This window comes from Heterodontus francisci, chromosome 41 (assembly GCF_036365525.1).
Source record: "Heterodontus francisci isolate sHetFra1 chromosome 41, sHetFra1.hap1, whole genome shotgun sequence".
NCBI lineage: Eukaryota > Metazoa > Chordata > Chondrichthyes > Heterodontiformes > Heterodontidae > Heterodontus > Heterodontus francisci.
In genome coordinates this window covers 11,644,560-11,788,738 of record NC_090411.1, presented here as the reverse complement: position 1 = coordinate 11,788,738, position 144,179 = coordinate 11,644,560, and the positions used below count along the sequence as shown (strand labels likewise).

Below are 144,179 nucleotides of genomic sequence, written 5' to 3'. Positions count from 1 at the left end.
GCAGAAACAAGAATGTCCACCAGAAACAAGAATGTCCACCAGAAACAAGGATATCCAGCAGAAACATGAATGCCCAGCAGAAACAAGAATGTCCACCGGAAACAAGGATATCCAGCAGAAACAAGAATGTCCAGCAGAAACAAGAATGTCTAGCTGACACATGAATGTCCAGCAGAAACATGAATGTCCAGCAGAAACAAGGATGTCCAGCAGAAACAAGAATGTCCAGCTGACACATGAATGCCCAGCAGAAACAAGGATGTCCAGCAGAAACAAGAATGTCCAGCTGAAACAAGGATGTCCAGCAGAAACAAGAATTTCCAGCAGAAATAAGGATATCCAGCAGAAACAAGAATGTCCAGCACAAACAAGAATGTCCAGCTGACACAGGAATGTCCTGCAGAAACAAGAATGTCCAGCAGAAACAAGGATGTCCAGCAGAAACAAGAATGTCCAGCAGAAATAAGGATATCCAGCAGAAACAAGAATGTCCAGCAGAAACAAGAATGTCCACCGGAAACAAGGATATCCAGCAGAACCAAGGATATCCAGCAGAAACAAGAATGTCCACCAGAAACAAGGATATCCAGCAGAAACAAGAATGTCCAGCAGAAACAAGAATGTCCAGCAGAAACAAGAATATCCAGCAGAAACAAGAATGTCCAGCAGAAACAAGAATGTCCACTGGAAACAAGGATATCCAGCAGAAACATGAATGTCCAGCAGAAACAAGAATGTCCAGCTGACACACGAATGTCCAGCAGAAACAAGAATGTCCAGAAGAAACAAGGATATCCAGCAGAAACAAGAATGTCCAGCTGACACAAGAATGTCCAGCAGAAACAAGGATATCCAGCAGAAACAAGGATATCCTGCAGAAAGAAGAATGTCCAGCAGAAACAAGAATGTCCACCAGAAACAAGGATATCCAGCAGAAACATGAAGGCCCAGCAGAAACAAGAATGTCCACCGGAAACAAGGATATCCAGCAGAAACAAGAATGTCCAGCAGAAACAAGAATGTCCAGCTGACACATGAATGTCCAGCAGAAACAAGAATGTCCAGCAGAAACAAGGATGTCCAGCAGAAACAAGAATGTCCAGCTGACACATGAATGCCCAGCAGAAACAAGGATGTCCAGCAGAAACAAGAATGTCCAGCAGAAACAAGGATGTCCAGCAGAAACAAGAATTTCCAGCAGAAATAAGGATATCCAGCAGAAACAAGAATGTCCAGCAGAAACAAGAATGTCCAGCTGACACAGGAATCTCCTGCAGAAACAAGAATGTCCAGCAGAAACAAGGATGTCCAGCAGAAACAAGAATGTCCAGCAGAAATAAGGATATCCAGCAGAAACAAGAATGTCCAGCAGAAACAAGAATGTCCAGCTGACATAAGAATGTCCAGCAGAAACAAGAATGTCCAGCAGAAACAAGAATGTGCAGCAGAAACAAGAATGTCCAGCAGAAACAAGAATGTCCGCCGGAAACAAGGATATCCAGCAGAAACAAGAATGTCCAGCAGAAACAAGAATGTCCAGCTGACACAAGAATGTCCAGCAGAAACATGAATGTCCAGCTGACATAAGAATGTCCAGCAGAAACAAGGATATCCAGCAGAAACAAGAATGTCCAGCAGAAACAAGGATGTCCAGCAGAAACAAGAATTTCCAGCAGAAATAAGGATATCCAGCAGAAACAAGAATATCCAGCTGACATAAGAATGTCCAGCAGAAACAAGGATATCCAGCAGAAACAAGAATGTCCACCAGAAACAAGGATATCCAGCAGAAACAAGAATGTCCAGCAGACACAAGAATATCCAGCAGAACAAGAATGTCCACCAGAAACAAGGATATCCAGCAGAAACAGGAATGTCCAGCAGAAACAGGAATGTCCAGCTGACACAGGAATGTCCAGCAGAAACATGAATGCCCAGCAGAAACAAGAATGTCCAGCAGAAACAAGAATGTCCAGCAGAGACAAGGATATGCAGCAGAAACAAGAATGTCCAGCCGAAACAAGAATGTCCAGCTGACATATGAATGTCCAGCAGATACATGAATGTCCAGCAGAAACAAGGATGTCCAGCTGACATAAGAATGTCCAGCAGAAACAAGGCTATCCAGCAGAAACAAGAATGTCCAGCAGAAACAAGAATGTCCACCAGAAACAAGGATATCCAGCAGAACCAAGGATATCCAGCAGAAACAAAAATGTCCAGCAGAAACAAGAATCTCCAGCAGAAACAAGAATGTCCAGCTGACACAAGAATGCCCAGCAGAAACAAGGATATCCAGCAGAAACAAGAATGTCCAGCAGAAACAAGAATGTCCACCGGAAACAAGGATATCCAGCAGAAACAAGAATGTCCAGCAGAAACAAGAATGTCTAGCTGACAAAAGTATGTCCAGCAGAAACAAGGATGTCCAGCAGAAACAGTAATGTCCAGCTGACAGATGAATGCCCAGCAGAAACAAGGGTATCCAGCAGAAATAAGGATATCCAGCAGAAACAAGAATATCCAGCTGACATAAGAATGTCCAGCAGAAACAAGGATATCCAGCAGAAACAAGAATGTCCAGCAGAGACCAGAATGTCCACCAGAAACAAGGATATCCAGCAGAAACAAGAATGTCCAGCAGACACAAGAATATCCAGCTGACATATGAATGCCCAGCAGAAAGAAGGATATCCAGCAGAAACAAGAATTTCCAGCAGAAACATGGATATCCAGCAGAAACAAGAATTTCCAGCAGAAACAGGGGTGTGCAACTGACACAGGAATGTCCAGCAGAAACATGAATGCCCAGCAGAAACAAGAATGTCCAGCAGAAACAGGAATGTTCAGCTGACACAGGAATGTCCAGCAGAAACATGAATGCCCAGCAGAAACAAGAATGTCCAGCAGAAACAAGAATGTCCAGCAGAGACAAGGATATCCAGCAGAAACAAGAATGTCCAGCCGAAACAAGAATGTCCAGCTGACATAAGAATGTCCAGCAGATACAAGGATGTCCAGCTGACATAAGAATGTCCAGCAGAAACAAGGATATCCAGCAGAAACAAGAATGTCCAGCAGAAACAGGAATGTCCACCAGAAACAAGGATATCCAGCAGAACCAAGGATATCCAGCAGAAACAAGAATGTCCACCAGAAACAAGGATATCCAGCAGAAACAAGAATATCCAGCAGAAACAAGAATGTCCAGCAGAAACAAGAATCTCCAGCAGAAACAAGAATGTCCAGCTGACACAAGAATGTCCAGCAGAAACAAGGATATCCAGCAGAAACAAGAATGTCCAGCAGAAACAAGAATGTCCACCGGAAACAAGGATATCCAGCAGAAACAAGAATGTCCAGCAGAAACAAGAATGTCCAGCTGACAAAAGAATGTCCAGCAGAAACATGAATGTCCAGCAGAAACAAAGGTGTCCAGCAGAAACAAGAATGTCCAGCTGACAGATGAATGCCCAGCAGAAAAAAAGATGTCCAGCAGTAACAAGGGTATCCAGCAGAAACAAGAATTTCCAGCAGAAATAAGGATATCCAGCAGAAACAAGAATATCCAGCTGACATAAGAATGTCCAGCAGAAACAAGGATATTAGAACATAGAACATAGAACATACAGCACAGAACAGGCCCTTCGGCCCACAATGTTGTGCCGATCCTTTGTCCTCTGTCAAGGACAATTTAATCTATACCCCATCATTCTCCTTTATCCATATACCTATCCAAAAGCCTTTTGAAAGTCCCTAAAGTTTCTGACTCAACAACTTCCCCGGGCAAGGCATTCCATGCCTCGACCACTCTCTGGGTAAAGAACCTTCCCCTGACATCCCCCTTATATCTCCCACCCTTCACCTTAAATTTATGACCCCTTGTAACGCTTTGCTCCACCCGGGGAAAAAGTTTCTGACTGTCTACCCTATCTATTCCCCTGATCATCTTATAAACCTCTATCATGTCACCCCTCATCCTTCTCCTTTCTAATGAGAAGAGGCCTAGAATGTTCAGCCTTTCCTCGTAAGACTTATTCTCCATTCCAGGCAACATCCTGGTAAATCTCCTCTGCACCCTCTCCAAGGCTTCCACATCCTTCCTAAAATGAGGCGACCAGAACTGCACACAGTACTCCAAATGAGGCCTTACCAAGGTCCTGTACAGCTGCATCATCACCTCACGGCTCTTAAATTCAATCCCTCTGCTAATGAACGCTAACACCCCATATGCCTTCTTCACAGCCCTATCCACTTGAGTTGCAACTTTCAACGATCTATGCACATAGACCCCAAGGTCTCTCTGCTCCTCCACATGCCCAAGAACCCTACCGTTAACCCAGTATTTTGCATTCATGTTTGTCCTTCCAAAATGGACGACCTCACACTTTTCAGGGTTAAACTCCATCTGCCACTTTTCAGCCCAGCACTGCAACCTATCCAAGTCCCTTTGCAGACGACAATAGCCCTCCTCGGTATCCACAACTCCACCAACCTTTGTATCATCTGCAAATTTACTGACCCACCCTTCGACTTCCTCATCCAAGTCGTTAATAAAAATCACAAACAGGAGAGGACCCAGAACTGATCCCTGCGGCATATATCCGGCAGAAACAAGAATGTCCAGCAGAGACCAGAATGTCCACCAGAAACAAGGATATCCAGCAGAAACAAGAATGTCCAGCAGACACAAGAATATCCAGCTGACATAAGAATGTCCAGCAGAAACAAGGATATCCAGCAGAAACAAGAATGTCAGCAGAAACAAGAATGTCGAGCAGAAACAAGTATATCCAGCAGAAACAAGAATGCTGAGCAGAAACAAGGATGTCCAGTAGAAACAAGAATGTCCAGCCGAAACAAGGATGACCAGCAGAAACAAGAATGTCCAGCAGAAACAAGAATGTCCAGCTGACACAAGAATGTCCAGAAACAAGAATGTCCAGCTGACATAAGAATGTCCAGCAGAAACAAGGATCTTCAGCAGAAACAAGAATGTCCAGCAGAAAGAAGAATGTCCAGCTGACATAAGAATGTCCAGCAGAAACAAGGATATCCAGCAGAAACAAGAATTTCCAGCAGAAACAAGGATGTCCAGCAGAAACAAGAATGTCCAGCTGACACATGAATGCCCAGCAGAAACAAGGATGTCCAGCAGAAACAAGGATGTGCAGCTGACACAAGAATGTCCAGCAGAAACAAGGATATCCAGCAGAAACAAGAATGTCCACCAGAAACAAGGATATCCAGCAGAAACAAGAATGTCCAGCAGAAACAGGAATGTCCAGCTGACACAGGAATGTCCAGCAGAAACATGAATGCCCAGCAGAAACAAGAATGTCCAGCAGAAACAAGAATGTCCAGCAGAGACAAGGATATCCAGCAGAAACAAGAATGTCCAGCCGAAACAAGAATGTCCAGTTGACATAAGAATGTCCAGCAGTTACATGAATGTCCAGCAGAAACAAGGATGTCCAGCAGAAACAAGGATATCCAGCAGAAACAAGAATGTCCAGCAGAAACAAGAATGTCCAGCAGAAACAACGATATCCAGCAGAACCAAGGATATCCAGCAGAAACAAGAATGTCCACCGGAAACAAGGATATCCAGCAGAAACAAGAATGTCTAGCAGAAACAAGAATGTCCAGCAGAAGCAAGAATGTCCAGCTGACAAAAGAATGTCCAGCAGAAACATGAATGTCCAGCAGAAACAAGGATGTCCAGCAGAAACAAGAATGTCCAGCTGACAGATGAATGCCCAGCAGAAACAGGGATGTCCAGCAGAAACAAGGGTATCCAGCAGTAACAAGAATTTCCAGCAGAAATAAGGATATCCAGCAGAAACAAGAATATCCAGCTGACATAAGAATGTCCAGCAGAAACAAGGATATCCACCAGAAACAAGAATGCCCAGCAGAGACCAGAATGTCCACCAGAAACAAGGATATCCAGCAGAAACAAGAATGTCCAGCAGACACAAGAATATCCAGCTGACATAAGAATGTCCAGCAGAAACATGGATATCCAGCAGAAACAAGAATGTCGAGCAGAAACAAGGATATCCAGCAGAAACAAGGATATCCAGCAGAAACAAGAATGCTGAGCAGATACAAGGATGTCCAGGAGAAACAAGAATGTCCAGCTGACACAAGAATGTCCAGCCGAAACAGGGATGACCAGCAGAAACAAGAATGTCCAGCTGACACAAGAATGTCCAGAAACAAGAATGTCCAGCTGACATATGAATGTCCAGCAGAAACAAGGATATCCAGCAGAAACAAGAATTTCCAGCAGAAACAAGGATGTCCACCGGAAACAAGAATGTCCAGCTGACACATGAATGCCCAGCAGAAACAAGGATGTCCAGCAGAAACAAGAATGTCCAGCAGAAACAAGGATGTCCAGCTGACATAAGAATGCCCAGCAGAAACAAGGATATCCAGCAGAAACAAGAATTTCCAGCAGAAACAAGGATATCCAGCAGAAACAAGAATTTCCAGCAGAAACAAGGATATCCAGCAGAAACAAGAATTTCCAGCAGAAACAAGGATGTGCAGCTGACACATGAATGTTCAGCAGAAACAAGGATATCCAGCAGAAACAAGAATGTCCAGCAGAGACAAGAATATCCAGCTGACATAAGAATGCCCAGCAGAAACAAGGATATCCAGCAGAAACAAGAATTTCCAGCAGAAACAAGGATATCCAGCAGAAACAAGAATTTCCAGCAGAAACAAGGATGTGCAGCTGACACAAGAATGTCCAGCAGAAACAAGAATGTCCAGCAGAAACAGGAATGTCCAGCTGACACAGGAATGTCCATCTGACACAAGAATGTCCGGCAGAAACAAGAATGTCCAGCAGAAACAAGGATATCCAGCAGAAACAAGGATGTCCAGCAGAAACAAGAATGTCCAGCTGACAGATGAATGCCCAGCAGAAACAGGGATGTCCAGCAGAAACAAGGGTATCCAGCAGTAACAAGAATTTCCAGCAGAAATAAGGATATCCAGCAGAAACAAGAATATCCAGCTGACATAAGAATGTCCAGCAGAAACAAGGATATCCACCAGAAACAAGAATGCCCAGCAGAGACCAGAATGTCCACCAGAAACAAGGATATCCAGCAGAAACAAGAATGTCCAGCAGACACAAGAATATCCAGCTGACATAAGAATGTCCAGCAGAAACATGGATATCCAGCAGAAACAAGAATGTCGAGCAGAAACAAGGATATCCAGCAGAAACAAGGATATCCAGCAGAAACAAGAATGCTGAGCAGATACAAGGATGTCCAGGAGAAACAAGAATGTCCAGCTGACACAAGAATGTCCAGCCGAAACAGGGATGACCAGCAGAAACAAGAATGTCCAGCTGACACAAGAATGTCCAGAAACAAGAATGTCCAGCTGACATATGAATGTCCAGCAGAAACAAGGATATCCAGCAGAAACAAGAATTTCCAGCAGAAACAAGGATGTCCACCGGAAACAAGAATGTCCAGCTGACACATGAATGCCCAGCAGAAACAAGGATGTCCAGCAGAAACAAGAATGTCCAGCAGAAACAAGGATGTCCAGCTGACATAAGAATGCCCAGCAGAAACAAGGATATCCAGCAGAAACAAGAATTTCCAGCAGAAACAAGGATATCCAGCAGAAACAAGAATTTCCAGCAGAAACAAGGATATCCAGCAGAAACAAGAATTTCCAGCAGAAACAAGGATGTGCAGCTGACACATGAATGTTCAGCAGAAACAAGGATATCCAGCAGAAACAAGAATGTCCAGCAGAGACAAGAATATCCAGCTGACATAAGAATGCCCAGCAGAAACAAGGATATCCAGCAGAAACAAGAATTTCCAGCAGAAACAAGGATATCCAGCAGAAACAAGAATTTCCAGCAGAAACAAGGATGTGCAGCTGACACAAGAATGTCCAGCAGAAACAAGAATGTCCAGCAGAAACAGGAATGTCCAGCTGACACAGGAATGTCCATCTGACACAAGAATGTCCGGCAGAAACAAGAATGTCCAGCAGAAACAAGGATATCCACCAGAAACAAGAATGCCCAGCAGAGACCAGAATGTCCACCAGAAACAAGGATATCCAGCAGAAACAAGAATGTCCAGCAGACACAAGAATATCCAGCTGACATAAGAATGTCCAGCAGAAACAAGGATATCCAGCAGAAACAAGAATGTCGAGCAGAAACAAGGATATCCAGTAGAAACAAGGATATCCAGCAGAAACAAGAATGCTGAGCAGAAACAAGGATGTCCAGGAGAAACAAGAATGTCCAGCTGACACAAGAATGTCCAGCCGAAACAGGGATGACCAGCAGAAACAAGAATGTCCAGCTGACACAAGAATGTCCAGAAACAAGAATGTCCAGCTGACATATGAATGTCCAGCAGAAACAAGGATATCCAGCAGAAACAAGAATTTCCAGCAGAAACAAGGATGTCCACCGGAAACAAGAATGTCCAGCTGACACATGAATGCCCAGCAGAAACAAGGATGTCCAGCAGAAACAAGAATGTCCAGCAGAAACAAGGATGTCCAGCTGACATAAGAATGCCCAGCAGAAACAAGGATATCCAGCAGAAACAAGAATTTCCAGCAGAAACAAGGATATCCAGCAGAAACAAGAATTTCCAGCAGAAACAAGGATGTGCAGCTGACACATGAATGTTCAGCAGAAACAAGGATATCCAGCAGAAACAAGAATGTCCAGCTGACACAAGAATGTCTAGCCGAAACAGGGATGACCAGCAGAAACAAGAATGTCCAGCTGACACAAGAATGTCCAGAAACAAGAATGTCCAGCTGACATATGAATGTCCAGCAGAAACAAGGATATCCAGCAGAAACAAGAATTTCCAGCAGAAACAAGGATGTCCACCGGAAACAAGAATGTCCAGCTGACACATGAATGCCCAGCAGAAACAAGGATGTCCAGCAGAAACAAGAATGTCCAGCAGAAACAAGGATGTCCAGCTGACATAAGAATGCCCAGCAGAAACAAGGATATCCAGCAGAAACAAGAATTTCCAGCAGAAACAAGGATATCCAGCAGAAACAAGAATTTCCAGCAGAAACAAGGATATCCAGCAGAAACAAGAATTTCCAGCAGAAACAAGGATGTGCAGCTGACACATGAATGTTCAGCAGAAACAAGGATATGCAGCAGAAACAAGAATGTCCAGCAGAGACAAGAATATCCAGCTGACATAAGAATGCCCAGCAGAAACAAGGATATCCAGCAGAAACAAGAATTTCCAGCAGAAACAAGGATATCCAGCAGAAACAAGAATTTCCAGCAGAAACAAGGATGTGCAGCTGACACAAGAATGTCCAGCAGAAACAGGAATGTCCAGCTGACACAGGAATGTCCATCTGACACAAGAATGTCCGGCAGAAACAAGAATGTCCAGCAGAAACAAGAATGTCCAGCAGAAACAAGGATATCCAGCAGAAATAAGGATATCCAGCAGAAACAAGAATGTCCAGCAGGAACAAGAATGTCCGGCAGAAACAAGGATATCCAGCAGAAACAAGGATATCCAGCAGAAACAAGAATGTACAGCAGAAACAAGAATGTCCAGCAGAAACAAGGATATCCAGCAGAAATAAGGATATCCAGCAGAAACAAGAATGTCCAGCAGGAACAAGAATGTCCAGCAGGAACAAGAATATCCAGCAGAAACAAGAATGTCCATCTGACACAAGAATGTCCAGCCGAAACAAGGATATCCAGCAGAAACAAGAATGTCCAGCAGAAACAAGGATATCCAGCAGAAACAAGAATGTCCAGCAGAAACAAGAATGTCCAGCAGAAACAAGGATATCCAGCAGAAATAAGGATATCCAGCAGAAACAAGAATGTCCAGCAGGAACAAGAATGTCCAGCAGGAACAAGAATATCCAGCAGAAACAAGAATGTCCAATTGACACAAGAATGTCCAGCTGACACAAGGATATCCAGCAGAAACAAGAATGTCCAGCAGGAACAAGAATGTCCAGCAGGAACAAGAATATCCAGCAGAAACAAGAATGTCCATCTGACACAAGAATGTCCAGCTGACATAAGAATGTCCAGCAGAAACAAGAATGTCCAGCAGAAACAAGGATATCCAGCAGAAATAAGGATATCCAGCAGAAACAAGAATGTCCAGCAGGAACAAGAATGTCCGGCAGAAACAAGGATATCCAGCAGAAACAAGGATATCCAGCAGAAACAAGGATATCCAGCAGAAACAAGAATGTCCAGCAGAAACAAGAATGTCCAGCAGAAACAAGAATGTCCAGCAGAAACAAGGATATCCAGCAGAAATAAGGATGTCCAGCAGGAACAAGAATGTCCAGCAGGAACAAGAATATCCAGCAGAAACAAGAATGTCCATCTGACACAAGAATGTCCAGCCGAAACAAGGATATCCAGCAGAAACAAGAATGTCCAGCAGAAACAAGGATATCCAGCAGAAACAAGAATGTTCAGCAGAAACAAGAATGTCCAGCTGACATAAGAATATCCAGCAAAACAAGGATGACCTTCTAAAATAAAGATGCCTAACTCAAGCATTCCTGTGAAATGATTTGAATGGTTCTGAATGGAGATCTTAAAAATCCTCTTAACCTTTTCTGCTTTAAAGAGAACAACCCCAGTTTTTCCAGTCCTTCCACGTTGAAACTCATTATCCTGAGTATCATCCTGGTAAACCTCCTCGATTACTTCTCCAAGGCTTTTACATTCTTCTTAAAGTGTCGTGCTCAAAAGTGTACACATTGCTCTAATCTGTGATACTTCATTAAAATGCATCGCCATCTGTCTGCCCATTTCAATAGTTCTGTCTAAGTCCTCCTGAAGTCTGCTGCTGTCAGCTGGACATCTTTGCTACTGTCCTGCTCACCATTAAATGCATTGTTAAGTTTTCTATTATCTGCAAAGTATGAAATTGTACTTCTTATACCCAAGTCCAGGTCATTCAATATAATCAGAAGAGCAACGGTCTTAATACTGACCGCTGGGGGACCCCACTGCATACTTCTCTCCAGTCAGAAGAACATCCGTTCCCACTATTTTCAGCCTCCTATCCCCCAGTCAATTACACACCAAAGTTACCATCACCTCTCTAATACATTATGCTTCTATTTTCTGAATAGGTCAGTTATCTGGTAAAGTCCATACATACATTTATTGCACCTACATTCATCAACCCTCTCTGTTATTTCATCAACAGAGATGAAAAATACAATATTTTTTCAAAGGTGAGAGACTGGGAAATGTTGGTATTCAGAGGGACCTAGGTGGACTTGTACACAAATCACAGAAAGTTAACAGGCGGGCACAGCAAGCAATTAGGAGAGCAATTGTATTTTATAAAAGGATTGGAGTTTAAGAATAAAGAGGACTTACTGCAATCATGTAGGGCCTTGGTGAGACCACACCTGGAGTGTTGTGTTTTGGTCTCCTTACCTAAGGAAAGATATACTTGCCTTAGGGGGAAGGCAATGAAGATTCACGAGACTGATTCCTGGGAGGAGGGTGAGGAGAGATTGAGTAGAACAGGCCTATATTCTTTGGAGTTTAGAAAAAGGAGAATTGATCTCATTGAAACATAAATAATTTTTAAGGGGCTTGCCAAGGTAGAAGCTGGGAGGTTGTCTTCCTGACTGAAGAGTCTAGAATTAGAAGTTGCAGTTTTAGAATAAGGGACCAGTCATTCAGGACTGAGATTTTTTAGAATTAGAATTAGAATTAGAACATTACAGCGCAGTACAGGCCCTTCAGCCCTTGATGTTGCGCCGACCTGTGAAACCATCTGACCTACACTATTCCATTTTCATCCATATGTCTATCCAATGACCACTTAAATGCCCTTAAGATGAGGAGAAATTTCTTCACTCAAAGGGTTGTGTGGATGCTCAGCCGTTGAGTATATTCAAGACTGAGATAAATAGATTTTTGGATTCTAAGGGATTCAACGGATATGAGAATAGTGAGGGAAGATGGAGTTGAAGGAGAAGATCAGGCATGATCTTATTGAATGGTGGAGCAGGTTCAATGGGCCTCAATCAGTTAGTCAGACTCGATTTGTTTTAACAACTCTGTGCTGGCTGTCTCTTGATAACCCATGCTTCTCCAAGTCAGAATTAATTGTGTCCTTGACAATAGTGTCTCATAGTTTTACCACCACTGACATTAGACCGACTGGTCTGCAGTTACCAGATTTATCCCACTTCCCTTTTTTGAACGGGGGTTTGACGTTTCCAATCCTCCGTCCATTGGCATCACTCCCATATCCAAGATTAAAAGATTTTGAACAGAGCTTCTGCTATTTCCACCCCAGCCTCTCTCAGCAACCTAGGACACCTCCCATCTAGATCGGGTGACTTGTTAACTTTGAATGATGCCAACCTATTTAGCACCTGTTTTCTACCTTGTTGGATCCTATGCAATATCTCTATCTCCCCCCCTCCTAGTGTGCAATATTAACTTCATCTTCTTTTATGAACCAGGTGCAATACTCATTCAGTCATGCCATAGTGTCATAGAGTCATTATGGCACAGAAGGAGGCCATTCAGCCCATTGAGTCCATGCCCGCTCTATGCAGAGCAATCCAGTCCGTTCCATTCCCTCTCTCTATCCCCGTAGCCCTGCAGGTTTATTTACCTCAAGTGCCTGTCTAATTTCCCTTTGAAATCATTAATTCATGCCCTCTGCCTCTACATTAATTAATTTTGGTGAGGAGACATCTTATAAGGGTTATATGTGAGGACACATCTTTGATAGATTGCTGACTAACACAAGGTTGTAATACGCGCTTAGCACAGGTTATAATTTGTACTATACTGGTCAATGCGCCGTTAATATTAAATGAGGATAGTCGACTTTGGGTCAAAGTAACAGGAGTTTATTTACAAGGTCTTATCTCGAACATTAACACTGAGTAACACAAGATTCAGACTCGTGACATCACATCTTGTGATGATGCTTAAGGTCTATATAATCTACCCAGCAACAGGTTATGTACTTTATACTACATCTCCCCCCGAGTCTCTGACTTCATTCATCAGGTCTGTAATGCTGTGGGGCTCTCACGACTCTGCCATAGTGTGTTCATCTTTCACTTGTTTGGGGAATGGGTCCTTCGGTTCTTCTTCTTCACTTTCCTCTGGGTAAGTTGATCTATTGGATGCCTTAGGTTCTCTGCTTTTGCTGTCCTCTGGGCGATCTGTTATTGGTTGTATCACTGGTTCATCAGCTCTTTCTGATTCGTTTGATTTTTTTCTGTGATGTCAGTCCCAAGGATCTTCTATTTCTTGTTATCCATCCTTGGTCTGTCTAGACTATGGAGGATCAAGGATATGAAGATCTCTCCCTCACTTCCCTATATCAATCCTGATCTTTAATTCAAACCAAATCTCCAGGTCGTAGGTCTGTTTGATTTTTTTGCTCTGTAGCTTCTATCATGATTCTCTGTTTGGATTGGCCTCTCTTTCTCTTCTCTCACCCTTACCCTTTCCAGTCTTCTGCACAGATTCATGGCTGAAGGGTTCTTAGGTATGCGGGTAGTTGTGTCCTTAACCTCTTACCCATTAGCAACTCATATGGGGCCAACCCGTTCTGGAATAATAGTCAATGACAATAAGGAAAATCTTCCCTTTATGTTCAAACAGATCCATTCCCAGGCGCTCTCATGGCCTGGACGGAAACAAAGACGACATCAGTGGTTCTCTAGAGTCTTGTCTGGTAGCAGCTCATGTGATACACCTGGAAATCATGTCTTTAATCTCCTTGGAAACAGCCAGTCACCATACCGAGTTTCTCACTCTTGCTCTACACTTGGTGATTCCTTAATGTAGTTTCTCTTGGATGTCCAACCTTAAAACCCTTGGAATAACTAATCTTTCATCGTAGACTCGTAAGTCACCCACAATAGTAAGATGGCTTCTTTGCTGATGATATTTTCTTAAATTGTGTTATAAGGCATATATTCTGGCCAACCTTCTTGGCAAAACTGCCTTACTTTTTCGCAGACTTCGTCCTCTTTCTGTAGGTTATAGACCCATTTGGTTTCTTTACTGGAAACATCCCAAAGCACCACCTAGTGGGTTTTGTCACTGCAGAAATAACTCCTTGGTTTAGCATGGCATCGATTTCCTTCTTTACCTCTTCCAAGAGTGGGTGTGGGACCTTTCTCAGCGCGAATAAACATACTGGCTCTGCCTCTTTGTTGAGAGTAATGTGATACTCTGTTTTTAATTTTTCTAAACCTTCAAATAATTTGGGGAATTCAGCTCTAAGATCGCTGAGCTGTTTCTCTTGTTCCTTGATCTCTTCCACCCTGCATAAGAGCTGTAAGGCTAAACAAGCTTGCTTACTGAATAATGGCTTGGGTCTTTATAACACATAGGGTTTCCAGAATTGTGTTATTCCTGTGTGTTAAGGTTGTGTGTATTTCTCCTACAACCTTTAATTGAATTCCTCCTGGCCCGCATCATTTCTTGTTTGTTTTCCTCAGCCTTTTCTTCCTCAGCCATGGTGTTTTGTCGAATTGGACAGAAAAGAAGCTCGCCCACCAGACAGCCAGAGCTGAAGTTCAAAGAAGAAGCTGCGATTTGAAGAACAAGTGGTGGACAGAGAAGCCTGAGGAAATTCAATTCCTCACTAACATGCATGACACGCATGCCTTTTCAAGGCAACCAAAGAGATCAATGGACCCTCAACACATGGACCAACACCAGTAAGCCCAAAGAGGGCAAGACGTTCCTCAAAGACACAGACACAATCAACACCCTCTGGAAAGAACACTTTGTATCAGAATTGCACAGTCGACATGCACCTGCTAGAAAACCTCCCACAACATACAATCAGAATTGAGCTAGACGATGATCCCGACACTTGATGCAGTGATAATTGTCAACCAGATGAAAAACAATAAAGCTTCTGGGCCTGATAATATCCCAGTGGAAATACTGTAACATGGAGGGGACATGCTGATTTCTCAGATACATGCCCTATTTGTGAAGCTCTGGCAGAATGAAAAAATTCCAAGTACCTTAGAGATGCAATGATGATCACATGATGATGCCACAAGTTGAACTGTAGCAATTACAGGAGCATTGCAGTGCCCTCAACTATTGGTAAAGTCCTAGCTAGGTTACTTCTTAGTCACCTCTCACCAATTGCAGAGGAGCTCCATCCAGATCCCTGGTGTGGCTTCTGATCCAGAGGAACAACCAACATGATCTTCACAGCACGCCAGCTACAAGAAAAATGCAGACAGCAGAACATCCCTTTGTACATGGCTTTCTTCGATCTCACAAAAGCCTATGACTTGGTGAATTGAATTGCCCTTTGGAAGGAGCTACGATGATATGGATGCTCAGCCAAGTTCACAACATCATCTGTCTCCTATATGATAATATGCAAATAACAGTAGTATGTTATGGCTCCACCATAGACCCCTTCCCTGTCAAAACGGCTGTCAAACAGGGGATGTCATTGTGCCAACACTATTCTCAATCTTTCTTGCTGCAACTTACCACTGACAGGCTCCCCCCAGGTGTGGTAAAAACTTATTGCACTGATGGTAAACTCTTCAACGTCAACCAGCTGAAAGCCAAAACCAAGACAACAACCACTTCTATAATAGAACTACAATATGCTGACGACGCACAAGTTAGTGCCCACTCTGAAGAAGAAACACAACAGATAGTTGACATTCACCAAAGCCTCGATAACATGGGACTTCCCTGAACACCAGGAAGACCAAAGTTTTCTACCAACCCACACCAAATGTATCAAGTCAAATGCCCTAAATTGAGATTCATGGTGAAGTGTTGGAAAATATCCCTCACTTCCCATATCTTGGAAGCCATCTAGCCCAAAAAGCTGACAATGCTGAAGAGGTACACCACTGAATCCAATGGGCTAGGTCAGCCTATGGTAAATTATGTACTCGGGTTTTCAAGAATTGTGATATCAGACCCAATACTAAACTCAAGCTGTATCGGGCAGTTTCCCCATGTTTCTCTACGATGCTGAAGCTTGGACAACTAATAGACACCATATCAAGGCCCTATGTGCATATCATCATGTTGTCTGAGAAGGATCTTGCGAATCAAGTGGAAGGACCAAAGAACAATTTGAACATCCTCCAAGACACAAATATGCCAAGTATAGAGGCCATGATAATCTCACATCAACTGAGGTGGTCGTCAGATCGCTCGACTCAAGGCTGCCCAAATAGATGCTCTCCTCAGAGCTCTGCCATGGTTTCTGTTCACAAGGGGGCCAAAGGAAATGTTTCAAAGACCATCTCAAAGCCTCCATGAAGGCCTGCTCTGTTAACATCAACACATGGGAAGCAGAAACCTAGTTGTGTTCAAAATAGCAATCTATCATCAAAAATGGTGCCAAGACCTTTCAATCAAAAAGAGCAGCCAATGAGAGAGAATGGTGAGAGATGGAAAGAGAGGTCAGCTGCTTAAGCCAACAATCTGTCCCCATCACTAGCGGCCGACAACCGATGCCCTCACTGTGGGAGAGCCTACAAGGCTACGATAGGGCTCATAAGCCATCTGCGAACCCACAGCCAACACTGACATCTCACTTCCATCCTGCCATCTGCAAGGAAGAATCATCCTAGACAACAAGGGATTACCGGTGAGAGGTTGCAGGTTTGGAAGGTGCTGTCGAAGATCCTTGGCCAGTTGCTGCAGTGCATCTTGTAGATGCTACACTCTGCTGCCACTGTGCACTGGTGGTGGAGGGAGTGAATGTTTAAGGTGGTGGATGGGGTGCCAATCAAGTAGGTTTCTTTGTCCTGGATAGTATCATGCCTCTTGAGTGTTGTTGGAGATGCACCCATCACACTCCTGACTTGTGTCTTGTAGATGGTGGACTGACTTTGGGGAGTCAGAAATTGAGTTACTCACAGAGTCAAAATAAAAATAATAGGGTAATAATAGTTGGGGATTTCAACTTACCTAATATCAACTGGGATAGTCTTAGTGTAAAAGGCTTAAAGGGGGCGGAATTCTTAAAATGCATACAGGAGAGCTTTTTGAGCCGGTATGTAGAAAGCCCTACAAGAGAAGGGGCAGTACTGGACCTAATCCTAGGGAATGAAGACAAGTGGTAGAAGTGTCAGTGGGGGAGCATTTCGAGGATAGTGACCATAACTCTATAAGATTTAAGGTAGTTTTGGAAAAGGACAAAGACGGGCCGGAAATAAAGGTACTGAATTGGGGGAAGGCTGATTTCAATATGATAAAACAGGATCTGGCCAAAGTGGACTGGGTGCAGCTACTTTGTCAGAAAGTCTACATCAGACCAGTGGGAGTCATTCAAAGAGGAAATAGTGAGGGTTCAGAGTCAACATGTACCCGTTAAGGTGAAGGGTAGGACTAACAAGTCCAGGGAACCCTGGATGTCAAGGGATATAGAGGATTGGATCAGGAAAAAAGAGGCTGAGAGCAGATTGGGAGCACTGAAAACAGCGGAGGCACTAGAAGAGTATAGAAAGTGTAGGGGGGTACGAAAAAAAGTAATTAGGAGAGCGAAGAGGGGGCATGAAAAAACACTAGCAGGCAAGATAAAAGAAAATCCCAAGGTGTTTTATAAGTATATTAAGGGCAAGAGGATAATCAGGGAAAGAGTGGGGCCCATTAGGGACCAAAGTGGCAATCTGTGTGTGGAGCCGGAGGACATAGGTGAGGTTTTAAATGATTACTTTGCATCTGTGTTCACTATGGAGAAGGACGATGTAGGTGTAGAGATCAGGGAGGGGGATTGTGATATACTTGAACATATTAGCATTGAAAAGGAGGAAGTATTAGATGTTTTAGCGGGCTTAAAAGTGGATAAATCCCCAGGCCCAGATGAGATGTATCCCAGGCTGTTATGTGAGGCAAGGGAGAAGATAGCAGGGTCTCTGACACAAATTTTCAAATCCTCTCTGGCCACAGGAGAGATATCAGAGGACTGGAGGACTGCGAATGTGGTGCCATTATTCAAGAAAGGTGGCAGGGATAAACCAAGTAATTACAGGCCGGTGAGTCTAACATCCGTGGTTGGGAAAATATTGGAAAGATTCTGAGGGACAGGATTAATCTCCAGTCGGAGAGGCAGGGATTAATCAGGAATAGTCAGCGTAGCTTTGTCGGGGAGATCGTGTCTAAATAACTTGATTGAATTTTGCAAGGAGGTGACTAGATGTGTAGATGAAGGTAAAGAAGTTGATGTAGTCCACATGGACTTCAGTAGGGCTTTTGATAAGGTACCGCATGGAAGATTGGTTAAGAAGGTAAGAGGATTCAATATTGGCTTAATGGCAGGAGGCAGCGGGTGATGGTCGAGGGTTTTTACGAATGGAAGCCTGTGACCAGTGGTGTACCACAGGGATCAGTGATGGGACCATTGCTGTTTGTAGTGTACATTAATGATTTTGTAAACCGTGGCGGGGAGTCAACTCCCCCTTGGCCCCTTTATTCCCTTCACCCACTTGATCCTGGCCATCACGTGGGACTAAGTCCTCTTAATTCAGGTTCAGGCTGGGTGTTTGGGATATCGGGGTTACAGGAGAGTAACCTCCACCTAATCCACCGGCTACAGTTAATGGCTTAGTACAAAGAGGAGGAAACTCAGTCCTTTCTTTAACTATCAATTTACTTTATTCACGTTGTTGTACAATGTAAGAATAAGGCTTATACACTTGGTTAGACAAATGCATGCAACTCAAACTGGGTTATACAGTTAATAACAAAGCTAACTAGAATTGATAAGCACACCCACTAGGTTCCTCTGACCTTTCCCTGACCTAGTCACAGAAAACAAAGGATAATACCCGAAAAGGGGAGAGCTGACGCTGGTCAGGCGTTTCGTTCTCTCTCTCTTTTACGTCATCGCTGCGTTGCTCACGCAGGGTCTTCCACTTCCGCGATGGTTGGTCTCCGGAGTTTCTCGCTGACTGTATGCCTGAGATTCTCCATACTTATTCTCTTTCTTATCTCTTCGAGCTGTGCTGTTTCTTTCCGGTTGGTTTAGGCCTGCTCACCTCGTTCATATCTTCTCCTTATTGGCCCAGGCCCAAAGACCCCGGTATCACACCGTGTCCAACTAAGGCTCTATTCCTGTGATCTCTCCCTTGTCTTGTCACATAAATTAATTAGTTCAAACTGGTTTTTACCAACACAGGCCAGTGTCTGAGCTCAGGTTACTTTAGTTCACAAACAATCCAGCAGTTTGTAACAGATTCTGTACTTCTTGCAGCCCCTGGCCAACATCTCCCCCCTCTTGATCCAAAGATACTTATCTTAGGATCATCAAGTTTCCCTTCTCTGTGAACCATTCCTGAGAACGTCATTGTCCCCCAATGGGTGTGCAATACTGATCCATACAAAAAGATACATTTATAAAACTTAGTATATACAGTTTTTTTACAGTTTTTTTAATATTGATAACCATTCCTTCTGTTTCATTATAGCCCCATCATCCAATCTTTGCAAAATTTCATTTTTCCACCTTCTAAGCTGATATACATTGAGTACAACAATTATTAGTGCACATAGAATCACTATGACAGCAATATGTGATACAATTCTGACCTATGGATGTATTTGAACATTAAATCCCCAATTCCAAAACTTACTCCAAAACCCTGGGTCGCGTAACAGTTCATTTACCTTGTCAGCATGAGTTCTAATTGTTTTAGTGTGTTTATTCCACTGATGAATTATCTCTTTTGCCTCTTCTGCTATTTGTGCCCAATCTGCTGTTAGGTGTGGGATGGGTGGTAATTCGGTGGCAATATATTCCCGTACCTCTTGCTCTGTATCAGTACGTTGGATCGTGAGGTTCTCCTTTATCACTATCCTCGTTATTGGCTTAGGCAGGACTTGTCCACCAACGACCAAGTCCGAGGTTACATTGTGAATGGCTACATTGTGTCCCTCCAGAGGGCACTGTTTCCATCCCTTGTTGTAGTTCATAGCAGCTGTGGCTATGTAATACATTTGTCCCACAAGGGCATATTGTAAAAAGGTCTGGTTATTAACAGGCAAAATGGACAATGAACAATTTTCATAGGTGCTGAGCCCGCAATTTGTAAGTTTCTGTCTCGTTGTCTCTTCCGGACAGGCCCAGTGATTCCCCCCTTGATGACATTTTGACAAATCTACCCCTTTCTCAACACAATCCATTACAATAGCATGAGATGGTGGGTTACTTAAAGATATCCGAACAGTCTCCTGGTACTTGCCCACGTTATGGACTCTCTTTAAAGGGTAGGGCAAATTGCTTCCGTGTCGGGGAATATGAAACACTGCCCCAACATAATATCTTCCTCTATCCTCGTCACAGGTACCTAACACTCTGTTAGTTAAGGTCAAACTTCTGTTCCTCCTGGTATACCCAATGTATTTCCCGCCCACGCCAACCCATCCACTCCCGCATAATACAAATTTAAATCTTCTCGCTTTCCTTTGTTGGTTCGAAGTCTCTGCAGAGCAAAGTTGTTTCTGGCCACGGGATAGTCTTCCTGCGTCGACTCTGCTTCAGGCGTGTTCATTCGTCGTGACAGCTCCGATGCGGGTTCACCTATAGTCCCAAATATGGTCAATCCAATGAAATGTATCACCCTCTTCATTGTGGGCTGGATCTGTAATATACAAGTGTAATTTCTGCTCTTATTTACAGTTTCTTTCTTATCCTATTTTAAGTCCAGTCTCTCCATACACTGAGCCAGACTGTCTATATCTTGTTCCCAATTTGTTTCTGATTCTAACCGTCCATTTCTTCTAGCCCACTTACTTCTCCTGTTTTCTTTATTTTTCTTTCGTTTTTTCCCTCGATTTCTCTCTGTATGTTGATGTACAACATCAGGTTGTCTTTCAAACACCTCCACTTGGATCCGCAGTTGATCCTGCTCTTGATCTCCCTGACCTTCGGTCGAAACATCGGTAGCATCAAGCATCACATGCCAACTGTGATTATCTTGTTTTTCTCCTACTAACTTTAACTGATTAATGTGATACCAGCCACTCTTATCTGGTGCCGTCAATACTTTGTATACAGATGAACTAGCTTTATCTACTATCTCATAGGGACCGGTGAACTTTGGACTCAAGAATGAGATGGGCTGGTATATTCTGATCATTACCCTTTGTCCGGGGTCCAACTCTATCAGGCTGGCTTTCGCATCAAAATAAGCCTTGCTTTGCTGTCTCTTCTTTCCCTGTTGGTGAGCTGCCACGTAATTTGCTTCTCTCACTGTTTCTACTAGTTGTTGCAACCATTTTTCTGATATAATACTGTCCACCTCAGGTTCGGACAAGTCCAAACCTCCCAACCCCTCCAGTCCTCTAATGTCCCTTCCCGTAATGAGTTTATAGGGAGTATAACCTGTTGATGAAGCTACGGTATTCCTGATTACCATCAACACATAGGGCAGAACGACCTGCCAGGTCGTCTTGTGCTGCTGTACCATTTTAGCTATTATGTTTTTCAATGTCCGATTGATCCTTTCCACAATTCCACTCGACTGTGGCCTATAGGGTATGTGGAATTTCTGTTTGACCCCAAAGAGGGTCATTACATTTTGCATTACTTGGGCTGTAAAATGTGTTCCCTGATCTGATTCTATGCTTCGGGGTAAACCCCACCGAGTGAATACCCTTTCTGACAGAATTTACGCGGTAATTTTGGCTGTATTTGTTCTGGTTGGGAAAGCTTCCACCCATTTGGTAAACATATCTACTATTACTAGAATGTACTTAAACCCTCCTGGAGTGGGGGGTAGGGGTCCTACATAGTCTATCTGAGATAGTAGATAAAGCTAGTTCATCTGTATACAAAGTATTGACGGCACCAGATAAGAGTGGCTGGTATCACATTAATCAGTTAAAGTTAGTAGGAGAAAAACAAGATAATCACAGTTGGCATGTGATGCTTGATGCTACCGATGTTTTGACCGAAGGTCAGGGAGATCAAGAGCAGGATCAACTGCGGATCCAAGCAGAGGTGTTTGAAAGACAACCTGATGTTGTACATCAACATACAGAGAGAAATCGAGGGAAAAAACGAAAGAAAAATAAAGAAACCAGGGAAAGTAAGTGGGCTAGAAGAAATGGATGGTTAGAATCAGAAACAAATTGGGAACAAGATATAGACAGTCTGGCTCAGTGTATGGAGAGACTGGACTTAAATTAGTCCAAGGCCCTTCTACTGGTCTAGTATGTCGGAGGGCCCCTTTTTTGACATTCCTTTTGGGGTTGTGTTGTGCACAGATCAAACAATTCTTGATGTAGTGCTCCACGTCACCTTTCATCCCAGGCCACCAGTACACCTCCTTTATCCTTTCCAGGGTACTCTCTGTCCCTTTATGTCCCCATAAGTCATGGTACCAGTGGATTATTTGGTTTCATCCCCCCTCTGGCACTACGAATTTTTCTTCACATAAAACCACTCCGTCCTGAATATATATCCCCTTGTACTCTTTGTATGTGTCTGACTCTACTCCTTCTTTAATTTTTTTCAATTCTCCATCTTTCTTCTGCTCCTCTGTTAAAATCCATTATCAGAACCTGTTTCCCTTTCTGTTCTCCAATGTCCTCAATCGGTGGCTGCCATTCCTGCCCACTAACAGCACCTTGTTTGGCTAGCTCATCCGCTTTCCTGTTCCCTTCCAGAGTAAGTTTTGGATGAGCTTTTACCTTCGTGATCCCATATCCTTTCCCCTGTGCTCCTTCAAAGATATATCTTAATAATGGGGCCGATGGAAGGGGCTTCCCATCCGCTGAGACAAAACCTCTCGCCTCCCATAAGGGCAAATGTTCCGTGAGGCTATTACAGACATACATGCTCTCAGAATATATATCCGATCCGAGTGGGATGTATTCTAGGTAGCCAACCACATATGCAACGGCTGCTAATTCTGCCGCCTGCGCGCTCATGGTTTTAGGCAATTTTAAGGCTGTGCTAAATTTTTCCTGACCGTGTTCGTCTTCTACATATATCCCACACCCAGTCTTCCTCTCGCCATCCTGTACTGATGAGGAACCATCCACAAAAATTTTTAAGTGGGGTTCTTCTTTTCCCTTTGCATCTTTGCTTTTGGGCCCCTTTGCTTTCTCCAATCCACTCCTACCCCCTCCTTTTTGTTTTGATACAAATGGTCCCTTGGGATCATTTGCTATCATGACTTGACACTCATGTTTCTCTCCTTGATACACTAGGTTGTCTGCCAACATGGTGGTAGTTTTTACCCCTTTTACGCTTATGTTTCTTCCTTGCAACAATAGTGTCCACCTAACAATTTGGTTCTGACTTACTGACGGATCTTTGATCCTACCGTCTAATAGTAACTGTACGGGGGTATGTTCTGTCAATATTGTAAGTGGGTTCAGTCCCACTATGTAAGTAAAATACTGTACTGCTGACAAATGTTTCTCACATGTCGTATACCCCTGCTCTACCGGTGAAAGCATATGCGAGGCATATGCTACTGGTCTCAATTTCCCATGGTGTCTCCTGTAACAGAACTGCCAAGGGGGTGGTGTCTGTGGTAACTACCTCCAATAAAAACGGCTCAGTTGGATTTAGGGTTTTCAGAGCAGGCGCAGCAGCTAGTGCCTGCTTTAAATCTGAAATGGCCTGTGTGTGTTCAGTTTTCCACTCCCACGTCACATTCTTTATCAATAGTTCCATTAATGGAGCCGCTTTTGTAGCGAATCCGTCAATGTGGTCCCTGCAATATCCTACCAAACCCAGGAAAGATCTCAACCCTTTTACATCCCTCGGGACAGGGAGTCTGCCAATCGCTACTACCCTCCGTTGGTCAATTTCTCTCTTTCCTGGTGTCAAGATCATTCCCAAGTAAGTAACCTTCTGTTTCATAACCTGCGCTTTTTTAGGGTTTACTTTTAGTCCCAATTCGTGTAACAATTGTAGTAATTCACTTAGTAACTGATAATGTTCCTTTTCCGTTTCAGTTTGTAGCAGTAAGTTGTCTCCATACTGCACCAGGCATTCAGGCTTTGAGAACCCTTTTAACCCTTCCGTTAGACATTGGTGAAATATAGACGGGGAATTATGAAATCCCTGTGGCAGGGCGGTCCATGTATATTGTCGTCCTTGAAAGGTAAACACAAATTTATATTGACATTCCTTCTCCAGTGGAATAGACCAAAAACCGTTACTTATGTCTAAAACCGTGAACCACTGGGCGTCCTCATTTTGTTTAACTACCGCCTCTGGGCTAGTTGCTACGTGGGGGCCATTAACAGGGTTACCTTATTTAATTCTCGGTAGTCTATCGTTAGTCTCCAGCTACTGTCCAGTTTCCTCACCGGCCAAATAGGTGAGTTGTTAGTGGAGGTTACCGGTCTTAGTATCCCTTGTAGCAACTAACTCTGTATCACCTTTCCCACCTCCTCTTCTGCCTGTTTCGGAAAACCATACTGCTTCTGTGGTTTGGGGTCTGGACCCTGTATACACACACTCCCGGTCATTTTCCCACAATCATGTTTATGTCGAGCAAATACTACTGAATTCCGTGTGATAATTTGTTGTACTTCACTATCGCTACTCATTTCTTCTGGTCTTGTCCACATTTCCCCAAACATGCATATCCTATCCTGGTATTCCCCGACCGGGACGGATATATGATCTATACTACCCATGCCCAAGGACATTTGCCAAATCGTACAATTAACAGGGTCAAAACAGAGTCCCGCTTTAGCCATATAATCACACCCTAATATATGTTCTTGTTCTCTGGGTAACTTAATGAGAACCACTGAGTGCTCTATTGCTACGTCCCCCACACTGACTTCCAACGGTACGCTCACATATCCCACTTGTGAATGTCCTGTGAATCCGCTTAAAACAAGTTTACTTTGAATTTCCCTATCTACTTTACTAACATTGGTGGTGTTTACGGTGGTTCGGGATCCTCCAGTGTTCCAAAGGAACGTGACAGGGCGGCCTCCAACCCTACCATTCACCAGGGGTCTCCCTGTGTTATCCCACCGCGTGTCACACACCCATAACGGAGAGGCCTGCAACCGTCATTGTGGTTCAGGGTACAACCCCGAAGACGGTGCTATCTCTAGTATATCTTCTTCTTCTTCTTTGGCCTCCTTATCTCGAGAGACAATGGATAAGCACCTGGAGGTGGTCAGTGGTTTGTGAAGCAGCGCCTGGAGTGGCTCTCAAGGCCAATTCTAGAGTGACAGGCTCTTCCACAGGTGCCGCAGAGAAATTTGTTTGTCGGGGCTGTTACACAGTTGGCTCTCCCCTTGCGCCTCTGTCTTTTTTCCTGCCAACTACTAAGTCTCTTCGACTCGCCACACTTTAGCCCCGTCTTTATGGCTGCCTGCCAGCTCTGGCGAACGCTGGCAACTGACTCCCACGACTTGTGATCAATGTCACAGGATTTCATGTCGCATTTGCAGACGTCTTTAAAGCGGAGACATGGACGGCCGGTGGGTCTGATACCAGTGGCGAGCTCGCTGTACAATGTGTCTTTGGGGATCCTGCCATCTTCCATGCGGCTCATATGGCCAAGCCATCTCAAGCGCCGCTGACTCAGTAGTGTGTATAAGCTGGGGATGTTGGCTGCCTCGAGGACTTCTGTGTTGGAGATACGGTCCTGCCACCTGATGCCAAGTATTCTCCGGAGGCAGCGAAGATGGAATGAATTGAGACGTCGCTCTTGGCTGACATATGTTGTCCAGGCCTCGCTGCTATAGAGCAAGGCACTGAGGACACAGGCTTGATACACTCGGACATTTGTGTTCCGTGTCAGTGCGCCATTTTCCCACACTCTCTTGGCCAGTCTGGACATAGCAGTGGAAGCCTTTCCCGTGCGCTTGTTGATTTCTGCATCTAGAGACAGGTTACTGGTGATAGTTGAGCCTAGGTAGGTGAACTCTTGAACCACTTCCAGAGCGTGGTCGCCAATATTGATGGATGGAGCATTTCTGACGTCCTGACCCATGATGTTTGTTTTCTTGAAGCTGATGGTTAGGCCAAATTCATTGCAGGCAGCCGCAAACCTGTCGATGAGACTCTGCAGGCACTCTTCAGTGTGAGATGTTAAAGCAGCATCGTCAGCAAAGAGGAGTTCCCTGATGAGGACTTTCCGTACTTTGGACTTCGCTCTTAGACAGGCAAGGTTGAACAACCTGCCCCCTGATCTTGTGTGGAGGAAAACTCCTTCTTCAGAGGACTTGAACGCATGTGAAAGCAGCAGGGAGAAGAAAATCCCAAAAAGTGTGGGTGCGAGAACACAGCCCTGTTTCACGCCACTCAGGATAGGAAAGGGCTCTGATGAGGAGACACCATGTTGAATTGTGCCTTTCATATTGTCATGGAATGAGGTGATGATACCTCGTAGCTTTGGTGGGCATCCAATCTTTTCTAGTAGTCTGAAGAGACCACGTCTGCTGACGAGGTCAAAGGCTTTGGTGAGATCAATGAAAGCAATGTAGAGGGACATCTGTTGTTCACGGCATTTCTCCTGTATCTGACGAAGGGAGAACAGCATGTCAACGGTCGATCTCTCTGCACGAAAGCCACACTGTGCCTCAGGGTAGACGCACTCGGCCAGCTTCTGGAGCCTCTTTAAAGCGACTCGAGCAAAGACTTTCCCCACTATGCTGAGCAGGGAGATTCCACGGTAGTTGTTACAGTCACCGCGGTCACCTTTGTTTTTATAGAGGGTATATCACATTGTGATATCTAGTATATCACATTGAGGATTTGACCTATTCGGTCCTTCCACGGGTAGGCTCTGGCGTTTGTTCTGGCCTCCTCCCCGACCTGCATTTTCACGTCTCGGATTTGGGCATTCTCTTTTGAAATGTCCCTCCTGGCCACAGTTATAGCAGTGGGTCGGCCCGCCCGGAGTTTTCCCTGTTCCTGGGACGGTTCCTCTCCCGATGCCTCTACCCCTTCCTCCTGTCTGAAAGGCTGGGTGGGGTGCCCCCTGTGTAGGTCCCCTCCCTATATTTATCCAGGTTATTGTCTGATCTTTGACAGGCATCGCCTTTCCCCCAAGGGCCTTGGAGAATTTTGTTGTTTCCTTCTCCCATGCTCTAACCATCCTCCTGAGTACCCAAGCCTCTGTGTGTGTGTCATCAGAGGGATCAAATTGATCGAGTGCCCTTCTTGACTCCTTAGTGCCATGCGACACCAGGGTTCTCAGCCATCGATTTCTAATCTCTGGCGTTGGCTTTGCTCTATCTAGGTTTGCGCCATATACCCCTTGAAACACCGCCCAGATGCGGGCCGCAAACGTGACAATGTGTTCACCTTTACTTTGATAACATTTCGTTAGCACCTCCACTGGGTCCCCTCTATTAGCGCCCATGACGTTTAATACTTGTTCTTTTAAAGCCTCATTTGTGCCTCTACCGAGTTTTTCCTCTGGTCGGGCGGAGTGTATGTGTGGGTGTAGGCACATTATAATTAATTTTCTTTCTTCAGCATCATCTAAGCCGTGTATTCCTCTCTGTTGACTGACCGCTTGGAACAGCTCCCTAGGATCATCCCCGGGTGCGCACGTCCCAATATCTTTCGCAATATCCCTCAATTGCTGTACCCCCATTGGAGTGGAATATGTCATACGCGGGCCAGCTGCCACCTGGCCATCTGCCCCTATCGCTGCCCTAGTGGTCACAAGGGGGGCCATGGGGGCCGATGGCTCCATTGGCTCTGGCTCATATGCTGGTGGAGGATCCTCGGATAGAGGGTCTCTGTCATCATGGCTGTATCTAGCCGCTTCATCTGCTAACTCATTCCAATCTATGCCCCCTTCCCCGTTCTCCTCACTTCCTTCGGGTGCAAAAGCACAGATTATACCTCTCTGCGTGGCTAGCTGCTCTTGCAGTCTCGCTATGTGTTTTTAACACTTTGTGTGATCAGCTGTATTACTTCTCTTTTCCTGAGCTGCTCACTGAATCACATTCATGGCAGTTTTTAAATCACTACATTGCTTCCACCTCAGCTTTAGCTGCTTGGGCTTCTCCCTCTCGCCTACTTTTTTCCATAACTAGTTTTTCACACTGTAACTGATATTGGTTCATATGCATCAAATCCTCATTTCTCTGTCCCTGCAAATTAGTTACTTTTTCACTAAGGTGGGCTGCCTCCTCACGGAGTTTTTTATTCTCTTCCTCTATCTGTTCTGCTCTTTTTTAGCCTGCTGTTGGCATTCTATCCATTCCTCAAGTAAACAGCCGATAGCTACTGACTTCTGTATTTTAAAAAATTTCCTAGTTGGCATCTTTGCTTGTGCAATCTTCCAAAGGGCTTCTCCTACAGGTTTTCCCTTGTCGCTAGTGTGACCTGCATACTCCTCGTATTGCGACCACTTCCCTATTACGTATTTTTGGAGGAATCCCTTCCAATCAAAACAATCCAAGTCTCCAGGGCTTGGAGATTCCCTTTGATTCGTCATCTTATGTTAGTAGCTACGAATTAACCCCTAAGTTCCTGTTCTCTCTGTACTTTGCCAATTCGGTTCGGCTCGAGTCTCCCGCTGATTCAACGGAGAGATTTATCCTCGTGCCCACCCAGGGATGCCAATTATGTAAACTGTGGCACGGAGTCAACTCCCCCTTGGCCCCTTTATTCCCTTCACCCACTTGATCCTGGCTGTCACGTGGGACTTAGTCCTCTTAATTCAGGCTCAGGCTGGGTGTTTGGGATATCGGGGTTACAGGAGAGCCACCCTCCACCTAATCCACCGGCTACAGTTAATGGCTTAGTACAAGTTTAGTTTAGTTTAGAGATACAGCACTGAAACAGGCCCTTCGGCCCACCGAGTCTGTGCCGACCATCAACCACCCATTTATACTAATCCTACACTAATCCCATATTCCTACCACATCCCCACCTGTCCCTATATTTCCCTACCACCTACCTATACTAGGGGCAATTTATAATGGCCAATTTACCTACCAACCTGCAAGTCTTTTGGCTTGTGGGAGGAAACCGGAGCACCCGGAGAAAACCCACGCAGACACAGGGAGAACTTGCAAACTCCACACAGGCAGTTCCCAGAATTGAACCCGGGTCGCTGGAGCTGTGAGGCTGCGGTGCTAACCACTGTGCCGGTGGAGGAACAAAGAGGAGGAAACTCAGTCCTTTCTTTAACTATCAATTTACTTTATTCACGTTGTTGTACAATGTAAGAATAAGGCTTATACACTTGGTTAGACAAAAGCATGCAACTCAAACTGGGTTATACAGTTAATAACAAAGCTAACTAGAATTGATAAGCACACCCACTAGGTTCCTCTGACCTTTCCCTGACCTAGTCACAGAAAACAAAGGATAATACCTGAAAAGGGGAGAGCTGACGCTGGTCAGGCATTCCGTTCTCTCTCTCTTTTACGTCGTCGCCGTGTTGCTCACGCAGGGTCTTCCACTTCCGCGATGGTTGGTCTCCGGAGTTTCTCGCTGACTCTATGCCTGAGATTCTCCATACTTATTCTCTTTCTTATCTCTTCGAGCTGTGCTGTTTCTTTCCAGTTGGTTTAGGCCTGCTCACCTCGTTCGTATTTTCTCCTTATTGACCCAAGCCCAAAGACCCCGGTATCACACCGTGTCCAAATAAGGCTCTATTCCTGTGATCTCTCCCTTGTCTTGTCACATAAATTAATTAGTTCAAACTGGTTTTTACCAGCACAGGCCAGTGTCTGAGCTCAGGTTACTTTAGTTCACAAACAATCCAGCAGTTTGTAACAGATTCTGTACTTCTTGCAGCCCCTGGCCAACAATTTAGACGTGAATATAGGAGGTATTATAAGTAAGTTTGCAAATGACACGAAAATTGCTGATGACGTAAATAGTGAAGAGGAAAGCCTTAGATTACAGGACGATATAGATGGGCTGCTAAGTTGGGCAGAGCAGTGGCAAATGGAGTTTAATCCTGAGAATTGTGAGGTGATGCATTTTGGGAGGACTAACAAGGCAAGGGAATCTCCAATGGAGGGTAGGACCCTAGGAAGTACAGAAGGTCAGAGGGACCTTGGTGTACTTGCCCATAGATCACTGAAGGTAGCAGCACAGGTAGATAAGGTGGTTAGAAAAGCATATGGGATACTTGCCTTTATTAGCCGAGGAATTGAATAGAAGAGCAGGGAGGTTATGATGGAGCTGTATAAAACGCTGGTTAGGTCTCAGCTGGAGTACTGTGTACAGTTCTGGCACCACACTATAGGAAGGATGTGATTGCACTGGAGAGGATGCAGAGGAGATTCACCAGGATGTTGCCTGGGCTGGAGCATTTCAGCAATGAAGAGAGACTGAAAAGGCTCGGGTTGTTTTCCTTAAAGCAGAGAAGGCTGAGGGGGGACATGATTGAGGTAAACAAAATTATGAGGGGTATTGATAGGTTAGATAGAGAGAAACTTTTTCCCTTAACGGAGGGATCAATAACCAGGGGGCATAGATTTAAGGTAAGGGGCAGGAGGTTAAGAGGGGATTTGAGGAAATTTTTTTTCACCCAGAGGGTGGTTGGAATCTGGAACGCACTGCCTGAAGAGGTGGTAGAGGCAGGAACCCTCACAACATTTAAGAAGTATTTAGATGAGCACTTGAAACGCCATAGCACACAAGGCTACGGGCCAAGTGCTGGAAAATGGGATTAGAATAGTTAGGTGCTTGATGGCCGGCACAGTCACAATGGCATAGGAGGAGGCCATTTGGCCCAATGACTCCCTGTGGAGCAATTCAATCAGTCCCATTCCCCCTCTCTGTCCCCATAGCCCTGCAATTTTATTTCCATTAAGTGCCCATCCAATTTTCTTTGAAATCTTTGATCCGTTTCCACTTCCAGCACCCATGTAGGCAGTGCGTTCCAGGTCATTACCACTCTCTGTGTGAAAAAATTCTTCCTCACTTTCCCCCCCCCCCGCCCCCAAGTGTCTCTTACCCAAAACCTTAAATCTGTGTCCCGTAGTCCTTGTACCATCAGCTAATATAAACAGCTTTTCTTTATCTACCTTATCTAAACCTGTCATAATCTTGTACATGATCTCCACTCAATCCCCTTTGCTCCAAGGAGAACAACTTCAGCTTCTCCAGCCTAACCTTGTAGCTAAATTCCCTCATCCCAGAACCATTCCGGTAAATCTCCTCTGCACCTTCTCAAGGACCCTCACACCCTTCCTAAAGTGTGGTGACCAGAACTGGATGCAATATTCTAGTTGCGGTCTAACCAGAGCTTTATAAAGATTCAGCATAACTTCCCTGCTTTTGTACTTAATACCTCTATTTATGAAGCCCAAGATCCCATAAGTTTTTCTTACTCTCAATATGTCCTGTTGTTATGAACTCTGGACTTTGTAACAGGATTTTGTTTTAAAAACTGTGATTTTTAAAAGTTTATGATGGAGTCAGAAAAGTCAGGTGACCTCACATTAACTCTGCTTAAACATAAGACAGAAATCTTGGTTACCAGGACAACAGAGAACACAGATCAAAGACTTTTTATAAAAACAGACACTGCAGAGGTATAACACCTGAAGAACAATGGAAATCCCGGGTGGTGTTGCTGAAGCCAGACTTGTGGACTTTGCATATTGGAAAAGGACAATGGACTTGTGATTCCAGATAAATTTAACAGATTTTCTGAAGGCAGACAGGCTGCAACAAAGGATGACAACCAGCGGTCACAGCCGCAAGAGGGTGAGAGAGGGAACACCTGCTCTCAGAAAAAACTGATACTGCGAAAGGCTGCAAAGACTTCAACCTATTTTGAAAGTTGAGGTTTACAGAGATGTAAAAGACTAACAGGATCACCAGGAATCACCTTATTCATGGATGTCCCAGTCGAAAATGCTCAGAGAAGTGAGTGAAGAGAACATTGACTTTGAGAAAGGTCTGGGAGATGTAACTTATTGCAATTGGGAGGAGTTTGGGACTTTTAACCATCAAGAAGGGCTGTGTTAGGTGTAAGTGTGGTGTGAGGTTTTCAAGTGTTTTAATAATTTAGGGTATCAGCTATTTACAAAGTATTATTTAGTTAATATGGATTTCTTTTAGTTTTTTGTTATAATAAATGTCTTAAAATGTGAAATCTTGTGTAATTCTTTAAATTGGTCTGGGGGCTCATATCTCATACTTTAATGTTAACGGTCTCACTGAGTTCATAACACCTGCCACCTTCAAAGATCGATGCACATGCACCCCCAGGTCCCTCAGTTCCTGCACACTCTTTACAGCTGTGCCATTAAGTCTATATTGCCTCACCCTAGCCATTCTGCCAAAATGCATCAACTCACACTTCTGTTTTTACATTCCATCTGCCACTTGTCTGCCCCTTCTGCTAGCCTATTATGTCCTGTTATCGTCGATTAATATCATCCACACTGTCTGTCATACCTCCAAGTTTTGTATCATTGACAAATTTTGAGATTTTACTCTGTATTTCAATACCCAAGTGATTTATATATATGATAAAAGCAGTAGTCCTAGCACTGACACTTGGGGAACACCACTGTTTACCATCCTCCACTCTGTAAAACAATCATTTACCACGACTCACTGATTTCTGTGCTTCAACCAATTCAAGCTGACACTGACCGTCCTATTCCTGAACCTCATTTTTATTAGCCAACCTTTTCTTGGTATTTTGTCAAACGCTTTCTTAAAATCCATAGAGACAACATCCACTGCAATGTGGTTGACTCTTAAATGCCCTCTGAAGTGGCCTGGCAAGCCACTCCGTTGTACAAAGTTAATAAGGAATGAAACTGGACGGACCACCCGGCATCGACTTAGGCACTGGAGATGACAACGGCAAACCCAGCCCTGTCGACCCTGCAAAGTCCTCCTTACTAACATCTGGGGCTTGTGCCAAAATTCTCACTGAAACATACCTTACAGTCAATGCCCAGACACCGCCATCAACATCCCCCAGGTATGTTCTGTCCCACTGGCAGGACAGACCCAGCGGAGGTGGCGGCACAGTGGTATACAATCGGGATGGAGCTTCTCTGGGAGTCCTCAACATTAACTCCGGACCATGAAGTCTCATGGCATCGGGTCAAACATGGACAAGGAAATCTCCTGCTAATTACCACTTACTGCACTGCACCCCCCACCCCCCTCCCCCTACCTCTGTCATCTGAAGAATCAGTGCTCCTCCATGTTGACCATCATTTGGAGGAAGAGTTGAGGGTGGCAAGGGCGCAGAATGTACTGTGGGTGGGGGACTTCAATGTCCATCACCAAGAGTGGCTCAGTAGCACCATTACTGGCTGAGCTGGCTGAGTCCTAAAGGACTGGGTCTGCAGCAGGTGGTGAGGGAACCAACAAGAGTGAAAAATATACTTGACTTCGTCCTCACCAAGCTGCCTGTCGTGGTGCATCTGTCCATGACAGTATTGGTAGGAATGACCACCGCACAGTCCTTGTGGAGATGAAGTCCTGTCTTCACATTGAGGATGCCATCCATCGTGTTGTGTGGCACTACCACTGTGCTAAATGGGATAGATTTCAAACAGATCTCGCAATGCATATCCTCCATTCTACCATTACCATCACGCCGGGGGAATCAACCCTGGTTCAATGAAGAGTGCAGGAGGGCATGTCAGGAGCAGCACCAGGCATACCTCAAAATCAGGTGCCAGCCTGGTGAAGCTACAACTCATGACTACTGGCATGCGATAGACAGAACTAAATGATCCCATAACCAACGGATCAGATCAAAGCTCTGCAGTCCTGTCATATCCAGTCGTGAATGCTGATGAACAATTAAACAACTAACTGGAGGAGGTGGCTCCACAAATATCCCCATCCTCAATGATGGGGAAGCCCAGAACATCAGCGCAAAAGATAAGGCTGAAGCATTTGCAACAATCTTCAACCAGGAGTGCCGAGTGGATGATCCATCTCGGCTTCCTCCTGAAGTCCACAGATGCCAGTCTTCAGCCAATTCGATTCACTCCATGTGATATTAAGAAACGACTGAAGGCACTGGATACTGAGCTCTGGCAACATTCCAGCAATAGTATTGAAGACTGTGCTCCAGAACTTGCCGTGCCCCGAGCCAAGCTGTTCCAGTACAGCTACAACACTGGCATCTACCCAGCAATGTGGTACATTGCCCAGGTATGTCCTGTACACAAAAAGCAGGACAAATCCAATTACCACCCTATCAGTCTACTCTCGATCATCAGTAAAGTGATGGAAGGTGTCATCGACAGTGCTATCAAGTGGCACTTGCTTATCAATAACCTGTTCAGTGACGCTCAGTTTGGGTTCTGCCAGGACCACTCAGCTCCTGACCTCATTACAGCCTTGGTTCATAGACAAAGAGCTGAACTCAAGAGGTGAGAGTGACTGCCCTTAACATCAAGGCAGCATTTGACCGAGTATGGCATCAAGGAGCCCAAGCAAAACTAGAGTCAATGGGAATTGGGGAAAACTCTCCGATGGTTGGAGTCATACCTAGTACAAAGAAAGATGATTGTGGCTGTTGGAGATCAACCATCGGAGCTCCTGGACATCACTGCAGGAGTTCCTCAGGGTAGTGTCCTATGCCCAACCATCTTCAACTGCTTCATCAATGACCTTCCTTGAATCATAAAGTCAGAAGTGGGAATGTAAATACCATGGCTACAAGAGCAGGTCAGAGGCTAGGAATCCTGCAGCGAGTAACTCACCACCTGACTCCCCAAAGTCTGTTCACCATTGACAAGGCACAAGTCAGAAATGTGATGAAATACTTTCCACTTGCCTGGGTGAGTGCAGCTCCACAACACTCAAGAAGCTCAACCCAAACCAGGACAAAGCAGCCTGCTTGATTTGCACCCTATCCACAAACATTCACTCTTTCCACCACCGACACACAGTGGCAGCCGTGTGTAGCATCTACAAGATACACTGCAGCAACACACTCCTTCGACAGCACCTTCCAAGTCTGCAACCTCTACCACCTAGAAGGACAAAGGCAACAGATGCATAGGAACACCGTCACCTGCAAGTTCCCCTCCAAGCCTCACACCATCCTGACTTGGAACTATATCACCATTCCTTCACAGTTGCTGGGTCAAAATCCTGGAACTTCCTTCCTAACAGCACTGTAGGTGTACCTACACCTCGAGGACTGGAGCAGTTTAAGAAAGCAGCTCACCACCACCTTCTCAAGGGCAATTAGGGATGGGCAATAAATGCCGGGCCTTGTTAGGGATGCCCACATCCCATGAATGAATAAAAAAAAATTCCCTTCTTGAATCTTCTCTGTTAGTTTATCATAAAATTCAATTCGATTAAAAGTCTGCCTTTTACAAATCCGTGCTAGCTCTCCTTAATTAACTCAAACATCTCCAAGTGACTGTTAATTCTTTCCTTGATTATTGTTTCTGATACCTTACCCACCACTGATGTTAAACGGACCGTCTTGTTGTTACTAAGAATGTTCTTACACCCTTCTTGAACTAGGGCGTCATATTTGCCACTTTCCAATTCTCTGGCACCTCACCCATATTTAGGGAAGATTGGAAAATTATGGCAAGCCTTTTTGCTATCTCCACCCGCATTTCCTTAGCAGCTTGGGATGTAAACCATCCAGACCAGGCGACTTATCCACTCAAAGGATAGTCAGCCTTTCCAGTGCATTCTGCCGATCAAGTTTCACCCCATCCAATACTTCTACCATCTCCACTTCCACTGATATTTTGTCAGCGTCCTCTTCCTTAGTAAACACTGTTACTTGCTGCAGAATTCCCAGCCTTTGACCTGCTCTTGTAGTCACAGTATTTATGTGGCTAATCCAGTTCAGTTTCTGGTCAATGGTAACCCCGGGATGTTGATGGTGGGGGTATCAGTGATGGTAATGCCATTGAATGTTAAGGGGAGATAGTTAGTTTCTCTCTTGTTGGAAATGGTCATTGCCTGGCACTTGTTTGGCATGAATGTTACCTGCCACTTATCAGCCCAAGCCTGAATGTTGTCCAGGTTTTGCTAAATGCTGGCACGGACTGCTTCATTATGTGAGGAGTTGCCAATGGAATTGAGCACTGTTCAGTCCTCAGTGAAAATCCCCACTTCTGAGCTGATGATGTAGGAAAAGATCATTGATAAAGCAGCTGAAAATGGTTGGGCTTAGGACACTACCCTGAGGAACTCCTGCAGTGATGTCCTGGGGCTGAGATGATTAGCTTCAAACAATAGCAACCATCTTCCTTTGTGCCTCTAGCCACTGGAGCGTTTTTCTCCCTCCCCCCTTTCACAGAATTCCACAGACTAACGACCCTCTGAGAGAAAAAATTTCATCTCATCTCCTTCTTAAAATGGAGATCTCTTATTCTTAAACTGTGTTCCCTGGTTCTAGTTTCCCCAACATGAGGAAACGTCCTCCTGGTATCCACTCTATCAAGTCCCCTCAGGATCTTATATGTTTCAATAAGATCACCTCTCATTCTTCTAAATTCCAAAGTGTACAGGCCCAACCTACTCAACCTTTCTTCATAAGATAAGCCCTTCATCCCCAGAATCAGTCAAGTGAACCTTCTCTGAACTGCTTCTAACTCAATGATATCCTTTTTCAAATAAGGAGACCAAAACTGTACACAGTGCTCCAGATTTGGTCTCACCAAGGTCCTGTACAGCTGCAGTAAAACTTCCCGACTTTTATACTCAATTCCCCTTTCAATAAACGCCAACATTCCATTTGCTTTCCTAATTACTTGCTGTACCTGAACAAACTTTTTGTGATTCATGTACCAGGACACCCAGATCCCTCTGCAGCACTGAGTTCTGCAATCTCTCTCTATTTAAATAACATACAGCTTTTCTATTCTTCCGGCCAAAGTGGACAAGTTCACATTTTCCCACATTATACTCCATCTGGCAAATTTTTGCCCACTCATTTAACCTATCTATATTCTTTTGTAGACTCTTTACCTCCTCTTGACAACTTACTTTCCTTCCTATCTTTGTGTCATCAGCAAATTTAGCCACCGTACATTCGGTCCCTTCACCCAAGTCATTGATATAGATTGTAAATAGTTGAGGTCCCAGCACTGATCCCTGTGGCACTCCACTAGTTACAGCTTTCCAACCTGAAAAAGACTCATTTATCCCTACTCTTTGCTTCCTGTTAGCTAGCCAGTCCTTAATCCATGTTAATATGTTACCCCCTACACCATGTGCTCTTATCCAGTGTAGTAATCTTTGATGTAGCACCTTATGTAATGCCTTTTGGAAATCCAAGCACACCACATCTACAGGTTCCTCTTTATCCACCTTGCTTATTACTTCCTCGAAGAACTCTAATAAATTAGTTAAACACGATTTCCCTTTCACAAAACCCTATTGACTCTGTCTGATCCCATTACGATTTTCTAAGTATTCTGCTATAACCTCCTTAATAATGGATTCGAGCAATTTCCCTATGACAGATGTTAGGCTAACTGGCCTACAGTTTCCTGCTTTCTGTCTCCCTCCTTTCTTGAATAAAGGCGTTACATTTGCAATTTTCCAATCCGCTGGAACCCTTTCAGAATCTAAGGAATTTTGGAAGATTATAAACAAAGCCTCTACTATCTCTACAGTCACTTCTTTTAAGACCCTAGGATGCAGGCCATCTGGTTCTGGGGACTTGTCAGCCTTTAGGTCTAATAGTTTTCCCAGCACCTTTTCCCTCGTGATAGTGATTGTTTTAAGTTCCTCCTTCCCTTTCACCTCTTGATTTTTAAATATCTTTGGGAGGTTTTCTAAGTTTCTTACCGTAAAAACGTCTCTGTCATTTTCTTGTTTTCCATTATCAATTCCCCAGACTCACTCTCTAGAGGACCAACGCTAGCTTTAATTACTGTTTTCCTATTTAAATACTTGTAGAAACTCTTACTATATGCTCTTACATTACTCGCTACTTTTCTCTCATACTCTACTTTCTCCCTTTTTATTTTTTTCAGTCTTTTTTCGCTGGTTCTTAAAATCTGTCCAATTTTCTGACCTACCACGAAGCTTTGCCAATTTTTAGTGTTTCTTTCAATTTGATACTATCCTTAACTTCCTTATTTAACCATGGATGATGCATCCTTCTCAAAGTATCTTTCTTTCTCACTGGTATAAATCTTTGCTGAGAGTTATTAAATATCTCCTTAAAAGTCTACCACTGCACCTCTACTGTCCTACCTTTTAACCTAGTTTCCCAGTTCACTTTTGCCTAGCTCTGTCTTCATAGCCTTATAATTACCTTTATTTAGGTTTAAAACACTAGTCTTAGACCCACACTCCTCCCCTTCAAACTGAACATGAAGTTCTGTTATGTTATGATAGCTTTCGCCTACAGGCTCCTTTACCATGAGGTTATTGATTAATCCTGTCTTATTGCACATTACCAGGTCAATAATAGCCTGCTCCCTGGTTGGCCCGAGAATGTACTGCCCTAAGAAATTGTCCTGAATGCACACTGTGAACTCATTTTCCAGGGTACCTTTGCCAATTTGATTCACCCAATCTACATGTAGATTAAAGTCACCCATGACTATTGCGTTACCTTTCTTACACGCCCCATTTATTTCTTCCTGTATACTCTGCCCTACAATGTAACAATTAACAGGGGGGGCTATAAACTACTCCCACAAGTGACCTCTTACCTTTCCTATTTCTTATCTCTACCCAAACTGATCCTATATCTAGCTACTGTACTAATGACATCCTTAATTAACAGAGATACCCCACCACCTTTTCCTAGCTTCCTTTCTTTTCGAAATGTCGAATAGCCTTCAATATTCAGGTCCCAGTCTTGGTCACCTTGAGAGCATGTCTCTGTAATGGCTATCAGGCCTTACATATTTATTTTTGTCTGTGCAAACAATTCATCCATTTTGTTATGAATGCTGTGCGTATTCAGACACAGAGTCTTTAACTCTTTCTTTTTACCATTTCTGCAGTCTCTAGCCTTATCTGCTGGTACACTCTGCCCCTTCCTGCTACACCCTGAGATCATTACCCAAATCACTACCATGGTCTATTACCTCGTTGTTCTCCTTTGATTTACCACATCTCCTCACATGATCCCTTCCCCCCACTATTTAATTTAAATCCCTCTCTAATGCCCTAGATATATGACTCACCAGAACACTAGTCCCAGCATGGTTCAGGTGAAGACTGCCTCAACGGTACAGCTCCCACTTTCCCCAGTACTGGTGCCAGTGCCCCATGAATCAAAATGGGCGGCACAGTGGCGCAGTGGTTAGCACCACAGCCTTACAGCTCCAGCGGCCCAGGTTCAGTTCTGGGTACTGCCTGTGCGGAGTTTACAAGTTCTCCCTGTGACCGCATGGGTTTCCACCGGGTGCTCCGGTTTCCTCCCACAGCCAAAGACTTGCAGGTTGATAGGTAAATTGACCATTGTAAATTGCCCCTAGTGTAGGTAGGTGGTGGGAATATGGGATTAATGTAGGATTAATATAAATGGGTGGTTGTTTGTCAGCACAGACTCGGTGGGCCGAAGGGCCTGTTTCAGTACTGTATCTCTAAATAAAATAAAACCCATTTCTCCCACACCAATCTTTAAGCCACGCATTCATCTCTTTAATATTATTTACCCTATGCTAATTTGCTCGTGGCTCAGGTAATAATCCAGAAATTATTACCTTTGAGGTTCTGCTTTTTAATTTAGCCCCTAGCTGCTCATACTCCCTATACAGAACCTCTTTCCTATTCCTATACATGACATTGGTAACCACATGGACCACAACAATTGGATCCTCCCCCTCCCACTGCAAGTTCCTCTCCAACCCTAAGCAGATGTCCAAAATTCTGGCACCAGGCAGGCAACACAGCCCCCTGGACTCTCGCTCTTGGCTGCAGCGAACTGTGTCTATCCCCCTGACTATACTATCTCCTACTACTGCATTCCTATTTACTTCCCCTGCTTGAATGGCTTCCTGTACCACAGTACCTTGGTCAGTTTGCTCATCAGCTCTGCAGCCCTCGCTCTCATCCATACAAACTGAAAGAATCTTAAACCTATTGGACAAATGCAGAGGCCGAGGCTCCTACACATATGCCTTCTTATCTGCTTCATTCGCAGTCACATCCTCCTGTCCCTGACCACTGACCAAATCAGAAGACACAGAATCACAGAATAATACAGTGCAGAAGAGGCCCTTCGGCCCATCGAGTCTGCACCGATGCATTAAAACACCTGACCTGTCTACCTAATCCCATTTGCCAGCACTTGGCCCATAGCCTTGAATGTTATGACGTGCCAAGTGCTCATCCAGGTACTTTTTAAAGGATGTGAGGCAACCTGCCTCTACTACCCTCCCAGGCAGGGCATTCCAGACTGTCACCACCCTCTGGGTAAAAAAGTTCTTCCTCAAATCCCCCTTAAACCTCCCGCCCCTCACCTTAAACTTGTGACCCCTCGTAACTGACCCTTCAACGAAGGGGAACAGCTTCGCCCTATCCAGCCTGTCCATGCCCCTCATAATCTTGTACACCTCGATCAGGTCACCCCTCAGTCTTCTCTGCTCCAGTGAAAACAACCCAAGGCTATCCAACCTTTCTTCATAGCTTAAATGTTCCATCCCAGGCAACATCCTGGTGAATCGCCTCTGCACCCCCTCCAGTGCAATCACATCCTTCCTATAATGTGGCGACCAGAATTGCACACAGTACTCCAGCTGTGGCCTTACCAAAGTTCTGTACAACTCCAACATGACCTCCCTGCTTTTGTAATCTATGCCTCGATTGATAAAGGCAAGTGTCCCATATGCCTTTTTCACCACCCTATTAACCTGCCCTTCTGCCTTCAGAGATCTATGGACAAACACGCCAAGTTCCCTTTGTTCCTCGGAACTTCCCAGTGTCAGGCCATTCATTGAATACTTCCGTGTCACATTACTCCTTCCAAAGTGTATCACCTCACACTTTTCAGCGTTAAATTCCATCTGCCACTTTTCTGCCCATTTGACCATCCCATCTATATCTTCCTGTAACCTAAGACACTCCACCTCACTGTTAACCACTCGGCCAATCTTTGTGTCATCCGCGAACTTACTGATCCTACCCCCTACATAGTCATCTATTTCGTTTATATAAATGACAAACAATAGGGGACCCAGCACAGATCTTCCAGTCACTAAAACAGCCATCTATCATCACTCTCTGTCTCCTACAGCTAAGCCAATTTTGAATCCACCTTATCAAGTTAGCCTGTATCCCATGTGCATTTGCTTTCTTGATAAGTGTCCCATGTGGGACCTTGTCAAAGGCTTTGCTGAAATCCATGTAAACTACATCAACTGCATTACCCTCATCTACACACCTGGTCACATGTTCAAAAAATTCAATCAAATTTGTTAGGCACGACCTCCCTCTGACAAAGCCATGCTGACTATTCCTAATCAAATTTTGCCTCTCCGAGTGGTGATAGATTCTCTCCTTCAGAATTTTCTCCAATAGTTTCCCTCCCACTGACGTGAGATTCACTGGTCTGTAGTTCCCTGGCTTATCTCTACAACCTTTCTTAAATAGTGGGACCACATTAGCTGTTCTCCAGTCCTCTGGCACCTCCCCCGTGGCCAGAGAGGGATTAAAAATTAGGGTCAGAGCCCCTGCAATCTCCACCCTCACCTCCCACAGCATCCTGGGACACAAATCATCCGGACCTGGAGATTTGTCCACTTTTAAACCTTCCAAAATCTCCAATACCTTGTCACTCCCGATGACAATTTGCTCAAGAACCTCACAGTCTCTCTCTCTAAGTTCCATATCTACATCCTCATTCTCTTGTGTGAAGACAGATGTGAAGTATTCATTCAACACCTACCAATGTCCTCTGGCTCCACCCACAAATTTCCACCTTGGTCCCTAATGGGCCCTACTCTTTCCCTGGTTATCCTCTTCCCATTGATATACTAATAGAATATATTGGGATTTTCCCTACTTTTACCAGCCAGAGCTTTCTCATATCCCCTCTTTGCTCTCCTAATTGCTTTCTTAAGCTTCATCCTACACTTTCTGTACTCCACTAATGCTTCCATTGATTTGCTCTCCTTTTATTTGCTAAAAGTCTCTATTTTGCTTCTCACCATACCCTGAATGTTTCTGGTCATCCATGGTTCTCTGGGCTTGTTGCTCCTACCTATTACCCTAGAGGGAACATGTTGGGCCTGTACCCTCCCCATTTCCTTTTTGAAAGCCCCCCACTGCTCTTCAGTAGATTTCCCGACAAGTAACTCTTTCCAGTCTACCTTGGCCAGATCCTGCCTTATTTTACTAAAATTCGCTCTACCCAATCCAAAACCTTTTTTTGCAACTTGTCTATTTCTTTCTCCATAACAAGCTTAAATTATACCATGTTGTGGTCACTATCACCAAAATGCTCCCCCACCAACACATCAACCACCTGTCCGGCTTCATTCCCCAGAATTAGGTCCAGCACTGTACCCTCCCTTGTTGGATCCTCTACATATTGAGCTGTATACATTTTAAGAATTCCACTCCATCTAAGCCCTTAACACGATGACTATCCCAATTAATGTTGGGAAAGTTGAAATCACCTAATATAATTACCCTATTATTTTTACACTCCTCTGCAAATTGCGCACATATTTGCTCCTCAATTTCCTGCTGACTATCTGGGGGTCTATAATAAACACCTAGCAATGTGGCTATCCTTTTTTTATTCCTAAACTCTACCCATAAAGCTTCATTTGATGCCCCCTCCAAGATATCATCTCTCCTTACTGCAGTAACTGACTGCTTAACTAATATTGCAATGCCCCCTCCTCTTTTACCCCCTCCTCTGTCTCGCCTGAAGATTCTATATCCCAGGATATTGAGCTGCCAATCCTGCCCCTCCCTCAACCACATCTCCGTGGTGGCTACTATATCACAATTCCACGTGTCAATCATTGCCCTTTACTCATCCGTTTTACCTGCAATACACCTGGCATTAAAGTAGAGGCCTTCCATCCTGGTCTTACTCCCTTGAAACTTACTTCTGCTGTATCCTATCCCTACCCTATCCTATGCCTTCTTGAACAAAGTGTCCAGTTAACTTTCCCCCTCCCTGATGCATCGCAGTGTCTGTAGCTCGGCCTCCAGCTCAATGAACCAAAGTTTCTCGAGCCCTACACACTTACTGGAGACGTGGTTGCTGTGGATCACATTGGAGTCCACGAGCTCCCACATACTGCAGCTGCAGTACATCTCCTGCCCTGCCAAACTTATTGTGTTCTAATTCATTAATTTCTTAATTTTTTTTAAAATTAGTGCCTCTCCTCACCAGCACTTACTGTACCAATTTAAACCTTGGTAATACAATAAACCTTACCACTTAAAAATAAAACTGAACAGTAGTCTCACCAGCACCTTACTTCCCTTCCGCTTGTGTGTCTTAATTAATTCGATCATGAAAAGTTGCATTAACTTCTGCTTTTTGGAATTTGACAATTCGCAGATGTGGCAGTGTTAAAGCAATTACGTCATTCAGCTGAAGTATAGAGAGGAAGTCGAAACACTCAGAGACCTACAGCAAGGATGACCGGGATCTTGGAAGAAAGGTTGAAGGTTTGAATGGGAAATGATCCAAGTTTTATTGGATAACATGCAGAACCTTGGATTGGAATATTCTCACCGCTTCCTGAGTGCCCTTCTGCTGTTGTACAAATACAAGGTAAAGGCAACATGGATGATTATCAACTTCTCTTTCTATCACGTTCAAATATTTGGATAGAGTTAGTGGAAGCAACTGAGAGACACTTGTAAGTATGGAGAGGATTAGGACATGGCATTACTTCTGTTTAACCAGTGGCGCAGTGGTTAGCACCGCAGCCTCACAACTCCAGCAACCTGGGTTCAATTCTGGGTACTGCCTGTGTGGAGTTTGCAAGGTCTGTGTTGGGTTTCCGCCGGGTACTCTGGTTTCCAAAAGACTTGCAGGTTGGTAGGTAAATTGGCCATTATAAATTGCTCCTAGTATAGGTAGGGGAATATGGGGACAGGTAGGAACATGGGATTAGGGAATATGGGATTAGTATACATGGGAGGTTGATGGTTGGCACAGACTCGGTGGGCCAAAGGGCCTGTTTCAGTGCTATATCTATAAATAAATAAACACGACTATGTTATTCCTCGTTGTAATATTCTAATTCATTGTCATTCTCACTGAAAGGCATATCAAATATTTTCTGACTGTAACAAAATCAACTTGAACTATGCAGAGTGTTAATATTTGAGATTCTATGTTTGTATTTTTAATATATTTATCTTTTGGTTATAAATGAGCCCTCTGGATGACACAGTGGGTCCATGGTTTTGCTGCTTATTTCCCTCTGTCAGTTTCTATGCTCCATCTAGAATGGGTGATAGTTCATCCAGAATGGGTAGCAGCAGGGAAAATAGTCCCCAACACACCTGCAGATCTAGTCCTTCGAGCTGTGTTTGAATGTGAGACCCAGAAGTGAATGAGTTGCATCCCAGATAAGGTGACACTTGTCCCTGGGCTTTAGACTGTGTCTAACACCCTTTGATAGATTATCCCCTTGGATTGGAAATGAACCTAATTACCAGAGTTTCAAATGTAGCATCTGACACACTATGACATAGGAAAACAGAAGGAGGAGGAGGCCATTCAGCCCCTTGAACCCGTTCTTCCATTCAATGAGATCGTGGCTGATCTGCGACCTTCAGTGCATGGGCTTGAGCTCAGTATAAAAAGAAGGAAGGAAAGACTGGAATTCCTATAGCACATTTCATGGCCTCATGGAGACTAAAATCACTTTACAGCCAACAAAGTACTTTTGAAGTGTAGTCACTGTTGTAATGTAGAAAATATGCCAGTCAATTTGTGCACAGCAAGCTCCCACAAGCAACAATGTGATAATTACCAGATCATCTGTTTTTGTGATGTTGATTGAGGGATAACTATTGGCCAGGACACCGGGGAGAACTCCCCTGCTCTTCTTCAAAAGAGTGCCGTGGAATCTCTTACATCAACCTGAGAAAGCAGATGGGATGTCGGGTTAACATCTCATCCAAATGGCAGCACCTCCTACAGTCCAGCACTCCCTCAGTGTTACACTGGAGTATCAACCTAGAGTTTTGTGTGGCAGGTCTCAATTTGGGTCTTGAACCCACAACTTTCTGACAAGATTGCTACCAACTGAACCACAGCTAATGCTAAAACAGTTGAAAGAGTGCGCAGGCTTCAGTTCAACCTGAAAGAGTTAAAAGAGCAATGGAACCACAGGTGAGACGAGGGGCTGGATTTTAAAGGGTCTCCGATGCCAGGAATGGTGGCAGGGGGGCATGAAGATCAGAACAGATGAGGTCCGCCACCGACCCTAAAGCCAGCAGGCCCCGTTCCGATCTCAGTGGCGGCGGCGAGGCCTTGTGACAGCAGCCCCCCCACACCCCTCTCAGCGATGCGACCCGCATTACAATATGTCAATAAATTAACCTACCAGAATTAGTGAAGGTCCCGCCGCCTCCTGATTCGCCTCACTGATCTTCATTCGGGCGGCCGGCAATGCTGTGCTTTCGAATCCCTGTTCGGCGAAACCTGTGGGGAGGAGGAGGCGACTTTCTCAGTACGGGAGGGGGGAAGTGGGGTCAAACTCTTCGGATTGGTTGGGGGGGTGCTGATGGGAAGTGGTAAAGGACAAAGCTTCTGAACTTTGTGGGGGGGAAAGGTCATATATTTGCAGTGGATATTCCAGGGTGGGGGGTGGGGGGGGGGAAGGGCAGGAATGATGTGTAATGCCATTGGGGAGGTGGGAGAGGGCATGAAAAGTTTTTTACATTCATTTGTATTATCTGTAAAATGACTGTCACTTTAAAAAATTCAATGGTCAGTAAGAGCTGTGCATTGGCGTCGGATGCCGTTGCCGGGGACGGCCGGCCTAACCCCTCCACATCATCGGGCTGGGGCGTCAGCTGCCCCGGCCATGCTAATGAGCTGCCACATTTGGAATCGCAGTGGCTCCGCGATGTGGACCCCCTGTGTGCGGGCCGCCATGCTTTTCGCCCGCCCCCTATTTTGGTGGCGGGCTTTCAAAATGCAGCCTGAGGAGTCTTTTATTACACAGTGAGTTGTGATCTGCAATGCACTGCCTAAAGGGGTGGTGAAAGCAGATTCAATAGTAACTTTCTAATGAAATAGACACAATGGGTTAAGTGGGTCTCTCGTGTGATGTCTATCTGTATGATTCCAGGTGGATTCTATTAAACATGGCACACCATTATTTGGATGCATTTCCAAAGGTAGGCTGCACCGGCACATTCGTTGGGATGAAATAGTTAAATTGTAGGATGGAGTTCAATTCCTAGCACCTGAACCAAAGACGGCAGAATTTAAGTGATTAGGTATCTCTGTACTCACCCCAATATCCAATATAACGAAACAATCTTGGGGGCATGGGGAGAAGTGATTTCTCAGCTCTGAGCGGGAGGGGGGTTCAGTCCCCTGCCAGCCCTACCTCTACTGCTGCCTTTCACTGATGCAGTAAATCTGAAATGCAGCTTGACCCCTCTACTGCTGCTGTAACTCCTGAACCCCCCTCTACTACTGTTTCTGCTGCTCCTGGATTCCCCTCCCCCAACCCCCCGCCACGACTGCTGTGACTCCTGCACCTCCCTACGCCCCTGTAGCAGCACTGTGGACCAAATAGACAGAGCGGGAGTCAACTGGGACCATGTCCGAGGCAAGACATCGGGTGGCCCCACGGTTTAGTGATACCTCCCTGGAGATTCTCCTCCAGGCTGTAAGGGAAAAGCAGGAAGTCTTCATTCCAAGGGACAGCAAGAAGAAATCCTCCTGCCTGACCAAACAAGCCTGGATGGAGATGGCCGAGGAGGTCAGCAGCCGTGGGCACACCCCCCGGAATAGGTTCAGTGCTGTAAGAGGGTCAATGACCTCCTTCATTCTGCCAAGGTGAGTCCTCCATATTTATCTCCTCTTTGGGGCTTGCATGTGGCTACGCAAGACGGAGTGCGACATGGGGAGGGAGTGACCATAAAGCAAAGGGGTGATGCGCCCCACATCCTGTCAGATGCATGGCTGCATCTCAGCGACAGGCTGCCTTCTTTCAGAACTCACCCCCATTCCGTCCCCTGAGAGCGGACACGGGGAGGAGCCATTTAGGAGACGCCATCAGGGGACGAGGGGCTGCCACGAGCATAAGTCTCCTGTTCTTCATGCAATGGCTAACTGTGTCCCTCTTTCTGCTTGCAGGAGAAACGGGCCCATAACACCAGGGAGACATTGAGGACTGGTGGTGGGATCCCTGATGTGTGTCCTCTGATGTCAGCAGAGGCGGAGGCTCTGGAGCTACTGGGTACCCAGGGCAGCTGGGCAATCATGGACGGTGACACTGGAGTATCTGCACAAGACAGTGAGGAGACATTGTGTTCATGTGTCCTCCACCATACTTCTGGTTATCCACATCACGTATGGCTGAACAATCAAATCCAAAAATGTTTGTGTTCTCTCAAGCAGGTCATGGCACTTCAGAGCCGCTGGGATGGGAGCCTGTCGACGACCTCTGAGGAGGAGGAGGAACAGTCAGAGGAAGCACCGTCACACCATTCCCCTGCATCCCCCCAGCAGATACCTTCATGCTTGATATGCGCTCGGGCTTAGATTCAGGGTCACAAGCTGGTGAGAGCACCGCTCAAGCAGCTGACAGACACTGTGACAGCCGAGGCCATTGACAGTCGGAGGACTGCAGGTGGCCAGGCTCATGGTGAGCTCAGGCTGATCACCAGCCTCTGGTGTCAGCAGCACAGTTGCAGAGAGAGGTAAGGGAACATTTGGTGGAACTGCCAGAGGCAATGCACGGCCATGAGTGATCGATGGAGGAGTCCATCCACGTCATCAGTGCTGTCATGTCTCACGCATATGGCTTCCTCCATCGAGAGGTTGACGACCTTCATGCAGAGCCAGATCCCACAGATGTGCACAGACCTACACACCATCACCATGGCCACCACAGCAGTGGCAAGGTGAGAGAAGGATGAGGCGCCTGGAATCTTATCCAGGTCCTCATCCTTCTGTGGTCAGGAGGAAGGAGCAGGTGAGCCTTGAAACGGAGGAGGAGAAGCTGTCCTCCACATCTGGGGGCTCCCCTCAGGGCACTATGAGTGTGGGCAGTGGCTCCTCAGCCCCTCTGCCAGTGAGCCCAGCCCCAGTAGCTGTGATGACTGAGAAGGCTCTTGCACTAGTGCAGGAATCCTTCAACCAGCCCAGGCCCTTCAGACTTCAGGCAGCCAGAAGACACCTGCCAAAGTCATCCCAGGCCAAGGGGCAACCTGAGCAGCTGCCAGCGCAGAGGTCGCACCAGCTAGAAGCACATGAAAACATATAAAGAAGAACCTAGACACACTTTGGGTCTTCATGGTTATATTAACTGTGGTCTTTGCAGTGGTTGTTATCATTGTGGTCATAAATGGAGATCAGATTCATTGCTGTAAATGGCTCATGCTTTCATGCACATAGTCCCTGGCCTCTTGAACAAGGCTGCCTTCTGAGATGCAACCTTCATCCTTACTCCCTCAATGGGCTGCGTTTGGCCAGCATTTCAGATGTGTCAGAGCACATGGTGAACCTGCGTGCTAGGTGCTGGAGTGCGATAGGAAGGAGTCAACAGTCGGAACAAAGGTGAGTCTTTGTTGAGTTCACTTTGAAATTGATGTGCTTCCCTTGCACGTCTCTCAATGGCCCTGGCCTCCAGTAGAAGGGAGCAAGATCCAGTGCTGCCAGCTCAGTAGCCTCCTCCACATCCTCCTTATCAGATGAGGACTGGCGATCAAACATGTCCTCTTTATGCAAGGCCTGCCCCCCCCCCCAACACCCCCTCCCCATCTGCTGTGCTGGATTGTGCAGAGCTCAGCAGACCATCACAATACACGAGACCCTGGCTGGGGCAGACCCCACACATGTCCTCAGTGAATCCCTGGAAAGAGCCAGACATGTAGAAGTTGAATGTCATGGTGATCTTCAGGACCACTGGCACTGAAGCCCATGGGGAGCATCTCATACTGCAGCAAGGCACGTAAATCAGTGATGGCCTCCTTCAGTCTTCGTCAACACGGTACATTCTCTGGCGTAGATAGACCCTTCTTGGCATGGATGGCTGTTGCCGCTCTCCTATTGGAGCTTCACTGGCAGGCCCAGCCAGATTTTGGCCCACACTCCCTCTGAGCCGCTGCTGCGTGGCATGGGCATCCACAATGACGGGGGTGTATGCGACCCGGTACCAGCTAATTTTACCCCTCCTGCGCACTGTTCTTGCAAAGACAAACTTGCCTTGAGACTTTCCTATTGCCACTCACCTCTGAATACATGGTAATGCCCCTTGGCACCCACCCTTACAGAGAGCCCAGCACCTGAGAGTGCACCAACCTGACCCTTGCACCCAAGAGGAGCCCACCTGTGCAGAGAGTCCAGCACCACAGGCCGACAATAGCCTCTACTCCCCCCTCTTCCCTTATCCACTGTTCACCATGGCTGCCTTCCCGTGTCATTACTGAGGCCTCGTATTTGTGCCGCCACCTTTAAATAGCTGGGGATCTGAAGCGCCAGTGACTAAATCTGAAACCCTGCCATAAAATTAGCTTCAATTTAATGCAAATGCATTCTACCTAGCTGTTCACCAATACAAATTGCAGTCTCGCCACCTTTTGGCAGCAATGCTGCCTGAGAAGGTTTCCGCTACTGACAAAGTCCGGAACCGATGTGACAACATTGGGTTTTGGGCGAGCGCTTCCATCCCGATTTTCGGCCCCTCCCCACACCTCCACTCCCGGATGAAATCCAGCCGGAATGGCCTCCTTCTGCACTGTAACAATTCTAGAATTCTATGATTCTACATGCAGCAGTTGCACCTTGCACGATTTGTAAGCTAGTGTTCCCAATGTTCTGTGGTATTGGAACAAGGAAGTCCAGACCAGGTATAGTTTCCAGCTGCAGAAGTATACTGAAAATATATGATGGATTAATAAGCCAGATCATAGAATCATAGATCTCTACATCACAGAAGGAGGCTAACTAGGCCATTGTGCCTAATCCAGCTTTTTTGAAAGAGTTATCCAATTCGTTCCATTGCCCTGCTCTTTCCCCATAGCCCTGTAATGTTTTCCATTTCAAGTATTTATTCAGTTCCCTTTTGAAAGTTGTTGAATCTGTTTGCACTCTTTCAGGCAGTGCATTTCAGATTATAATAACCCACCACACAAAAATATTCTCCTCGTCTCTCCCTCCCTTTGTCTTAAATCTGTGTCCTCTGGTTACTGGCCCTCCTGTCATTGGAAATCATTTCTCCCTATCTATTCTATCACACCCTTCTTAATCTTGAATGCCTCCATAACCTTCCCTTCTTTAAGGAGAACAATTCCAGCTTCCACATTCTCTGCTCCCTCTCCTAGGCCTTGGCATCCTACCTAAAGTATACTGCCCAAAATTGAACACAATATTCCAGCTGGGGCCTTTCCAGTCATTTATAAAGGTTCAGCATAATTTCATTGTTTATGGACTCTATATCTCTGTTTATAAAGCCAAGTATCTCATTTGATCAGGTGACACCTCCCAAATTCATGCCCATCTTTCCCGGTACTCCATATTTGAATCCCTCTAATCTGGTTTCTGCCACTGCCAGAATTCCAAAGTACAAATGACATTCTAGTTGACTGTTACAAAGGTAAACGATCCCTCTTGTTCCTTCTCGACCTGTCTGCAGCCTTTGACACGGTTGACCACATCATCCGCCTCCAACATCTCTCCACTGTCATCCAGCTGGATGGAACTGCCCTTTCCTGGTTTCATTCTAATCTATCCAATCAGAGCCAGAGAATCAACCGCAATGGATTCTGTTTGCACTTCTGCACAGTTACCTCTGGAACTCTCCTTGGCCTCCTTCCGTTTCATATCCACACACTGCCCCTGGGTGAAATCAGCTGAAAATCCATCAGGTTCTGCGAAAGACACCCAGCTGTGTCTCACCACCACAACTTTCACTGCTCCATTATCTCTAAACTGTCAGACTGCTTGTCTGACATCCAGTATCACATGAGCAGAAATTTCCTCAAACGATTGGGAAACATAGAAAATAGGAGCAGGAGTAGGCCATTCGACCCTTCGAGCCTGCTCCACCATTCTTTATGATCATGGCTGATCATCCAACTCAGTAACCTGTTCCCGCTTTTGCCCCATACCCTTTGATCCCTTTAAACTCAAGAGCTATATCTAACTCCTTCTTGAAAACATACAATGTTTTGGCCTCAACTGCTTTCTGTGGTAGCAAATTCCACAGGTTCACCACTCTCTGGGTGAAGAAATTTCTCCTCTCTCAGTCCTGAAAGGTTTACCCCGTATCCTTAGACTATGACCCCTGGTTCTGAACTCCCCCACCATCAGGAACATCCTTCCTGCATCTATCCTGTCAAGTCCTGTTAGAATTTTATAGGTTTCTATGAAATCCCCCCTCACTCTTCTGAACTCCAGCGAATATAATCCTAACTGACTCAATCTCTCCTCATGCGTCAGTCCCGCTATCCCAGGAATCAGTCTGGTAAACCTTCGCTGCACTCCCTCTACAGCAAGAACATCCTTCCTCAGATAAGGAGACCAATACTTCACAGAGTTGGAAGAACAAAGCCCCCGCTACAAATCCTCTCCCTAATCACATGCACTCCATTCCTCTCCCTGCCAACTGTTGTAGGCTGAATCTGACCATTTACAACCTTAGTCATATTTGACCACATATCTGTGCTATCACCAAGGCTGCCTATTTTCACCATCACTCTACCCCTGCCTCAGCTTATCTGTTGCTGAGACCCTCATCCATGCCTTTTATAACTCTGACTATTCAAACTCTGTTCTGACCAGCCTCCCATCTTCTACTCTCCATAAAATTGAGCTCATCCAAAACTCTGCTGCCCATGTCCTAACTCACACCGAGCCCCGTTCACCTATCACCCATGTGCTTTCTGGCCGACACTGGCTCAATTTTAAAATTCTCATCCTTGTTTTCAAATCCTTCCATGGCCTCACCCCTCCCTGTCTCTGTAATCTCCACCAGGCACACAACCCTCCCAGATATCTGTGCTCATCTAATTCTGGCCTCCTGCGCATCTCCTATTTTAATTGCGCCAACATTGGTGAATGTGCTTTTGGCTGCCTCGGGCCTAAACTCTGGAATTCCCTCCCTAAACCTCTCTGCCTCTCTGGCTCACTTTCCTCCTCAAGGATCCTGCTTAAAACCAACCTCTTTGACTCAGCTTTTTTGTCATGTGTTCTGTGGCTCTGTCACATTTTGTTGAATAATGCCTTGAAGCGCCTTGGGGCATTTTACAACAGTAAAGGTGCTACATAAATGCAAGTTGTTGTTGTTAGTCCTGCCACTTATTCAGACTATTACTGGTTGAAGTTGCAGTCCTGGATTTTGGCAAAAAGATCTATCTAATCCTCCAGCACTGAAGTGGGGTCAAAGCTCACAGGGCACAGAAAGTGACAGAAAGTAGCTGAGGTGAAGTTTAAAGGTCAACTGAGCCTATTTTCATAAAAAAGAGAGTTATCTGAGAGAAAATAATCTTTTCGGGGCAATTTTAATGAAAGGTGTTAACGCTCAATCTTTACAATGCTGTTTGTGATCTATGGTTATTAACATCACCTTAATTCATTGTATCTGAAGTATAATAAGGCAGCGTTTTAATATAAACCCTTTGTCCAGTACATAAATCATACAAGTTACTGGACAAACGAATGCCAAGCACAAAACCAGAAGGTACAGATCAGATGAAGGGTTAATTCAAAACTAAGCTGCTTTAACAATTCGGTGAGCAAGTGGTCAATCTATGCAACAGAATTCCTGGAGAGATGGTGGAAGCAGATAATATTGATTAGCTCAAACGAACATTAGATAGATTCTTTTAATAAAGTAATATTTTGGAATACAGTATATGGTACAATTTGTGATGTGACTTATGGCAAGTATAGTGTGCTTAGCAGGAACAGTTGACTGTGGGCCTACCGTTCCCAAAGCTCTCCAAGGTTTTCTCTTATGTCATTTCTCGGTCTGTTGTAAACTAATTCATCACGATTGTTTGCTGTGATTAGTCAACAACTCCATTATCATTGTTTCATGCAACTACCAGGACGGTAGAAGATGATTCCTGTGTTCCTGATTAACTGTACCACTTGAGTGAGAGGACCCTGTTCCACTCTACTTGGTGCCCTAAAATAAAAACAAAATGGTAGTTAGGCAATACAAATATGAGGAAGTGAGTCAAATTGACATGTGTTGAGCAATAGACCAGAAATAAGAGTGATTATTGGGCAACACACAAAATGGTTTCAAGAATTTACACTTTATGGTGCTCACCTCTGCTTTAGTTTCTCAAAGTGCATTTTCTTTCTCTTGGAGTCTGACATGTCAGTTATGAAGAATGAAACACTCTTTAGTTCCGTGTACTTCGTTTCCCTGGGAAACCAGTGCCTGATACTCAGTAAAGCTTCAAATACTCTTCCCCATTGGTTTGTGTGAACTGGGACCTGAGCAATGCACCACACTATGTATTTCTCCGAGAGTGGAGGGCGGAGCAGGCTCACTCAGGTTAAATTTCACAATTCACTGTTGACTGGACATTCTCAGGAGGCCTGTGGCCGTTAAACCCCAACTAGAGGTTTCCCTCTCACCAAATCCACATCCTATGTGGAATCAGAGAAACAAGTGAAAGAACAACAGAAAGATTTCCATAAGCAAAATACTGCGGATGCTGGAAAACTGAAAAAAAACGGGAAATGCTGGAAATACACAACAGGCAGCAGCTGCGGAAAGAGAAACAGAGTTAGTGTTTCAGGTCGATGACCTTTCATCAGAACTCCAAGCTTCCCATATCTGCTTTGTGTGGGTCCCACACCGAAAATCGTTCACCCAGCCTGTGATTTATGAGCTAAAGAAAACAAGTAGGAAAGTTACCATTATGTGGAAATGGGAGTAGTCATGGGCCAGGCCACCTGTTATACACCCCACCTAATATTCACTTTCATTGAAACGTCGGCCAAAGCCCATTTTGGGCTCCCACCCAAGGCAAATTTCTAGTGCACACAGTGCTGGCTTGTGATTGTGAAAGCATTGTTTAACAAAAGGATATCGTGAGTAAACCTGCTGTAAAAAATCCATCTTTTTATTTTACAGAAGTGAACATCAGAAAGGAAACACACCTGGATCGTTTGTGCTTGCTGCTGTCCAGATCCATTATCAGTCGCAGTGGTCCTCTTTGTGTCGGTCAGCCTCTGTCTCCTCTCTTGATTCTTTCTCCAATACAGAAAGAGAGAGAGAGACATATATACACACACAGACATTTACAGTCAGGCACAATGAGGGAGACACTCACACACACAAACACACACAGATACATAGACATTGAAATGACAGTGAGAGAGAGAGAGAGACAGAGAGAGCGAGCAAAAGAGTGAGAGACACAGATAGTGAGAGAGACACACACAGACACATAAAAGCACAGTGAGAGACACAGAGATATTTACAAAGTCTGTGTGTGTGTGAGAGAGAGAGACACAAAAACATATAAGCACACACAATTACACATGCACATTGTTCTCTTTTGTTGGTTGTCTCCGAGTTCAAGATTTGTGCCTCCCTTTTGTACTCATGCATTGATGCAAATGGAGCTTGGTAAGTGTATTGATCAATTTCATTCAGAACCAGTTACTGCTGTCTCACTACACATTTTCTTCTTCCTTTAGTTATATTGTCATTTAATAATGCAAAACTATACTTTAAAGGTCCCAACATAGTTATTAAACAATCTGACAGATATCATGAAGAGATACATAGGAACAGGAGAAACCCATTCAGCCCCTCAAATCTGTTACACAGGAACAGGAGGAGGCCATCCAGCCCCTTGAGTCTGTTACACAACAGGAGAAACCCATTCAGCCCCTCGAGTCTGTTACACAGGAACAGGTGGAGGCCATTCAGCCCCTTGAGTCTGTTACACAGGAACAGGAGAAACCCATTCAGCCCCTCGAGTCTGTTACACAGGAACAGGAGGAGGCCATTCAGCCCCTTGAGTCTGTTACACAGGAACAGGAGAAACCCATTCAGCCCCTTGGGCCTGTTACATAGGAACAGGAAGAGGCCATTCAGCTCCTCGAGTATGTTACATGGGAATAGGAGGAGGCCATTCAGCCCCCTTGCGACCATTACATAGGAACAAGAGGAGCCCATTAAGCCACTCGAGCCTGTTATAAAGGAACAGGACGAGACCATTTAGCCCCATTCAATCAAATCTTGGCAGACCTGTACGTCATCTCCATTTACCCAACTTAGTTTCATATCTTTTTATACCCTTCCCTATCAAACTTCTATTAATCTCAGCCTTGAAAGCTCCAATTGTCCCATAGCCTTTTGGAGGAGAGAATTTCAAACTCCCACTCACGAGAAGAAATAGTTTTCTCCATCGACTCTATCAAAATCTTTGACTATTTTAAACACTTCAGATCAGATCACCCCTCAACCTTCTTTACACAAGGGAATACAAGCCTAGTCTATGTCATAATTTAACCCACTGAGCCTCAGTATAATCCTGGTAATCTGCACTGGATTCCCTCTAATATATCCTTCCTGAGGTGTGGTGCAGGAAACTGAGCACAACATTGTGAGTGGAGTCTAACCAGAGCTTTAGATAATGGTAACATAACATTTTGTAATATAGCCCTTTTGAGATAAAGTCCAATATTTCATTATTCTTTGTGACTGCTTTTCGTACCTGTCAACTAGCTTTATATGATTTGAAACTTGGACTCCCAAATTTATTTATTTTTTATTTAGAGATACAGCACTGAAACAGGCCCTTCAGCCCACCGAGTCTGTGCCGACCATCAACCACCCATTTATACTAATCCTACACTAATTCCATATTCCTACCACATCCCCTATATTCCCCGACCACCTACCTATACTAGGGGCAATTTATAATGGCTAATTCACCTATCAACCTGCAAGTCTTTTGGCTGTGGGAGGAAACCGGAGCACCCGGAGGAAACCCACACAGTCACAGGGAGAACTTGCAAACTCCACACAGGCAGTACCCAGAATTGAACCCGGGTCGCTGGAGCTGTGAGGCTGCGGTGCTAACCACTGCTTCTTTGGTCCTCCACTGCTCCTAGTTTCTCGTCCTTTAGAAAATACTCTGATTTCTCTTTCTTAGATCCAAAGTGGATGGACCTCACACTTTCTCACATTAAACTTCAACTGCCAAATCTTGCTAGCTCAGTTCACCCTATGTGCCTTTGCAATGTTTGGCTCCCATTTCCACTACTTACTGACCTTCCTAATTTAGTGTCATCTGCAAACTTGTCTATATAATTCTTTATTCATTCAATGGAGTCGTTATTAAAATGAAGAATAGTTGAGGCATCGGGACAGATCCCTGGGGATCCTCACTTGTCGCATTTCACCAATTGGAGCATGTATCCTTTACTATTCTCTCTCCCCTACCTCCTAACCAATTTCCAATTCAAGTCATTCGGCTTCCTCCAATTTCGTGGTCTTATTTTTTGCCAATAATCTTTTGTGTGAAACCTTATCGAATACCGTCTGTAAGTCCATAGAAACGACATTCATAAACACATCTTTGTCTATTTCATGAATGAGCTCCTTAAAAATTCAACTAGATTAGTCAAACATGATATTCTCATGACAAAGCCATGCTGGCCCTCTCTGATCAGCTCATATTAGCTCAGTCACTTCATCCTTAATGATAAATTCTAGTAGCTGCTCTTGATGTTAAACTGACATATCTGTAGTTATCTGGTTTTTCTCTCACACCCTTATTAAATAATGGAGTAACATTGGCAAATTTCTAGTCTAATGGCAAGATTCCAGAACCAAGGAAGCTTTATGCAATGCAAAAAGTACTCAGCTGTTTGCCAACAGTTAACCCATATTTATAATACGTGCCCTAATATCAACTTATACTCAGTGAAGTTTCACAGCCCCCGTATAATGAAGGTATCTGTTCCCTGACATGTCTCACACCAGCTAATAGGGAAATTGTTATAGACTGACCGGTGTATTCCACGTCCTGTGAGAAGTCTGCACACTGGTATCACTAGCGGCTCCTTAAGTAAACCTATCTTTAATAGTGTATCTCAACCTTTCTCCTTCGGTGGGACATTTGTATGATATTTCCCTAAGACAGAGGTTTTTATATTGCCTCTCTCCAGCTGATTTCTGCACAATTCCCCTTCTTTCAATCCTTCCTCATTCCTTTCATGTTCCTTCAAAGTACTGGTCACAGTTTGCCTGGTATCACACTCTCCAGGGTAGAAATTCACCTTGGGCAGGACCGTGCAGCCGCCTGTTATATAGCCACTGGATATTCAGTTTCATTTTTAATCTAATGAAACTAAATATTACATGTGGCCGGTCCGATACCACCTGTTTTGTGTGATGGTCCGAGGCAAATTTCTACTTATATGATGAGTGCTGATACCTGATTCAGAAACAATTTCCGATAATCTGCTCTTCAAGAAAAAGCCTCAACTCCTCTGATCAAACCTGCGAATGAACTGCTGCTGTTCAGAGGTCACCATCCTGGAATCTGACACAGCACAGAAAGAAGCCAGAAATAAAAACATAAAATGCTGGAAATACTCAGCAGGTCTGGCAGCATCTGTGGAGAGAGAAGCAGAGTTAATGTTTCAGGTCTGTGACCTTTGATCAGAACTGAAGGAGGCTGTTCAGGCCTTCATGACTGTGCTGGCTCTTTGAAAGAGCTATCAGTTAGTTCCACGCCTCTTCTCTTTCCCCATAGCCCTGCAAATTTTCTCACCTTTAATATTTGCCCAATTCCTTTTTCAAAGTTATGTTGAATCTGCTTCCATCAACCCTTTCAGGTGGCACATTCCAGACTGTAACAACTCACTGTGTAGAACAAATTATCTTAAATCTGTGTCCTTTGCTGACTAACTCTTCTCCGACTAGAAGCAATATTTCCTTACCCTGTCAAAACCCTTTAAGAACTTTTTTAATCGAAAGTGGGTGAAGAGATATGATAGAAAGATCCTTCGTATTTCCCAACCCCACTCTCCATAGAAACCTTTTCAATTCTATTTCATTTTAGCCCTTCCCCAGACCTCCTTAAAATTTATTAGACAAGTCTATCATCCCCTGGGTAAAATGGTTGGGTATGATTTTCCAGGTTATCCGATCTTCCTAGCTTCTCCTCAGACTCCTGGTGAGTAATGTTTAACTTGCCCACCTAGAACCCACTCAAATTCCATTCCAGTCAAATAAATGGGGGTAATTTTAACTTTTGGCTGGGCCATATCCATTGAAAGGAGCATCAGGAGAGGCAAATCAGTCTATTCGCTCTCATCTGCCTTAGAACCATAGAACCAGAGGAAAATTACGACACAGAAGGAGGCCATTCAGCCCATTGTGTCCACACCAGCTGAAAAAACTAGTCGCCCAATCTAATCCCACCTTCCAGCACCTGGTCCGTAGCCTTGCAGGTTACAGCACTTCAGGTGCAGGTCCAGGTACCTTTTAAATGAGTTGAGGGTTTCTGCCTCCATCACTGATCCGGGCAATGAATTCCAGACACCCACCACCATCTGGGTGAAAAAGTTTTCCCTCATGTCCCGTCTAATCCTTCTACTAATCACCTTAAATCTGTGCCCCCTGGTAATTGACCTCTCTGCTAGGGGAAACAGGTCCTTCCAGTCTACTGTATCTAGGCCCCTCATAATTCTGTACACCTCAATTAAGTCACTACATTATATCCCTGTTTTTGTATTCTGTACCTCAGCAATAAAGGCAAGCATTCCATATGCCTTCTTCACCACTCTATCTATCTGTCCTGCCAGCTTCAGGGACCTGTGGACATGCACTCCAAAGTCTCTCACATCTGCTACCTCTCTCAATATCCTCCCATTTATTGTGTATTCCCTCAATTTATTTGCCCTTCCCAAATGCATTTCTTCACAATTATCTGGATTGAATTCTATTTGCCACTTTTCCGCCCACTCAGCCAAACCATTGATATAATTCTGGAGTCTACAGCTATCCTCTTCACTATCAACTACATGGCCAATTTTTGTGTCATCAGCAAATTTCTCAATCATGCCTCCCACATTTAAGTCCAAATCATTAATATATATGTATAAATATGCCTTACACTATCGCACATTGTTATAGTACACCCCTAATCTGCATATAGAATGGGCAAATCAAATTAGTCACAATACCATAGAGGAGGAATTCTCGGAGTGTATACGGGATGGTTTTCTGGACCAATACATTGAGGAACCAACTAGAGAACAGGCCATCCTCGACTGGGTATTGTGTAATGAGAGAGGAATAATTGACAATCTAGTTGTGCGAGACCCCTTGGGGATGAGCGACCATAATATGATAGAATTCTTCATCAAGATGGAGAGTGACATAGTTGATTCTGAGTCTAGGGTCCTGAATCTTAGTAAAGGAAACTATGAAGGTATGAGGCGTGAGTTGGCGATGATGGATTGGGAAACGTTACTTAAAGGGACGACAGTGGAAAGGCAATGGCAAACATTCAAAGAGCACATGGATGAACTGCAACAACTGTGCAAAAGTAAAACAGGAAAGGTAGCCAACCATGGCTTACAAGGGAAATTAGAGATAGCATTAGATCCAAGGAAGAGGCATATAAATTTGCCAGAAAAAACAATAGACCTGAGGATTGGGAGCAGTTTAGAATTCAGCCTAATTCAGTTTAGAATTATGACTCAAAGGATTAGAGTCATACAGCACTGAAACAGGCCCTTCAGCCCACCAAGTCTGTGCTGACCATCAACCACCCATTTATACTAATCCTACACTAATCCCATATTCCCTAACACATCCCCACAATTCTCCTACCACCTACCTACACTAGGAGCAATTTACAGTGGCCAATTTATCTATCAACCTGAAAGTCATTGGATGTGGGAGGAAACTGGAGCCCCCGGCAGAAAAAGGGAAAACTTGCGAACTCCACACAGGTAGTACCCAGAACCGAACCCAGGTTGCTGAAGCTGTGAGGCTACAGTGTTAACCACTGCACCACTCTGCCACAGGGGAAAAAGCTTGCAGGGAACATAAAAACTGACTATAAACGTTTCTATAGGTATGTGAAGAGAAAAAGATTAGTGAAGACAAATGTAGGTCCCTTACAGTCAGAAACAGGGGAATTTATTATGGGAACAAAGAAATGGATCTCCATCTAAATGCATACTTTGGTTCGTCTTCACAAAGGAGGACACAAATATCATACCAGAAACGCTGGGGAACACAGGGTTTAGTGAGAGAGAGGAACTGAAAGAAATCAGTATTAGTAGAGAAATGGTGTTGGGGAAATTGATGGGATTGAAGGCCGATAAATCCCCAGGGCCTGACGGTCTGCATCCCAGAGTACTTAAGGAAGTGGCCCTAGAAATAGTGGATGCATTGGTGGTCGTCTTCCAAGATTCTATAGAGTATGGAACAGTTCCTGCAGATTGGAGGGTAGCTAATGTAACCCCACTATTTAAAAAGGGAGTTCGACAGAAAACAGGGAATTATAGACCAGTCAGCCTGACGTCGGTAGTGGGGAAAATTCTAGAGTCCATTATCAAAGATTTTATAGCAGAGCACTTAGAGAACAGTGGTAGAATCGGACAGAGTCAGCATGGATTTACGAAAGGGAAATCATGCTTGACAAATCTACTAGAATTCTTCGAGGATGTAACTCGTAGAGTTGATGAGGGGGAGCCAGTGGATGTGGTTTATTTGGACTTTTAGAAGGCTTTCGACAAAGTCCCACGTAAGAGATTAGCATGTAAAATTAAAACGCATGGAATTGGGGTTAGTGTATTGTGAGGATAGAAAATTGGTTGGTAGACAGGAAACAAAGAGTAGGAATAAACGGGTCATTTTCTGAATGGCAGGCAGTGACTAGTGGGGTACCGCAGGGATCGGTGCTAGGACCCCAGCTATTCACAATGTATATTAATGATTTAGATGAGGGAACTAATGTAATATCTCCAAATTTGCAGATAACACAATACTGGGTGGGAGGGTGAGTTGTGAGTAGGATGCAGAGAGGCTTCAGGGTGATTTGGACAAGTTGAGTGAGTGGGCTAATGCATGGCAGATGCAGTATAATGTGGATAAATGTGAGGTTATCCACTTTGGTAGCAAAAACAAGAAGGCAGATTATTATCTGAATGGCTATAAACTGAGAGAGGGGAATATGCAATGAGACCTGATTTAATAAGTATTTTCTCCTACACCAGTCGCTGAAGGTAAGCATGCAGGTCCAACAGGTGGTAAAAAAGGCAAATGGTATGTTGGCCTTCATAGCGAGAGGATCCAAGTACAGGAGCAGGGATGTCTTGCTATAATTATACAGGGCCTTAGTGAGGTCACACCTGGATTATTGTGTGCAGTTTTGGTCTCCTTATCTGAGGAAGGATGTTCTTGCTATAGAGGGAGTGCAGCGAAGGTTTCCCAGACTGATTCCTGGGATGGCGGGACTGACGTATGAGGAGAGATTGAGTCCGTTAGGATTATATTCGCTGGAGTTCAGAAGAGTGAGGGGGGATCTCATAGAAACCTATAAAATTCTAACAGGACTTGACAGGGTAGATGCAGGAAGGATGTTCTCTCTGGTGGGAGAGTCAAGAACCAGGAGTCATAGTCTAAGGATACGGGGTAAACCTTTCAGGACTGAGATGAGGAGAAATCTCTTCACCCAGAGACTGGTGAACCTGTGGAACCACAGAAAGCAGTTGAGGCCAAAACATTGTATGTTTTCAAGAAGGAGTTAGATATAGCTCTTGGGGCGAAAGGGATCAAAGGATGTGGGGTGAAAGCGGGAACAGGGGTTACTGAGTTGGATGATCAGCCATGATCATAATGAATGGCGGAGCAGGCTCGAAGGGCCAAATGGCCTACTCCTGCTCCTATTCTCTATGTTTCTAATGTAGGGGCACAAAATCATCTTGGTAGTAGCATAAAATGAGCAGTATCACAATGGCCATGCAGGTATTTTCCAGTTATTTTCAGTTCAATTGAATTCAATGAAACACAATATCGGGTGGGGTGGGGGGGGGGTAAGGGCGGGTGCATCTTGCCGGTGACCAATGTGACCCTGCTTATTGTGCACTATCACCCAAGGTAACATTCACAGAGTAGTTTTTTGTCTTGGATGGTCCTGTAAATCAGGTGGTACCACATTGGCTAGCCGTCACACCACCCGTTCAGAATCCACTTCCATTGATTTGAATGGAGCTGAACATTGGGCGGTGGGCAGTGTGTATAACAGGCTAACGCAATACCATCCATTTTCTGCTCCTTCCCAAGTCAGATCACTGCCTTCTCATCATTTATCGGTTAACATATCGCTTATAATTTCTATAGCTACCCGAAGGTGAATATTTCTAATGATTTTTTACAGAAGACCACATTCCCAGCTCTCTTGCACATCCCGGGCCGCAGGCCATCATCCGATCGCAGCAAACAGTTCAAACTGGCAGCACTGCCATGTGTCCAGTATTTCAGAACATCACGGGCCCAGTGAATGTTACCCTGCAGACAGCCAGCAACTGCAGCGGTAAGTACTCCTGTCTAACATGACAGGGATCCTGTTTACAATGTACGAAGGCGAATGCATTCCTTGTTCTCAGCACCACCTTAAAGCAGCTTTTAAAACAGCTTTATACCAAATGTAAGCTCTCCGTTTAAACAGCAGACAAATGTTGCAGAAATAAAAACAGAAATGGTGGAAATACTCAGCAGGTCTGGCAGCATCTGTGGAGAGAGAAACAGAGTTAACGTTACAGGTCTGTGACCTTTCATCAGAAATTCTGATGTTCTCTCTGTTTCTCTCTCCACTGATGCTGCCAAACCTGCCGAGTATTTCCAGTATTTCTGTTTTTATTTCACATTTCTAGCATTTCAGAATTTGGCTTTTGTACAAATGTTGCAACGTTTAATTCCCGGGCTCTTAACTTCCTCATTTTTAACTCGGAGCCAATTGGAGTTTAAATTTGTGAGCAACTTCCCTCTTTCAATATTAGAGTGTTTCTTCATATTTTTTGCAAACTAAGTTGAAAACAAAAATCTTTGAAGGTGAAAGGACAAGTTGATAAAGCTGTTAAAAAATCATATTTATAAATAGAAGCATAGAGTACAAATGAACCGTTATAAATCACTGGTTAGGCCTCAGCTGGACTATGACATCCAATTCTGGGCACTGCACTTTAGGCCAGATATGAAGGTCTTGGAGAGCGTGCAGAGGAGATTTTGAATATATATGAGAGTTAAAGGCTAAGGGATTTAACCCGACAAGAAATCTGTAGGGGAGTCCCAATAGGGGGGTGGTGATTCCTTCGAGCAAGCACCTTCCGGCAACTCCTGCAACTGACTGGGCACCAGACATATCGCTTTTGCCTTTCCTGTGAATATTACGAGGTCGGGGTGGGGGTTACAGATGCTAGACAAGACTGCACCTCCTAAAACCATGCCTCGGCGATGCAGAAAACCAATGAAGAGATCACGAACATCCTTCCTTTCACCAGTGAGGAAACAAACATAGGAGTCTATGGGTTATAAATCCAGCTCGACTGACATAGAACAGGGGCGCTACAGGCTGCCTCCGACAGTGGGATGGAACTTTGTGTCCTATTGGTCAGTCACTGCCGCCTTAAGCTGGGCAGCCCCAGCCTGTTAGGTACTGACCCTTTCTGTGGAACGTCACCTCAACGTGATGGAGAGGCTTGTGCGTCCCGATGATTCCTTGAGCGATGCTGTCAGGAGCTCCTTGCTTCTCGTAGGGCCTCCCATGCTGGCAAGGTAGGCGGAGATGCCAGACAAAGTGAGGTCCAAAAAAGTGCTCAACGGGAGAACAGGCAAAAGGAGACTGCGCATCTCACCAGCTGTGAAAGCGGAAGAAAGCTGCAGCGGCAAAGAGATCCCGGTTAATGTGGTTTGACATGTCACCGAAATCTGACCACTGACCCATCAAAATCATTTGGACAATGATGGCGCCACATTAAACAAAGTCACATGAAGGCTTCTACCAGAGTCCATCTGCCAAATGCTCTGGTGATGGAGGATTGGAGACGGGGACAGGGCTGTGAACCTGGGGGTCCCTAGTCAAGAATCTGCACACAGGCGACAAATGCATGAAGGTCATTGGATATCTGTTTTGGGACAGAGGTGTCTAGCAGCGTCTGTGACTGAGATGATCAGTTGTCTCCAGGATACCCTCTGCTCACCCCAATGGGGTGGGGGCTAGAAAACGTGTCCTACAAATAGGCTGTCCCACTTTCTCCTGGCTGAGGAACCACACCCCGCTGGAATCACCAATTTTATGGTCACAGAAAGGAAATTCTAAATTTTGCAACTTGGAATGTTAGAACACTCATTGACAATCTCAAGAGTGACTGACGGGAAGAAGAACTGCAATTGTAGTATCACGGGAATGATCAAAACTCCAAATTGACATTGCAGCCCTCAGTGAGATTCACTTTCCTGGGGAGGGATAGCTGAAGGAACAGGCGGGGGATACACCTTCTACTGTGACCCTTGTGTCCACAGAGTTGGCTTTGCCATCCAGAATAGGATCTTGGACGTACTGTCAGAACTCCCCAACTGCATAAATGAAAGACTCATGACACCTCACTTACAACTCAGCCTTAACCAATATGCCACCATCATCAGCGCTTATGCCCGACACTTGACTCCAATGAAGATGCTGAGGAAAAGTTCTACTCTACCCTTGAAGTCCTCAGTGCCATCCCAAAAGAAAAAAAAAAAATTATCCTTCGAGGGGATTTTAATGATAGGATTGGCAGTGACTCTGAAGTCTTGCGCGAACCATTGGAAAAAATGGGAAAAGCCAATGCAAATGGCACCTCCCTGCTGACAAAGTGTGCTCAGCATGGCTTCAATATAGCAAACACCCTCTTCCACCAGAAGGATAAATATAAAACCACATGGAGGCATCCTAGATCAAAGCACTGGCACCTCCTGGATTATGTCATTGTTCAGTTCAAATTTCTAAGTGATGTCTGTATCTCTCGATCCATGAAGGAAACTGATGCCTGCTGGACAGATCATCAACTTGTTCGATCAGTGATGGACATTCACCTCACACCAAGACATCACAAGACCCAAAAGTCCAAGAATAAGAAGATCAATGTATCAGTTCTAAAGCAGACCAACCGAAGCAGCCCACCCAGTGCAGCTCACGACCAATTTGGAAAATCTTTAGACATCCAACTCAATTCCAGAACAGTGGGATCAAATAAAGTCATCTATACTAGACTCTTGTGCCCAGACCATTGGGTTTGGGGCTCACCGTCACCAAGACTGGTTTGATGAAAATGATGCTGAAATATGTGACCTCCTGAAATGAGCAGCTTTCATTACCTGAGGGAACAACCTGAGAGAACATCCCAATATCACAATTCAAGAAGGCAGCATACCAACAGCTCAAGGCTGATGCCAAAAGACAAATCCGGAAGATAAAGGACGCATGGTGAGAAGAGATAGCCTGAGATATAGGTCGGCTCAGGTCTGCAAATGAAACCTGACCCAAGCCTGACAGAACCACATCCGACCCGAGCCTGACCCGGCCCGAGTCCTTTCATTTTTTTCCCCACGCCCGACCTGACCCGACCCGACCCGGCCCGACCATCAGTTAACCTAGCTTCTGTTCTCCACTTTGTTGCTTATCTGCACAAGCTTAAAAAAACTGTAACTAAACAACCTTTCAAGTCCAAAAAGTACATTAACATTGGAGCCACTTACCAGAGGTGGTGATAGAGCGTGTCCGACCTGGCCCGAACCGACCCGAGCCCGAATGCCGGACCCAGAAGAGTGACCCGACTCGACCTGAACCCCGAAACAGGTCGTCAGGTCCTGTCGGGTTCATGTTGGGTAGCCATGCTCCAGCCTGAGAGATCCAACAGTGTGCTGATCAACACCACATGCAAAGCTTTTTTGAAGCCACCAGGGCTATGCAGCGCGGTCAAGTGTACAAAATATCCTTTGTTCACAGGATGGTGTTTCTCCTCTTAAGGATGACAATGTCATCCATAAATGTTGGAAAGAACATTTTGAACAACTCCTCAGCTGTGAATCCACAGTGGCAGCTGACACCCTCCAGGGTATCCCCCATAACCAATGGATCAGATCTAAGCTCTGCAGTCCTGCCACATCCAGCCGTGAATGGTGGTGGACAATTAAACAACTAACTGGAGGAGGTGGCTCCACAAATATCCCCATCCTCAATGATGGGGGAGACCAGCACATCAGTGCGAAAGATAAGGCTGAAGCATTTGCAACAATCTTCAGCCAGAAGTGCCGAGCTGATGATCCATCTCGACCTCCTCCTGAAGTCCCCAGCATCACAGATGCCAGACTTCAGCCAATTCGATTCACTCCACGTGATATCAAGAAATGACTGAAGGCACTGGATACTGCAAAAGCTATGGGCCCTGACAATATTCCGGCAACAGTACTGAAGACCTGTGCTCCAGAACTTGCCGCGCCCCTAGCCAAGCTGCTCCAGTACAGCTACAACACTGGCATCTACCCTGCAATGTGGAAAATTTCCCAGGTATGTCCTGTACACAAAAAGCAGGACAACTCCAACCCGGCCAATTACCGCCCCATCAGCCCACTCTCAATCATCAGTAAAGTGATGGAAGGTGTCATCAACAGTGCCATCAAGCGGCACTTGCTTAGCAATAACTTGCTCCGTGACTCTCAGTTTGGGTTCCGCCAGGGCCACTCAGTTCCGGACCTCATTACAGCTTTGGTTCAAACATGGACAAAAGAGCTGAACTCAAGAGGTGAGGTGAGAGTAACTGCCCTTGACATCAAGGCAGCATTTGACCGAGTATGGAACCAAGGAGCCCTAGCAAAACTGAGGTCAATGGGAATCAGGGGGAAAATCCTCCACTGGCTAGAGTCATACCTAGCACAAAGGAAGATGGTTGTGGTTGTTTGAGGTCAATCATCTGAGCTCCAGTACATCACTACAGGAGTTCCTCAGGGTAGTGTCCTAGGCCCAACCATCTTCAGCTGCTTCATCAATGACCTTCGTTCAATCATAAGGTCAGAAGTGGGGACGTTCGCTGATGATTGCACAATGTTCAGCACCATTCGTGACTCCTCAGATATTGAAGCAGTCCGTGTAGAAATGCAGCAAGACCTGGACAATATCCAGGCTTGGGCTGATAAGTGGCAAGTAACATTTGCGCCACACAAGTGCCAGGCAATCACCATCTCCAACAAGAGAGAATCTAACCATCTCCCCATGACATTCAACAGCATTACCATCGCTGAATCCCCCACTATCAACATCCTAGGGGCTATCATTGACCAGAAACTGAACTGGAGTAGCCATATATATATCGTGGCTACAAGAGCAGGTCAGAGGCTAGGAATCCTGAGGCGAGTAACTCATCTCCTGACTTCCCAAAGCCTGTCCACCATCTACAAGGCACAAGTCAGGAGTGTGATGGAATACTCTCCACTTGCCTGGATGGGTGCAGCTTCAACAATACTCAAGAAGCTCGACACCATCCAGGACAAAGCAGCCCGCTTGATTGGCACCCCATCTACAAACATTCACTCCCTCCATCACCGACGCACAGTGGCAGCAGTGTGTACCATCTACAAGATGCACTGCAGCAATGCACCAAGGCTCCTTAGACAGCACCTTCCAAACCCGCAACCTCTACCAACTAGAAGGACAAGGGCAGCAAATACTTGGGAACACCACCACCTGCAAGTTCCCCTCCAAGTCACACACCATCCTGACTTGGAAATATATCGCCGTTCCTTCACTGTCGCTGGGTCAAAATCCTGGAACTCCCTTCCTAACAGCACTGTGGGCGTACCTACCCCAAATGAACTGCAGCGGTTCAAGAAGGCAGCTCACCACCACCTTCTCAAGGGCAATTAGGGATGGGCAGTAAATGCTGGCCTAGCCGGTGACGCCCACATCCCATGAATGAATTTAAAAAAAAAATCTTGTGGGAGAATCTATGGGTGAACCCCCATCGATGGGAGAGCTGCAACAAGCAATCAAACAGATAAAAAACAACAAAGCCTGCAGCCCCAATGGTATTCCAGCTGAAGTCTTCAAAGCCGGCAGACGTTTGCTCACATCAAGACTCTATGCAGTTATCCTATGGATCTGGGAGGAAAAAGAACACCCCCCCAACTTCAGAAATACAACAGTTGTACATATCTCAAAGAAGAGAGATAAATAATGGCTGTGGAAACTAGCAAGGTATTTCCCTCTTGTCCATAGCAGGGAAAATCCTGACTTGCATTCTCCTGAATCGCCTACTTCCTGTGGCTGAGGAAATCCTTCCAGAGACAGAGTGTGGCTTTAGGCCTCCCAGATGAACCTCCGACATGGAGTTTGTTGCCAGACAAATCCAAGAAAAATGTCCAGAACAACGTCAGGAACTCTTCATTGCATTCATCGACCTGACCAAAGCATTTGACTCTTTCGTGAGGCTCTATAGTTTGTGTACTAACGATATGGATGCCCAAGAAACTTCAACACAATCCTGAAATTGATTCATGACGACATGACTGCAACTGTCTTGAGTGAAACAGACTTCTTCAAAATCTGGACTGGGGGTCAAGTAAGGCTCTGTGATAGATCCCATACTATTCACAATCTACCCGACAGTGGCTATTTTGTTTTTATTCATTCATGGGATGTAGGCGTCACTGGCCAGGCCAGCATTTATTGCCCATCCCTAATTGCCCTTGAGAAGGTGGTGGTGAGCTACCTTCTTGAACAACTGCAGTCCATTTGGGGTAGGTAGACCCACAGCGCTGTTAGGAAGGGAGTTCCAGGATTTTGACCCAGCAACAGTGAAGGAACAGCAATATAGTTCCAAGTCAGGATGGTGTGTGACTTGGAGGGGAACTTGCAGGTGGTGGTGTTCCCATGTATTTGCTGCCCTTGTCCTTCTAGTTGGTAGAGGTCGCGGGTATAGAAGGTGCTGTCTAAGGAGCCTTGGTGCATTGCTGCAGTGCATCCTGTAGATGGTACACACTGCTGCCACTGTGCGTCGGTGGTGGAGGGAGTGAATGTTGGTAAATGGGGTGCCAATCAAGAGGGCTGCTTTGTCCTGGATGGTGTCGAGCTTCTTGAGTATTGTTGGAGCTGCACCCATCCAGGCAAGTGGAGAGTATTCCATCACACTCCTGACTTGTGCCTTGTAGATGGTGGACAGGCTTTGGGGTGTCATGAGGTGAGTTACTCACCTCAGGATTCCTAGCCTCTGACCTGCTCTTGTAGCCATGGTATTTATATGGCTACTCCAGTTCAGTTTCTGGTCAATGGTAGCCCCTAGGATGTTGATAGTGGGGGATTCAGCGATGGTAATGCCGTTGAATGTCAAAGGAAGATGGTTAGATTCTCTGTTGTTGGAGATGGTCATTGCCTGGCACTTGTGTGGCACGAATGTTACTTGCCACTTATCAGTCCAAGCCTGGATATTGTCCAGGTCTTGCTGCATTTCTACACGGACTGCTTCAGTATCTGAGGAGTCACGAATGGTGCTGCACATTGTGCAATCATCAGCGAACATCCCCACTATTCACCTCATCAAAGATCAACTGCCTTCTGGTGTCAGTATCAAATGCAGCTGGCCAAAAAATCTTTTAACCTCTGTCGCCTCAGTGCCAAAACTAAACTGACCACCATAAATATACATGATCTACAGTTTGCGATGACTGCAGTGTCATTGCCCACTCTGCACCAGATTTGCAAGCCGCTCTCAATCTCTTCAATTCTGCATACAAGAGACTCAGCCTGTCCTTGAATGTTGCTAAAACAAAATTCATATATCAGCCCACACCTAGTCAGCCAAATATTCCACCTCGCATATATGTTGAAGGAGAGACCCCGGAATATGTTGAACACTTTTCATACTTTGACAGTTACCTCTCTCAAAAGGCCACCATTGACGAGGAGATCCAACACCGGATCAGCTGTGCCAGCTCAGTCTTCTACAAACTATGGCAGTGAGTGTTTGATAACAAAGACCTCCGCAAGTCAACAAAAGTCTTAGTGTACAGAGCAATTGTCGCCACCATGCTGCTGTACTGCAGCAAGACCTGGACTGTGTGTCAGCGACACATAAGAGCGTGAGAGAAATTCCATCAACAATACCTCCGCCGCATCCTCCGGATTCAATGGGAGGACCATCGAATAAACACTAGTGTCCTTCTTGAAGTCAGCATTCAGGCAAAACTGCTATAAAATCAACTCCGATAGACTGGCCATTGTGTCTGCGTGAGTAAAAATTGTCAAGTCCTGTTCTCACAACTCTCAAATGGCCAAAGTTCCAGGGCAGGACAAAGAAAATGCTTCAATGACACTGACATTCTCCTTGAAGCATAGTTACATTGACCTTAACAACTCGAAGGAGCTTGTTACCAACCACTCAGAATGGTGACAACTTGTCCACTAAGGTGCATCACGCTTCAGGTCCCAGTGCCATAATGATGAGGCAGAGTCATGGCAGAGAAGGAAAGATGACATCTGTTAATAAAGCAAAAAGCAAAGCCTACCTGATGCTCAAGATAAACCCAATAGCCAGAACACTGCATGACTTAAGCGTAGCCAAAGCAGTCGTGCAAAAGACAGAGACACTGCGCAAATCAACACTGGATCGACCTATGACAGGAAATCCAAACTGTCTGTGACAATGGAAATCTATGTGCTATGTATGATGAGATCAAGAGGGCGCTTGGTTCTACCTTCACCAAAGTTGCCCCTCTGAAATCGGCAGATGGTGAAGTCCTCAGTGACAGAAGCAAACAGGATAGTGTCCTCGGCCCAACCATCTTCAGCTGCTTCATCAATGACTTTCCTTCAATCATAAGGTCAGGAGTGGGGATGTTCGCTGATGATTGCACAATGTTCGGCACCATTCGCGACTCCTCAGATACTGAAGCAGTCCGTGTAGAAATGCAGCAAGACCTGGACAATATCCAGGCTTGGGCTGATAAGTGGCAAGTAACATTTGCGCCACACAAGTTCCAAGCAACGACCATCTCCAACAAGAGAGAATCTAACCATCTCCCCTTAACATTTAATGGCATTACCATCGCTGAATCCCCCACTATCAACATTCATAGAATCATAGAAAGTTTCAGGCACAGAAAGAGGCCACTTGGCTGTATCGTGTCACTCTCTCCACCACTGACGCACAGTAGCAGCAGTGTGTACCATCGACAAGATGCACAACAGCAACGCACCAAGGCTCCTTAGACAGCATCTTCCAAACCCGCAACCTCTACCAACTAGAAGGACAAGGGCAGCAGATGCATGGGAACATCACCACCTACAAGTTCCCGTCCAAGTCACACACCATCCTGACTTGGAACTATATCGCCGTTCCTTCACTGTCACTGGGTCAAAATCCTGGAACTCCCTTCCTAACAGCACTGTTGGTATACCTACACCACATGGACTGCAGCGGTTCAAGAAGGCAGCTCACCACCACCTTCTCAAGGGCAATTAGGGATGGGCAATAAATGCTGGCCTAGCCAGCGACGCCCACATCCCATGAACGAATAAAAAAAATGTCCTGCTGGGTTCAATATTACTGTGAGCTGTAGCCCCAGGAGCCGGACATCTCCCAGTCTGCGCTTGATGCCCTTCCACAGTTTCTTATCATGGATGAGTTGGACACAGAATCCTCAACACTCGAGCTGGAAAAGGCCATTGATTTCTCAGTAAGCAAAAAGATACCCAGCAAGGATGAAATTCCAGCTGAACTGCTTAAGCATGGATAGCCCCATTACTGCCACACCTTCAGGACCTCCTTCTTCTCTGTTGGAGGGCAGGATCTGTTCCATAGGACATGTGTGATGCAAAGATCATGACATTATACACAAACAAAGATGACAGAGGAGACTGCAACAAGTACAGGGGCATCTCACTTCTCAGTGTCACTGGGAAGGCCTTTGCTAGCATCTTGCTGAAAAGACTCCCTCAACTTGCAGATCAAGTGTATCCAGAAGCACAGTGTTGTTTCTGTGCTGGCAAATCTTGAGCAGACAGGATCTTCTTCATATACCAGCTACAAGAGAAATGTAGGGAACAGGACAAATCTCTCTACCTTGTTTTCGTAGACCACACAAAAATATTCAACACCGTTGACAGAGCCAGACTCTACAAGATTTTAGAGAAAATTGGTTGTCCATCAAAGTTCCTTCGTCTCATCTGTTCCTTTCATGACAGCATGCACAGTACCGTACAGTTTGATGGCTCCACTTCCAACAGTTTCAGGGTGAAGGAAGAAGTGAAACGGGGCTCTGTCTTAGCCCCCACTTTGTTTGGTATTTTATTCTCCATGTTCCTGATCTTTGACCTCCCTGCAGATATGGAAGGAGTGTACCTGCATACTTGTTCAGACGACAAGCTCTACAATCTGTCCAGATTGAAAGTGAAGACAAAAATACAGCATATCTTGATCAAAGAACTCCTCTATGCTGACAATGCCATACTCGTCTCCCACATGGAAATTCAGCTACAAAGACTCATGGATTCTCTCTCCCATACTGCAAACCCTTACGATAAGCATCAAGAAAACTGTGGTTATGGGACAGGGTGTCACATCTCCACCCTCGATCACACTAAACAGCATTCCACTGCAAGTGGTTAGTAAATTCTGCGACCTTGGGTCCAAAGTGACAGACAATCTGACTCAAGGCAGAACTCGACACACGCACAGTGATCACGAAACATGCATGGAAAAACAACAAGCTGACCCTTAGGGCCAAGATGCTGGTTTATGAGGCCTGTGTTCTCAGCACCATGAAGAATGGACAGCTTACAGCTGTCAAGAAAGGAGGCTCAACAATTTTCATCTTCGATGTCTGCAGAGCATTCTCGGTGTCTCATGGAAGGACAAAATCGAGACTGTGTTCTCAAAAGCAAATCTCCTGAGTATGCCAGCACTCGTCAAAGAAGAGGTCATTTTGCTGACTCGGGCACGTTGGCAGGATGGAAGACGATGCATTCCCCAAGGTATTCTGTATGGGGAGGTAGACGGAGCCAGAAGAGCAGTAGGATGCCCAAAGTCACACTTCAAGGATGCCTGCAAGTGTGACATGAAGGCCCTAAAGATTGATTTTTCATGCGTGGGAGACACTAGCCAACAACAGAGGGAAATGACAACATTACCTGTGGGCCTGTGTGTGCCACCATGACGATCAGTGGCTACAGCAGCCTGACAGCAGGCACTAACACTGAAAACAGCACCCACATCGAAACCTATTAAACACCTTATATGTGGCATTTGTGACAGAACCTGCCTCTCACGGATTGATCTCTTTAGCTATCAGCAAAAGTGCGTCATGTGTAACTAGTCCATCGCCAATGGATGTGTTAAATGTCCATCATCTCATGTAGATGGAAAGAGGCCGACAAACATCCAACTTTCCTTAGTGCCCTAAAACGTTCTCTCGTGACCTTTTTTTCCTAAACAGCATTACAAACCATTTTACAGATATGAATTTCATGCTGACGTATGGTATCTAGGTGCCAGTGCCTACCTGACTGATCGATGCAGGAACAGTTGGCTGCAGAGATACCTCCTCGCCCTCAGTGTTATGTGGAGATATTGTGTTCTGTCTATCCTTGTCCCGAATTCTGATTGCTGGATTCCACCTTTAGCCTAGAATTGTTTGCCAGATGTAACCTGGGCCCAGCCTAGGAAGTAAATTTAAACGAATTTGCCGTGCGGCAAACGAACTGGTTTGAGTCAGCCACCTCGCCCTTGAAGGTAGTGGAGGATATAATCGGTCAGGGTGTAAAATGATGGGCAGCCAGATTCCATCAGTGTCCCACCTGGAGGTGGGGTAGGTTAAATTTAACCCCTTAGTGTCGAACCTCTGCTTCTTATGGCATCTCAATATCGAGCAGTAGCTTTTGGAATGGTGCCTGCTGCTGTAACTCACTGCCCCCATTCATAAAAGATGGTCGCAGTCAGGAGAAAACCTCTGAGCACTGGTCGGCACGAATTCAGAACTGGGCTCAGGACATGTAGTGCCCAAAGGAAGCATTTCCCATGTATTAAAATATCATAGCCATGACATGGGGCTTGACATGGTCATTATATATGTTGAACTTTATATTTTCACTGGGGAAGATCAATAAGTGAAATCCCCCTGTCCTAGAGGTAAAGTTGGACATGGGCAGGGACACAAAAACAGGTGATATTGCTTTGGTCTCCAGTAATACGCTCTGCCCAATATTCAGTTCCATTAACTTAAGTAGAAATGAATAAAAAGTGCGCCATAAAATGGCAGACAATGGGATTCCAATTGTTTTGCACTGCCATGAATTTTCAATCCCAGGATCCCCACCCCGGTTTATATATCAACTGGGAAAAGGCCCTGCCTGTTATTGTGTCACCAAGCTTTCTTTGAGTAATTGCTGTAAAGTATAAATGAGCAACAAAACGTGACACAGAAACATTGGCGAGTAAACAGGTCCATTTGTATTTGATCATATGAGTACCTTAATCTGAACTATATAGGTTAGGACCAGGGATAATTCCATTTATTGGTTTTATTAACATCGACAGAAATCAGTCACAGGTTATATGTCCATGCTTCCCAGTAGGATAAACCCTCAGGGTCTGCCAAGTACTAAACAACCCAGGCGAGTCCTCAGTATGGAAAAGAATTAATCAAAGTGAGCCTATTCATACACCACGCTGGACAATGTCAGACTTGCTTTAAACCTGCCAATTCTGAAATTATTGTCTTGTGAGTTTTATGTGTCATAGTCTGGCAAAATTTCAAAGTTAAAACTCTCATCCTCACTTTTAAATACTCCAAGACCTCGCCTCTTTCTATCTCTGTAACCTCTTTCAGCTTTGCAACCCTTTGAAATCTCTGCACACCTTCACTTTTGGCGTCTTGCACATGCCCAGTGTTTATTGTTCCACCATTGGCGACCATGACTTCTCCTGCCTAGATCCTAATCTCTGGAATTTTCCCCTAAGCCTCTCTGCTTCTTTATGTCTCTCTCTTCATTTAAGATGTGCCTTAAAAGCTACCTTTTTGACCAAACTTTTGGCCATTTGTCCTATTATCTCCTTATGTGGCTCGGTATCAAGTTTTGTTTGAAAACGGCTTTGTGACGTGCCTTGGTACCTTTTACTACACTTAAACGCGATATATAAATGTAAGTTATGGGGTTGGCCATTTATGATGAGGCGAAATTTCTTCACTCAGAGGGTTATGAATCTTTTGAATTCTATACCCCGGGGGGGTGGGGTGGCTGTAGATATTCAGTCACAGAATATCTTTGTTGTGTGTACACCTTTAAGAGGTATGGCTATGTTATCTTGCCAGCAGTGTAGGAGCTGTGATGTAACACACCATGTGACCTCTGGGTTGGGGGCAGTCTTAAGTAAGTACCTGTGCAGTGAAGACCTGTCTGTACATGCAGAACCATCCTTAAATAAAGAGTCCATGTTACTGTGTTACCGATATCATCTTGAGCAGTCAGTGCTTTGTGTATATTAGCAGCTAACACAAGACGCAACAATCTTCAGAACTGAAATCGATTGTTGGATAGTAAGGGATATTGAGATAGATCGGGAAAGTGGAGTTCAGGTAAAAGATTAACCATGATCATATTGAATGGTGGAGCAGTGTCGAGGGACTGTGTGGTCTACTCCTGCTTCTAATTCCCATGCTCTTTTGGTCTTAAGTTGTTGTTGTGTCATATGTTACACCAGTTGATTACAATGTCGTACCATATACACTTCACTCTCATTGTAAGTTTTGTTTACGTGGAAGATAAGACAAACTTACATGGTTATAAACATTACACCTTAATAGAATGTTGGAATGTGGGAACATTGGGTGGGAAATTTGGATCCACGGCACTGCTGGAGATGGGCGCTAGGGAAGTCAGTCACCCTGCTGGGGGTGCGGGCTTCACCGCCAGTCGCTTCTGGCACAGCCAGCATGGCACATCGTCTGGAGAAGGGCACTGGTGCAGACGTGCCCTGTGTGCGCCAGAAGTTTGTGAACTCATGATGTCACACAGCCCTACCGGCTGTTTGACATCCAAATGCTAAATTTGGACCAGGCAGGTCCATTGGATGAATTCACTTGTCAATCACCAAAGATCCAGCATACAGCTGCAAGAGGGGCCCAGCATGAGCTGTATTTAAAGGGCCAGGCACCCAACTTGCAAGTAAAGTAATTTAGAATAACATCTGCTATTGCAAAGACTCAGGAAGTACTGTGGAATGTTTTTGAATGTATTATGGCACATTCCTGGATTTGATAGGGAGTGTTATTGCATCCTCATGGGATGGCAGACAATTTGGTGACAAAGGCTGCAGTGGAGGCAGCTTTGGCTGAGTCTCTGGGTCTACAGCACGACAAGGAGATGGAGCAGAGTCTGCGGAGCAGGTAGACTCTGTGCCATCCCCTCTGCTAATTGGAGCTGGACACCTCCATGCTCTTTGACAGTGACAGGAGGCTGTTTGCCAGGCCTTGTCAATGCACCCAGCTTCTTGGTGTACATGGCCATTTGGCACCCTATTGAGGTCCTTAATGAGTCCTCTGCAGCAGAACTCACCGTTCGGGGTGATAGCACAGGAACCATCCCTTCACCCTGGGTTGGTTGCAGCCCACTTTTGCCTTGTGCCTCACCGTGTGCTGATCCCAACTCTATACTGGCTCTAAGCTGGTGGCTGTTAGTGTCAGATCCAGTGATGGGGCCTCTTCATCAGTGCTGTGCTGTTGCTCTCTCTCCTCCTCCTGGGTGTGCTGTGGATGGGCAAGTGGCAGTTTTTGGGTGTCTTAAATCAGAAAATAAGAAGGGGAAGGTTGGGATGAGGGAAGTGGGGTTGGGTGGAAAGCAAGAGGTCCATGGTGACAACATCAGCAGCTTATACATCATTCCAGAGGATGAGGGCGAGCTGGGAGTTAAGAAGTGGAATAAAGTCGGAACGTACCATCATTGCCAATGTTTTCAGGCTCTGTTGCAGCCGTTCCAATGATGCAGGGAACCATCTCTTCTGTAGGGCTCAGGAGATGCAGATGTCCTCGTCCCCTGTGCCACCTTGCCCTGCAACAGAGAGGGCAGAATGTTAGTGAATGTGTCGTGCTATGTTTGGTTGATGTGCCAGTCATTGCTGAATAGCTGGAGGTATGGGGAGGCAATGGGAGGTAAGTTTGAAGCTGGCAGCATGGATAGGTGTCTGAAGGTGAGGTGGAGTATCTGAATGTTAGGTGTGAGTCCTGAGTGTCACGGAGTGAGTGATGTGAATGTGGTGCTTTGAGCATTGTGAGAGGTTGGAAGTGTGGTGGGTAAGGGATGTCATGTAGATGAAGATGCATTCACTGACCTTGACCACCCGTGTGAGGCCATTCGTCTTCTTCTGGCCTTGCTGCCAGGTCCTTGGGCCCAGATGCCAGGAATTGACTTCCTTGGCCACCTACTCCCACTCCTTCATGAGATCCTTGAGGGCCTCCTGGCCCTCCGGGAGAACCATGGTGTCTCTCCTCCTGTCCACCTCCACTAAGGCCTCCAGCACTGCATCCATCACTCTGGAGCCCTCTCTCTGCCCTGGTGTTCCATTTTCCTTCTTTAGAATCGCAACAACAGTATTCAGCAGCAGCTGCCTGAGATTCAGTGCAGCTTCCCTTTAAGAGGGACAGACTGCCTTTAAAGTCAAAAGGCTGGCTGCACCGTGTGCTGACACACTGCTTGGCTCCCTGCTGAGCGCTGAGGCAACCAGCAGCACAGCAGACGGTCAGTCTTATGCTACAATCAGGTGGATGAGGTGGGAGCACCAAATTTTCCTGCTGCTTACCTACACTGGAACCAGTGCGGGCAGGTTATGAATCATGACCGCATACACGTCTGAATAATGGTGCAGTCCTCTTATCTCCAACTAACTGTAATTCTTAGACAAACCCTTTGCTGTTTTTTAAATTGCATGAAGCTGACACCTATTATTCACTTAACATTCTCCTGTGCAATCTTAATGACCTAACCTAAACCACAACGATGTACACTAACTTCTGTAATGGTAAGCTATTTTTCCTAATGCCCTGCAAACTATTCTACAATCGACATAAAACTAAGCAGGCACTATGATAGGATAACGCTCCTCTTTATTTACATCCAAAAATGAAATGTTTTTCCTGTGCCATTCCCAAACAGAAAATCCACAAAGGCCTGGGGACATCACAAGGCTTATTGATAATCACAAGAAGGTGCTGAGGGGAAAAGTCCAGTACATCATCGAATACACGAGCAAACCTGGTGAAAAAGTCCTTTTAACCGAGAAATTCACCAAGCTGTGGATAACAGACGGCGAATTCAGAGCGATTCCCCAAAGGCATGAGGTGATGGATATCGAAGCTATGTCCAGGCAGGACATGTCTGACGCCCCTTCTATCGACTACACTGAAATATTTAGCTGCTCCCGTCAGCTGTCCAGGCCACCTAGGACCATCTTAACCAAAGGATTGGCGGGAATTGGGAAAACCATCTGTGTGCACAAGCTGGTTCACGACTGGACCACTGGCTCAGCAGCCTTGGACTTTGACTTCCTATTCATGTTTCCATTCAAGGAACTCAACCTGCTGACTGAAAGCAAACTCAGCATCAGCCAACTGGTTCAGAGGTATTACCCACACATTGAAGAGGCAGCGTCCCTGTTAAAGAACCCCCAGATCAAGTGTCTCTACATCTTTGACGGGTTGGATGAAAGTCACCTCAGCTTGGATTTCAGTAAGAGCCCGGAATATGGTGACGTTGAGCACCCGATGCGACTTTGGGTTCTTCTGGTCAACTTAATCAAAGGAAACCTGCTTTCCCATGCCTCAGTTTGGATCACATCCCGCCCTGGAGCTGCCCGCCAAATCCCAGCTCCTTACATTGACAGGTTGACAGAAATCCAAGGATTCAGAGATCAGGAAATAGAGGAATACTTTCAAAAGAAATGCAAAGGAAGAGCAGATAAGATTCTGTCCAACGTGAAGCGACAACCCAGCCTGTTCACCATGTGTTACGTCCCAGCCTTCTGTTGGATTCTGGCTACGGTCCTGGAACATGCCCTGAAATCCTCCAGTGAGACAGATATCTGCGAACAAGCCCCTAAAACCATCACAGAAGTCTACAGCAACTTCCTGATTGTGATGATCATGTATCACCAAGAGAAGCAGGGCCACGGGGTAAGTGAGAGGGAGAGGATCAGTGACTTGTTGCAAGCCAAGCGCCCAGCGATCCTCAATCTGGGGAAGATGGCTTTCCACGGCCTGAAGGCCCAGAAGCTGGTCTTTTATCAAAAGGACCTGGAGTCATTTGGCGTGGACTTGTCTGTGCTTTGTGATGGATTTTGCAAGGAGATCCTTTTACAGGAGGAGCCCATCTTCCAGCACAAGGCTTACGTCTTCATACACCTGACGATGCAGGAGTATTTCGCTGCCTTGTATGTTTTCCTTCTGCATCACATGGGCCAGCGCCCAAATCCGCTGGTGACTGGGTCGATGAAGAAGATGCTTCAGCTGTTCTCCCGTCCCACCTTTTCTGATGTGTGCAGAAGTGCATGTAAGAAAGCGGCTTGGAGCCAAAGTGGGCACTTGGATCTGTTCCTTCGTTTCCTGTGCGGCCTCTCAACAGAAAAGAATCTGCAGCTTTTGCAGGGTCTGTCAGCCCAGAGCGCCAGTGGAGGGGAGGACACTGCACGGACTGCAGCCTACATTAACAGAACCTTACAGAGGGACATTGCTCCAGAACGATGCCTCAACCTCCTCTACTGCTTAAACGAGTTGAACGATGGCTGTATAGCCGACAAAATGAAGGAGTCTCTAAGGGAAGGAGCACTGTCCATTCAAGACCTGCAGCCTGCTGAATATTCAGCCATCGCCTTTGTACTCCAAGCGTCCAGCTGTGACATGGAGGAGTTCAATATAGCAGATTACAGCCTGTCCGATGAACTGCTGTGGAGGCTTCTCCCTGTCGCAAAACTATTCAGAACAATAAAGTACGTTATTTCCTAAACCATTCGAATGAATTCATCTCAGGATCCCTCGGTGTGCAGACACACAGATGTAGATGTTCGATGTTTAGCTGCACTTTCCGATATCAATCTGGCCTTTGTATGGTAACTTCGGGGCACAGTGGGTTTGCTGCACCTCGCTTAGGCATGTTCTGACAGGGAAAGAGAAGGTTGAGAGGTGTTATGAGAGCTGTTTTAGTATTCTGAAGGGACGAGACAATGTAGGCCAAGGCAAGCAGTTTCACCTTTCCTGGAACAGTAGAACCAGAGGATACAGCCTGTACTTGAAGGGGGTAGATTCAAAACTCACTTGTGGACACAATGTTTCAGTGAGAGCATGTGGTCAATCTATGAAGCAGAGTCACTAGGGGAATGGTGGAAGCAGGCACCATTGTTTCATTCAAATGCAAATTCAACAGATTTCTTTCAGATAATAACATTTTGGGATCTAGTCTATAAATAATTAGAGACATGACATGATCAGAAAGAGGTCTAGGGTTCACCTGGTCTTCAGTAACAGGGTTTTAATTTAAACACACCGTGTTTTTAGCTCCCCCTTGGTGAATCCTTATAGAGTCATAGAGTCGTACAGCATAGAAACAGGCCCTTCGGCCCACCGCGTCCATGCCAACCATAATGCCTAGCTATACTAATCCCACCTGCCTGCATTAACTCCATATCCCTCTATGCCTTGCTCATTCAAGTACCTGTCCAGATGCCCCTTAAATGTTGCTACTGTTCCTGCCTCCACCACCTCCTCAGGCAGTTCATTCCAGATACCCACAATTCTTTGTGTGAAAAATTTACCCTTTTGATCCACTTTAAACCTCTTCCCTCTCACCTTAAATCTATGCCCTCTAGTTTAGTCACCCCTACCATGGGAAACAGACTCTGGCTATCTACCCTATCTATGCCTCTCATAATTTTATATCATGTCCCCTCTCAGCCTCCTTTGCTCCAGGGAAAACAGACCCAGCCTATCCAATCTCTCTTTATAACTCAAGCCCTCCAAACTAGGCAACATCCTTGTGAATCTTTTCTGCACTCTCTCTAGCGAATCACATTTTTCCTGTAGTGCGGCGACCAGAACTGCACACAGTACTCCAAATGCGGCCTAACCAACGTTATGTACAACTGTAACATGACATCCCAACTCTTGTACTCAATGCCTGGGCCGATGAAGGCAAGCATGCCATACACCTTCTTCACCACCCTGTCTACCTGTGTTGCCACTTTCAGGGAAATATGTACTTGCATCCCAAAGTCTCTCAGCACAACAACACTCCCCAGGGCCCTGCCATTCACTGTATATGTCCTGTCCTGGTTTAACTTCCCAAAATGCAACACTTCACACTTGTCTGCATTAAATTCCATTTGCCACTCCCTTGCCCACTTTCCCAGTTGATCTATATCCTGTTGTAACCTTAGATAACCTTCTTCACGGTCCACTATACCACCAATTTTGGTGTCATCTGCAGACTTACTAATCATGCCCTTTACATTCACATCCAAGTCATTTATATATATGACAAACAACAGAGGGCCCAGCACCAATCCCTGTAGCACACCACTGGTCACCGGCCTCCAATCTGAAAAACAGCCCTCCACTACCACCCTCTGCCTCCTATCACCAAACCAATTTTGTATCCAATTTGCTAGCTCACCCTGGATCCTATGTGTTCGAACCTTCTGGACCAGCCTACCATGCGGGACCTTGTCAAAGGCCTTGCTAAAGTCCATGTAGACATCGTCCATTGCCCTGCCCTCCTCAATCCTCTTGGTCGCCTCCTCGAAAAACTCAATCAAATTCGTGAGACATGATTTCCCACGCACAAAGCCATGCTGACGATCCCTAATCAGACCATGCCTTTCCAGATGCATATAGATCCTGTCTCTCAGAATCCCTTCCAATAACTTTCTCACCACTGATGTAAGGCTCATCGGCCTGTAGTTCCCTGGCGTATCCCTGCTGCCCTTCTTAAATAAAGGCACAACATTAGCTATCCTCCAGTCTTCTGGTACCTCACCTGTGGCTAACGATGATACAAAAATCTCTGCCAGGGCCCCAACAATCTCCCTTGCTTCCCAAAGCATCCTAGGATACACCTGGTCAGGCCCTGGGGATTTATCCATCTCAATGCACTTCAAAACCTCCAATACCTCCTCCTTTGTAATGTTGATAGGCTCCAGGATATCGGTGTTCCCTCCCTTGAACTCACTAGCTTCCATGACCTTCTCCAGGGTAAAAATGTACGAGAAATATTCATTTAAGACCTCCCCCATTTCCCCTGGCTCCACACATAGATTGCCACACTGATCCTTAAGGGGATCTACTCTCTCCCTAGCTACCCTTTTACTCTTAATATACTTATAGATTCTTTTAGAATTCTCCTTTATCTTATCTGCCAAGGAAATCTCATGGCCCCTTTTCACCCTCCTAATTTCCTTCTTAAATGTAGTCCTACATCCCCTATACTCCTCGAAGGACTCGGTCAATCCCAGCTGCTTATACCTGACATATGCCTCCTTCTTTGTCCTGACCAGACCCTCAATATCCCTCGTCAACCAAGGTTCCCTAAACTTGCCAGCCTTGCCCTTTCATCTAACAGGAACATGCCGGCCCTGAACTCTTCCTATCTCACTTTTAAAAGCCTCCCACTTGCCAGACGTCCCTTTACCTGTAAACAGTCTCTCCCATTCAACTTTTGAGAGTTCCTGTCTGATGCCATCAAAATTAGCCTTCCCCCAATTTAGGTCTCCAACCTGAGGACCAGTCCTATCCTTTTCCATAACTATCTTGAAGCTAATAGAGTTATGGTCACTGGTCCCAAAGTGCTCCCCCACTGACACATCAACCACCTGCCCATCCTCATTTCCTAAGAGGAGGTCGAGTGTAGCCCCTTCTCTAGTAGGGCCATCCACATACTGCTTCAGAAAACTATCCTGGACACACTTAACAAATTCTTCCCCATCTGATCCCTTAACATTAAGGCAGTCCCATTCAATATTAGGGAAGTTAAAATCACCTACTATTACAACCATATAATTCCTACACCTATCTGTGATTTCCCTACATATATGCTCCTCCACTTCCCTCTGACTATTGAGGGGCCTATAGTATAATCCCATCAAAGTGATCACCCCTTTCTTATTTCTAAGTTCTCCCCATATGGCCTCGGTGGACATTCCCCCCAGGATATCCTCTCTAAGTACTGCCGTGATGTCCTCCCTAATCAATAGTGCAACTCCCCCTCCTCTCTTACCTCCACCGCTGTCACGCCGGAAAGATCGGTACCCCAGAACATTGAGCTGCCAGTCCTGCCCATCCCTCAACCACGTTTCCATAATAGCAATATCACAATCCCATCTATCGATCCATGCTCTGAGTTCATCTGCCTTACCAGTAAGGCTTCTTGCATTAAAGTAAATGCTGTTTAGCCTACCAGACCTTCCACGCTCCCTGTCCTGCCCCTGCCCGGCCTGCCTACTGGACTTGCTTGCTTTAACCTCTACATTTGCCTCAACTATCTCATCCGAGAGACTACTACTTTGGGTCCCACCCCCCCTGCAAGACTAGTTTACACCCTCCCGAGTAGTGCTAGCAAACCTCCCCGCAAGGATATTGGTCCCCCCTCTAACTTAGATGCAACCCGTCCTTCTTGTACAGGTCACCTCTGCACCAGAAGAGATCCCAATTATCCAAATAGCTGAAGCCCTCCAGCCTACACCAGCTCTTCAGCCACGCATTCATTTGCCAATCCTCCTATTCCTACCCTCACTAGCACGTGGCACAGGAAGTAATCCTGAGATTACAACCCTAGAGGTCCTGCTTTTTAACCTTCTGCCTAACTCCCTATATTCCTGCCTATGTCGTTAGTACCAATATGGACCACGACCTCTGGCTGCTCACCCTCCCCTTTCAGAATGTCCTGCAGTCGCTCCGAGACATCCTTGACCCCAGCACCAGGGAGGCAACATACCATCCTGGAGTCTCGTTTGTGGCCACAGAAACACCTATCTACACCCCTTACGATAGAATCCCCTATCACTATAGCTCTTCCAACCCTTTTCCTCCCCTGCTGTGCAGCAGAGCCCTCTGTGGTGCCACGAGCTTGGCTGTTGCTGCTTTCCCCTGGGAGGTCATCCCCCCCCCCCAACAGTATCCAAAGCAGTATATCTGTTTGAGAGGGGATGGCCACAGGGTGCTCCTGCACTACCTGCCTGCGCCTACTACTCCGTCTGGTGGTCACCCATCCCTTTTCTGCCTGTGCAGTCATTACCTGCGGTGTGACCACCTCACTAAACGTGCTCTCCATGACGTCCTCAGCATCGCGGATGCTCCACAGTGCATCCACCTGCAGCTCCAGCTCCGTAATGCGGGTAGCCAGTAGCTGCAGATGGATACACTTCCTGCACACATGGTCGTCAGGGACACTGTATTATCTTGACCTTCCCTTTTGAAATCTGATTGGCTTCCAGATGTTTTCCTATTATATTTGAATAAAAATTCCATTATTTTTCCTACCACCAACCTTAAGCTAACTGGTTTACAGTTTCCTGGACTTGTTCCATCGCCCTTTTTAAATATTGGAATAACATTAGCTGTCCACCAGTTCTATTGCACTTTTCCCTTTTGTATGTATTTAGATATTATATATCTTTCTGCTATCTCTTTAACTTTTAATATGCTTGGATGCAATCCATTTGGAGCAGTGGTTTTATATTCCTGAAGTTTGATTGGTTTATCAGTTATCTCCCCATTGCTATCTTTAATGTTATATCTTTTTGATTTTTTAAAATCCCTTCTTTAACTGTCATGTCCATGGTAAATATAGATGTGAGGTAACTATTCGATATTTCCTCCGTTTCTCTGTCATTACCTGTGAGTTTATCTTGTGCATCCCTTTGTGACCTGAACCAATCCTAATTTTTATTTTATTATTTAAGTGAAATAGAGTACTTTTATGTTCATTAATAATTTAATTTGTAGTTCATCCATGCTTTCCTTTTCAACTCCTTTCCCAACTTCATTATATTTACTGTTGCCATCCTCTTCTTTATTGTTTACTTTTTAAATATAGTTTCAATGTTGAACTTTTCTCTTCATTCATCCACAGTGTTTCATTGAGCTAGTTTGTTCTTATTTTTCAGCAGAATATATAATTCCTGAACTCTAAAATATTTCCATTGTGTTCCCTTTGTCTTTCAACATTTTTTTTGCAAGTCTACCCTCCCTAGTTTCATTCATAACACATTAAAATTAGTTTATTTTCCCTAATATATAGTCTTTGTCTTACTTGTATCCTTTCTCAATCATCATTTTAAACTTTTTTATATTATGATCGCTATTGCCTAGATGTTCCTCTATGCTTACTTCTCTTATCTGGTTCATTTCTCTCTATTACTAGTTTCAGCAGTAGGTTCTTTCATGTTGGCCTTCTCATATACTAGGTAAGAAATTAGTCCTGAACACACTGTAAAAATTCCATTCTCTTTCACCTACCTCGTATTGCCAGTTTATTTGGAGTACTTGAAATCTCCAATGATTATTATTCCATGCCTTTTACTCATTTCATAGATTTTATTACATATTTCTTTCTCCACTTCCTTTCCAATATTAGGTGGTTTGTAGTATACCCCTATTAGTATGATTGATCCCTTCTTATCCATATGGATTGAGTTAAAATATTTAATTTCTATCTTAATGTCAATTATGTCCTTTTCTCTACTGTTATTATGTTATCTCTAATTGGTACAGCTACCCCACCATCCCTATCTTTTCTAAATACGTAATATCCTACAATATTTAACTGCTAGTCCTGTTCTTTATTAAGCCATGTTTCAGTTGCTTCTTCTGACTTCTTGTTATGAATTACTGCCTTCAGTTCCCACATTTAGTTTCAGATGGTGTGTATGTTGCTATACAGGCAATTTAATGTGTTTTTGTTCTTTAATTGTGTTCGATAACTGGATCTACCCTCTGGCTATTTATATTACCTCTGTTCCTGACTTTTACTATCTCCTATTTATTTTATCTTCGGGATCATGTTATTTTCCCCAGAGCCCTCCCTTGTTTTATTAGTTTAAAGTCTTATTCCTAGAGTCATAGAGTTAATCAGCACAGAAACAGGCCCTTCGGCCCACCGTATCTGTGCTGGCCATCAAGCACCTAACTACTCTAATCTCATTTTCCAGCACTTGGCCCGTAGCCTTGTATTTTTATTTATTTTATTTATTTATTTTTATTTAGAGATACAGCACTGAAACAGGCCCTTCGGCCCACCGAGTCTGTGCCGACCAACAACCACCCATTTATACTAACCCTACACTAACCCCATATTCTCTACCACATCCCCACCACTCTCCTACCATCTACCTACACTAGGGGCAATTTACAATAGCCAATTTACCTATCAACGTGCAAGTCTTTTGGAGTGGGAGGAAACCGGAGCACCCGGAGGAAACCCACACAGACACAGGGAGAACTTGCAAACTCCGCACAGGCAGTACCCAGAATCGAACCCGGGTCGCTGGAGCTGTGAGGCTGCGGTGCTAACCACTGTGCCACTGTGCCGCCCACTATGCTATGGCGTTTCAAGTGTTCATCTAAATACTTCTTAAATGTTGTGAGGGTACCTGCCTCTACCACCTCTTCAGGCAGTGTGTTCCAGATTCCAACCACCCACTGAGTGAAAAGATTTTTTCCCTCAAATCCCCTCTAAACCTCCTGCCCCTTACCTTAAATCTATGCCCCCTGGTTATTGACCCCTCCGCTAAGGAAAAAAGTTTCTTCCTATCTAACCTATCAATGCCCCTCATAATTTTGTATACCTCAATCAGGTCTCCCCCTCAGCCTTCTCTGCTCTAAGGAAAACAACCCTAGCCTTTTCAGTCTCTCTTCATAGCTGAAATGCTCCAGCCCAGGCAGCATCCTGGTGAATCTCCTCTGCAGCCTCTCCAGTGCAATCACATCCTTCCTATAGTGATGTGCCCAGAACTGTATACAGTACTCCAGCTGTAGCCTAACTAGCGTTTTATACAGTTGCATCATAACCTCCTTGCTCTTATATTCTATGCCTCGGCTAATAAAGGCAAGTATCCCATATGCCTTCCTAACCACTTTATCTGCTTGTGCTGTCTTCAGTGATCTATGGACAAGTACACCAGGATCCCTCTGACCCTCGACTCCCTAGGGTCCGACCATCCATTGTATATTCCTTTGCCTTGTTAGTCCTCCCAAAATGCATCACAACACACTTCTCAGCATGCTGAGAACCATGTCTGGTTCTGTTGTATAGATAGACTTTATTATCATTGTATCCTTTGACCACCAGGAAGGCAGATAGTGAACTAGATGTTCACTGGAGCCTCAGCTTTTTGTCGAACAATTCCTTTGTTCTAACAGATACGAGGGTCAAAAGCAAATTACAATCAAATTGTCTCAACTGGTTCCCAGGAGATATGGACTCAAGGGACCATGAGAGCTTCCACAATACCTGCTCTTGGGCTTGGGAGTGTTGATGGTTGGGAATGGATATGGGTGAAATGAAACATTTGTGCAGTTGGAGTTATATGGATTTATAGCATTAAAAGGAATTCCCTGAAGTCCTTGGTGATAATTTTAGCTGTGGGTAATGTCAAATTGGCTGCCCACCCTGCACCACAATTGAATTGCCCCAGTGACTTCAATAGAACAGCAAATTGAATGTGATGTATAATGGATTTTATACCAGTGGTGAAAGCTAACATTACTCTCTATATTAGCAAAGTTATAAATATAATGGAAAGTTTTCCTTTGTTTTTGTTTCCAAAATCACAAGTTATTCTACAATGATGATCTGGGGATTTCGCTGGAAATTGCAATCAGATTAAGTCTTCCAATATCTTTATTATGTTGGAACATATCAGGCATGAAAATCTTCTTGGGTGGGAGAGCAAAGCAGATGATGATGCATTGATTGCTTGATTTCTCCTGCCATAGGAACAGTGTGCTTGGGTTCAAATATATCAACTTACTTGCTATGTGCTGCTGATTTCCTACGTTGGTTACTTCTAGTGAATTCGAAAGTGCCCTACAAGAGAATCTTGCTGAAATTACAAATGTGCAAAATGTTCTCAAATGTCTTTCAGTTTTCAGACTTTCTGCCATATTGAAAAACTGGCGTCAATTAGACGAATGATGGGAAAGGATTCCCTTCTTGTTCAATGCAGTGCATTGCCTTCACCACGTCTGCCCTGGTCAGTTTCTTAATGTGTGAACATTTTGTTAAAAATATGGAACCAGAAATAGCTACAAAATCCTCCTTTTCCCCTTGTCATCAACCTAAACGTAATTCTGCAATGTTAACCCAAATAAACACAACACTGCAGGCCTTCACAATAATGAAAGCCTTCGATTGCTGGATTCAAACTTAAAAGTCTGTCTTTATTTTAATGAAAGAATTAACCAGTTTAACTAAAAATCAAGGTATTTATTAAAGCAATGGGATACAGAAGTCCAAACCAAAGCTGTTAGTTTTGACACACTAATTCAAAGGGCGCAAATTCAATGGCTAAAGTAGTTATTTGATGACTGTAGGTTTTTACTTTGATTAAAAACTACTAATATATAATGTTCTTTTTCTGTAATACCAGATTAGTGCGAAAAGACGTAACAGACCATCTGGTGAACTTTCTTGGTGCCCTCCTGATTTTATCCAGAAGTCAAGTGCAGGAAATTCGGTAAGACAATGTCAACCTTTAGCAACAGTTAAGCTGTGAGATGATCCAGTGTCTTTCAAAGTAGGTGCCACAGTGGTTCTGTTTTCATAACTGTACAGAACAGTGGGTCTGCTTTCAAACCAAAGGCAATTCCTTACCATGAAGTGATTTGGGGTTAAGGTCACTGTAATTTTATAAATTAAGGTCAATGGGGAGAAAGTTTCATCTGTTGGAGTTTCTATCACAGAGCAGGAGAGTGGGGGCATGATGGTAGGACAGTCGAGTACACAGAGATTCAGGCTGGGGTTTTACACCCCATTCCCAGGAGTGGGCCGGGAGGCGGTTGTGGTGGGGGCGGGGGGGATAAAATCGGACCGGATGGCGAGAGTTGCTGTGCCTATTGCCTAGCTGTCCCTGCTGGTATTTTACCAGCAGCAGGGAAGGTGGCAGGGGCCACTTAAAGCATTTTACCAGTGGCGGATGGGCACTTCATCACCCAGGTAAACCTAGTGACCTCCTTGCGGGCTGCGGAGCCCTCCTGATCAGGTAGCCTGTGGTCCACAGAGGGCCCCTTCAGTGACACAGGCTGCCCCCTGCTGGAACAAACCCCTGCTCTCGCGATCAACTCCCCCCGCACCCCACCATGCCCCCTCCCCACCTCGCTTGGGCCTGGCTGATTGACCCCGGTGAGTTCTGACCTCACGTCTCTGGCCTCCATCGCTGGCTGGCTCCAGGGACTGCAGCAGTGGCACTTGATCAAACACCTTTGAATTAGATTTAATTCTATATCAAGGATCTATCTGGGAATAGAAAGAATTCTTTTTGTCTGAATTGTTCTAACTTTTTCAGGCTGGAAGATACTGAAGTCAGTGATACGGCAATGAAACAACTGTCTGTAGCCTTAAGGAATCCTAATTGCAAATTGCAGAAATTAAGGTCAGTGAAATCAGAAAATAAATTAATTCATGCACATCAGTGAACGCCTGTGGAGAAAAAAGACAGTTTTAAGAGTTTGGGCCAGGAGTGGACGATACCGAACAGGAAACACAAGCATCTTCAACCAGAAAAAAGGGGTTAGAAGAAACACAATGATGCAATCAGAGAGGGAGTTAAGGAGTCAATTAGAGAGGGCATTAAGGAGCCAATTAGAGAGGCAGTTAATGATCGAATCAGATCAGAGCAGCGTTAATGATCCAATCACTGCGGCAGTTAATAATCCAACCCAAGAAGAAGTTAATGACCTAATTAGAGAGAGTGTTAATAATCCAATCATAGAATAGGGCTACTTCTTGATAGAAAGGATAATATCACATGCAATGATAGAGAAATGGCAGAAATATTAAATAATTATTTACCTTCAGTGATCACCAAGGAAAGAGGAGAAGACATTGGATGATGAGGTTAGAAATGAGATAACTACATTTAAAATAAAAAGAGGAAAAATATTGACTAATATGATAATATAATGAAAGTACGATAAACTAATTAAATTTAAAGGGCATAAAACCCCTGGTTGGGAGCGATTACATCCTCGGGAAGAGATAGCAGAGGCATTTCCTCTGGCCAAGTTGTTGGTTACCTGCCCTGGTGTCTCCTTGTGTGGCTCAGTGTTAAATTTTGTTTGATAGCACTCCAGTGATGTCCTTGGGGCTTTTGTACCATGTTAAAGATGATATATCTGTAGTGAATTGTTATGGTGTCATGCGCTAGCGGGAGTAGAAATAGGAAGATAGGGAGAATCAATGCTTGGCTTGAAGCATGGTGCAGGAAGGAGAGCTTCAGATTCTTGTTGCATTGGAACCAGTTCTGGGGCAGAAGGCACCTATTCAAAAGGGACAGATTGCATCTCAACAGGACTGGGACCAATGTCCTCATAGGGAGGTTCACTAGTTTGGTTGAGGAGAGTTTAAACTAAATTGGCAGGGGGATGGGCATCAGCATATAGAAGTAGAAAAGAGGAATAAGTTCCATAATGTGAGAGTATTAGACAGTACTGGAGAAGGGAGTAGTTCCAGATTAGATAGGAGCAGATTGAGAAGGGCTACGAGAAATGCAAAGATAGGATTACAATGCACAAAGTGTGGTGAATAAGGTTGTTGAGCTACAAAACACAAATGGTCATATGGGAATATGATGTAGTGGCAATAATGGAAATGTGGCTTAAAATGGTGTGGACTGGGTGCTTAATACACAAGGATATAAAGTGTTCAGAAAAGATAGAGTAGGAAAAAAGAGAGGTGGGGTGGCAGTAGTGATTAGGGAGACAGAGGAGAAAGAGGGGATATCCTTGAGGGGGCACGGACAGAATCCATTTGGTTAGAGCAGAGAAGCGAAAAGGGTATGATCATGTGACTAAGGGTATTCTGTAGGCCTCCAGATAGTGAGAGAGAGAGAGAGAGATAGAGGAGAAAATCTGCAGGGAAATGAGAGAGATGTGCAAGAACTATAAAGTGGTGATATTGGGGGATGTTAATTACCCAAATATTGATTGGGATAATTTTAGAGTAAAGGGAAAGGAGGGGGAGGAATTTCTGGATTGTGTTTAGGAGAACTTCCTTGATCACTATGTTCTTGGGCCAACTAGAAAGGAGGCATTGCAGGATCTGGTGCTGGGATATGAGGTGGGCCAAGTAGACCAAGTGTTTGTAGAGAGCACTTGGGTAAGAGTGATCATCATATCATAAGGTTTAGACTTGGAATGCAGAAAAGGAAGGAACGATATAAGGTCAAACAGTTAGGTTGGAAGAGGGCTAATTTCAATGCGATAAGAAGGGATCCATTCAGGATAAAATGGAACCAAACACTGACAGGAAAAACTGTAACAAAACAATAGGTTATCATTAAGGCACAGGTCAACAAGGGCGATAGATAGGGGAACCAATAACAGAGCTCCTTGGATGACGAGGGAGATAGAAATTATGATGAAACAAAAAAGAGGGTGTATGATCATGTCAGGTGAATTCTTAAAGTGAGAACCAGGCCTAATACAATAAGTTGAGAGGGAAGTTGAAGAAAAATAAGACTGGCAAAGAGAGAATATGAGAATAGAATGGCAGTCAACATAAAAAAGAACCCAAAAATCTTCTACCAGCATGTAAATAGTGAGCAGGTAGTAAGAGATAGAGTAGGACCTATTAGGGACAAGAGGGTAATATATGCTTAGAGACACAGGGCAAGGCTACTATATTTAATGAATACTGTTATGACCGAGGCGGGAGGAGTGCACTGTTAATTCAGTCCCACTTCTCCACAGGTCACAACATATTCTTTAAAATGTTCCCACTTGTTGAAACAATCAACTACACTATTTTCCCCAGAATAGAACACACTAACCACTACTGAACAACAACATTTACAGTTTATTATAAAAACAAGTCTTAACTAGTAACAAAGTAAAACAATATCACATTGATCAGATTTTTAAAAACTCCAACATTAAATTTTTAAAAGTCCCATTTTCTACCGTAACCAATTTTTACCTTAGTCCCTTCACACTCACACACACACATATACCGGTTAACTGAAAAAGTAAAAAAAGGATTTTTAGATCAGAGCTCCATTACAGACAAAAAAAACACACACAAGCAGATCACTTGCCCACCCCTGAAAAATAGCAGATGAGACACACTGCACCATACTGGCACACAGTCCAACCTCCAAGCATATGTAGACAGAAACTTTAGAATCTTCCAGAAATTGGTTCTCTTCAGGCAGCGTTGAAAGTAATTTAGCAGGCCTTCTTGAAAGACAGGAAACAAAACAAATTCACAGTGAACTTCACAGAGCCTTTTAGGGAATTGTGGGAAAGTGAGCTGGGTTGTAGTCTTCTGTTCTTCCTTGGAATTGTCTCCTTCTTCTGTCCCTTTTTGACACTTCAGCAGCACTTGACTTTTAAAAAGCATTCAGCAAGAATCTGGTCTCTTCCTCCAGAAGGTAAAACACACACACTGACACACAACCAAACAGTTTGGCAGTTTTCTGCCCACCCAGATGTTCTCTGTTGCTACTGGGCTTGTCCAATCAAAAGAATGCTTGTCAGTTTTCTGCCCCCGTTGCCAGGGTTTCTGCTCATCTTAGCCTGAGCCATGTGACAAACAGTAACACTGTTGCCAATCCCGCTCTCTCACTGTCCTTAATGGCTTCCTTTTTAAAACAAAAACCTGATCCATATTTATTTAGCTAAACGATAAATTCCTTTTTAAAAATTATTTTTAACAAACAGAGTCACTTTCATAACAATACTTTGTACTGATACTTACTAAGGAAGAGGAATCTGACAAAATATCGGCAGAAGCGGAGAGAGTAGAGGCAATGGATAGGGTAAAAATTGAGAATGAGTGGGTACTGGAAAGACTGGATATGCTTAGGGTAGATAAGTCACCTGGTCTAGATGGCTTGCATCCCAGGTTGCTAAAGGAAGTGGGATGAAGATATCGGAAGGGCTTGCCATAATCTTCCAAACTTCCCTAGATCGGGGGGAGGTGCCAGAGGATTGGAGAATGGCAAATGTGACACCCTTATTCAAGAAAGATTGTTAGGAAAATCCTAGCAACTACAGGCCAGTTAGTTTATCTTCAGTGCTGGGTAAGGTTTTAGTTTGATTGCTAATCTTTTAACTCTTCACAATGCCCGGGAATTGTCTTACAAAGTGGAATTGCTCCAAAACGAACAGCTGATAGGTCACCGAGTGCATGTGCAGGTGACATGCCCTCAGTACTAGGGGCATCTTACCTGCACTCAGACTGGAGAAAGCATTGAAGTCCTCTTAGTTCGTTACTGTAAACTGTAAATCATTCCCATTTTATAAATGTCAGTATGCAACATCAGCTCGGATTAATCCACTGCCATATTGGGCAATGGAACTTGTGTCAGTTGATTCCCTGTTTGATCATTTGCCTCATCTCTCCACAGCCTGTCTGGTACCTTCTTCACTCATAAATCCTGGGAAGATCTGACCACTACTCTCAGGAAAAAACAGACAATATCAACTTTAGATTTAAGCTACACCTTTCCAGACCATTCTGCAATCGCTTTGTTGGCTGCTGCCCTGAAGGATCCCAAGTGCAAACTACAAACGTTAAAGTAAGAGCTACAAATCCATGCACTACCATAGTCTCTGTAGCCATTGGGCTATTAAAGGGATATCATTTCTGATCCAATGCTACTTTATAGTAGCTCTCTCCTCCGACTTCCTTCCACCTCCCCTTTGAACTCTGCTCAGGTAACCCACCTCCTGAAACTTGGTCTTGCCAACTTTAATATCTTAATCACTGACAGTGTTGACTTGATCACATCTAGATTTCTTTGCTCACTTCCAATCCCATTACCCTGAGCTGCTGCAGCTGGGGAAAAGTGTTCCATTCCCACTGAAGCTTCGAATTCTCATTGGGTAATGAACCCGGCCAGGTGTTAGATTTAGATGTAGGTGAGCACTTTGGTGATAGTGACCACAATTCGGTTAGGTTTACCTTAGCGATGGGCAGGGACAGGTATATACCGCAGGGCAAGAATTATAGCTGGGGGAAAGGAAATTATGACGCGATTAGGCAAGATTTAGGATGCGTAGGATGGGGAAGGAAACTGCAAGGGATGGGAACAATCGAAATGTGGAGCTTATTCAAGGAGCAGCTACTGCGTGTCCTTGATAAGTATGTACCTGTCAGGCAGGGAGGAAGTTGTCGAGCGAGGGAGCCGTGGTTTACTAAAGAAGTTGAAGCGCTTGTCAAGAGGAAGAAGAAGGCTTATGTTAGGATGAGACGTGAAGGCTCAGTTAGGGCGCTTGAGAGTTACAAGCTAGCCAGGAAGGATCTAAAGGGAGAGATAAGAAGAGCAAGGAGAGGACACGAGAAGTCATTGGCGGATAGGATCAGGGAAAACCCTAAGGCTTTCTATAGGTATATCAGGAATAAAAGAATGACTAGAGTTAGATTAGGGCCAATCAAGGATAGTAGTGGGAAGTTGTGTGTGGAATCAGAGGAGGTAGGGGAAGTGTTAAATGAATATTTTGCATCAGTATTTACAGTAGAGAAAGAAAATGTTGTCGAGGAGAATACTGAGATTCAGGCTACTAGGCTAGATGGGATTGAGGTTCACAAGGAGGAGGTGTTATCAATTTTGGAAAGTGTGAAAATAGATAAGTCCCCTGGGCCAGATGGGATTTATCCTAGGATTCTCTGGGAAGCTAGGGAGAAGATTGCAGAGCTTTTGTCCTTGATCTTTATGTCGTCATTGTCGACAGGAATAGTGCCGGAAGACTGGAGGATAGCAAATGTTTTCCCCTTGTTCAAGAAGGGGAGTAGAGACAGCCCTGGTAATTATAGACCTGTGAGCCTTACTTCGGTTGTGGGTAAAATGTTGGAAAAGGTTATAAGAGACAGGATTTATAATCATCTTGAAAAGAATAAGTTCATTAGCGATAGTCAGCACGGTTTTGTGACGGGTAGGTCGTGCCTCACAAACCTTATTGAGTTTTTCGAGAAGGTGACCAAACAGGTGGATGAGGGTAAAGCAGTGGATGTGGTGTATATGGATTTCAGTAAGGCGTTTGATAAGGTTCCCCATGGTAGGCTATTGCAGAAAATACGGAAGTATGGGGTTGAAGGTGATTTAGAGCTTTGGATCTGAAATTGGCTAGCTGAAAGAAGACAGAGGGTGGTGGTTGATGGCAAATGTTCATCCTGGAGTTTAGTTACTAGTGGTGTACCGCAAGGCTCTGTTTTGGGGCCACTGCTGTTTATCATTTTTATAAATGACCTGGAAGAGGGTGTAGAAGGGTGGGTTAGTAAATTTGCGGATGACACTAAGGTCGGTGGAGTTGTGGATAGTGCCGAAGGATGTTGTAGGGTACAGAGGGACATAGATAGGCTGCAGAGCTGGGCTGAGAGATGGCAAATGGAGTTTAATGCGGAAAAGTGCGAGGTGATTCACTTTGGAAGGAGTAACAGGAATGCAGAGTACTGGGCTAATGGGAAGATTCTTGGTAGTGTAGATGAACAGAGAGATCTTGGTGTCCAGGTGCATAAATCCCTGAAGGTTGCTACCCAGGTTAATAGGGCTGTTAAGAAGGCATATGGTGTGTTAGCTTTTATTAGTAGGGGGATCGAGTTTCGGAGACACGAGGTCATGCTGCAGCTGTACAAAACTCTGGTGAGACCGCACCTGGAGTATTGCGTGCAGTTCTGGTCACCGCATTATAGGAAGGATGTGGAAGCTATGGAAAGGGTGCAGAGGAGATTTACTAGGATGTTGCCTGGTATGGAGGGAAGGTCTTACGAGGAAAGGCTGAGGGACTTGAGGTTGTTTTCGTTGGAGAGAAGGAGGAGGAGAGGTGACTTCTTTCTTTTGGGCCTCCTTATCTCGAGAGACAATGGATACGCGCCTGGAGGTGGTCAGTGGTTTGTGAAGCAGCGCCTGGAGTGGCTATAAAGGCCAATTCTGGAGTGACAGGCTCTTCCACAGGTGCTGCAGAGAAATTTGTTTGTTGGGGCTGTTGCACAGTTGGCTCTCCCCTTGCGCCTCTGTCTTTTTTCCTGCCAACTACTAAGTCTCTTCGACTCGCCACAATTTAGCCCTGTCTTTATGGCTGCCCGCCAGCTCTGGCGAATGCTGGCAACTGACTCCCACGACTTGTGATCAATGTCACACGATTTCATGTCGCGTTTGCAGACGTCTTTATAACGGAGACATGGACGGCCGGTGGGTCTGATACCAGTGGCGAGCTCGCTGTACAATGTGTCTTTGGGGATCCTGCCATCTTCCATGCGGCTCACATGGCCAAGCCATCTCAAGCGCCGCTGACTCAGTAGTGTGTATAAGCTGGGGGTGTTGGCCGCTTCAAGGACTTCTGTGTTGGAGATATAGTCCTGCCACCTGATGCCAATTATTCTCCGAAGGCAGCGAAGATGGAATGAATTGAGACGTCGCTCTTGGCTGGCATACGTTGTCCAGGCCTCGCTGCCGTAGAGCAAGGTACTGAGGACACAGGCCTGATACACTCGGACTTTTGTGTTCCGTGTCAGTGCGCCATTTTCCCACACTCTCTTGGCCAGTCTGGACATAGCAGTGGAAGCCTTACCCATGCGCTTGTTGATTTCTGCATCTAGAGACAGGTTACTGGTGATAGTTGAGCCTAGGTAGGTGAACTCTTGAACCACTTCCAGAGCGTGGTCGCCAATATTGATGGATGGAGCATTTCTGACATCCTGCCCCATGATGTTCGTTTTCTTGAGGCTGATGGTTAGGCCAAATTCATTGCAGGCAGACGCAAACCTGTCGATGAGACTCTGCAGGCATTCTTCAGTGTGAGATGTTAAAGCAGCATCGTCAGCAAAGAGGAGTTCTCTGATGAGGACTTTCCGTACTTTGGACTTCGCTCTTAGACGGGCAAGGTTGAACAACCTGCCCCCTGATCTTGTGTGGAGGAAAATTCCTTCTTCAGAGGATTTGAACGCATGTGAAAGCAGCAGGGAGAAGAAAATCCCAAAAAGTGTGGGTGCGAGAACACAGCCCTGTTTCACACCACTCAGGATAGGAAAGGGCTCTGATGAGGAGCCACCATGTTGAATTGTGCCTTTCATATTGTCATGGAATGAGGTGATGATACTTAGTAGCTTTGGTGGACATCCGATCTTTTCTAGTAGTCTGAAGAGACCACGTCTGCTGACGAGGTCAAAGGCTTTGGTGAGATCAATGAAAGCAATGTAGAGGGGCATCTGTTGTTCACGGCATTTCTCCTGTATCTGACGAAGGGAGAACAGCATGTCAATAGTCGATCTCTCTGCACGAAAGCCACACTGTGCCTCAGGGTGACTTAATAGAGACATATAAGATAATCAGAGGGTTGGATAGGGTGGATAGTGAGAGTCTTTTTCCTCGGATGGTGATGGCAAACACGAGGGGACATAGCTTTAAGTTGAGGGGTGATAGATATAGGACAGATGTCAGAGGTAGTTTCTTTACTCAGAGAGTAGTAGGGGCGTGGAACGCCCTGCCTGCAACAGTAGTAGACTCGCCAACTTTAAGGGCATTTAAGTGGTCATTGGATAGACATATGGATGAAAATGGAATAGTGTAGGTCAGATAGTTTCACAGGCCGGCGCAACATCGAGGGCCGAAGGGCCTGTACTGCGCTGTAATGTTCTAATTCTAATTCTAATTCATCTCCTTTTTATAGCACCTACTTCACATTAGGACAGTTCAGCAACTCCCTCACTTACACTTCCATTGACCTTGTCCCGACTAAGGCTTCGCACAGTATCCCATCCGCTCTTTTAAATTTCACACTCTCACATCCGAGGACGGTAGACTGAAGTCCACCTCACAGGTGGCCTTGCCATACATTTACTTTTACTGTTCCATCTTGACCAGATCGAGCAATGACAGGGCTCCCTCTGAACTTCCTAATATTCCAGGATGACCTTGGAGAAGAAACAAAGACTTGCATTCCGACATTGCCTTTTGTAACCTCAGGCTATCCCAAGGCATTTTACATGCAATGAATTACTTTTCAAGTCTCGTGTTCCGACCGAGGCAGGAAGAGTGCACTGTTAATTCAGTCCCACTACTCCACAGGTCACAACATATATTTAAATTTTCCCATTACCCAAACAATCAATCATAGACTCTATTTTTCACCAGAATAAAGCACACCGACCAGGTTTCTTTAATAAATAACAACATTATCAGTTTATTATAAACCAAGTTTTAATTAATAATGAAGTAAAACATACATACAAATTGAAATGCTAATGCTGCTTATTTATCCTGGCCCTCTCACACACACACACACACACACACTTAACTGGGAAAAAATGGATTTTTGTTTACAACTGTTACAAAGAAATAGAAAGAATAAAAAAGAACACTCACCTGGAAAGAAGGTTTTGGTGAGATGTCCCAAAGGTGAATAGGTGGCTGTCAATGGGATCGTCCTAGGACAGTTCTTTACAGGCGATATTGATAATCAGTCTGGGTAGGCTTTCCAAGAGATGCTGCATAGAAAGCTGCAGTCAGGCTTCACAGCTAAAGCAGCAACAAGTATTTTCTTAGGTCTTATAGCAGCAATGTCGCAGTAAAGTTTTCTTCAAATACAGGAGGAAATAGTAAACACACTTGATGCAGGAATTCTTTTCAAGAGAGAAAGATATCAGCTTCTTCTTCTGGCAGGCATGCAGCAAGTGAGTTTTTGTAACAGTTCAAAATGGAACCAAAAACTGTTCAGAAGCAAGTCTCATGATAACCATAAATCTTGCCCGATAAGCAGGGCCACCCCTCCGAGACGATCGTAAGCCACCTGTTTTGCCCAGGCAACTTTTCCTGACTCCAGGACGCCCGCTTACCACGTGTAAAATCCACGTGGAGGCGGGCAAAGTCCCTGAAGTGGTCATTAAGTGGCCACTTAAGGGCCTTGATTGGCCTGGGGTAGGCGGGCCTTTTTTGCCCCGCCCGCCCTACGTAAAGAGGGGGTCAGAGGCAGGAGCATTTCAGGAAAGCCTCCCGGAGCCTCCTGCTCCATTTTACGCACCCCCCCCCCCCCCCCCCCCACCGAAAGGTGTTTGGGGGAGGTGGGAATGTGGAGTTGAGGTTACAATCAGATCAGCCATGATCTTGCTAATGGTGGAGAAGGCTCGAGGGGCTGAATGGCCTACTTCTGCAGGAGGTTTAGAGGAAAATGTTTTCACCCAGTGGGTGGCTGGAATCTGGAACACACTACCTGAAGGGGTGGTAGAGGCAGGAACCCTCACAACATTTAAGAAGTATTTAGATGAGCACTTGAAATGCCATTGCAAACAAGGCTATGGGCCAAGTGCTGGAAAATGGGATTAGATTAGATAGTTGTTTGATGGCCCGCACAGACACGATGAGCCGAAGGGCCTGTTTCTGTGCTGTATAACTCTCTGAATCTATGCTCCTAATTCGTATTTTTGTATGTATGTTAATTAATATAAATCTGGAATTGAGAGCTAGTCTCAGTAATAGTGCCATGAACTATCATCAATTATTGTAAAACTCATCTGGTTCACTAATGTCCTTACCTGGTCTGGCCTACATGTGAGTCCAGACACTCAGCAATGTGATTGACTCTTAACTGCCCTCTGAAATGGCCCAGCAAGCCACTCAATTGTCAAGGGCAATTAGGGATGGGCAACAAATGTTGGCCTTGCCATCGATGCCCACATCCCATGAAAGAATTTTTTTTAAAAGCAGTGATAGAGAAAGATTTTCCAGTAGTAACGATGGTCTCCTGTTTTATGTCTATTTCACCATTGGCTGCCTTAGCCCTACTTTCTGGAACTTTTAACCTAACCTGTCCAACTTCCTTATATAATAAAAACAGAAAATGCTGGAAATACTCAGCAGGTCAGGCAGCATCTATGGAGAGAGAAACAGAGTTAACATTTCAGATATGTGACCTTTCATCAGAACTGGGAAAAGTTTGAAATGTTACGGATTTTGAGCAAGTGAAAGTGGGGAGGGTGGGAAAAAGAACAAAAAGAAAGGTCTATGATAGGGTGCAGGACAGGAGAGATTAAATGGCAAAAGGATTGATGATGCAAGGCCAAAAGGTGTGTTAATGGGACAAGTAATGTCTCGAGGAGGTGTGAATGGCAGGATCCTGAATAACTGCCATCCGAAAGCAAAGAAAAAGAAATAAGAAAGAAACGAGAGGAACAAAACTAAACCTGCAAAGGAAAAGGAACAAAATGGGACAGGGATTATGATCTAAAATTGTTGAACTCAATGTTGAGTCCAGAAAGCTGTTAAGTGCTGAATCAAAAGATGAAGTACTGTTCCTCAAGCTTACACTGAACTTCACTACAGGAGGCCGAGGACAGAGAGGTCAGTGTGGGAGCAAGGTGGAGAATTAAAATGACAGGCAACAGGAAACTCAGTTGCAAATTACACTTGCAAATTGAATGGAGATGTTCCGCAATCTGCGTTTGGTCTCCCCAATATAGAGCAGATCGCATTGTGAGTAGCGAATACAGTATATCAAATTGAAAGAAGTACACGTAAAGTGGTGTTTTCACTTGGAAAGAATGTTTAGGGCCTTGGATGATGAGAATGCAGGAGGCAAAAGGGCAAGTGTTGCATCTCCTGCACTTGTATGGAAAGGTGCCATAGGAAGGGGAAGGGTTCTTGGGGGTGACTGAAAAGTGGACCAGAGTATCACAAAGGGAATGGTCCCTTTGGAATGCTGAAAGAGGAGGAGATGCAAATAGGATCAAAGTAGGGATTAATGGTTAAAAGACATATTTAAAGGCTCTTTATCTGAATGTAAGCAGCATTCATAACAAGATGGATGAATTGATAGCACAAATTGAAATAAATGGGTATGATATGATAGCCATTACAGAGACTGGTTGCAGAGTGACCAAGGCTGGGAACTGAATATTCAAGGATATTTGATATTTTGGAAGAATAAGAAAAAAGGAAAAGGAGGTGGGGTAGCTCTGTTAAAAGGGATGAGATCAGTACAGTACTGAGAAATGATCTTGGCTTGGAAGATCAAGATGTAGAATCAGTATAGGTGAGGATAAGAATAACATGGGTAAGAAGTGTAGTTTATAGGCTCTCCAGCAGTAGCTAAACTGTAAGAGAAAGTACAAATCAAGAAATAATGTAGGGTTTGTCAGAAAGGTATGCAATAATCATGGGGCATTTTAATCTTCATATCAATTGGACAAATCGAATTGGCAAAAGTACCCTTGAGGATGGGTTCACAGAGAGTATTTGCAACAGTTTATTACAACAGTACATTCTGGAACCAGCCAGGAAATAGGTTATTTCAGACCTGATTATGGGATAGGATTAATTAATGATCTCATAGTAAAGGAACCTCTAAGCATGAGGGATCATAACATGATAGAATTTGACATTCATTGTGAGGCTGGGAAACTTGGATGTGAAACTAGAGTCTTAAACTTAAATAAAGGCAATTACAAAGGTATGAAGACAGAGTTGGCTACAGTGGACTGTGAAAATAGGTTAAAAGGTTAGACTGTAGAGAAGCAGTGACAGACATTTAAGGTGATATTTCATTTCTCAACAAAGATATATACTATTGAGAAAGAAAGTCTCTCCGAGAAGGATGCACAGTCTGTGGCTAAGGAAGTTAAGGATGGTATCAAATTGAAAGAAAAGGTGTACAATGCTGTGAAGATTAATGGTAAGCCAGAAGATTGGGAAAATGTTAGAAACCAGCAAAGGATGACTTAAAAAAGGGAGAAATTAGAATACCAGAGCAAATGAGCAAGAAATATCAACAAGACAGTAAGAGCTTCTGCAAGTATATAAAATGGAAAAGAGTAGCTAAGGTAAAAGTTGGTCTCTTAGAGAATTGTTTTTTTTATTCATTCATGGGATGTGGGCATCGCTGGCAAGGCCAGCATTTATTGCCCATCCCTAATTGCCCTTGAGAAGGTGGTGGTGAGCTGCCTTCTTGAACCGCTGCAGTCCATGTGGGGTAGGTACACCCACAGTGCTGTTAGGAAGGGAGTTCCAGGATTTTGACCCAGCGACAGTGAAGGAACGGTGATATAGTTCCAAGTCAGGATGGTGTGTGACTTGGAGGGAAACTTGCAGGTGGTGGTGTTCCCATGCATTTGCTGCCCTTGTCCTTCTAGTCGGTAGAGGTTGCGGGTTTGGAAGGTGCTGTCTAAGGAGCCTTGGTGCGTTGCTGCAGTGCATCTTGTAGATGGTACACACTGCTGCCACTGTGCGTTGGTGGTGGAGGGAGTGAATGTTTGTAGATGGGGAGACAGGGGAATTAATAATGGGAAATAAGGAAATGGCAGAGAATGTAAACATATATTTTGTATCTACCTTCATGGAAGAAGACACAAAAAAGAATCCCAAGAATAGTAGAAAATCAAGGGACAAAAGGATGGGAGGAACTGAAAACAATTACTCTCATTAGAAAAAGTATGAGGAAAACTAATGGGACTAAAGGCTGACAAGGCCCCTGGACCTGATGGCCAGCAACCTAGGGTGTTAAAAGAAATGGCTGCAGAGATAGTGGATGCATTTGTTGTAATCTTCCAAAATTCCCAGTTTCTGGGAAGGTCCCAGCAGATTGGAAAACCCCCAAATGTATTCAAATTTCTCTATTCAAGAAAGGAGGGAGACAGAAAGTAGGAAACTATAGGCCAGTTAGCCTAGCATCTGTCATTGGGAAAATGTTACAATCCGTTATTAAGGAAGTAGTAGCAGGACATTTAGAAAATCATAAAGCAATCAGGCAGAGTCAACATGGCTTTGTGAAAGGAAAATTGTGTTTGACAAATTTATTAGAGTTCTTTGAGGATGTAACAAGCATGGTGGATAAAGGGGAACTGGTAGATGTAGTGTATTTGGATTTCTAAAAGGCATATAATAAGGTGACGCAGCAAAGGTTACTGCACAAGACAAGAGCCCATAGTGTTGGGGGTGATATATTAGCATGGATAAGGATTGGCTAACTTAGGGAAACACAGAGTCGGGATAAAAGGGCCATTTTCAGGTTGATAAACTGTAACTAGTGGAGAGCCACAGGGATCAGTGCTGGAGCCTCAACTATTTACCATCTATATTAATGACTTGGAGGAAGGGACAGAGTGTATTGTAGCCTAACTTGCTGATGATACAAAGATAGGTTGGAAAGCAAGTTGTGAGGAGAACACAAAAAGTCGATAAAGGAATATAGATAGGTTAAGTGTGTGGAAAAAATTTGGCAGATGGAGTATAATGTGGGAAACTGTGAGGTTGTGCACCCTGGTGGGAAGAATAGAAAAGCAGAGTATTATTTAAATGGAGAGAGACACAAAATGCTGTGGTACGGAGGGATCGGGGTGTCATCGTACATGATTCACAAAAAGTTAGCATGCAGGTGCAGCAAGAATTAGGAAAGCAAATGGAATGTTGGCCTTTATTGCAAGAGGGATGGAGTATAAAAGTAGGGAAGTCTTGCTACAGCTGTACAGGATGCTGGTAAGACCATACTTAGAGTACTGCATACAGTGTTAGTCTCCTGATTTAAGGAGGGACATTCATTGGAGGCAGTTCAGAGAAGGTTCACTAGGTTAATTCCTGGGATGAACATGTTGCCTTATGAGAAAAGGTTGAGCAGGTTGGGCCTATACTCATTGGAGTTTAGCAGAATGAGAGGTGATCTTATTGGAGGCAAGGGAGGAAATTGCTGGGGCCTTGACAGAAATCTTTGTATCCTCATTGGCTACAGGTGAGGTCCCAGAGGACTGGAAAATAGCCAATGTTGTTCCTTTGTTTAAGAAGGGTAGCAAGGATGATCCAGGAAATTACAGGCCGATGAGCCTCACGTCAGTGGTAGGGAAATTATTGGAGAGGATTCTTCGGGACAGGATTTACTCCCATTTGGAAACAAATGAACGTATTAGTGAGAGGCAGCATGGGTTTGTGAAGGTGAGGTCGTGTCTCACTAATTTGATTGAGTTTTTTGAGGAAGTGACGAAGATGATTGATGAAGGAAGGGCAGTGGATGTTATCTACATGGACTTCAGTAAAGCCTTTGACAAGGTCCCTTGTGGCAGACTGGTACAAAAGGTGAAGTCACAAGGGATCAGAGGTGAGCTGGCAAGATGGATACAGAACTGGCTCAGTCATAGAAGACAGAGGGTAGGAGTGGAAGGATGCTTTTCTGAATGGAGGGCTGTGACTAGTGGTGTTCCGCAGGGATCAGTGCTGGGACCTTGCTGTTTGTAGTATATAAAAATGATTTGGAGGAAAATGTAGCTGGTCTGATTAGTAAGTTTGCGGACGACACAAAGGTTGTTGAAGTTGCGGATAGTGATGAGGATTGTCAGAGGATACAGCAGGATATAGATTGGTTGGAGACTTGGGCGGAGAAATGGCAGATGGAGTTTAATCCGGACAAATGTGAGGTAATGCATTTTGGAAGGTCTAATGCAGGTGGGAAGTATACAGTAAATGGCAGAACCCTTAGGAGTATTGACAGGTAGAGAGATCTGGGCGTACAGATCCACAGATCACTAAAAGTAGCAACGCAGGTGGATAAGGTAGTCAAGAAGGCATACGGCATGCTTGCCTTCATCGGTCGGGGCATAGAGTATTAAAATTGGCAAGTCATGCTGCAGCTGTACAGAACCTTAGTTAGGCCACACTTAGAATATTGCGTGCAATTCTGGTCGCCACACTACCAGAAGGACGTGGAGGCTTTGGAGAGGGTACAGAGGAGGTTTACCAGGATGTTGCCTGGTCTGGAGGGCATTAGCTATGAGGAGAGGTTGGATAAACTCGGATTGTTTTCACTGGAACGACAGAGGTGGAGGGGCGACATGATAGAGGTTTACAAAGTTCTGAGTGGCATGGACAGAGTGGATAGTCAGAAGCTTTTTCTCAGGGTGGAAGAGTCAGTTACTAGGGGACATAGGTTTAAGGTGCAAGGGACAAAGTTTAGAGGGGATGTGCGAGGCAAGTTCTTTACACAGAGGGTGGTGAGTGCCTGGAACTTGCTGCAGGGGTAGGAGGTGGAAGCAGGTACCATAGCGACGTTTAAGAGGCATCTTGACAAATACATGAATAGGATGGGAATAGAGGGATATGGACTGCGGAAGTGCAGAAGGTTTTAGTTTAGACAGGCATCAAGATCGGCGCAGGCCTGGAGGGCCAAATGGCCTATTCCTGTGCTGTACTGTTCTTTGCTCTTCTTTGAAACACATAAGATTCTGAAGAGGATTGAACGGTTCGATGCTGTAAGTATGTTTCCACTCATGGGGGAATCTGGAACTGGGGGGGTGGGGGGGTCACAGTTTGAAAATAAGGGGTCTCTCATTTAAGATGGAGATAAGGAGGAATTTCTTCTCTCAGAGGGTTGTTAATCTTTGGAATTCTCTACCTCAGAGAGCAGTGGAGGCTGGGTCATTGAATATATTCAAGGCTGAGCTAGACAGATTTTCTATCTACAAGGGAGAGTGGGTTATGGGGGCAGGCAGAACAGTGATGATAAGGCCACAATCAGATCAACCACGATCATATTGAATGGCAGAGCAAGCTTAGGGGCCAATGGCCTACTTCTGCTCCTATTTCTTATGTTCTGATGCGTTTGGGGGCATAATCATGCTGAAGGCAGTGGAAATGGGAGGGGATGATCTGTTCAATATGGAGGTTGCTGGGGTGAAAGGCGTGCACAAAGAGAACTCTATCGTGGTTCTGGGATGGAAGGGAAGGGGTGCAAGCAGAATTGCGTGAACCGGGACAGACGCAGTCGAGGGCTGAGGACAGCCCAATTTTCTTCCTTTTATTTCACCTCTAAAGGCCTTCGCACATTCCCCTTTCAATGACACTTACAGTCATGTCTCATTACTCCCTTATAAAAGTCCGATGTCCATTTTTATTCCTCTGTGAAGTATGTTCTAATGCCTATCTTTGTCAAAGATGCACAGAAAACTAAGCATTAATGTTATTCTTATTTGTGTTTGCCCCAAATCCCAAATATTTTTTGTAACTGATATATGAAATTAATCTCATTGCTTGTCTAACATACTTTATTGATTAAACTTACACATTGGCAACACTTTTTAATCCGATGATTCGAGATCTAATAGTGAGAAGGTATGTGACTGAGAGTTGAAACTCATTTATCAGTCATTCACTTGGCCTGTTCTAATTCTGTCCAATCGCCTTCCATAGTTAAAGTCAGCAGAAGTGTCTCACTGTAGGCACAACCAGATTCTACGAAAGGTGATACAGTGAATAAGATTCTGCTAAATGAGTCAGCTTTGCAAAACTTTTGTGCGTGGGATCCCCCACAGTTACCAAAACTCAATGATACTTTAGTGTCACATTTTATAGTTTCATTTAAATGCCAAGTCACTGTTCCCTTTCCTTTCCAGACTTGTGAGTAACGATCTCAATGTTCACTGTTGTGAGGAACTGGCCTCTGGGTTGTCCACAAATCAGTGGCTGGTAGAACTGAATTTGAGTTGCAATCAACTGAAAGACTTGGAGGTCATGTCACTGTGCAGCGCATTGAAGGAGTCACAATGCAGACTACAAATACTGTAGTAAGTGACCTACACCCTGTGTTCATTGTGTCCATGACATCTTTACAACACAAATTATGACCAATCCAAATACTCGGGTTCATTTCAAGAGGGATATAATGTCAAAGCAAAGAAGTAATATTAAACTTGTACAGAACCTTGGTTAGACCACACATGGACCATAGTTCGGGTTTCTATGTTGTATAAAGGCACTGGAGAGGGTGCAAAAATGATTCATAATGACGATACTAGAACTTAGGGGGTTACAGTTTGGTTGTCCAACAGATGGCCAATGGGCCAGAGTCTGGCAATTCAGCCCGCCGGAATGTCAGGCACCTCGGCGGGCAACTATAGGTTTGTTAGGACCCTGCTCCCACATAACATGACTGCGCCCAGTGGACTGCAGCATTCACAGCTTGCCTCTATTATTCACATTTATGGTGAGTGTACAGATGGGGAGTGGGCAGTGGAGAGTGGGGAACGGGCAGTAGGGTGTGGGAAGTGAAGAGCTGGGAGCAGGCTCCGGGGAGTAGGGAGTGAGAGACACACACACAGAAGGAGGGAAAGGAGAGAGAGAGAGACAAAGAGAGATAGGGAGGGGGAGAGAGAGAGAGAGAGACATAGAGGGGGGAGGGAGAGAGACAGACAGAGAGGGGGGAGAGAGAGAGACAGAGAGTGAGGGGGAGAGAGAGAGACAGAGACACAGAGAGAGGGGGAGCAAGAAAGAGGGAGAGAGACATGGGGGGGGCGGAGAGAGAGGGCGGAGAGATGGAAGGAGAGAGGGAGGGGGAGAGAGACGCAGAGAGGGGAAGGCATGAGAGGGGAAAGAGAAAGAGATCAAGATCACTCCTGACAGATGGACATCTCTCTGGAATACTCCACATCGCCACGTCAAGTGTGCTGGCAGAGATTGAGTACTAATGCAAACAAAAACAATGCCAGGTATGTTACTAAATCAGTGTTCAACATAGTAATGAGAAAGTAAGTCAATAAATTAGTCTTCTCATTTAAAGTTTCTTCAGAAAAATGCACATTTGTTGTTTTGGTATAAAGATAAATCTTTAAGGCCTTTATCTTTCAGAAATTTTCTAACCGGCCCCCTATATAGAAGAAAAATTGTAATGTGACCACCCCACCCCCCCACCCCCCCACCACCTCATGCGAAAAGGTTGGGAAACCCTGGGTTATAGTTATCAGAAAACACTGAACAGGCTGGGCCTATTTCTCTAGAGAACAGTTTCCAATGGCAGGTGGGTCGGTAACCAAAGGATAGAGTAAATGGCAAAGAATCAGTGGCGCGATGAGAAGTTTAATTTTTCAGAAGGAAGGGAGGAACCAGGCAACTACAGATCCATCAGTTAAACATCAGCATGTGGAAGCAGATGGAATGTATAATCAGAGGAGAGTTACTGAGAACTTGAACAAGTATGAGTGGATGAAATAGAGTCAGCATGGATTTGTGAAGTGTACGACATGTCTGAATAATCTAGAAAAGGCTGGGCAATGACCCGATAGATGAAATGGTTTATTTGGGTAGACATAGAGAAAATATTTCCACTCGTGGACAGACCAAAGCTACGGGCCATCTATATAAGATAGTAACTGATAAATCCAATAAGGAATTCAGGAAAAACTTCTTTATCCAGAGCATGGTTTAGAATGTGGAACATGCTACCACAGGAGAAGTTGAGGTGAATAATAACAACAACTTATATAGAGAGACATTAATGTAATAAAACGTACCAAGGTGCTTCACAGGAGTGTCATAAAGCAAAATTAGACACTGAGCCACCTTGGGCAATATTAGGGTAGATGGCCAAAAGCTTGGTCAAAGAGGTAGGTTTAAAGGGCTGTTCTAAAGGAGGAAGGAGAGGTAGAGATTTGGAAAAGTGTACGGAGGGAATTCCAGAGTTTAGGGTCTAGGTAACCGAAGGCACAGCTACCAGTGGTGAAACATTTAAGGTCGGGATGCTCGAGAGTCTAGAATTAGATGAGCACGGAGATCTCAGAGGGTGGTAGGGCTGAAGGAGATTACAGAGATAGGGAGGGGTGAAGCCATGGAGGGATTTGTTAAAAAGAATGAGATTTTAAAAATTGAAGTGCTGCTTGACCGGGCACCAATGTAGGTCAGTGGTAGCTGTGGGACTTGGTGTGAGTTAGGATAGGGGCAGCAGAATTTTGGATGACCTCAAGGTTACAGAGGGTAGAATGTGGGATGTCAGCCAGTAATGCTTTGGAATAGTCAAGTCCAGAGGTAACAAAGGCATGAATGAGTTCAGCAGAAGATGAGCTGAGGCGAAGTGGAAGATCTTTTGGAAGATCCAATTCAAGAGTGAACTATACAGTAAATGGAAAAGTCCTGGGGAAAATTGATGTACAGAGAGATTTGGGTGTTCAGGTCCACTGTTCCCTGAAGGTGGCAACGCAGGTAAATAGAGTGGTCAAGAAGGCATACGGCATGCTTTCCTTCATCGGACGGGGTATTGAGTACAAGAGTTGGCAGGTCATGTTACAGTTGTATAGGACTTTGGTTCGGCCACATTTGGAATACTGCGTGCAGTTCTGGTCGCCACATTACCAAAAGGATGTGGATGCTTTGGAGAGGGTGCAGAGGAGGTTCACCAGGATGTTGCCTGGTATGGAGGGCGCTAGCTATGAAGAGAGGTTGAGTAGATTAGGATTATTTTCATTAGAAAGACGGAGGTTGAGGGGGGACCTGATTGAGGTGTACAAAACCATGAGAGGTATAGACAGGGTGGATAGCAAGAGGCTTTTTCCCAGAGTGGGGGATTCAATTACTAGAGGACATGAGTTCAAAGTGAAAGGGGAAAAGTTTAGGGGGGATATGCGTGGAAAGTTCTTTACGCAGAGGGTGGTGGGTGCCTGGAACGCGTTGCCAGCGGAGGTGGTAGATGCGGGCACGATGGCGTCTTTTAAGATGTATCTAGACAGATACATGAATGGGCAGGAAGAAAAGAGATACAGAACCTTAGAAAATAGGCGACATGTTTAGAGAGAGGATCTGGATCGGCGCAGGCTTGGAGGGCTGAAGGGCCTGTTCCTGTGCTGTAATTATCTTTGTTCTTTGTTCTTTGAAGTCAGGCGATGTTAGAGTGTTACGATCCCATTAGAGAACAGTAACGTAAAAAAAAAGAAATTCGAACTCCCGGTTATTACTCGACAAATTGTCACAGAGTCATAGAGATATATAGCACAGAAACAGGCCCTTTGGCCCATCGTGTCTGTGCGGGCCATCAAGCACCTAACTATTCTAATCCCATTATCCAGCACTTTGCCCGTAGCCTTGTATGCTATGGCGTTTCAAGTGCTCATCTAAATACTTCTTAAATGTTGTGATGGTTCCTGCCTCCACCGCCTCTACAGGCAGTGCGTTCCAGATTCCAACCACCCGCTGGGTGAAAAAATGTTTCCTCAAATCCCCACTAAGCTGCCTACCCCTTACCCTAAATCTATGCTCCCACAAGATTTCATATTTCAAACAAAAAACGTTACTATATAAGAGTCAAACAAAGTAATTACTACTAACTTAACATTACAATTTGAAATCACTTATTTTTTAAACTTAAAATCTTAACAGAACATGCAGACGTATATTAAATCTCAACAGAATACTCCCCATTTCATTTTTACTTCCACCCCAAGAGTTCTCTTATGCTTTACAGAATCTTGAAGGTTTATTCGCTTCTCCTAGGACCAATCCAAAGCATAACACAGCTCTTAGAAATTCACTAGGATTTTCCTTAATTTCCCAGCTATCCTCCGAGGTGAGATTTCTTGGGGATTCTCCCTCTAGCATTCAGCTCGGCAAACCCTCCAGCTCTCCTTCTACACCTCGCAAATCTGGATTTCTCCAGTCTGAGCATGGGCCTCATTCAAATCAGAAACACTCCTGGTTCCTGGTGGTCTTTCTGCTCCTGACCAACCGCTTCCAAAGCCAACTACCTCTTCTGTGAGAAAACACAGAGATAAAACACCTGACCAACAGGCATCTCTCAGTATCATCTATCTCCATAACAATGTGGTACATTTGGGATGTTCCAGATAGCTAATTATCTCCAACTCCAAAACATTTCTTTGCTTTCGGATACCCGCATGAATCCTTTATGCGTCCAACAAAGACAGGATCATTCTCTCCAGACTTACTGGCTTCAGCTCCCCAACTCCACCTGCTGCTTTGTGGCTGTCGCCTCTCTGTCTCTATAAGTACACAGAGAAAGATCTTTGAAGTGCATATTGCTTAGAATTCGTAGTGGTTTGATACAACTGAGTAGCTTGCTAGGCCATTCCAGAGGGAATTTAGAGTCAACCACATTGCTATGGGCCTGGAGTTACATGGAGGCCAGACCAGGAAAGGACATTAGTGAAACAGATGGGTTTTTACAACAATTGACAATGGTTTCATGGTCACCATTAGATTAATTTTTAATTCCAGATTTATTGAATCCAAATTTCATCATCTGCCTTGGTGGGATTTCAATCCATGTCCCCAGAGCATTAGCACAGGCCTCTGGATTACTAGTCCAGTGACATTACCACTATGCCATTGCCTCCCCAGTGTGTACCATCTACAAGATACACTGTAGCAACTTGCCAAGGCTCCTTTGACAGCACCTTCCAACCCCACAAATGATACCACCTAGAAGGACAAGGAGAGCAGATGCATGGGAACACCAACCCCTGCAATTTCCCCCAAGCCACACACCATCCTGACCTGGAACTATATCACCAATCCTACCAAGCTTGTTTGAAATTTAAACCATTCAGCTTGATTCTGATTGGTCAAGGCATTGCCCTGAGGAATGAACCAGTGTATAGCTGTCACTTATTTTGTTTAGATGAAACAGGTGCAATGTTTGTACATATTGCTTGGCAGTTAACTGTCAGTCACTGTAAACTGTTGCACTCTCTATGGCAATGCCTCTACCAATCAGAGTTCACTTGCCAACCAATCAGCACTTTTATCTCAAACAGTATAAGTTGTTTTCCCTTGCATTGGTATTCTTGCGATTGTCCTGATGAGTGCAAGACAAAAACATGCCCCTATTTTCAGCAATACTCAAGTTTTGTACTACCAAATGACTATTAATATCGGCTAACATGGACCAAGAGGGCAAGCTGGTGGTCAGTTTAGCGGAAATAGGGTTGAGAGTGCAGGAGGTGAGTCTCCTGGACAAGATGAGCTCGGAGAGGACGTGAGGGGGTATAGGAGAGAATGCAAGTTCTGGGCAAGGGCAGAGGGTTCTTTAGAGCCAGTTTGGCTTGGTGGGCTAGTGGAAGAGAGGGAAGCAGCAGAGACAGCTGATCGAATAGTCTCAACCTTTGTTACAAAGACGTCGATGAGCTCCTTGCACCTATTATAATTGCATAGATGCATTTAAGGGTAAGCTATATAAACACACAGGGAGAAAGAAATAGGAGGATAAGCTGACGAGGTTTGATGAATTAAGGTGGGAGGAGTCTCATGCGGAGCATAAACACTGGTATAGATTCTGGGTCAAATAGTCTGTTTCTGTGCTGTAAATTCCATGTAATTCTATGTAAAGTTGATGTTTTAGAAATTGCCATCATTATCATCTCTTTAACACTGTGCTTTCTGCTCCAGTCTTAATCACAACCAGATCACCAGCCACAGTTGCCAAGCCCTGGTTACTGTTCTCGCCCAAAGCCAGACGCTGTCTTGGCTGAACCTGACAAACAATAAGCTCACTAACACTGGAGTTAAAATTCTGTGTCATGCACTGAAAAACCAAGACTGCAAACTGCAAATACTGAGGTGGGTCGGTTGCTGCACAGTCGATGTAGAATATGGACAGAACTAATGTTCCTTCTAGCTTCTGTTTGATGTTGGCAGCCAGCTTGTTACACTGCGCGGTCCCTTTAAGATGAATGCATGGCTGTGCATGTGAGCATATTAAAGGAAATGTTGCTTATGCACGTGCTGTTCATTCCCTCCGCAGCACATTCCCGATTGCCGGGCGGCTGTGTATCTGCTTAGAGGGAACGTTGGATAGGACCAGGTGAGAGTGTGGAACTAATCCAGGATCACTCCCTGAAAGATCGAATAATCCAACAGGAACGTTGAAATTTTTTTTCTGTTTCCTGGTGTCATCAGAGGAAGCAGTTCCCATTGTCCATTGGTGGGAATTGTAAGTGTTGATCCAGGGCTGTGAATCTCTCTCATGAGATTATGCAGATTGATGTGGAAAGACTGGGGAAACTGCGTTTATTCTCCTTTGGGCAGGGACGGTTAAGGGGAGATGTAATAGAATTGTTCAAAATCATGAAGTGTTTCAATAGAGTAGATGGTGAGAAACTGTTTTCAGTGGCAGGGTCAGGAACAAAAGGAAACAGATTTAAGATAATTGGCAAAAAAACAAAGGGGAGATGAGGTTTTTTTTTAAATGGGAGAGAGGGAGGAACCAGGTAACTACAGACCTATCAGTTTAACATCAGCATGTGGAAGCTGCTGGAACAGAGTGACTGAGAACTTGAAAAAGTATGAGTGGATGAAATAGAGTCAGCACGGACTTGTGAATGGCAGGTCATTGACTGACTAACCATTTGAACTCGTCAACTATTCAACTAGTTGAATTTTATGATGGTGTCACTGGCATGGTGCACAGGGAAGTGTCTATGATGTTAACTATATGGACTTCCATGCAGTATTTGATAAAGTCCCACACAGGTGAGAATAGTAAGTATAAAAGCACACTGAGTTGAAGTCACTCGCTGAAATGGTTTGCCTATTGGTTGGAAGGTAGGAGACAGAAATTCTGATTAACAGGATGTGACAAGTTGTCTGACTGAAGGATCATCACCGGGACCTCAGCTTTTCATCATATCATCAAACGAAGATATCGATTGTTGCATATTAAAGTTAGCTTTTTTTAGCAGTTAACATTTACTTGTTGGGGGGGGGGGGGGTGCACAATAAACTGTCAAGATGGAAGCAGGAGGTTACAAAGGGACATAGAAAGATTCAGTGAGTGGGCAAAGCTATGACAGGTGGAGTTCAGTGTGAGGAAGTCTGGCGTCACCTGCTTTGGATCCAAGAAAGACAAATTGAAATATTTTCCTAAAGGTGGGAAACTATGAACGGTGGAGAAACACAGAGATTTGTAAACTATCCGAGTTTGTAGCTAGGAGGGTGAAGTAAGCTGCGAGGAGAAGGAGGAGGCAAAGAAGCTGCAAAGTGATGTAGACCGGTTAAGTGAGTGGGCAAAAAGGTGTCAGATGAATATAATGTGCAGAAGTGTGAAATTAACCACTTTGGTAGGAAGAACAGAAAAGCAGAATATATTTTAAAAGGTGATAGTAAATGTTGCAGTTCAGAGGGATTTAGGTGTCCTTGTACTTGAATCACAGAAATTGAATATGCAGGTACAGCAAGCAAATGGTATGTTAGCCTTCATGGCAAGGGAGTTGGAGTATAAGAGTAAAGAAGTCTTGTTGCAATTGCATAGGGCTTTGGTCTCATTACCTAAGGAAGGAAATACTTTCCTTAGCGGGGGTGCAATGAAGGTTCACTAGATTGATTCCTCAGATGAGAGGGCTATCGTAGGAGAGACCGACTAGAATGGGCCTATATTCTCTCGAAGAATGAGAGGTAATCTCATTGAAACGTATAAAACGCTTAGAAGGCTTGACAGGGTACATGCTAAGAGGATGTTTCCCCTGGCTGGACTGTCTAGAACTAGGAGTCATAGGCTCAGGATAAGGGGTTGACATTTAGACAGAGATGAGGAGAAATTCCTTCACTCTGGGAGTTGTGACTTTTGGGAATTCTCTACCACAGATGGCTGTGGAAGCTCAGGCATTGAGTATATTAAAGACTGGGATAGATGGAGTTTTGGGTGCTAAGGGAATCAAGAGATATGGCAATAGAGTGGAAAAATGGAGCTAAGGTAGAAGATCCAACCATGATCCTATTGAATGATGGAGTAATCTTGAGGTGTTGTATGGCCTACTCCTGCTCCTATTTGTTATGATGTATCGATAAATGAAACAATTTGATAAGAAAAGCAACATGAATTATTCTCTGAATGGACGCAGGCTCTGGATCAGTGGAGGGATTTGATGGGATATATTCTTAGGCCACTACCAGCAACATTTAGGTTGATACAGCTGTAATAAAGCAATGGTGTTTGTCGTAGTCTTTGGTACCCTTCTTTAAGAAGAATGCCAAAGTCATGGAGATAGTGTGGAAGAGACTTGCTGAGATGCTTCTAGGGGGAAGGCATTAGTTGTGAGAAGAAGCTAGAGAAATTGGGACTCTTTTTGTTGGAACAGTGAAGGTTTAAGAAGATCTGATGGAGGTGATCATAACCATGAGAGACTTTGATAAGGCAAACCGATACGATAGTTCATTCAAAGCGCCAGCACAGGCACAATGGACTGAATGGTGTCCCAGTGTGCTGTAGGAATCTATGATTCTATTAATTCAGAAATGATATTGGAAGCTGAATCCATTGTAACATTATAAAAAATGTATAATTGTTTCAGGAAAAAAAACCTAAACATTAAGCTAGGTATTGGATATAAATGCAAAATACTGCAGATGCTGGAAATCAAATAAAAACAGAAAATGCTGGAAATACTCAGCAAGTCTGGCAGCATCTAAGGAGAGAGCAACATGTGCAAATGTTTCAGGTCGATGACCTTTCATCAGAACTAAAAAGGTTAGCGATGTAACAGGTTTAGAGCATGTACAGAGGCAGGGAAAGGCCAAGAGGGGAGGAAGGAACAAAAAGGGAAGGTCTGTGATAGGGTGGAAGGCAGGCAAAATTACACCGCAAAAGTGATGATGTTGCAAGGCATAAAATGTCTGTTAATGGGCCAAATAAAGAAACAAAAGATGTGTCTTGTGGAGTTGCTAAGAGGAAAATGCTAAATCATTACCAAGAGCTTCCATCCAAAAACAAACAAGCAAAAACAAAAGGGGGCAGAGGTTACTGTCTGAAATTATTGAACTCCGTGTTGAGCCCAGAAGGCTCTAATGTGCCTAATTGAAAGATGACGTGCTGTTCCCCGAGCTTACTTTGAGCTTCATTGGAACAGTGTTGGAGGCCGAGCACAGAGAGGTCAGAGTGGGAGTGGAGTGGAGAGTTAAAATGACAGGCAACTGGAGGCTCGAGGAACAGCACCTCATCTTTCATCTAAGCACCAGCATTGTTCACAGATTAACAAAGAATATCAGTCCATTAGAATAACCTTATCTCTCTAACTTGTTAATGTATGTTCTCTCAGCTTGAAACATAACAGCTTGACATATGATTGCTGTGAAGAATTGGCCTCTGCTCTCAAGGAGAACTCAGAATTATTGGAGCTGGACATCAGTGCCAATAAAATAACCGATTCAGGTGTAAGACTCCTGTGTCAAATTGCGAAAAACAACTCCAAAATGCAGTGTCTCAGGTGAGTGTCAGTCAGCATAATTTTGTGAATGGATGATTTTCACACTGAAGTGATCACATTGTGAAAATTCTCTCGTCTGCTGGAATGGCTGCTCATTGCAGTCTCCAGCAGATGGCATCAGACCAGGGTTATGATGGGACTATAGCAAACTTTCCCACAAACAGAGTGTTCTTGTGTTCACTATTGTGTTTTCCTATATTCATCACAGAATAATAGTTTCATTGAATGGTACAGCACAGAAGAAGACCATTCAGTTAATTGTATATTAATTGTGTTTAATTGCATTTAGGTGGTGGGCTTTAACTGGATTTTCACTCGAGCCGCCTATAAATAGACAGAATGAAACTGTGGCTGTTGGTCAGGAGGTGTATGCTTGCAATGTGTAACTCTGTAAATAAATATAAAAGTGGATAAAGATTGGCTCCCATTTTATCCTTGACAAATTGGCTTTCTGGAATAAAACAATTTCAGCTCATTTGCTTGTGCTGGTCTTTGAAAGGGAAATCCAATTAGACCAACTCCCCTGCCCTTTCCCAATACACCTCCAATGTATCCTTTTTCAAGTATTTATCCAATTCATTTTTTTGAAAGTTGCTATTGAATCTGCTTCCACCTTCTTTTCAGGCTATGCATTCAGAACAATACAACTCACTATGTAAAAAAAAATGTTTCTGCATGTTGCTTCTTTGTATCTTTGCCGATCACCTTAAATCTGACTCCTTTGATTAGCAACCCACCCTCCAGTTGAAAGTTTTTCCTTATTTACTTTATCAAACTCTGTCATAATTTTGAACATCTCTATTCAATCTCCTCTTAACCTTCTCTGCTCTAAGGAGAGCAATCACAACTTCTCCATTCTCTCTACTTAACTGAAGTCCATCATATCTAGTTAAATTCTAGTAAATCTCCTCTGTACCATCTCTAAGACCTTGATATTTTTCCTAAAGTGGCCAGAATTGTACACAATACTCAAGCTGAGGCCTTTTCAAGTAATTTATAAAGCTTTATCTAGATAATACATGCTAAATTGTACCATTTTAAAGGGATGTAGGGATGTGCACAAATCTTTGAAGGTGACAGGACAGATTAAGAAAGCAGATGGAGGGATCCTGGCCTTTATAAATCAAGGCAAATAGTACAAAAGCCAGGAAGTTATGCTAAACTATAGTGAACATTTGTTTGGCCCCAGCTGGAGTATTGTGTCCAATTCCCGGGCACTGCACTTTAGGAAGGATGTGAAGGCTTTCAAGAGGCTACAGGAGACATTTATTAGAATGAATGAGGGACTTCAGTTATGGGAATAGACTGGAGAAACTGGGGTTGTTTTCCTGACAGCAGAGACGGCTAAGAGGAGAAGTGTTTAAAATCAGGAGGGGTTCAAATCGAGTAAATAAAGAGAAATGGTTTCCAATGATTGAAGGGTTAATAATCTGAGGGCAAAGATTTAAGGTGATTGGCAAAAAAATCGGAGGCAACATGAGGAAAACATTTTTATCCAATGAGTAGTTAGGATTTGGAATGCACTGCCTGATAGGGTGGTGGACACAGATTCAAGAGTAGCTTTTAAAAGGGAATTGGATAAATACTTGAAGCAGAAAATAAGGCAGAGCTACGAGGAATGAGAGGGGATATGGGACTAACTCGATTGTTGTTCAGAAAAGCTGGCGGTGTCACGATAAGCTGAATTCTGATTCGATAATGTGAAATGTTCAAAGAACAAAGAACAGAACAGCACAGGAACAGGCCATTTGGCCATCCAAGCCTGCACTGATCTTGATGCCTGTCTAAACTAAAACCTTCTGCACTTTCAGGGACCGTATCCCTCTATTCCCATCCTATTCATGTATTTGTCAAGATGTCTCTTAAACGTCGCTAGCGTACCTGCTTCCACCACCTCCCCCGGCAGCAAGTTCCAGGCACGCACCACCCTCTGTGTAAAAAACTTGCCTCGCACATCCCCTCTAAACTTTGCCCCTCGCACCTTAAACCTATGTCCCCTAGTAACTGATTCTTCCACCCTGGGAAAAAGCTTCTGACTATCCACTCTGTCCATGCCACTCATAACTTTGTAAACTTCTATCATGTCGCCCGTCCACCTCTGTAGTTCCAGTGAAAACAATCCGAGTTTATCCAACCTCTCCTCATAGCTAATACCCTCCAGACCAGGCAACATCCTGGTAAACTTCCTCTGTACCCTCTCCAAAACCTCCACATCCTTCTGGTAGTGTGGCGACCAGAATTGTATGCAATATTCCAAGTGTGGCCTAACTAAGGTTCTGTACAGCTGCAGCATGACTTGCCAATTTTTATATTCTATGCCCCGACTGATGAAGGCAAGCATGCCGTATGCCTTCTTGACTAAGTTATCCACCTGCGTTGCCACTTTCAGTGACCTGTACGCCCAGATCTCTCTGCCTGTCAATACTCCTCAGGGTTCTGCCATTTATTGTATACTTCCCACCTGTATTAGACCTTCCAAAATGCATTACCTCACATTTGTCCGGATTAAACTCCATATGCCATTTCTCCGCCCAAGTCTCCAACCGATCTATATCCTGCTGTATCCTCTGACAATCCTCATTACTATCCGCAACTCCACCAACCTTTGTGTCATCCGCAAACTTACTAATCAGACCAGCTACATTTTCCTCCAAACCATTTATATATACTACAAACAGCAAGGTCCCAGCACTGATCCCTGCGGAACACCACTAGTCACAGCCCTCCATTCAGAAAAGCACTCTTCCACTCCTACCCTCTGTCTTCTATGACTGGGCCAGTTCTGTATCCGTCTTGCCAGCTCACCTCTGATCCCTTGTGACTTCACCCTTTGTATCGGTCTGCCATGAGGGACCTTGTCAAAGGCTTTACTGAAGTCCATGTAGACTACATCCATTGCCCTTCCTTCATCAATTATCTTCATCACTTCCTCAAAAAACTCGATCAAGTTAGTGAGACACGACCTCCCCTTCACAAAACCATGCTGCCTCTCGCTAACAGGTCCATTTGTTTCCAAATGGGAGTAAATCCTATCCCGAAGAAACCTCTCTAATAATTTCTTTACCACTGACGTAAGGCTCACTGGCCTGTAATTTCCTGGATTATCCTTGCTACCCTTCTTAAACAAAGGAACAACATTGGCTATTCTCCAGTCCTCTGGGGTCTCACCTATAGCCAATGACAATACAAAGATTTCTGTCAAGGCCCCAGCAATTTCCTCCCTTGCCACCCTCAGTATTCTGGGGTAGATCCCCGCAGGCCCTGGGGACTTACCTACCTTAATGTTTTTCAAGACGCCCAACACCTCCTCCTTTTTGATATCGACATGACCCTGACTATCTACATTCCCTTCCCTAGACTCATCATCCTCCAAGTCCTTCTCTTTGGTGAATACTGGTGAAAAGTACTCATTTAATACCTCGCCCATTTCCTCTGGCTCCACGCATAGATTCCCTCCTGTGTCCTTGAGTGGGCCAACCCTTTCCCTGGTTACCCTCTTGCTCTTTATATACATATAAAGATTCTCCTTAATCCTGTTTGCCAATGACTTTTCCTGACCCCTTTTAGCTCTCCTGACTCCTTGCTTAAGTTCCTTCCTACTGTCTTTATATTCCTCAAGGGATTTGTCTGTTCCCAGCCTTCTGGCCCTTACGAATGCTTCCTTTTTCTTTTGGACTCGGCTCACAATATCCCTCGTTATCCAATGTTCCCGAAACTTGCCAAACTTATCCTTCATCCTCACAGGAACTTGCCGGTCCTGGATTCTAATCAACTGACGTTTGAAAGACTCCCACATGTTAGATGTTGATTTACCCTCAAACAGCCGCCCTCAATTTAAATTCTTCAGTTCCTGCCTAATATTGCTATAATTAGCCTTCCCCCAATTTAGCACCTTCACCCGAGGACTACTCTTATCCTTATCCACAAGTGCCTTAAAACTTACAGAATTATGGTCACAGTTCCTGAAATGCACCCCTACTGAAACTTCGACCACCTGGCTGGCCTCATTCCTAGTTGGACTATCTATGTATTGTTTCAAGAAGCCCTCCTGGATGCTCCTTACAAATTCTGTCTCATTCAAGCCCCTAGCACTAAGTGAGTCCCAGTCAATATAGAAGGAGAAGGACAGAGATGTTTATAAATCCAGGCGCTGCAGTGCCACTGCTGACTGACAGGTGTAAATATGAGTCTTAAAGCATAAAAGAACTTGGAGTGAAATTGGGTGGGGGGCGCAGAGCAGCGAATTTTGTATTGGTCACCATTATGCACCTGGACCGATGTTTCGTCTCAATGACTTCAAGAGAAATGAATATCAGGTACAATGGTCAGAAAGTGCAAAACCACCCATTTTGCGTCCATGCCCAACTCCAGTTTTACCACTGTTGCATTCATAGACAGCCTATTATGATCTCTGTACATCCCAAAGGGCTTTACAGCTAATGAAATGCTTTGAAGTGTAGTCACTGTTACAATGAAGGAGGTGCATTTGGGCACAACAAGCTCCCACAAACAGCAATGTGATGATAGCCAGATAATTAGTTTTGTGATGTTTGGTGAGGATTAAATATTGGCCAGTCTGCAATGCTCGGTCGCGGACAACTCTTTGTGCTGGAAGACCAGCAGGTTTCGGGCAGACCAAAGGGCGTCTTTCACCGACTTGATAGTCCTCTAGCAGCAGTTGATGTTTATCTCGGTGTGCGTCCCTGGGAACAGCCCGTAGAGCACAGACTCCTGTGTTACAGAGCTGCTTGGGATGAACCTCGACAAAAACCACTGCATCTCTTTCCACACCTGCTTTGCAAAGACACATTCCAGAAGGAGGTGGGCAACCGTCTCTTCCCCACCACAGCCACCTCGAGGGCAGCATGTTGAGGGGGTGAGACTCCCGGCGTGCAGGAAGGATCTGACGGGGAGGGCTCTTCTCACCACCAAACAAGCTACATCTTGGTGCTTGTTTGAAAGTTCTGGTGATGAGGCATTCCACCAAATGACTTTGACGGTCTGCTCGGGGAACCATCTGACAGGATCCACCGACTCCTTTTCCCGTAGGGCCTTGAGGACATTACGTGCAGACCACTGCCTGATGGATCAGTGGTCAAAGGTGTTTTCCTGCAGAAACTTTCCCACGAAGGATAGGTGGTACGGCGCCGCCCAACTGCATGGAGCGTTCTGCAGCAATGTGACCAGACCCATCCTTCGTAACACTGGGGACAGATAGAACCTCAGCACGTAGTAACACTTGGAGCTTGCGTACTGGAGGTCTTCACACAGCTTGATGCAGCCGCACACGAAGGTGGTCATCAGGATGAGGGCCACGTTGGGTACATTTTTCCCGCCCTTATCCAGAGGTTTGAACATCGTGTCCCTCCGGACCCGGTCCATTTTAGATCCCCAGATGAAGCGGAAAATGGCTCGGGTGACCGCCATGGCGCAGGAGTGGGGTATGGGCCAGACCTGCACCACGTACAGCAACAACGTGATTGCCTCGCACCTGATGACCAGGTTCTTACCCACAATGGAGAGAGGTCGCTGCCCCCACATGCCCAACTTTTGTCGTACCTTGGCTATTCGCTCCTCCCAGGTTTTGGTGCCCGTCCCGGCCCTTCCGAACCATATCCCCAGCACCTTCAGGTAATCTGACCTGACGGTGAAGGGGACAAAGGATCGGTCAGCCCAGTTCCCAAAGAACATGGCCTCGCTCTTGCCGTGGTTAACTCTGGCTCCCGAGGCCAGTTCGAACTGGTCGCAGATGCTCATCAGTCTGCGCACAGACAGCGGATCCGAGCAGAAGACGACGACATCGTCCATGTCTTCCAGTGCAAAGAGTTGTCCACGACCGAATGTTGCAGACTGGCACATTCCAAGGTCCAGGACTACGTGCTGAGGGACGCACTAAAGCTTGGGGCAGCCGCAGCAAAGGCTCAATTGGGAAAGACCACTGTGTAAGGTACCCCCACCAAAGTGAACTGAGGGGCTGGAACCTTGGGAAACCCCTCGGGCTGTCTACACCAAATATGGTTTTGCTGTAAAATGTACATGGCAGGAAAAATGGAATGGAAGGGTTGTGAGGCAACTCACTCCTGTATTGAAGAAAACTGATTTCCTTTTCACTTTTTGGAATGTCAACTTGGTGCTGTTTTGAACTGTTTTGCAATGCATTTTTTTTTTTTACAGATTTTTATGAATAAAGTATATTTTGGAAAAAGAAAGGATTAAATATTGGCCAAGAACTGGGGATAATTTCCGTGCTATTCTTTGAATGGGATCTGTCATGTCCACTTGAGAGGCAAGACTGGGCCTCGGTTAGGATGTGATCTGAAAGACAGTACCTCTGACAGTGCAGCACTCTCTCAGCACTAGTGTCAGCCTCGGTTATGCACTTAAGTTCCTGGAGTGGAATTTGAACCCCTCGCTTTCTGACTCAGAAATAAGAATGTTAACACTATTACACTAATAACAGAACCTTCTCAATCTGCTTATAGTTTGTACCATGTAGTAACCCATGCTAGACTAATCACTTTACTTTCATCTCCTTTCTAAGACAAAGCAATTTACCATTATTTGTTTTCCATTATCGTAGGATTTGCTCAAGTGACCTCTCTGCTAAGTGTTGCCAGGACCTCGCATCCCTTCTGGTTGATCTGAGAACAATAGACAAACTTTATCTTAACTTCAACGTTCTTGGAGATTCGGGTGTAAAGTACCTCTGTTGGGCCTTCAAAATTCGAGATACTGGAATGGAAGAACTAAGGTAAAATGAGACTGCATTTTCACCAAAATTTATATGTGAATGTAAGTAACCGGGACAAGTTGAGAATGCTGTCATAAAATCTGGGAAGCTTGGTTTTGTTAATAGCGGCATGGAGTACAAAAACGTGGGAGTCCCATTCAACCTTTTATAAATCACTGGTTAGGGCTCAGCTAGAGAATTGTGTCTAATTCTGGCTACTGTGCTTTTGAGGATGTCAGGGCCTTGGAGAGACTGGAGAAACTCGGATTGTTCTTGACTGGTTAGATTACGCTACCAAAGAGCTAGCACAGTTGCGATGGGCCAAACGGCCTCCATCTGTGCTGTTTCATTCTATGAAATCAACCTATTGTAGAATTATAGAATGATACAACACTGAAGGAGGCCATTTGGCCAGTGTGTCCGTGCCAGCTCTTTTGTAGAGCTGTTCAACTAGATCCACTCTGATGTTCTTTCTCTGTAGCTTTGTAAAAAAATCCTCATGCATTTATCCAATTCCATTTTGAAAGTTGCTATTGAATCTGCTTCCACCGCCCCTTCAGGCAGCACATTCCAGTTCACAACAATTCGTTGCGTCAATTGTTTACCTCGTGTCACCTCTGGTTCATATGCCAATCATCTTAAGTCGGTCTCCATTGGTTACTGAAGTTCTGATGAAGGGTCACGGACCTGAAACGTTAACTCTGCTTCTCTCTCCACAGATGCTGCCAGACCTGCTGAGTATTTCCAGCACTTGCTGTTTTTATTTCTGTTGGTTACTGACTGTTCTACCACCGGAAACAATGGGCTGGATTTTATAGAGCCCTCAATGTCGGGATCTGTGGCAAGGGGGGCATGAAGATTGCCCTGGATAAGGCCTGCCACAGACCTCAAAACTGGCTGGGCCCGGCCTGATCTTGACGGTGGTGGCGAGGCCTCGTGACACCTCACCCCCCGCCGCCACTTGGCGACGGGACCTCAATTTAAATACGTAAACAAATTTACTTACCTGCATTAATAAAGGTCCCGTCACCTCCTGATGTGCCGCCGCGATTTTCATTCTGGCAGCCGGCATTGAGACGCCTTCGGTTCCCCGTCCGGGCAAATTAGGCACAACACCTGTGGGGAGGGGGGAGGAGGTAATTTTCTCAGTGCAGGGGGGCGGAGTGGGTTAAAGTCTTTGGATTGGTTGGGGGGGATGGTGGAAAGGGTTGAGGGTTAGAGTTTATGAACTTTGGAGGTGGAAGGTCACGTTGCCAAGGTAAATATTTTGGAATTTGAGTGGGCGATGATTTTTAATACTTTTAAATGCACTGTGTCTTCAAAAATTCAAACTGTCATTTCGGGCTCTAAGCCTTTTAAAAATGCACAGTGGCGCTGGACGCCTTTGCCGGGGACTGCTCGCCTGCTCCCTCCATGTCATCGGGTGGCGGGGTTGGCTGCCCCGGCCATGTTAATGAGCCACCATGTATAATATCGCGGCGCTTCCGCAGAGTAAAAGCCGTATGTGGGGGCCGCCATCATTTACGGCAGCAGCGGCCACATAAAATCCATCCCAATTTCTCCTTATTTATTCTATCAAAGCCATTCATAACTTTGCACACTTCTGTCTGATCTCCTTTCAACATTCTCTGCTGTAAGGAGAACAATCCCAGCTTCTCCAGTCTCTCCCATGTAGCTGAAGTATCTCATCCCTGGCACCATTCTAATAAATCTCTTTTGCACCCTCTTAAAGGCCTTTAACATCCTTCTTGTAATATGGTGTCCAGGATTGAACAAATACTTCAACTGAGACCGAACCAGTGACTTATAATGGTTTAACACAACCGCCTTCCTTCCTTTGTCTCTGCCTCTATTTATAAAGCCAAAATGTGTGCAAAATATCTTAAAAGTGCTTCAACAAGTGACTTACTTTTAGAGTGGGATAACAGGACAAACTTTCTGCACCAGAAACATCCATCAAAATTATCCATCACCTCATGCTCACTGACCCACATTGGCTCCTGACCTAACAATGCCTCCAATTTCAAATCTTTATTCATGTTTCCAAATCCTTCCAGGCCTCCCTCCTTCCCGAGCTCCGTAACTTCCTTCAGCCCTACAACTGTCACTGAACTCTGTGTTCCTCTGACTTCAGTTTCAGGTGCAAGCTCCCCACCACTCACCACCACCCCCCCCCCCCTCCACCTTTCACTCACAATTGGCAGCCATGCCTTCAGCCACCTAGGCCCTAAGGAATTCTGGAATTCCATCTCCAAACCCCTCTGCCTCTCCACTTCCCTCTCCTCTTTTAAGACCCTCCTTAAACTTTCCTCTTTGACCAAACTTCTGCTCATCACTCCCAACATTTCCTTCAGTGGCTCAGCATCTATTAGTTCTGAAGAAGGGTCACTGACCTGAAACGTTAACTCTGCTTCTCTCTCCACAGATGCTGCCAGACCTGCTGAGTATTTCCAGCACTTTCTGTTTTTATTTCAGCATCTATTAGTGCCTGGTTACTCCTCTATCAAACAGCTTGGGACATTTTTCTATATTAAAGGCATCGTATAAATGCAAGTTGTTTTTCGTAACCTATCCATCTGCTTATACATTATATTGGGTAATGAAGGGTTGTTATTTACAAGACTTGCCTGTTCATTTTTGAAAGATTCCATAGAAGCATTTATCAATGCTTGAACAACCAGATGGGAGCAAGGTTAATGTGAAAGACAGTGCCTTTGACACTGCAGCAAATCTCTGGACTGTCAGCCTAGATTGTTCCCTCAGATATTCCGGGACTCAAGATCACAACATATTGCATTGAATCTAATTTCGAAAGGAAATTGGACCAATTGTCACCTCCAGATTTGACAGTTCTAGTGCTTTCCTGGCCAGCCTTCCGCCTTGCCCCCTCCATAAACCAGAGCTCATCCAACGCTTTGCTGCCCATAGCTTAGCTTGCAGCAAGCCCTGTTCACCCATCACCCTTGTGCTCGCTGACCAACATTGGCTCCCTCAAAGCCTGGATTTTAAAGACCTCATCCTTGTTTTCCAATCCTTCCATGGCCTCGCCCCTCCCTATCTCTGTAACCTCCTCCAGTCCTACCACCTCCTGAGATCCCTGCACTTCTCCGATTCGGCCCGCTTGTGCATCCACGATTTTAATCTCTCCACCATTGGTAATCATGTCACCTGAGGCCCTAAGTCCTGGAATTCCCTCCCTAAACTCCACCTTTCCAGTTCTCTCCTCTTTTTAGACTATCCTGAAAACTTGCCTCTCTGACCAAGCTTTTAGTCTATTCTTATATCGCCTTCTTTGCCAGTGCATCATTTGTCATTTGATAACGCACCTATTAAGTGGTTTGGGAAATTTCAGTACATGTTCGAATCCCACCACAGCAGAAGGTGGAATTTGAATTTAATTAATAAATCTGGAATTAAAAAGCTAGTCTAATGTTGGCCATGAAACCATTGTCGATTGTTGTAAAAACCCATCTGGTTCACTAATGTCCTTTAGGGAAGGAAATCTGCTGTCCTCACCTGGTCTGGCCGACATGTGACTCCAGACCCACAGCAATGTGGTTAACTCTTACATGCCCTCTGAAATGGCCGAGCAAGTCACTCAGTTGTATCTAACCGCTACAAAGTCTATAAAAAGGAATGAAACCGGACGGACCACCCGGCATCGACCTAGGCACCGGAAACGACAACGGCAAACCCAGCCCTGTCGACCCTGCAAAGTCCTCCTTCCTAACATCTGGGGGCTTGTGCCAAAGTTGGGGGAGTTGTCCCACAGACTAGTCAAGCAACAGCCTGACATAGTCATACTCACGGAATCATACCTTACAGACAATGTCCCAGACACTGCCATCACCATCCCCGGGTATATCTCTTCCACCGGCAGGACAGACCCACCAGAGGTGGTGCCACAGTGGTGGGAGGGAGTTGCCCTGGGAGTCCTCAACATCGACTCCGGACCCCATGAAGTCTCATGGCATCAGGTCAAACATGGGCAAGGTAACCTCCTATTGATTACCACCTACCGCCCTCCCTCAGCTGATGACTCAGTACTCCACCATGTTGAACACCACTTGGAGGAAGCACTGAGGGTGGCAAGGGCACAAAATGTACTCTGGATGGGGGACTTCAATGTCCATCACCAAGAGTGGCTCAGTAGCACCACTACTGACCGAGCTGGCCGAGTCCTAAAGGATATAGCCGCTAGACTGGGTCTGCGGCAGGTGGTGGGGAAACCAACACGAGGGAAAAACATACTTGACCTCGTCCTCACCAATGTGCCTGCCGCAGATGCTTCTGTCCATGACAGTATTGGTAGGAGTAACCACCACACAGTCCTTGTGGAGACGAAGTCCCGCCTTCACATTGAGGATACCGTCCATTGTGTTTTGTGGCACTATCACCGTGCTAAATGGGTAGATTTTGAACAGATCTAGCAACGCAAAACTGGGCATCCATGAGGCGCTGTGGACCATCAGCAGCAGCAGAATTGTACTCATCCACAATCTGTAACCTCATGGCCTGGCATATCCCCCACTCTACCATTACCATCAAGCCAGGAGACCAACCCAGTTCAAGGAAGAGTGCAGGAGGGCATGCCAGGAGCAGCACCAGGCATACCTCAAAATGAGGTGTCAAACTGGTGAAGCTACAACACAGGACTACTTGCATGCCAAACTGCGTAAGCAGCATGCGACAGACAGAGCTAAGCGATCCCATAACCAACAGATCAGATCTAAGCTCTGCAGTCCTGCCACATCCAGCCGTGAATGGTGGTGGCCAATTAAACAACTAACTGGAGGAGGTGGCTCCACAAATATCACATTTCTCAATGATGGGGGAGCCTGACCTGCCAGACCTGCTGAGTATTTCCAGCACTTTTTGTTTTTATTATCTAAAATAACCTGTTCTCTAGTTGATTCCTCAACATACTGCCCTAGAAAACCATCGCTAACATACTCCTGAAACTCGTCCTCCACAACATTAGTCCTCACCTTAGCAGCCCGGATGAGATCATTGACTCACTTCCTGCATTGGATCCATGTCCTGGGGTGACCCCATGGCTGCTGACCTCCTCTGCAATCTCCGTCCAGGCCTGCTTGGTCAGGTGGGCAGGTCTCCTTCTCCCATCCCTGAGGAAAAGGACCTCCCCCTTTTCCCTTACAGCCTGGAGGAGAACCTCCAAGGATGCATCGCTAAACCAGTGTCTTCCTTCAGCCATGGTTGCGGGAGGCTCAGGTTCAGCTCCATTCCTATCAGGCAGCAGAGGCAGCCGAAGGGGTCCTGGGACAGCAGACAAGATTAAATGCAGGGCTGGCAGCTCTTTTAAGTATGGCGCCAGCACCTGCCATTGTGTTAGATGACGGTGCCATTGGAACCTCACTCCCCGCCTCTAGCCCTTGAGTGCACAGGCTCCATGCCTCCACTTCCTTAATGGCCGGCCGCCGTGTCGCGGTTGGCTGGTCGTATTTTGCTCGTGCGGTGATGGCCATGGACAGCCGAGAGCTGCGCCAGTACATAAAAATTCAGCCCAATGTCTCACCTGTTCCAACAGTTTCACAGGACCAATGCCTCATCTTTTCTCACAGATTCTCAGAATGCAATACCTCACCCGTTTTATGGATCAAATGTCTCACCTCTTCTAACGGTCTCTCAGCACTAATATGTCGGCTGTTCCACAAGTCTATCAGGACCCCAAGTCTCACCTATTTTAACAGCCTCTCAGGACACAATGTCTCAAATGTTCTAATCATTTCACAGGATCCAATGTCTCTGCGGTTCTAACAGGACTCGGGGATGAATTTTACTCGCCCTCCAGCGTCAGGGGTTGTGGCGGGACAGGCCCGCCATGGCCCCCAATGCCGAGTTGGCCCCGCAGTATTTTACCAGCGGCAGCGAGACCTCGGTGCGGCCCCAGCAGCAGGGCCTTCGTTTTAATATTAAAATTAAGTTAAAATGATTCAAATTGACCTACCTTGTCACAGCGGATGTCCCACGCCAATACTCCGGCCGCTGGCCAGAACTCCCCCACCTTCGGAACTCCATTCAGAGTTCTGAGGTGTGACACTGGTTGGGAGGGGTGTAGGAGTGAGGAAAACCACTCTGATTGGTTGTGGGGATGGTGGGAAGGGGTTGAGAGGGTCAAATGTTCTGAAGGTGGGGGGTGAAAGTTCGGCATATTCAAAAGTGTTTTTTTGGGGGGATATGTCAATTTATTAAATGAGAACTCAGTGAGGGGGGGAGGAGGAGGAGAGGGGAATCAAAGATAAATAAAACATTTCTGCAGTTTGTATGAAAACAGTATCTTTAAAAATGTAAATGAAAGTGAAGGGCCTGAGGCCCTTTAAAAATGGCACCACCGCCTGCGTGGTGACAGCTGACACTGTTGCCTGGTACGGAGCGGCCGCCCCCTCTTTGTTGTCGGGGGCAGCCATTCCACCCCCTCCATTTAAATGAGGCCCCGTGCGAAATATCAGCGGCAGCCACTCCACTCGGGCAGACCGCCAACTTCAAAGCGGCGCTATTAAAATCCAACTCGGTATCCAATGTCTCAACTGTTCTAATACAAAAGCAAAATATGACAGATGCTGGAAAGCTGAAATAAAAACAGAAAATGCTGGAAATACTCAGCAGGTCTGGCAGCACGTGTGGAGAGAGAAGCAGAGTTAACGTTTCAGGTCAATGACCTTTCAATACTGAGGTGGCAGACCAGGCGGTGGGGAGGTAGCTGGGAAAATAGTGGGGAAGCACGCCGGGATGGCTCCCAGAGGTGGGTAGGAATGCAGATCGGCACCTGCACCACAGAGGCGGGCAGCCTATTTACATAGGGCGGCACAGTGGCGCAGTGGTTAGCACCGCAGCCTCACAGCTCCAGCGACCCGGGTTCAATTCCAGGTACTGCCTGTGTGGAGTTTGCAAGTTCTCCCTGTGTCTGCGTGGGTTTCCTCCGGGTGCTCCGGTTTCCTCCCACATGCCAAAGACTTGCAGGTTGATAGGTAAATTGGCCATTATAAATTGCCCCTAGTATAGGTAGGTGGTAGGGAAATATAGGGACAGGTGGGGATGTGGTAGGAATATGGGATTAGTGTAGGATTAGTATAAATGGGTGGTTGATGGTCGGCACAGACTCGGTGGGCCGAAGGGCCTGTTTCGGTGCTGTATCTCTAAACTAAACATAATTAAGGCCCTAATTAGGGACAATTTTCTGTCCTCGCCAGTATTTTGCCGCTAGCAGAGCAGCCCCTGCCACATGGGGAGGCTGCCAGTTTAACGGAGGTGGCCTTTCTGCAGCAGTCTGAGGTCATCAGAGCCAGAGGCTCCATTCCCGAAGATGGGGAAGTGCGGGGGGGCGTGGGACACATTGATCCAAGCGGAAGGGTTTCCCCTCCACTCTGAGGGACCCACCGCCTTCCTTCACTCTGAGATAATTATTTATTTTTACACCTCTAAAGGGACCTCCATTTTGAGACACTCAAGGTCGCCTGCCTGTCTTAGCAGCACCCGCCTCCCCCTGTGGGACTGCCGAGGCTCTAGAGCTGCTGGCCCTCCGATTGGCCGGCAGCATTGGGAGCTTGTCAGCCAACCTTGATAGGACGGCAAGGGAGGAGGTGGCCAATTAGGAGGCCGCCTCTGGGAAGATCGCTGAGCTGGTCTCACTACCAGCAGGTGCAGGCTCGGGATCCCAATTTATTCCCAAAGTCAGCGTCCCGAAGCCCATGGGAAAATCCTTCCCAAAGTCTCAAATATTCCAACCGTTTCCCAGGATCAAGTGTTCTCCACCGGGGTCCTGGATTGCCCCCAAAGGAGGGAGCCCCCCCTAGGAGGCCGCCCCAGCTTTACCTAGCGGTGTCTCCCTGGAGCAGTAGGTCCTTCCGCCTTCTACAAAATTGAGGTGAAGGTGAGAAGAAGTCTTTAACTAGCCATTAATTGGTCACTTAAGGGCCTCAATTGGCCTCACATGGGAACACTGTCCACAACCTTCCCTGCCCCGGACAAAATAGCATGGAGCCTGGGCAATGTTGGGAATGACACTCTTGCCATTTTGTTTGCCTGCCCACCTCCGTGCCCACCTCCAAGGGCAGCACAAAATTCTACCCAATGTCACATCTGTTCACACAGTGTCTCTCTACCCAGTTCTCATTGCTTCTGACAGTCTTCCAGAACCCACTGTGTCACATGTTCTCTGTATTCAATGATTGTAAACAAAATCACTTACTTTACAGCTTGATTTTTGGTAAGTGTCACTGTTAGCATCAATTTTAGGCATGGTATTTCAGTAGGTGAAATATTAAACTCCAATCCCAAAATATTTCCTCATGGAATGGTGATCAGATGCTTCACTACAAAATTTACAACTGGAGATTGCTATTATTTAGGATGAAGAATGTTATTATTCTAGCATTGTTTGTGATTAATTTTGATGTTCATTGCTATGTGCACAACCTCTTATTTCATTATCTCTCTCTATTTCACTTTTTTACCTTGCAACATTTATATATAACATTCTTCTCAAACTCTGCGATTGTCTAACTGTGGCTGTCACACATTTTTTCTCTCTTCTCTGCATTTCTTCCTCTGTTTCCCTTTATCTGCCTATGTCTATTGCTCTATCCCTATTTACTAATCTCTGTCTATCTACATCTCTTTATCTATATCTCTCCATCTTTATCACTCTATCTCTACCTATCTCCCTGTCTCTTTCTATCTACTGGTCTCTCTCTCTTTCTCTTTCTCTGTCTCTCCCTATATCTCTCTCTCACTCTGTTTCTCACCCTCCCTCTCTGTCTCCCTGGCTGTCTCACTCTGAACCTTTACCCTTTCTGTCTCTTTCTCTCTCTTTCTGTCTCTCTCTCTCCCCCCGCCCGCACGCCCCCCCCCCCCCCCACAACCCCTGCCTGTCTCGCTCTGTCCCTTTACCCTTTCTGTCCCTTTTTCTCCTCTCTGTCTGTCTGACTCTCTCCCTGTGTGTGTCTCTCTCTCTTTTCCCTTTCTGTCTCCCCTTCACTCCCCGTAATCTCTCATTTTACTCTCTTTCTTTCGTCCCCTCTCTGTCTTTTCTCCTTTTCTCTCTTTCCTTTCCTCTCGCCCTCCCCCTGCTCTCAATCTCTATCTCTGTTGTTGTCCCTTTGTATCTTTCTGGCTGCTTCGCTCTTCCATTGTTGAATAGCCTGAACAGCAATTATCTGACAGACGAGTGTTGTGAGGACCTTGTCTCTGCTCTTTGTATGAAGAATACCCTGAAATTCCTGGACCTGTCCTTTAATGGATTCACAGATAAATCTGTGCAGCACTTCCGCCATCTCATAATGACCTGTTCCAGTCTGGAAGAGATTGTGTAAGTGTTTTAATTGTTTTCTGCTTTGCAGTTCATTTGTTATCTGGATAATTGTCAAATAAAATCTGTGATAAATGTTGTCTTTATTAACGTGCCAAGGACATGATATTATCGACTTTTTGCTAATATAACTGAGTGGATATTCTCATCCATCTGTGCTAGCCTGGGCTCAAAGGGATATTTACCTGTAGTTTTACTGTTGTCTGCACATCATTCACATACATTGCGAAGCAAACCACAGTCATTAGTTTTTCTTATTTTGATAATTCTCCAATTGCCCCACCCTTCACTTCCCAGAATAGTAAGATAGAAAAGCAGAAAGATAGCAGATATACAGACAATTACAGAAATAAAGACAGAGACAGTGATAGAGAGATAGGAGGAAAATAGAGAGAAATAGAAATAGAAACAAGTAGGAAGAGAGAGAAATGCATGGAAAGCAAGACAGAGATAGATGTAGGGACAGAAATAGACAGATGTACAGATAGCAAATGGAGAGAGGAAGAGGCAGAAATGGAGAAAAGGAATTTAATAGGCAGGAAAGAGAGGGAGAGAGAAAAATAGAGACAATGAGGGAGAAAGTTAGACACAAATAAATGTAGATAGTGTTAAAGAGAGAAGCATAGAGATATGGAAAGAGAGCGAGAAATAGCCTGAGATAGAAACAGAGTGGGAAGGAACTTAAATAAATAGAAGAGATCAAGACAGAGTGGCAGATCTAGAAGTAGAGACAGAGATAGATACATATAACCACATTGATAGAGACAGATACATATAACCACATTGATAGAGACATACATATAACCACAGTGATAGAGTCAGAGGCATATAAGCCTAGTTATGGAGACAGAGAAGGTAGAACGAGAGAAACAGAGAAATGCAGTAATAGAGACAGGAATAAAGTCAGAGAGGGGAAAGTTAGAGAGGGGGGCGGAGAGACAGAAAGAGGAATAGAAAGTGAGAGATAGAGTTGGTGAGATAGGATAGAAAGTTAGACTGGAGAGATTGTGATAGAAAGATGTGGATAGGCACAGAGAAGGAAAAAGAGAGTGGGAGATACAAGAAAAAGATACAGCAAATAAAGAGCTAGAAAAATAAATAGAATTGAGTGAGAAGAAGGCAGAGCGACTGAATGAGACGTAAGCAATTTGATTGCACTGACATGGATAATCCATAACATAATTTTATGTGAACTTGTATTCCATGTTATTTAATCTAAAAGAATTCTACAGCGCCTCAGTTAAATGATTGTTTTCTTTTCCAGATTACATGCAAATTGTTTTAGTTCCCAAGGGTGCAAAGAGTTGGAGACGCTGATGAATTGCAGGCTCAAGATACAAGTCTCCTTATAATAGAATGAAATCTGCTTAAATGAAAGAAGTTTGCTGTTGAAAGGACTGGTTTCATTGGCCTGTAAATGGAACAGGACAGATTTAACCCATGTTGATGACATTGTTAATCAGCCTTGAAAGAAGAGCCACACAGGAAACTAAATTTCAGCTTTGCAACTATACTCCCCCCAGAAGGAAGACTTTGGTTCCCAGAAGCTTCTTTGTGGGTCATCTATGGGCATCATAGACCTGTTATTGATTAATCTCATGTGGCAATGCACCACTTGTCCCTCAAAGAAGTTGGACGCGGACCACTTGGAGGTCATATAACTATTTAGTGTGGAGGAGTCTTGTTTATTATCGGAATTAACCAGACCAATCAGTCCATTGACTAAGAATGGTCATGCACCACCACTTACAGAATCGAGAAAGAGCTCCCAATTAGGGGTAGGGTAGTATAGCAGTTATGTTACTGGAACACACACATGGCAGGTTCAGAAACGGTTGCTGTGATCGATAGTGTATAGAGTAAGGGGAACTGAAGTGAGATAGAGAACCAGAATATTGTGAAAGTGATCATATCCAAAAGGTACAATGCTCTTGCTATCTGTAAGGATAAGAATAAAGACTGACGGAAGGACCGCCAGAGGGCTGACCATGGCACCTTGGAACAAGAGACTGTCCTAAGAGGAGAGGAGGGGAAGTATATAGTAATAGTTGTAGGGGATCTAATAATTAGGGGGACAGACATTATCTTTTGTAAGCAGAATTGTGTCCCACTTGGTATGTTGCCTACCTGTAACCAGGGTGAGGGACATCCGTGAACCAGTTTGAAAGGACATTGGAGAGGGAGGGGGAGAATCCAATCATTGCAGTAATTTTGGGACCAACAACATAGGAAAGAGAAGGCAAGATGTCCTGTTTGGAGAGTACCAGGAACTAGGAGCTAAATTAAAGAACAAGACCTCAGGGGTTATAATTGCTGGATTATTACCTGAGCCACATGCAGATTGGTGTAGATATAAGTAGATTAGGAGGTGAACACGTGGCTGAAGGAGTTGTACGTGAAAGAGGGGTTCCATTTCAAGGGACACTGGCACCAGTAGTGGGACAGGAAGGAACTGTACCATTTCTGTACAACTGTACTGTTAGGTTGGACTGCTAATGGTAAGTTAATTATATTGTTAAAGCTGAACAGCTGAAGGGCATTGTTTAATTAAGGATTTGAAGTGAATATGAATAGAGCCTGCTGGACGCACGTTGTTGTTGAACAGAAGGCAGAGGTATGTAATGCTGCATTCTGTAAATAAACTAAATATCAAGAAAAGGATCTGTGTATAGTTTCATTCTTCATCAGTTGGCTTGGATCCATTTAACACTGGTAGCAGAGAATGATTGCCAATAGGAAAAGACTGGAAATAAGGATTTTTTTTTCAGACAAAAGGTTGTAATTGGATTCCTTTTGAGAAGAATGTCTGAAACCAAGTGTAAAGTGTCAGGGTATGATTTCCCACTGATGTTCTCTGAAATTGAACCTTATGACCAATGGCAAAATGAAGTAAACATGTGGACGTGGGTTACGTCCTTATCAAAGAGAAAACCAGGTATGGCCTTGGCACTGTCGCCTCCTTACAAAAGCAAGATCAGTTGCAAAGTATTCTGTGAGCTAAAGGCCCTTAAGTTGGACACTGAGAAAGGTTTGGAGCTTCTATTAAGCTTTATGGATAAAATATATAAGAAAGATGATCTATTAAATACCTACCAAGCATGGCCAGACTTTGATAAATTTAGAAAGACGGAAGATCATTCCATAGAGGAATATATTATGGAATTTAACACACTATATAACAGACTGCAGAAATTCTATTGGGAAATTCCTTGTTCAGTGCTCGCTTTCAACTGTTGGATTGTGCTGAAGTGTCACATATGGATAGGCTGCTGGACTTAACTGGAGTTAGATTCTCAGAAAGATCTTTTGGATCAGATGACTGCTGCTTTAAAAAAATTCCTGAGAAGCAGTCATTTCCAGCACGGCACAAATGGGACATTCAGCGGTGTCACAGAGGATGGAGGACACTATGGTCGTGGCATTTCAAGATTGTTCAGACATGGGGCACAGCCATCAATAGAGCAGAAAAAAGAAATGAGGATGGAGACATTTTTGGCAGATATGGCAGACAACAAGATTGGAGCAACAATAACAGACGAATGAATCCTAGAATTTCAGATGTGATTCAGAATATCATTATGTGGTAAACTGTCCAAAAGGGAATAACAGAGTTTTTTAAACGACGCACGACACGGAAGGTTTGGAAGTGGAAGATGATGATATTGATCAATCTGAGGTAATTGTACTGGTCACAAGAAGCTTCATTCTAGCAATGAGTGTACTAGTCGCAGATTCATTTAATTGCACTGTGTTGGACAGTGGTTGCACATCCACAGTATGTGGAGCAGATTGGTTGACATTTTATTTAGATTCACTAGATATTAAGGATTGAACTAAGGTCAGGGAGTACGAAAGTCCTGCTTGCTTCAAGTTTTGGAATGACAACACATTAAGGTAATTCCATGCAAAATAGCTGGAGTAAGCCACTTCATTAGTACAGATGTGGTATCGAGTGAGATGCCCTTGCTGCTGAGCAAGTCTTCCATGAAAAAGGCACAAATGAAATTGGACAAGGAACATGACAAAGCAATTTTTTTTGTTTATTTGTTTGTGGGATGTGGGCGTCGTTGGCTAGGCCAGCATTTATTGCACATCCCTAACTGCCCTTGAACTGATGGCTTGCTAGGCCATTTCAGAGGACATTTTAAGAGTCAATCACATTACTGTGGGTCTGGAAGGACAGCAGATTTCCTTCCCTAAAGGACAATAGTGAACCAGATTTTTTTTTTACAATAATGTTTTCATGGTGATCATAGAACTAGCTTTTTAATTCCAGATTTATTAATTGGGTGGGATTTGAACCCATGTCCCTAGAGCATTAGCCTGGGCTCTGGATTACTAATTCAGGGATATCACCACTACACCTCCACCTCCCCCTAGTGCCTTTGGAAAGTCGGTAGATTAGCAATTTACCCCATCAGGATATTATTGTGTCTCTTTAACAAAACCAGGCATCTCTAATAAGAATGTTAAAGAAGTGTTAATGACATCAGGTGATCTGCAGGAGTCGTTGATGATTAGTTCACAAAGCTTATTGAAGAGTTGAGTGATATATGCAAAAAGTATCAGAGGATGCTATCGGGGCCATTTGTAAGTCTCCCATTAGGACAAGACTTTGATGAAGTAGTAGCAATAGATATAAAGGTGTGTGCAAGGACAGAAACATTTTCATTTTGCATTTCATAGACATGGCAACAAAATTCAGTCTTTCTATAGTGACACATGGTAAAGACAAAAGAGTGATTGTAGATAAAGTCATGGAAAAATGGGTAGGACCCAGACTTGGGGCACTGGCAAAATTTCTGATTGACAATGGGGGTAATTTGCAAATGTTAAGTTTAAAGACATGCGTGAAAATATGAACATTGTAGTGATGAACACTGCAGTTGAAAGTCCTTTCAGTATTGGACTTTGTGAAAGAAATCACATGATTGATGTGATGCTGCATGAGATCTTAAGCGACCAACCAAATTGCAAGCTAACATCTGCCCTGGCGTGGGCAGTCCATGTGAAGAATTTGCTCCAAATGGTCACTGGCAATAGTCCGTATCAGTTGGTCTTTGGGAGGAATCGCTGAATACCTTCCGTTCTGTGTGATCATCCCCCGACCTTAGAAGGGACTATAATTAGTTCCACTTTTTGTGCACTTGAATGCCCTGCATGCAGGGAGAAGGACATTCATCAAGGCAGAGGTCTGAGAAAATTCAGCAAGGCCTACGACATCGCATAACACTGTCAAGAGATAAAATATTAAGCCTGGAGATTTAGTATACTATAAATGAGAGGATCAGAAAGAATGGAAAGGTCTAGGTAAAGTGATAGTGTGTGATGGGAAGACTCTGATAACATGGTAGTCAAACTATTAGGGTCCATGACTATACAAACTTGCAGAAACTGAACAATTAGTAGAAGGTGATAAGGCACCCTATACCTCACATACTCATATGTTTGACAGTTATGAGGAACAGAATCCGATAGATAAGGGGTGGATGATGATAGACAAAGTGATGCTAGTGCACAGGATAGGGCTCTTTTACCCAAAGGACAACTGCCTAAAGTCAGTACTATGGTAACATACATACCAGAAGGGCCCAATGAATAGAGGGATGCAGCTATTGCAGGGACAGCAGGAAAAGCCACTGGCAAATTCAAACATTGTCTAAGCATCCAAGATGATGGACAAGAGGTAAGATCTATGGACTGGTAAAATGAGGTGAAACGGTGGAAAGCAAGAAAATGCAGTGCAACTCCCCATAGTGGATCTGGAAGTAACTCGAGCACTAGAAAATGATCATATACTGGCAACTGTGGTCCAGAAAGAGATAAGAGGGCAAGTAGAGGCCATAGCTTGACTAGGTTACGCGACAGAATAAGGACTACAGAATAATCTAGGAACACTACAAGATATAGAAGCACTTATGATCAGGAAGTTATGGTGGCTGTAAATAAATTAGAAGAAAAATTGATCAGAGGAAAAACAAAGAGTTGGAAGGAATTTGGTGTCTATTCTGAAAGTGCAAGATAGGGGACAGCCAGCCTTATCACATAGATGGATATGTATGGAAAAAGTAGTCCCAGATTGGACATATAAGGTTAAAGTGAGACTAGTGGCTCGGGGTTTCAAAGAGAGACTTGGTGATTAGAAGGTTAAAGTGGACTTCCCTGCAGCAGGAAAAGTGATCTTGAAAATATTCTTAGCTCTTGTAGCCACATACTCATGGGAATGTAGGTCAAATAATATAAAAGCCGCATTTTTGCAGGGTGAAAGATTTCAAAAAGAGAAGTGTTTTTGAAACCACCTAAAGAAGTGAGTGATGTAGAAGAGAAGCTGTGGAAATTATACAAATGTGTTTATGAATTGAATGATGCATCGAGAGTATGGTATTTCTCGGTTAGGTCAGTCTTGCTGAAAGTAGGCTGTATTCAGCTGAAAGCAGATCCAGCAATGTTCGACTGGTATCACAAAGAGTAACTCACAGGCATCTTTATGATGCATGTCAATGATTTTCTATTGGGAGGTTCTGCAGAATTTGAAAAATTGGTTATAGATAAATTAAAAGAGGAGTTTAAGACTGGAAATCAGACTTCAGGGACTTTTAAATATATGGGGTTAGACATTAATCAGAATAGGTCAGGAATAACCTTGAAAGAACAATCATATCTCGAAAGTTGTAATCAAATGCCCATAAGTCGCACTAGGTCATCACAAAAAAGTGATCTTGCATCCATAGAAGAAACAGAACAGTTAAGAAGCTTGATTGAACAGTTAAGCTTATTATTGGAATCAATTCTGAGAGACCGAATAAACTGTCACTTAGAAATGCATGGATTAATCAAGGATGGTCAGCATGGATTTGCTGAGGGAAGATCGTGTCTGACTAACTTTATTACACTTTTTGAGGAAGTAACAAGGAGGATCGATGAGGGTAGTGCAGTTGATGTGGTCTACATGGATTTTGGCAAGGCTTTTGACAAGGTCCCACATGAAGACTGGTTTAAAAAAATAAAAGCCCATGGGATCCAGGGCAATGTAGCATGCTGGATACAACATTGGCTCAGTCACAGGAAACAAAGAGTAATTATTGGCGGGTGTTTTTGCGACTGGAAGGCTGTTTCTAGTGGGGTTCTGCAGGGTTCGGTACTAGATCCCCTGATTTTTGTAGTACACTAACGATTTGGATGTAAATGTTGGGGCAATCAGACAAAGCAAAGGAATACATAACAAATGGGAGGATACTGTGAGGTGTAGAGGAAGTGAGGGACCTTGGAGTGTATGTCCATAGATCCTTGAAGGTTGCAGGACAGGTCAATAAGATGGTTAAGAAGCATATGGAATCCTGTCCTTTATTAGCTGAGGCATAGAATATAAAAGTAGGGAGGTTATGCTGGAACTATATAAAACATTCGTTTGGATACAACGTGTGTACTGTATGCAGTTCTAGTCACCTCATTACAGAAGATGTTGCCAGGAATGGAAAATTTCAGCTATGAGGAAAGATTGGAGAGCTTGAGGGGAGATTTGATTGAGATGTACAAAATTATGAGGGCCATGGATAGAGTGGGTGGGAAGGGCCTATTTACCTTAGCAGAGGGGTCAGTGTCTGGGGGGAATAGATTTAAAGTGATTGTTAGAAGGATTGGAGGGGGGAATGAGGAAAAATCTTTTCACCCAGAGGGTGGTGGGGGTCTGGAACTCACTGCCCGATAGGGTGGTAGAGGCAGAAAACCTCATCTCATTTAAAAGGTGTCTAGATGTGCACCAGAAGTGCCGTAACCTGCAGGGCTACAGGCCAAATGCTGGAAAGTGGAATTAAGCTGGGTGGCTTTTTTTTCTAGTTGGCACAGGCATGATGGGCCAAGTGACCTCTTTCTGTGCTGTAAACTTTCTATCATTCTAATCTGGTTATGTACTCAGACAAGGCGTATTTGAACTTAAATTCTGAGAAATGTGTACTCACTTTTCCAGCACTGAAAGACATGAATGAAATTCACCAATTTTAGTGACGTTTCTCATGCCAATCTTCTGGATGGATGTTGGAGTACAGCTGGGTTTTTTCTTGGTGAGGGAAAAATGGAAAGTGTTGTCCCTCGTCTTGGAAAGCCAAGAAAATAAAAAGTGCAGTTAACATCACCTTAGCTGCAGAAACACTGGCGTTAGTAGAAGAGATAGATAGGGGATTTTACTTAGCTAACATTTTGAAAGAAATCCGATACAAGGGGCATTCTGAGAAAAGTTTGGCCATTGTATGTTATGTAGATAACCATTCTGTATGGCATAATGTTCATTTGACAAAGAGTGTCACTGAGAAAAGGTTAGGATCAACCTTGCCAGCATAAACGATATGTTGGAGAAAAGAAATCTCTAAGATAAAATGGGTCAGTGAAAGTCACCAAATATCGGACTGTTTTACAAAGAGGAATGCTTGCTCCGAGAAATTGTTGGAGGTCCTAGAAGACGGACACCTTGTAATATGACGAGTTGTACGAAATATGGAAAATCATTTTTTTCTCTTTCGTTTTGTTATTAATTATGTTATCATTTTCTTTTAAAGAAAGGGGAATCTGTTAATGGTAGGTTAATTATATTAAAGATAAACAGCTGAAGGGCATGGTTTAATTAAGGACTTGAAGTGAATATAAAGAGAGCCTACTGGAAACAAGTTGTTGTTGAACTGAAGACAGAAATATGTAATGCTGCATTCTGTGAATAAACCAAATATCAAGAAAAGGATCTTCACCATTCTTCACTTGTTGGCTTGGATCCATTCAACATGGGCTTCACCTGAACTGGGTTGGAACTAAGGTCCTTGCTGAAAGGATAAATAGGGTGGTCCCAAGAACTTTAAACTAGTAAGTGGAGGTGAAGGAAGTGGAGGAAAAGAACTTAATGTGATACTGAACTAGTTTATACCCCTAAGGAGCAAGAACTCTATTGCCAAAAACATAGACCATTAAGTAGGATGGACCTGGTCACATTGCCGCGGAACGCTCCATGCAGTTGGACCGTGCTGTACCACCTATCCTTCATGGAGCAGTTTCTGCGGGAAAACACCTTTGACCACCGATCCATCAGGCAGTGGTCTGCATGGAATGTCCTCAAGACCCTACGGGAAAAGGAGATGGTGGATCCTGTCGGATGGTCCCCCGAGCAGACCGTCAAAGTCATTTGGCGGAATGCCTCATCACCAGAACTTTCAAACAAGTACCAAGATGTAGCTTGGCTGGTGGTGAGAAGAGCCCTCCCCGTCAGATCCGTCCTGCACGCCCGAAGTCTCGCCCCCTCCGCACAATGCCCCCGCGGTGGCTGTGGTGGGGAAGAGACGGTTGCCCACCTCCTCCTGGAATGTGTCTTTGCAAAGCAGGTGTGGAAAGAGATGCAGTGGTTTTTGTCGAGGTTGATCCCAATCAGCTCTGTAACACAGGAGTCTGTGCTCTACGGGCTGTTCCCAGGGATGCACACCGAGATAAATATCAACTGCTGCTGGAGGACTATCAATTTGGTGAAAGACGCCCTTTGGTCTGCCCGAAACGTGCTGGTCTTCCAGCGCAAAGAGTTGTCCACCACTGAATGTTGCAAACTGGCACATTCCAAGGTCCAGGACTACGTGCTGAGGGACGCACTTAAACCTGGGGCAGCCGCAGCAAAGGCTCAATGGGGAAAGACCACAGTGTAAGGTCCCCCCACCAAGCTGAACTGAGGGGCTGGATCCATGGGAAACCCCTTGAACTGTATCGGGAAAATCTTCATTTGCTGTAAAATGTAAAAATGTAATTGGCATGACAAATGTGAAATGGAAAGGTTGTGAGGCAACTCATGATTGTAATGAAGCAAACGGACCTCCTTTGCACTGTTTGTATTTTTTGACTTGATGCTGTTTGAAACTGGTAATGTAATTTTTACAGATTTTTATGAATAAAGTATATTTTGGAAATAAATAAAAAAATTAAGTAGGTATGAGACGACATAAAACTAAAAGAAAAAACATACGAAAATGCAAAAAATAGCACATATCCCAGTGAATGGGAAACATACAAAGAACAGCAAAGGGTGATAAAGCTAAAGTAAGGGCTACAGAAAGGGATTGTGAAAGGAAACGTGTAAGGGATATCAACATTACATTATGGAAAGGAGGGTGGTCAGGAACAATGTGAGCCCATTGAAAGCTGATAATTTGTCAATGAAAATAAGGAAATGGCAGACAAGCTGAATAATGACTTTGCATCAGGATTTACAGTAGAGTAAGAGGTCAGAATGCCAGAGACAGGGAATCACCAAAATTAATGAAAGCAAAATTACAGTAATGAACAAAATAATGGCACTAACAAGTGACAAATCCCCAGAACCAGGTGGTTTCCATCCCAAGGTTTTAAAGAAAGTAGGTGGAAACATTGTAGATGCCCTAACTATAATCTTCCAAAGTTCTCTCAATTGGGGAATCGTTCCTTTAGATTGGAAAATAGCATGTGTCACTTCACTATTTAAAAAAGTTGACAAGGAAAACCAATTAGCCTATTGTCAGGAAATTACTAGTCTATAGTTAAGGATAGGGTGACTGAACACTTTGAAATTTTTCAACTGATCAGAGAGAGCCAGCATGGATTTGTAAAGGGTAGGTCATACCTGATGAATCTGATTGAATTTTTTGAAGACATGACTAAATAGTGGATAGGGGAATTTGTTGAATTCCTGATAAGAGATTGTTAGTTAAGCTTGAAATTCATGGAATTGAAGGCAAATTGTTGACCTTGTTAGGAAATTGACTGAGCAGCAGGAGACACAGAATAGAAATAATGTGTTGGTACTCTAATTGGCAGGATGGTGTCCTACAAGAATCTGTACTGGGGCTTCATCTACTCACTGCATTTATTAATGACTTAGATGTTGGAATAGAATATCCAGGTTTGGTGATGACACAAAGATAGGTGGCATTGTAAGCAGTGTAGATAGAAACATAAAATTACGAAGAGGTAAGGATGGATCAAGTGATTGGGCAGAACTGTGGCAAATGGATTTCAATGCAGGTAAATGTGAGGCCATCCATTTTGGACCTAAAAAGGATAGAACAGGTTAGTTTCTAAATTCTGAAAAGCTAGAAACAGTGGAAGTCCAAAGATACTTGAGGGTCCAGGTACACAGATCATTAAAATGTCATAAGTTAAAATGTCCCTGCATCCCATGAGTTTACATAACATAACTACAAATGCCCTTAAGTTCCTCCAATAAAGCGTTCTCTTAAACTCAGATTCAGACTTATGTTTATATCTCAGTCTATCACTGTTGATTCTGAATCAGCTCTGACAAGATAATTATTAACAAAAAGCTTTTCTGCAAAACATTGAGCAATTACTGCATATATTACATACTGCATTACATGCATTACGAAATGTTTAGTCACTACCTATTGTACTCCATACTAACCAACATTATGTCCAAGTCAAATCTATTACCTATTGGCAAAGGTGCACTTTTAACATAATGTAATTATATGATGCAGACAACTTTCAAATGACATTTACCACTCAGATTATCTGCCCTCAAACTGGATAGTAAATGACGCATATTGCAGTTACTGATCTTTGACATGCTTGTAAAAATTGTCCTTTAATTCTATTCACAGCAAAAAAAAATCAGCTTGACTGTTTCTAACATGGTCATTGAAACATAATAAATTTTTAACCATGTCTTCCCCAATAGTTTTTAAAACTGCAAATGCAGCATAGCATTTGTTAAGGAACCATAGACAGTTCATCATAGACTAAGTTTTATTAAAGCTATCTGTTACATTGTATTTACTAACTAATGTATATGTTAAAGCAGCATCCTGTTTTTGCCACTATCACTCAGTCCCATTAC

General features: G+C 44.6%; 1 protein-coding gene across 3 annotated transcripts; it reads left to right on the top strand.

Moving 5' to 3' along the window:
- The first annotated feature begins 43,452 nt into the window (after nt 1-43,452).
- LOC137353249 (NLR family CARD domain-containing protein 3-like) lies at nt 43,453-134,983 on the top strand. 3 transcript variants are annotated; one of them, XM_068019322.1, is made up of 14 exons: nt 43,453-43,668; nt 54,188-54,685; nt 62,475-62,630; nt 78,273-80,100; nt 88,750-88,836; nt 89,665-89,751; nt 93,727-93,897; nt 106,683-106,853; nt 112,456-112,626; nt 112,811-112,870; nt 116,100-116,267; nt 122,848-123,018; nt 132,158-132,325; nt 133,590-134,983. In XM_068019322.1, exons 2-14 carry the CDS (start codon nt 54,598-54,600, stop codon nt 133,675-133,677), a joined length of 3,414 nt encoding a protein of 1,137 aa, XP_067875423.1. In that variant the 5' UTR covers nt 43,453-43,668; nt 54,188-54,597; the 3' UTR covers nt 133,678-134,983. The 3 variants fall into 3 exon arrangements, with proteins under 3 accessions (XP_067875423.1, XP_067875425.1, XP_067875424.1); XM_068019324.1 differs by lacking the exon at nt 106,683-106,853; XM_068019323.1 differs by lacking the exon at nt 112,811-112,870.
- Nucleotides 134,984-144,179: the final 9,196 nt, after the last annotated feature.

Coding starts and splice junctions, on each gene's coding strand:
- LOC137353249 (XM_068019322.1), top strand. CDS start 54,598: ATGCACATTGTTCTCTTTTGTTGGTTGTCTCCGAGTTCAAGATTTGTG. Junction 93,898..106,682: donor TGCAAACTACAAACGTTAAA/GTAAGAGCTACA, acceptor TTTCCTTTCCAG/ACTTGTGAGTAACGATCTCA. Junction 106,854..112,455: donor TGCAGACTACAAATACTGTA/GTAAGTGACCTA, acceptor TTTCTGCTCCAG/TCTTAATCACAACCAGATCA.